Source organism: Esox lucius, chromosome 5, assembly GCF_011004845.1.
Source record: "Esox lucius isolate fEsoLuc1 chromosome 5, fEsoLuc1.pri, whole genome shotgun sequence".
Classification (NCBI taxonomy): domain Eukaryota; kingdom Metazoa; phylum Chordata; class Actinopteri; order Esociformes; family Esocidae; genus Esox; species Esox lucius.
In genome coordinates this window covers 29911716-30055894 of record NC_047573.1, presented here as the reverse complement: position 1 = coordinate 30055894, position 144179 = coordinate 29911716, and the positions used below count along the sequence as shown (strand labels likewise).

The window sequence follows — 144179 nt, the reverse complement described above, 5'->3', positions numbered from 1 at the left end:
GTCTCAAGAAGACCAATTTGCTTATTGAATTAACACAAATGTTTTCAGCTGTGCTAACAACCACAAAATGGTTTTCTAATGATCAGTTAGTCTTTTAAAATGGTAAACCTGGATTATGAGACACAATGTGCCATTGTGACACAAATTTGATGGTTGCTAATAATGGGCCTCTCTACACCTACGTAGATATTCCACTGAGAATCAGCTGTTTCCAGCTAAAACATAAACATGTCTACACTGTATTTCTGATCATTTTGATGTTATTATAATGGACAAAAGTGACCCCAAACTTTTGAACTGTTGTGTATATCTCTATATATTTTTGTATTATTCAACATATCCATTTTTGAAAAGGTTTGTGTGAAGAGAAGGATAAAATCAATGAATTCCATAAACATTTTAATAAAATGTTTACAAGATTTGCAAATAAATATAAGTGACATTATAACACAGGTGAACATTGTGACAAATCACAAGTTAAGTTGATTTAGATAAACATAGTCACAGACCTGGTTTGAAACACATCAAAAAAGCATCAGAGTAGAATCACAGTGCAGTAGCAGTATTACAATTATAATAAAAGATGGCAAAACTAACTTTGCATTGTTCTGGTATGTATACACAATAATGAGTCTAGTATTTGTGTAAAAAAACAAACATTTATTGCAGCATTTGATAGTCTGTCATGATGTTACAGACTTGATGTTACAAACTCGTTCTGCCAACTCAATCTGAAAGAATCTTGTGGTCGTCCTCTACTTTATAGACATCGCAGGACATAATACACAACACAGTACTGTAAGTCCATTGGCTAATTACTGTTGCGCTTTGACTGAATGTGACTTCCTGTGTACGGATAAACATATGTTCTGTTGTAAACTAAACATAACAAGCATACATTCATACACAAAACAACAAAAAGGAGTATCTAACCAATGAGGTCGTGTTGTTCATCAAATGAAAATGAATGTAAGCAAGACAATTGACATACCCCACTCTGACACATAACTCAGCCATCATACTTAAAAACTAGTCTATCATGATCCTATGCTACAGTATCATACAAAAGATTCATGCAGATCCGGTTGTACCTGTGAAAAAGTCTAGGGAAGGATTCACAATTTAAACATTCCATGGTAATCGTCATAATGTCAATTATTAAGCATCAACACAAAATAAGTCAAATTTTGGGATAGTCATTGTACAGAGTTTCCCAACTGTCTTGCGAGAACCACACCTTCATACATATCACCATATCTGTTAATTTAGGAATATCTTAGATTGTAAGGAATGAAATTAGTTTCCAATCAAGTGTCGTGTTGTTCTTGTCTTCTGTCTTCTCTGTCTTGTATCAGTGATGTAATGTTCCAATATCAGTTATTGCAGTCAGTGTGATGTGGAACCAGCAAATTGCCAGGTTGTCCTAACAAGTCAGTGTAGGTGTGTAGTGGAGTAGTGAGTTTCCAACACAAATCCAAATGAACACTAATCCATTGTGTTGGGACCATGTGACCTGTCCAGTCAACTGGCCTGTGGTACTCTGACCTGTAGTATGTGGAGTCCTTCAGGACTCAGGTGGATTCTCCTCTCATCTCACTGTCGATGATTTATCTAGAAATGGAGTGTGAAGTCAAGTCATCTGACCCAAGCATCGTTCTGCCATGTGAGTGGTCAGAAAGATTTGAACCACTGTGGTTGTAGTAAACCAGTGTGGTTTTAGTAATCCTTCTTGAACATGTTGCTGGTACTCACACTCAGTTGTCTGTATCCAGTCGGTAACATGATTTCATCAGAAAAGGGGTTGTGATGTCCTGATCTGTTGAACGTATAACTGATAACTGAGTGTGGTTCAACAGCCCATCTGACTACCATCCACTGGGTATTGTTCCGTCAACAATTAAGACAATCGATCAGTCCTGAAAACTTGTGGATCTCAGAAATTCCATCATTAGAGTGACGCTTACACTCTAACTCTTTTTAAGTACCATTTTGATTTGCTTTGACCTCTCAGTTCAGCTCTTTCCAATCATAAGCAATTATCATATCATACAGTCCCCCCTGCTTTCAATACATTAAGTAAATGGAAAGTGATACTATGAGTGAAAGCAGAATCATGTCGATTAGTCACAGGAGGCGCCATCCTGAACCTGCACTGGCCACCATTTCGGGATGGACATGAAAAATAGAGAATTGGTAATAAGGATGGATCCAAAATCCATTCGATAAAGAGTTGCATACTGTATGTTCACCAAACAGCAAACATGTTAAAAACAAACATTCACAAACACAATCAAAGACATCAATGTGCAACTCGGTCACTTGTGAGATGGAATTATGAACCATATAACTTATTGACATATGTGTCTTACATAGCCAAACGCCTCTCAAATTTGAACATTCATGCATTAATAAAACGCCTGTAGTTTCTTGGCTAAATTGTTTTGCCCCCTAGGGGATAAACTGCTGAAATAATTTTTAGGAGAAAATTCTCCATCCCATGTTCCAGTGGTTCACCTTGTGCAACCACCAGGGTGATTGTATTAGCATATCTACAGCACCCAAATGTAGAATTTTCACAGGTCAACACAAACATTGTCTTGATTAACATCCTACATTTTAGGGAAATTATCCAAGTTTGATTACTTTTCATTCCAAATAGTGGCGGTGAGCCAAAGCGTAAATTACAGCTTTTATGCATATTTTGACCACGTCTGTGGTTTTATTGACATTAAGATTGTTCCATCATCAACAATGGGGCATGACTTTAGGTCCCTATCCTCACTTCAGTCGGTTTCAAAACCAAACATTTCAATGTTAAAGCTATTGTGAGAAATATCTATTTAGCTTTCAGTTAATGTTTGATTATCCCAAAAATGAATACGCTCATTTTGAGGAAATTCTGACCACTCAAATTTAATCCTTTGCTACCCTGATTTAAAGGGAACGGTTGTTTTGGGTCATCACACTGTAGGGGGTCTCCCCCCTTCCTGGAGCCCATGGCCTTACCCAGTTATGCTGAGCCATTATAAAGGCCAAATGCATTGTTTCATGTATATAAAATTAGTGTCCACACATTAAAATTGTCCTCAGATATTCTGTAGCAAGATATGTTATTCTTTCAACTTAGCCGATATCCTTCGTTAACTGAAGATTCTGAATTTTTGTCCCACCCATCTAATATTGTTCTGGTTTATAAAAATGCCCTTTTCCTATCTCCACAGCAACTCAACATTTGGGTGGAAATTAAGAAATCTCATATGAATGGTGATGTTGACAGAAAAAAGACGTATATAACATCACTAAACTCAAGGTACAATAATGAGTAATTCAGTTTATACCTTAAGTACTTACATCATTCATTCATTCATTCATCTTCTTCCGCTTCATCCGGGGCCGGGTCACGGGGGCAGCAGTCTAAGCAGAGATGCCCAGACTTCCCTCTCCCCAGACACTTCCTCCAGTACTTACATCAATCCACTTAATTTGTTCATTCATCAATTTAACATTTTAGAATATAAAATCCATTGATGAGTATCAGGTGTTGGTTTTAAAACACATGTATTAACTCAGTTATCATTGGTAAACACAAATAAAGAGAAACTATATTATTTAACTAAACTCATTTCAGCATTTAAAATCTAATTTATTGTGTGGAGTAAACTTGCTTTGGCTGTTACCCTCTTTTGTAGGTAATGACTATACTGGATTTAAATTCAGTCCTCATGAGACATAGCTTGTCATTCTTAACAAAGACTATTACCATGTGGATTTTTCATTCTACCACTTATCCTTTTGTAAGAAAATGAGAGAGAAAGCACGATTTTAACCGTTTGTATGAAAATCCATGAGATAATATTTTACCAGAATATTATCATTTTCATGAATGTATCGCTTGTTTTAGATTTCCCTACGTGTACTAGCTAACGCGTGGGGAATTCCTCACGGAATAAAACATTATCAGCGCAGTAAATGTGTTTAACTCTAAATTACATAGTGAACCTGAAAAATCACAACAGAACTGGCTATTTCTTGAATGCCAAATATATAATTTATTATCAAAGTGCTTTGCAAACTAACATTCAATCAGATAAGCCTGGCAAGTAGAGGAAAGTGATCAGGTTTCCTTAATGAGTTCCAGGTTCTCTGAATGTTTAGGTATGATCCATTTTTGGAAATGGACATTTAAGAACTCTTAATCGATGATTTTGAAAGCTCACAATTCCTGTGTCCCATGACCGAGACTCCATCTTGGGACTGCAGTCTTAACGGTTCGTTATATGGTGTAGTTTTACGACTCACTGTTCAGTTGTTCTCAGCAACCAGTAACTGGGAAAAACAGCTTCTTCCTCAGGATTGCAAAATGGGCCCCTAAGCTCTCCAATTGATTTTCAGTAGAATAGTTAAAACTTTTCCATCCGGTCACGGTAACAAGCTGTTAGAAGTCAGCCATTCATATAGTGGTTTAATAATGATTGCGTGCCCGGTCATCAAGGGAGAGAGTAATTAAATTATTAATTTCAGACTTCCTGTGCACAAATAAACAGGAATGCTTGTTGCTTGTTATGTAAACTAAACATAAGCATACATTCATACACTTTCACAGCAGCCAACCTTGTGTCTAGTCTTGGTGTATGAATTAGAGAGCAACACTTGCATCAATTTGGTCTGTATTAGACTAGATGAGATTCCTCTTAAATCTTATCACAGAGCTCTGCCATGTCTTGGAGTTGCCACCACTGATGATCTCAGCCTGGTAAAGGCAGACCAGCGGAATCTGTGGGCAATTCCATGTCGTAGATTAACACATTCAGTGCAGGTGTGTGTTTTTCCTTGTTGAAGAAAAGTGTAAAATGCAACAGTTTTAAAGATTTTACTGGGTACAGTTCATGTAAGGAAATAGTTTGATTGAAATTGATTCATGAGAACCTATGTATTTCAAATTACTGGGATACGGACATGTCCTTAATTAAAGATTTCTGGAATCTTACTTTTGCTCATGAAACATGGGACCAACATTTGACATTGTTGTGTTCATATTTTTGGTCCTCGTTAGCTCGCTATTTAGTTAGCCCTCTTCTGTAAGCCCTTTGTCAGTCATTGTGTTTTATGCTTGGTTTAAGTCCGTCCCTGCCATCAGTCCATGTTTTTGCCTGTCTGTTTTTCTACTGTTTTCTTGTTTTGATTTTCCTTCCTCTGTTCCACCATTAAATCCTTTATTTGTCCTTCAAGTCTGCGCTTGGGGTCCTGCTTTAACAAAATCGTGATAACTTGCATTGATTTCCAAAATGTCTTGCAGGAAGAGTTCTCAAACTAGCATAAAATTTTTCTCAATCAATCTCCTAGGACTGCAGCGTGACAAACTAGCTAATAGAACTGTCTAAAACTCAGTATGCACTGAACCTGTGGGACCTGTTTCTTCAGACCAGTTTTAATAAGTTATCTGGCACTAGTGCTTTACTAAAATTACCAAGGCAATGGAAGACAAGTGAAGGCCAACCCCTGGTCTCAGAAGAGAGATGATCCAAATCACTGTTTATGACCTGATAGCCAATGGTAGCGGAACTAGACCTAGAAGATTCATGCTGTGGTCAGCTGTCCAACAATCTAGTGGAAAAATACCCAAGCTCATTCTGTGATGAAATTGGGGGGTGTTTTGGGAAGGGAATTTGACTGTCTTGTTTTACAAATGTAGAACTGAGTTGAAAACTGCAGTCATCTTGACAAAAGAAGCCCAACTACGAAGAAGATACAGTGGCAACCAGCACCCCCACCTGATGCTGCAGAGCAGGAAGAGACGAAAAATCACAAACTGCACATCAATAATGACAGCAGAGCTGCCTAGATTGCCGGCTGCTGCTCCAGGAACCTTTAGCACACTATTTAATCGGGTCACCACTAGTGTTGCACGGTAAACTGGTACAGGGGCTGTACTGAGGTATGGATTTTTTTGTAGTGGTAGTATACTGGCATTTAGAAAAAAATAATAAATGATGAGCCAAAACAGGCGGGCCTGTGTGTGAAATCACGCACTGGCTCTGCTACATGCTGCCGGTGTGTTTCAGACAGTTTCAGCCAAGATGCAAGAGCAGGTGAGGGGCATTGATTAGCGATGGCCACAGTAGGAGAACTCCGCTGCAAGTCCACTGAAACTTGTTGACTAAGAAGCTGCCTGCAGTGAAATATGGCGGTACTTTGCTTACCAAGCCAATGAAAAAGCTAACCCTGAAAACATGACAGCACCAATATGCAAGCGGTGCTACCAAGCATGTTTAATTAGAGGAGACAACATAAGCACCCTCTGTAAACATTTAACTGGCCATCACCCAAACCTCTAAAGAGTATAAAGAGTGACAGGTGTGTGTTTTGTAATACAAATCCCATTGCAAATAGTAATAAATGTATCCAGGAATTAAATGATTAATTTGAATCTTTTTTTTTTTTGCAAATGCCATTATAATCATTTCTTTTTGCCGTCTGTTGCTTCAAGTACACTAAGTGTGGCCTTTTGCTACTCTGAAGCAGATGGTTAATGATTAAATAATCAGTATAATTTTACTTTCGAGGACCGTGATTCTTTACTTTGTCTAAGTATTGAAGTCCAAATTTTGGTGTTGCGACAACACTAGTCACCATGCCAGTCAGCAGTTTGTGTAAAGACAGATCCATTTACATCTGCTTCTCTTTAAGCACATGGCTGTGCCGTAGTGCTATGGTGAAAAAAAGATTGCAACACACCCCGACCAAGCAAGCAAGAATGTGATTGCTGGAAGTTTGAGAGCAGCCTGCGTGGCTAAGTTGAGTGTGTGTGCAAAAAAGTTAACCTGAAGCAGCTCTATTAATGCCATATATCATATTAGCTGTATTGTGCTTCAAGATGGCTGGTTCATTCCATAACCTCCAAAAATGTGACATTTTACACCTCCAAACAGAAAATGTATTTACCCAGCCCTAGTTGGGAAATTTTGTTATCAGCTTAGCACTGCTATATGCTAGATCCCAGTTTGCTGTGGAAATTCATGTAAATTGCTTTTCTTGGGAAGTAATAGTGCCTTAACCCTCTCCTCTTCCTCTCCGCCTGTCTCTTCTCGTGCTCCCACATCTTCTGTCACTCCTCCCTCCTGCTCATCTTCCCTCTTCCTCTGCTCCACCCCCTCTTTTCCATTTAGAGCCAGTGACATCCTTCAAACCTACGAGTATCTCTGACATTTTTGATGTGGCTTCTAGGTTGTCATCTTAGCGTGATTTTTTGGAACACCTTGAAATCCCCTCACGGCAGTGCACTGTTTTCTCCAGTTCCCCTCCTCCGCATTCCTCAGTCAGTCATTGAAGAAATTATCCCAATGTTGCTGTTCATCATGCTTTCTTGCAGCCTCTCCTTTCCTCCTGTCCTCTTCAGATGTAGTGGCACTCTGAGAATTCCCCAGGGCTCTCAGGTCTGCCTAAATAATTCAAATATACCCTAAATGCATGCCTAAATAGATTTCTGATTATTGGGCAGGTGCGATTAACACATTAAAGATACATTTTAAAAACTACATAAACTAGTAAAAGACTGACATGAACTTAAGTTGATTATTTTTCATGTCTATTTGTAATATTTATACATTGATAACAGCAGCATGGTTCAAACAGCATTTGATAATTGACATAAAAACTTACCGGTAGTTGTTTCTGCCCCTCCTCCCCTTCTCCATTTTCTTTAGGAGTTCTGCTTTCTCTTTCACTCTTTTTCTAGAGTGAATGAGATAGGTAAAACAATGTAACTAATCAGACATCAAACCAAATATTTAATGAGTGTTTTTATACACTTAAGATTCTCCTTAGTCCAGACTATCCTTACCACAAAGGGATCTTCTCTGCCTTCATCTGTGGTCTGCTTGACACTTTTCATTGCATCCTGATTTTTGGTGATCTGTTGAGTTGTCAAGTTCTGGATATCTTGCATCTGCATTTCTTGGTTTTCTGGCCTTCTCTGAACCTCACTCTGCAATACCTGGTTGTCTGGCCAGCGCTGGTCTTTCATAAGTGTTCTGTTTCTTAGCTGGGCTCTGAAACAGACAAGGAGAGACGGGACAAATTGATATTATCAACAAACTATACAATCAACAATACATGCAAATTCCACACCATTTTATTTGGTAACATTTGGGAAAGCCCTAGTCTCATGAGGCCACACCTCCAATTTTGTCTGGCCTACTTGGAGGTCTGGAAACTTTCCTATTAAAAAAACTAACATTCATCTCAATGTTAGTTTTCAAATAAACCTCCACTCACAGGCTTGTTGAAGGCAGGCTTTGTGTGGTTTCACAATTTCCTAAAACTGGATAGAATACATTTCCTGAAAGCTTTTGGTTCCTACATAGGTTGCAACATACACTCACCTAAAAGATTATTAGGAACACCTGTTCAATTTCTCATTAATGCAATTATCTAATCAACCAATCACATGGCAGTTGCTTCAATGCATTTAGGGGTGTGGTCCTGGTCAAGACAATCTCCTGAACTCCAAACTGAATGTGTCACGGCTTCGGTGGGTGGAACAAGGAGGAGCAGGAGAATGGCGTGGTAGAAGGATATTTATTACTATCCAGTGTAAACACGTATATATGTGTCTAGAGACACGAAGCGTAGCACAGCTCTTGCAACATAGTCAGAGACAATCACACACAAAGACAGGGGGAGCAGAGGGAACATATATACCGGGGGAAACAGCGATGATGAGGAACAGGTGCACTAAACGAGACACAGGTGAAATGTATGATGAGACGGTGGTGTCAGAAGGCCGGTGACGTCGACCGCTGGGGCCCGCCCGCTGCAGGGGGAGGTGAACCAGCAGAGGTCGCAGTTGTCACAGTACCCCCCCTCTGACGCGCGGTAGCCCGAGGTCAGGCTGACCGAGATCCCCAGGTGCTGCATAAATGCTTTCCACACCCTGGATGTGAATTGGGGACCCCGGTCAGACACGATGTCCTCGGGCACCCCATAGTGCCGGAAGACGTGTGTAAACAGGGCCTCCGCGGTCTGTAGGGCAGTAGGAAGGCCGGGCAGAGGGTGCCTTACTCTGGGCGCACACCGAGCAGGAAGAGACGTATACCCTCACGTCCTTGGCTAAAGTGGGCCACCAGTACTTACCGGCCAGGGCGTTCACTGTTGGCCCGATGCCAGGATGACCGGAGGAGGGAGATGTATGCGCCCAGTAGATGAGGCAGTCGCGGACAGACGCCGGCACATACGTACGGCCCTCAGGGCATGTGGGCGGAGAGGGCTCGTTGCGCTGCGCTCTGGCGATGTCCGCGTCCAGTTCCCATACTACCGGTGCCACGATGCATGACTCCGGGAGCACGGGAGCATCATCCACTGGCCTCTCCTCCGTGTCATGCTGGCGGGACAGCGCGTCAGCCCCGACGTTCTTACTCCCCGGCCTGTAGGTAAGAGTAAACACAAACCGGGTGAAGAACATAGCCCACCTTGCCTGGCGAGGGGTCAGCCTCCTCGCTGCCCGCATGTACTCCAGGTTCCGGTGGTCAGTCCAGACGAGGAAAGGGTGTTTAGCCCCCTCCAACCAGTGCCTCCACGCCGACAGAGCTCGAACCACGGCCAGCAGCTCACGATCACCTATGTCGTAGTTCCGCTCCGCTGCACTGAGCTTCTGGGAGAAGAAGGCACAGGGACGGAGCGTGTTACGACACCCCGTCCGTTGGGAGAGGATGGCACCGAGCCCACAATCGGACGCGTCCACCTCCACGATGAACTGGAGCGACGGGTCGGGATGGGCCAGGACCGGAGCGGTGGTGAAACGGTGTTTCAGTTCCACAAACGCCCGCTCCGCTTCCACAGTCCACCGCAACCGGGTCGCCCCCCCCTTCAGAAGGGAGGTGATCGGAGCCGCGACCTGGCTAAAGCCCCGGATAAACCTCCTGTAGTAGTTAGAGAAGCCTAAGAAACGTTGCACATCCTTAACCGTGGTTGGGGTCGGCCAATTACGCACGGCGTCAATGTGAGGCTCCTCCATAGCCACACCCGTGCTGGAAAAGCGATAACCCAGGAAGGACACAGACGACTGGAAAAACAGACACTTCTCGGCTTTAACGTACAGGTCATGCTCCAGCAGTCGAGCCAGCACCCTGCGCACTAACGAGACATGCTTGGCGCGGGTGGCAGTGTATATCAAGATGTCATCGATATACACCACCACGCCTTCGCATAACAAGTCCCGGAATACGTCGTTAACGAAGGACTGGAAGACTGAAGGAGCATTCATCAACCCGTACGGCATCACTAAATACTCGTAATGGCCGGACGTGGTACTAAAGGCCGTTTTCCACTCGTCTCCTTCCCGGATACGCACCAGGTTATAGGCACTCCTGAGGTCTAATTTAGTGAAAAAGCGGGCCCCGTGCATCTTCTCCACCTCCGCAGAGATCAAAGGGTGAGGGTAGCGGAACGGGATGGTGATCTTGTTCAGCGCCCGGTAATCGATTCACGGGCGCAAACCACCGTCCTTCTTTTTCACGAAAAAGAAACTCGAGGAGACCTGTGACTTGGAGGGCCTAATGTAGCCCTGTGCCAACGCTTCCGTAACATACGCGCCCATGGTTTCCGTTTCGGTGCGGGACAGTGGATACACGTGACCCTTCGGGAGTGCGGCTCCGTCAACGAGGTCTATCGCACAATCCCCCGGCCGGTGTGGTGGCAACACAGCGGCCTTAGCCTTGGAAAAGACCGCAGCTAAGTCCCTGTATTCGGGGGGAATGGGCACGGCGGGAGCACTGTCTGGACTTTCCACCGAGGTCGAGCCAACGGAAACACCCAAACACCTACCCTGGCACTTCCGCGACCAACCCGACAGACGTCGACTAGACCAGGAGATGACGGGGTCATGTAGGGACAACCAGGGGAAACCTAAAACGACTGAGAACGTGGGTGAGTCGATTACGTGAAATGAAATGGTTTCGCTGTGTCGGTTGTCGGTAATCAGGAGGAGGGGAACAGTGCAACTTGTGACCAGACCTGACCCTAGTGGCCGGCTGTCTAAAGCTCTCACGGGCAGGGGGGTGGCGAGGACCTGGAGGGGTATGCGTGACCGCAGGGCAAAAGACCTATCCATGAAATTCCCGGCTGCGCCTGAGTCTACCAGCGCCTTACACCGGGAAAGCAGCGGAAAGCCGGGGAACCTAACAGGGACAGTGCACATAGAGAGGGAAGAGGTAAGTGGTGAATGGGCATGTGCTACCTGGGGTGATGCGGAAGTGCCCTGCCTGTCGCCTCTCGACTCGGGGAGGGAGGTGCGGCGCGGCGCGGTTGTACGGCCTCGTCTCCTCTTGGAGGCATACCGCACCTCTCCTCCCCGACACCTGCCCGACAGCGCAGCCGCCCCCAGGTCCATGGGGACGGTGGCGTATGGTTGGCAGGGTGGAACGGGCGGGCCTCTTCCGGGACGTCCTCGGGCAGCTAGCAGGTTGTCGAGACGGATGGAGATGTCCGCCAGTTGGTCGAAGGAGAGGGACACGTCTCGACAAGCCAGCTCCCTCCGGACGTCCTCGCGAAGGCTACACCGGTAGTGGTCGATCAGAGCCCGCTCGTTCCACCCCGATCCCGCTGCCAGGGTCCGGAACTCCAGAGCGAACTCCTGCGCCGATCTCGTCTCCTGCCGTAGGTGGAACAGTCGTTCACCCGCCTCTCTCCCTTCGTGCGGATGGTCAAACACGACTCGGAAGCGGCGGGTGAACTCAGCGTAGCTGCCCTGGGTGGGCTGCTCGATGTTCCAAACGGCGGTGGCCCACTCCAGGGCTTTCCCGGACAGGCAGGAGACGAGTGAAAAGATCTTCTGGGCTTCGGTCGGCGCAGGATGCATTGCCTGGAGCGCGATGTCCAGTTGCAGCAGGAAACCCTGGCAGCGGTCCGCTGCCCCGTCGTAGCCCCTGGGTAGCGGAATGGGCATCGCTCCCATGCTGGGTGGCGTGGCTTGGGGAGGCGGAGAGACGGCCAGTGCTGCGGGGTTCCGCTGGCTCAGCTCTAGGCGCTGCACCGCTTTCAACACAGTGTCCATCGCGGCGCCTAGGCTGGCCAGCAATGTTGAATGTACTTTTACCGCCTCCGCAACACCGGCCTCGCCTGTGGCTCCTTGTCGCTCCATATCCTTGTTGTATTAGTTGGTGTGTGATTCTGTCACGGCTTCGGTGGGTGGAACAAGGAGGAGCAGGAGAATGGCGTGGTAGAAGGATATTTATTACTATCCAGTGTAAACACGTATATATGTATCTAGAGACACGAAGCGTAGCACAGCTCTTGCAACATAGTCAGAGACAATCACACACAAAGACAGGGGGAGCAGAGGGAACATATATACCGGGGGAAACAGCGATGATGAGGAACAGGTGCACTAAACGAGACACAGGTGAAATGTATGATGAGACGGTGGTGTCAGAAGGCCGGTGACGTCGACCGCTGGGGCCCGCCCGCTGCAGGGGGAGGTGAACCAGCAGAGGTCGCAGTTGTCACAGAATGTCAGAATGGGAAAGAAAGGTGATTCAAGCAATTTTGAGCGTGGCATGGTTGTTGTTGCCAGACGGGCCGGTCTGAATATGTCACAATCTGCTCAGTTACTGGGATTTTCCCGCACAACCATTTCTAGGGTTTACAAAGAATGGTGTGAAAAGGGAAAAACATCCAGTATGCGGCAGTCCTGTGGGCGAAAATGCCTTGTTGATGCTAGAGGTCAGAGGAGAATGGGCCGACTGATTCAAGCTGATAGAAGAGCAACTTTGACTGAAATAACCACTCGTTACAACCGAGGTATGCAGCAAAGCATTTGTGAAACCACAACACGCACAACCTTGAGGCGGATGGGCTACAACAGCAGAAGTCCCCACCGGGTACCACTCATCTCCACTACAAATAGGAAAAAGATGCTACAATTTGCACGAGCTCATAAGAATTGGACAGTTGAAGACTGGAAGAATGTTGTCTGGTCTGATGAGTCTCGATTTCTGTTGAGACATTCAGATGGTAGAGTCAGAATTGGGCGTAAACAGAATAAGAACATGGATCCATCATGCCTTGTTACCACTGTGCAGGCTGGTGGTGGTGGTGTAATTGTGTGGGGGATGTTTTCCTGGCACACTTTAGGCCCCTTAGTGCCAAATGGGCATCGTTTAAATGCCACGGCCTACCTGAGCATTTTTTCTGACCATGTCCATCCCTTTATGACCACCGTGTACCCATCCTCTGATGGCTACTTCCAGCAGGATAATGCACCTTGTCACAAAGCTTGAATCATTTCAAATTGGTTTCTTGAACATGACAATGAGTTCACTGTACTGAAATGGCCCCCACAGTCACCAGATCTCAACCCAATAGAGCATCTTTGGGATGTGGCGGAACGGGAGCTTCGTGCCCTGGATGTGCATCCCACAAATCTCCATCAACTGCAAGATGCTATCCTATCAATATGGGCCAACATTTCTAAAGAATGCTTTCAGCACCTTGTTGAATCAATGCCACGTAGAATTAAGGCAGTTCTGAAGGCGAAAGGGGGTCAAACACAGTATTAGTATGGTGTTCCCAATAATCCTTTAGGTGAGTGTATAAAAAAGCAGCAAAGATGGAGGAAAATTTTATTCTGTTTTGGAAGAGCTGTGCCTTATTCATAAGGTTGAGTTAATAAAGCTATTACAACTTCTCTGCTTAAATGATGTTCTAAAAAAAAGAGATGCTTTGGGGTGCCTTCCTACAGGGTATGGTAAAACTTTAATTTGTCAAGCATTGCCAACAGTCTGCGATTTATTGAAATTGAAAATGGACAGGTCAATGATACTATTGGTTACTCCTCTGATTTCAATAATTGAGGATCAGGTTCGTGTTCTGAACGCAAAAGGAATCGCAGTAGGATATACATGTTAAAACGAGACGGAGGACAAGAATTTTTGTTTGGCGAAAATCATTTGGTACCTCTGGGGGTTGAGACTTCAGTTTAGAATTAGCCTTTTCCCCTTACTAAAGCACTGATTCTTTCTACCTCATCCACACTAACAGACGTGGTCAAATATTTTGAGAATGACACAAATATACTTTTTCAAAAAAGTCTGCTGCTTCAGTGTCTTTTGATATTTTTCTCAGGTGTCACTATGATATACTGAAGTATAATTACAAGCATTTAATACGTGTCAAAGGCTTTCATTGACAATTACATTAAGTTTATGCAAAGAGTCAATATTTGCAGTGTTGACCCTTATTTATTTAGACCTTTATTATTCAAGACCCTGTCAATTATCTTCTGGGCCACATCCTGACTGATGGCAGGCCATTCTTGCTTAATCAATGCTTGGAGTTTGTCAGAATTGGTGGGTTTTTGTTTGTTCACCCGCCTCTTGAGGATTGACAAGCTCTCAATCGAATTTGGGTCTGGGGAGTTCCTTGGCCATGGACCGATAATTTTGATGTTTTTTTCCCCGAGCCACTTAGTTATATCTTTTGCATTATGGCAAGGTGCCCCTTCATACTGGAAAAGGCATTGTTCGTCTGTCACGGTCTGTCATTCTTTATTCATGGTTGTGTTATTACGCAGAATTGTGAGTGAGCCCAATCCCTTGGCTGAGAAACAACCCCACACATGAATGGTCTCAGGATTGTTCACTGTTGGCATGACACATGACTGATGGTACCGCTCACCTTGTCTTCTCCGGACAAGCTTTTTTACTGAAGTCCCAAACAATTGGAAAGGGGATTAATCAGAGAAAATGACTTTACCCCAGTCCTCAGCAGTCCAATCCCTGTACCTTTTGCAGAATATCAGTCTGTCCCTGATTTTTTTCCAGGAGAGAAGTGGCTTCTATGCTGCCCTTCTTGACACCAGGCCATCCTCCAAAAGTCTTCGCTTCACTGTGCGTGCAGATGCACTCACACCTGCCTGCTGCCATTCATGAGCAAGCTTTGAACTAGTGATGTCCCAATTCCGCAGCTGAATCAACTTTAGGAGACAGTCCGGGTGCTTGCTGGACTTTCTTGGGCGCCCTGGAGCCTTCTTCACAACAATTGAACCTCTCCTTGAAGTACTTGATCTGATAAATGGTTGATTTAGGTGCAATCTTACTAGCAGCAATATCCTTGCCTGTGAAGCCCATTTTTGTGCAAAGCAATGATAACAGCACCTTTCCTTGCAGGTAACCATAGTTAAATTCCTAGGCAATTGTTACAATAAGTGCTATAACAACTGTGTGTGTAACATTTAATTGATATCATGTTAATAATACACACATGTTGTTTCCAAAAACTCCTTTCGTTTATTCAATACCTTATTCACATCAGTTATAGACCAACAAACCCCTGGGAGAGATCCGGAAACATTTGCCATTTTAGTAGTCTATTTACATGGAAAAAGGGACGTTGTATTTTTCCCGAATCTTGACTCGGTTTTTACATAGCTTATTCATGGACAAATGATGCATGTACTTAAACTACGAGTCTGGACCTATACACTAGCGTTTGAATTAACACCTTTTCATAGCCTATTCTCTAGGCAAAAATGTTTTGTATATGTCAAAAAACTGTATTAGGCCATGTGGATCTTTTGTTTTCACTATCCATTAAGTGTAATTGTTTATTTTTTTATTTGTAGAGTTATGATTACTCTCTCCACCTCCATACACTCCTATTTTGAGTATAATTCATTTGCCATAAAGCAGAAAAAACACATTAAACAAAGTTGAAAGGTAAATTTGACAGTTTTTTACTTTACATTTTTTATAGATACCAAGATAATATCGTTACAGCGAATTATTTTGGCCACAATAATTGTGTAGTGAAAATCTGATATTTTGACAGTCCTAGTTTGTAACACCTGTGACAATTAGCAGCTGAAATGTTGCACAGCAAGTTGGCAAGAGAATAAAATTGGGTGACAATGATATATTGAAGATGCCACCCCCGAAGAAACTGGTGCAGCGTTTATCTCAAATTAATCAATTACACCAGGATATATTTTCAACCCCAACATACAAGAAGTTGCATTTTATGAATTCTCCGAAGGTGAACTGTTTAAGCCATGTGTGCAGGGTTTGTATTGGAACTTTTTCTACTTTGAGTGTTGCCAGGTGGAGTGTGTTTCCTACACAATTGGGCTATATATAGCCACAGTAGCAGGTAAGCAAAAAAGTTAATGACAAGCGCTGCATGTGTGATTCATCAAATGGTATTTAATAATAGTTTATGGAGCACCTTTCGAAAAGTGTTTTTTTTGGGGGCCAAAGCAGGGCACATGTAATATTATAGATGTGTTGTTTAAATCTCATCGAATGAATGAAGCAGTATGACTCTGTTAGGCTGGAGCTATTTCCGTACAATTTCGGTGGACTGTTCAACTTACATACAACCTGAAGCTCCACCTTAAGCTAACTCATTCCTCAACACAGCATAAAAAACAGGCCATTGGCCTGTGACTATCGAGCAGCTGACAGACATTGCGAAACCTGTCTCAAGAATAGAACCAATTGGAGTTTGAAGAACCCAAGGCTGGGGACTGGCTATGTGATGCCTTGGATGACAACGCTGAATCCGGCTATGCTGACCCGTACTCAGATGCCTTGACTCAACATTCTTACCCACCAAGAAACTATCATTGGATTGTCAGGTTTGGCTCTCAGCTCGGGCCACTCAATCTATCATACTTAAATGGACAAACACCTTGCACCACAGGTTTTAAAGATCATCAAAACAACATTGCATATGATCCTGAAAAACTTTGTTTTCTGGCTATTCTCCACAAAGCATGCATCAGATGTGAAGTAGACAACCCAAGCCAGGGAAGACATTCCTGTCTTGACCCACCTGATTTATTTTTTGAGAACCATTATGACGACATTGTAGAGACAGTTTTAACACCAGGACTGAAACTCGTCATGGCAAATGCTTTGGATGTATTGGGTTTTCAAACACAGCTGACCAAGATTCACGTGGAAGCTACGACCTTTCTGTACAAACTCAAGTTGGAGCCATACATCATACAGAGATTGAGTGAGAATAGGGATCAATACATGGATGAAGAAAATATTAAAGATGTATGCAACGCAATAGTGTTTTGGTACAATGAAACCAAAGAGGCGGTTTCAACAAAAATCTGAATGCTTCTGTCTCTTTTGTGAAATTCTTAGAGAGTTTGACAGTGTGTGAACAGAGTATGAAAAGTATTTACTATAACCGTTAGTTACCGGGAAGTCCAGTTATATGAGTGGAGCGGCAGGGCAACAGGTCTAGGGGGCTCCACTCCACTCATAATCGGAATTACATTCCCGGTAACTAACGTTATATATCATGGAGCTCCACCCTCTAGAGGGGCTTTACCTCCTAGTGGTTCACGGCGGAGCGAGCGAGCCTTCCCCTAAAACCCCAAGACGAAACATCTGATAGCTAACAGGGTCAGAAAGGGATGATCGAATGCGTTAATGATGGAATCCTCCCTCAGAGCAGGCCTATGAACACACAGGCCACCCTAGGATGTTGAGCTCAAGCAAAAGGGAAACGTATCCGTTCCACATAAGCACAACAAAAGCACTCATGCACCACACATCACGATATCAGGGGCATGGGGATCCATAAGTAAAATAAAAAAGAGGAAAGCCCCAAGGCACACCCACAGCAAGTGGAGGCACACCCACAACAAGTGTATTGGCAGGCATTGACAATACTCGTGTACCAAACAGTCTACAGGGTTCTGTATGGTTAGGGAAAAGATAGAATCAAGGCGAAGCACGAGATTCCCTAGCAAAATTGAGAGATCTCGGGCAACAGCACCAAGAACCGAATGAACAAGGGATGACGGAGACATCTAGTAAATAGAAACGCACGAACGCCGAAGGCGATGACCACGACGCCGCTGCACAAATTTCATCCAGCCGGGAATCTGAATAAAACAAATAAACAGCTGCGGAGTCAGTCTGATAGACCTGGTGCTTTCTACATAAATGGCGAGAGCGCGTACCAGACACAGACAGTGGAGCCTCTCGTCCTCCTCACGCACGCGTGGCGTAGGGAAGAAGGCCTGTAAATCGATAGTACTCGACCGAAAAGAGCTGGTGATAACCTTGGGCATGAAGGACGGATTAGGTCTCAGCATAACGCAACCTAAGTCCTCTCTGATAGCCAAGCAGCTCGGGCGCACCGAGAGCACACGGAGATCACTCACTCTCTTAGCAGAGCAAAAAGCGATGAGTAAGGCAGTCTTAAGGGAGAGCAACTTAGGAGAACACTGCTACAAGGGCTCAAATGGGGGTTCACAGAGAGAGGCCAGCACCTTAGCAAGGTCCCATTGCAGAGCGCCCAGCCTTGCAGGATTTCAATCCATGACGGCGTAGGCGAAGTGTGTTACTAATGGTTGTCTTTGAGACTGTGGTCCCAGCTCTCTTCAGGTCATTGACCAGGTCCTGGCGTGTAATTCTGGGCTGATCCCTCACCTTCCTCATGATCATTGATGCCCCACGAGGTGAGATCTTGCATGGAGCCCCAGACCGAGGGAGATTGACCGTCATCTTGAACTTCTTCCATTTTCTATGCGCCAACAGTTGTTGCCTTTTCACCAAGCTGCTTGCCTATTGTCCTGTAGCCCATCCCAGCCTTGTGCAGGTCTACAATTTTACCCCTGATGTCCTTACACAGCTCTCTGGTCTTGGCCATTGCAGAGAGGTTGGAGTCTGTTTGATTGAGTGTGTGGACAGATGTCTTTTATACAGGTAACGAGTTCAAACAGGTGCAGTTAATACAGGTAATGAGTGGAGAACTAACAGGTCTGTGAGAGCCGGAATTCTTACTGGTTGGTAGGTGATCAAATACTTATGTCATGCAATAAAATGCTAATTAATTATTTAAAAATCATACAATGTGACAACTACCTGGTGGACCTGTCCAAGATGTTGCATCAATGATGATTGTTTAAACTCACCTAAGCAATCACCCCGGATAACATTGACTGGCTATTTACATCACAGAGGACAGGGTTTGATGGTTTTATGACAGTTTTGGAAACCACTCAGATTTTAGGTATTTTCCCCAAGTCAAAGCATTTCTGCAAACCTGTGAGTGTGGAATACAGCTCAAAACAGGTCCAGGACGTGATTCCGACCACTTGTGGACAACATTGTGTTCTTTGTCAAATGACAAGAGGTCTGAGTTACAAAGTTGTCGTCTTTTTATACTGCCAATTTATAAATTATATGTTAGTCTCCAAGTTTGTGTCAAAGTAAGCGTTATAAACAAATGTTTAATTGTGTACAGCATGCTCTATCTTGTGAATAATTTAATTTGTGTCATAGTTGTTAAAGAAATAGACATTATTCAAAAATAAAGGCAATTGTGTGGGGTCTATGATAGGGGATACAAACAAAGCTTTGGTTGATTGATAATCAGTTGCAGTGTCACGGTCGTGGGGTGAGAAGGACACACGCCGGCGGAAGTGCCGGCGGAGGAGTAGGAGACGGGGAAACTGGCGGAGGAGCAGGAGCCGGGGGAGGCGGCGGAGGGTCAGGAGCCGGGGGAGCCGGCGGAGGAATAGGAGCCGGCAGAGGAATAGGAGACGGGGGAGCCGGCAGAGGAATAGGAGCCGGCGGCAGGTCGGCAGCCGGCGGAGGAGCAGGAGCCGGCGGAGGGTTGACGGCCGGCTGGGGAGCAGGAGCCGGCGGAGGAGCAGGGAGAGCCGGGACAGGCGAGGGCGCCGCTGAGGCCGGGACAGGCGAGGGCGCCGCTGAGGCCGGGACAGGCGAGGGCGCCGCTGAGGCCGGGACAGGCGAGGGCGCCGCTGAGGCCGGGACCGTGGGACGAGGCGGCGGCACCTGGGCAGGAGAAGGCGCTGCGGGCGGCGGCGGCCAGTCATCCGCGGCCTCTGGCGGCGGCGGCGGCCAGTCATCCGCGGCCCCGGGCGGCGGCGGCCAGTCATCCGCGGCCCCGGGCGGCGCCGGCCAGTCATCCGCGGGCTCGGGCGGCGGCCGCCAGTCCACGGCGGGCCCGGGCGGCGGGCCCGGGCGGCGTGCTGGCTGCGGCTCCCAGGCAGCGGGGGGCGCTGGCTGCGGCTCCCAGGCAGCGGGGAGTGCTGGCGGCGCTGGCTGCGGCTCCCGGGCAGCGGGGAGCGCTGGCTGCGGTTCCCGGGCAGCGTGGGGCGCTGGCGGCGCTGGCTGCGGCTCCCGGGGAGCGTGGGGCGCTGGCGGCGCTGGCTGCGGCTCCCGGGCAGCGGGGGGCGCTGGCTGCGAGAACCGGTACGGCGGGTCCCGATAGCCCCACCAGTCCTCACATCTCCCTACATCAGGGAAAGCCCTCATAGGCCCCACCGGCGTTGTTGCCAGACGCCTAGGAGCTGGCACCGGGCAGGGCTGGGGAAACTGGACTACCCCACACGTGAGCACGGGTGGCACGGCCGCGTCCTTCCACTCCGCCTGCCCCCACAGCACCCCCCCAATAATTTCTTGGGGCGGACACACAGAGGTTAGCTTCCGTCGCCTCCGTCGACGTCTCCTTTTGGGTGGACGCTGTGTTGGCCCGGTGTGCCGCAGGGGACGGTAGGGGTTCTCCTCCTCCTCAGTGTCGCTGTCAGGCCAACCGAGGAGTTCCCCTACCGTCCATTTCTGCCGTGTCTCTTTGTGGTGGTTCATTCTGTCACGGTCGTGGGGTGAGAAGGACACAGGCGCAGAGTAGAGTTGGTGAAGATAATCCATGTTTAATGCAAAATAAAGAAAGACTCCAGCAAAACAAAAGGCAGCAACCAGTGACGTGGGTATTCCTTACACAGGATAAACAAAACCAAAATGAACCACGCCTTGGGGCCTACAAACTAAACTTAAATAGGGTCCCCAATTGGAGGCAATAACTAACACCTGCCTCCAATTGGGGAAACCAAAAAAAGGAGTAGAGGTGGCTAAAGGCCACCTCCTGTCCTGTCCTGGCTATGCCCCGAGCCCAGCGCAGAGATGGCTAGGGGCACAGCCAGGACGTGACATGCAGAAGCAGTGATACTATAAATAGGTGCCTTGGGTGTGGCTAAATGATCCAGTATGTCGCCAGGCTTTTGTTTATACAGATTGATTTTACGTCTAACAAGCTTATTTGGAAAAGTTGTAAAAGGCATGTGGAGACATGCCATGGCCTCTCAAAACACCCTCCACCCCAAAGGTTTTCTAGTGTCAGCAATTTTGGTGGTAGCTGTCACACTTTAAACCAGATCCAACATGTGCGACCCCACAATAACCTCTCCTTTAAAGACAAATTGGCCTTTGAAGTCCATGAAGTCAAATCTTTAGACCTTAGCATTCTATTTAGAATATTTTTAAATTTTTTCCTGCTCTTCGCAGTGTGATGGTCATTCCATCGATCGACACTCTTAAAGGAGTAAGAACAGAGACAAAGTTCTCTTGGCACAATTTAATAGTTTTATTAATTATATGCTATTAAATAAGAGACACGCGTCAAGCGCTTACAAACATAATCATTCTCTAACTTAATACATAAACAGTCCGTATTTATTACAGTTAAAAGGGGTGTGGTAAGTTGTTGCCCATCTGTCTCGTGTCACATAGGTTTTTATCCAAAAGGCAGGCTGTCCCCCCACCTTATCCTTCCTGCCATAATGTTTACTGTTGTGTTTACCTAAACAAGCCAATTGCTCCTACTTCCCCCCAAGGACCACATTCCTAAGGGACAAAATGACTGACACCCTTCTTTGTCTAGGCAGGAGAAAATGGCCCAAATACCTAATAATCCTCTGACATTATACAGACGTGTGTCACAATCAAAGTAAAGATTTACATACCAGCCAATGGAAAATGTCCATAACAGCAGGCACATTGTCCAAAATGTAATCAACTTAGGGTAACATTTCGGTCAACAGTTTGATTAGTCTCAGTCATGTTTACTACATCAGCCCCAGTCTCAGACCCGGGTAGACTTAACCCTTTGACGTGTACGATCACACTAGTGTGATCAGGCTAGAGAGGTCCCTGAAGCATATGACCACACTGGTGTGATCAGAACATATCATTAGAATGCATATTTTGAACGACTAGTTAGGAATGACGCAACAATCACTGGTCAGGCCACACTTATTTGCATTTAGCTCACAGAGTGTTTATAACTTATTTTGTCAATTATTGATGCTAATTTCATCGTGTATTTTTTCCAACAATTGCAGAGGTAGCAAGTGTTCAAATCAGGATATGAACACTTACTTACCAACTCCAGCGGTCAAATTTAGCTAAAATAAACATATTTGCCTTCATTGCACATGTATACAACCCACTTGTAACGCACATTATACTTAATATTTATAAAGCTTCTGCCCTCTTCTATTTGTACTGCTGGGTAGACGCTAATTGCATTTCTTAGTACAGTACTCGTTCACTGACAAAGCTGAATTAAAAACATTGAAACTCAATACACCTGACACAAAAACAAAGGATGTTAGCCACAACAGTTATGCTCATAAGTTTGCATACCCTGGCAGAAATTGTGAAAATGTGACTGAACATGCAATAAAACTGTCTTTTATTTAAGTATAGTAATTATATAAAGCTATTTATTATCACATAGTTGTTTGACTCATAATGACAATAGAAATCACCCAAATGGGCCTGATCAAAAGTTTACAGACCTTTGAATGTTAGGCCTGTGTATAAATATTCAATTAGTTTGTTAGCTCTCACGTGGATGCAACGAGCAGGCTAGATACTGAGCCATGGGGAGCAGAAAAGAACTGTCAAAAGACCTGCGTAACAAGGTAATTGTGACAACTGCGCCCTCTGCTGCTTCACCTCCCCCTGCAGCAGACGGTCTCCAGCGTTCGACGTCACCGGCCTTCTGACACCACCGTCCATCTCATCATGCATTTCACCTGTGTCCTGTTTAGCGCACCTGTTCCTCATCCTCATCATTCCCCCCAGTATATATGTTCCCTCTGCTCCCCCTGTCTTTGTGTGTAATTATCTCTGTATGCCCAAAGAGCTGGGTCACGCTTCGCTCACTTATATTCATTTACACGAACATATTAAAAGACTGTGAACATTACGCCGTTCTCCTGCTCCTCCTTGTTTCGCCCTCGAAGACGTGACAGTAATGGAGAATTAAATCATTGGAAAAAATGCACTGCAAGTTTAACATAAACAGTTTTGTTTGCCCTATAAATAACATTAGGCCTGTGCTATTATACATTTTGAACCAAAAATTATTTTCCTTAAACCGGTCAGACTGAGTGGACTACGGATGAGGTGTAGGCTACCCATGCTTGTAAGGTCAAAGAGTTGTTCATTCTCAGTAGGTGCGCATCTAATGAGAGATGTACATACACATACATACATACATCTTCCTCCACTTCATCCGGGCCCGGGTCGCAGGGCCAGCAGTCTAAGCAGAGATGCCCAGACTTCCCTCTCCCCAGACACTTACTCCAGCTCTTCCGGGGGGACACCGAGGCGTTCCCAGGCCAGCCGGGAGACATAGTCCCTCCAGCGTGTCCTAGGTCTTCCCCGGGGTCTCCGGTGGGAGGGACCGGAAAACCTTCCCAGGAAGGCGTTCCGGAGGCATCAGAAACAGATGCCCAAGCCACCTCAGCTGACCACTCTCGATGTGGAGGAGCAGCTGCTCTACTCTGAGCTCCTCCCGGGTGACCGAGCTTCTCACCCTATCTCCAAGGGATCGCCCAGCCACCCTGCGGAGAAAGCTCATTTTGGCCGCCTGTATCCGGGATCTTGTCCTTTCGGTCATGACCCAAAGCTCATGACCATAGGTGAGAGTAGGAATGTAGATTGACAGGTAAATCGAGAGCTTCGCCTTGCGGCTCAGCTCTATCTTCACCACGACAGACCGATACAGCGACCGCATTACTGCAGAAGCTGCACCGATCCGTCTGTCAATCTTCCGTTCCATCCTTCCCTCGCTCGTGAACAAGACCCCTAGATAAACTCCTCCACTTGAGGCAGGCACTATCCACCAACCTGAAGTGGGCAAGCCACCCTTTTCCGACTGAGGACCATGGCCTCGGATTTGGAGGTACTGATTCTCATCCCCACCGCTTCACACTCGGCTGCAAACAGTCCCAGTGCATGCTGAAGGTCCTGGTTTGAAGGGGCCAACACGACAACCGCAAAGAGCAGAGACGAAATCGTGTGGTCCCCAAACCTGACACCCTCCGGCCCCTGGCTGTGCCTAGAAATTCTGTCCATAAAAATTATGAACAGAACCGGCGACAAAGGGCAGCCCTGCCGGAGTCCAACATGCACTGGAAACAAGTCTGACTTACTGCCGGCAATGCGGACCAAGCTCCTGCTTCGGTCGTACAGGGACCTGACAGCCCTTAGCAAAGGACCCAGGACCCCATTTTCCCGAAGCACTCTCCACAGGATACCACAAGGGACACAGTCGAATGCCTTCTCCAAATCCACAAAACACATGTGGATTGGTTGGGCAAACTCCCATGAACCCTCCAACACCCTGTAGAGGATATAGAGCTGGTCCAGTGTTCCACGGCCCAGGCAATAACCACACTGTTCCTCCTGAATCCGAGGTTCTACTATCGGCCGTATTCTCCTCTCCAGAACCCTGGCATAGACTTTCCCAGGGAGGCTGAGAAGTGATCCCCCTATAGTTGGAACACACCCTCCGGTCCCCCTTCTTAAAAAGAGGGACCACCACCCCGGTCTGCCATCCCAAAGGCACTGTCCCCGACCGCCACACGATGTTGCACAGGCGTGTCAACCAAGACAGCCCCACAACATCCAGAGACTTGAGGTACTCAGGGCGGATCTCATCCACCCCCGGTGCCTTGCCACAGAGGAGTTTCTTGATCACCTCAGTGACTTCAGCCCGGGTGATGGACGAGTCCACCTCTGAGCCCTCATCCTCTGCTTCCTCAATGGAAGACGTGACAGCAGGTGTGATGGCAAATTCTAAAATTCAAAAAGTTCTATGAAAATGGTAGGTAAGACAGGAGAAATCAATTGCGCAATAAACAGTTTAAATTTTACTTGCAAGGAGAAAGTATTCAGGTTACAAGGTAACAGTGGATAGTCTCTAAATAAAAACATCATTTCGACAGTATTTATTACATAGGAAAAGGGGTGTGGTAAGATCCTGCCATCTGTCTCATGTCAATCAAACACCTTTCCCTTTGTTCTATCACACAAGTCAAATGCTATCTTCCCCCACCTTATCCTTCCTGCCATAATGTTTACTGTTGTGTTTACCCAAAGGGGCCAACTGACCTTACTGCCCCCTGTTGTATCTTCTCCTATCCTGTCCTAAAACCCATTGATCTGCATCTGGACAGACAATAGATGCCCCTTATGCAAATACCAGATCCCCCACATTCCTCTACCTATCTTAACAGTGGGACTCAGTCCTTTACTCAGTGAGAATACATTGTATAAAGAAATTTCCACAACACGGGAAGTACTCCTTCCACCGCCCGACGACATCCCCAGTTGAGGTCAACAGCTGCCCACCTCTACTGTAAACAGCGTTGGTAGGGCACTGTTTCCCTCTCCTGAGGTGCCGGACGGTTTGCCAGAATCTCTTCGAGGCCAGCCGATAGTCCTTCTCCATGGCCTCACCGAACTCCTCCCAGGCCCGAGTTTTTGCCTCCACAACCACCCGGGCTGCAGTCCGCTTGGCCTGTCGGTACCCGTCAGCTGCCTCAGGAGTCCCACAAGCCAACCAGGCCTGATAGGACTCCTTCTTCAGCTTGACGGCATCCCTTACTTCCGATGTCCACCACCGGGTTCGGGGATTGCCGCCTCGACAGGCACCGGAGACCTTACGGCCACAGCTCCAAACGGCCGCTTCGACAATGGCGGTGGAGAACATGGTCCACTCGGACTCAATATCTCCAGCCTCCCTCGGGATCCAGTCGAAGCTCTGCCGGAGGTGGGAGTTAAAGATCTCTCTGACAGGAGACTCGGCCAGACGTTCCCAGCAGACCCTTACAGTATGCTTGGGTCTGCAGAGTCTGTCCAGCTTCCTCCCCCGCCATCGGATCCAACTCACCACCAGGTGGTGATCAGTTGACAGCTCCGCCCCTCTCTTCACCCGAGTGTCCAAGACATACGGCCGCAGGTCAGTAGAAACGACAACAAAGTCGATCTTCGACCTGCGGCCTAGGGTGTCCTGGTGCCATGTGCACTGATGGACACCCTTATGCTTGAACATGGTGTTCGTTATGGATAAACTGTGACTAGCACAGAAGTCCAATAACTGAACACCACTCAGGTTCAGATCAGGGGGGACGTTCCTCCCAATCACACCCCTCCGGGTGTCACTGTCGTTGCCCACGTGGGCGTTGAAGTCCCCCAGTAGAATGATAGAGTCCCCAGTCGGAGCACTTTCCAGCACCCCTCCCAGAGACTCCAAGAAGGTTGGGTACTCTGCACTGCCGTTCGGCCCGTAGGCACAAACAACAGTGAGAGACCTATCCCCGACCCGTAGGCGCAGGGAAACGACCCTCTCGTTCACCGGGGTAAACTCCAACACATGGCGGCAGAGCTGGGGAGCTATAAGCAAACCCACACCAGCCCGCCGCCTCTCACCATGGGCAACTCCAGAGTGGTGAAGAGTCCATCCTCTCTCAAGGAGTGTGGTTCCAGAGCCCAAGCCGTGCGTAGAGGTGATCCCGACTACCTCTAGTCGGAACCTCTCAACCTCACGCACGCATCTCAGGCTCCTTCCCTGCCAGCGAGGTGACGTTCCACGTCTCTAGAGCTAGTTTCCGTGTCCAGGGATCGGGTTGTCTAGGCCCCTGCCTTCGACTGCTGCCCGAATCCTCTCCGCACCGACCCCTTATGGTCCCTCCTGTGGGTGGTGAGCCCACGGGAAGGCGGCCCCACGTCGCTCCTTCGGGCTATGCCTGGCCGTGCCCCATGGGGAAAGGCCCGGCCACCAGGCGCTCGCGTGCGAGTTGTTCATTCTCAGTAGGTGCGCATCTAATGAGAGATGTCACAATATAAAATCCCTGTTAGTCAATGATACAAAAATTTAACATTGACTATGTATCAAAATGTATTTCACCATTTACTCTGAAATGTATTTAGAAATGTATAAAGACATTTAACTTTATTCAAAATATATTTCAGGTATCCAAATGTATTTCCCCTTTTATTCTGAAATGTATTTAAAAATGTATACATGAATTTACTTTATTCAAAATACATTTGAAAATCTATAAATACAGTTGTCCAAATGTATTTCACCATTAAAAATAATTATCATTGCAATATGTATTTTGTCTAGAAAATACATTACAAATTGTATATTGAAGCCAATATTAAAATGCATTTTTAAGATCCTGTGAAAGTAAAAAGATGAAATGTAATTACTGACGTATTGATTATATCATTTTTAGGTGTGGAAACACATTTTATAGATATACATTACCAAAATACATGTCATCTTATGGTCCCAAATATATTACTATAGCAAACTTGGTGAGGCCACTACTTGCACCTCCAAAAGAGGCGACGCTGTTTGGAGTTGCGGTTAGGGTGCCGGATTGGGGAGTGTAAGGTTGCAGGTTCGAAACACTAGGATGAATGCTACTGTATATGCGGCAGCTGTGGATTCTTTAGCTTAAGAGCCCTAAGGCTTTTCCCATTCATTCTCTACGGCACAGGTCACTAACTGGCGGACCGCGGTCCGAATCCGGACCTAGAAGCCGTTCCATACGGACCCGGACCAAAACAAAAGATTATTAATTGAAACCTGATGGGGCGCTTCTATTTTAATATGCGCAGCTTTTGTAGTCTTTACGGTAGTGGTTTAGTGGATGAGGAAACGCACAGACCAATTGCATGTGAGTTAAGCCATGCCACGTGATACCCCTCAGCCAATGAAGTCTTTGCATTCCGAGCGGTAAACATTGGGACTCTACAGTTTAGATGTGAGTTAGAGGCAAGGTACACAGGAAAAGAAAGTCGGATTAAAAAGAAAACGATACATGTAGAAAACAAAGGGAGCGAAAATGGATTAATGAGATGGAGAAAGGGTGAGATACTGTTGAAGTCTAACACTTCCCCGAGTTGGTTTGTTGGAAAGGAGAATAAAACACCAGGAGTCAGGTCAATTACCGTACCGCGTATTCCGTTTATTACAAAAGCTTTTGGAGACAAGGGTCGCTGCACAATGTCTAAGGATCAACAGTCAACAGATCATTTTATACTTCTACTACGCCCAAAAGATAGAGTTGTTAAGTTCACAAAGCAAGTGTGCTATTGGTCCAGTTCCAGTTCTATTCCTTATAAGGATAAATGCAAACATCTTCTTATCCCCTTCTGGTTTCTGTCTTGCCTGTCAGACTATGTGTGTGTCTCTAACCTGTGTCCTGTTTCTCAAAAGACAGACATACTAAATCTTTCTCTCCCCGGCAACCGCTTGAACAGGGTTTCCTATTCTCCTGCTTGCAACTTCAGTTTCAGCTCATATTACAAACAATTCATATTTTGTTTCACTGGTTACAACAGCTTACAACAGTTCACTAACTCATACAATCAATACATCTAAGATACAGACGAGTGTGCTGGAGAAAGTTGAGGAAAATATGAGTGAGACGGAGAAAGGGAGAGATACAGACGAGCGAGATGGAGAAAGGGAGAGATAGACGAGTGAGGCAGAAAAAGGGTAACAGTTAGAGAAAAATAAGGAACAAATGTCACTCCAAAAAAAGAAAAGTGGACAGTGAAAACAGAGCATTTAATCCAAAATGGACAGACTCATTTCTGTTCATACTTCCCAATGGGAGCACTAAACCAGTGTGTCACAAAACATAAAGGTTTTGAACAAACATACCCACTCAAATCTGAATTGAGATCACAGAAAACAAGTAGTCTCAGAGCCCAATATGACCAGTCCACCAGGATCCTGTGCCACACATTCACTGCCCAACAACGCGCTCGAGTGTTCCCTCAGACTTTCTTGGATTTTGGCTCAACACAAAAAGCCATTTACAGATGGGGGGGGTTGTCAAAGAATGCATGAGTGCAGTAGCTGAAACACTACTTGAGGGAAAACAAAAAAATTAGCTTTGTGATAAAATAAAGCAAATTCTAATGTCTGCATCATCTGCCACAAAGAAAAGTGAAATGTTAACTCAGGATGTGCTAACCCAGCTAGATGAAGCCATGCATAAGGCACCATATGTAGGCTTAGCTGTGGATGAGTCCACTGACATATGTGACAATGCTCAGCTGTTAGTGTATGCCAGGTTTTTCAACACAGACCAGAAAGCATTCTGTGAAGACATGTTAGGTGTCACTCCCCTTCAGACCAGTACACGAGGAGAGGATATCTACCTGGCCATTAAGGAGATGTTAACAAAAAGAGGAATAGAGCCAAAACAGGTGGTTTCAATAACCACAGATGGAGCCCCTTCTATGATAGGGAAAGAAAAAGGAGCTGTAGCAAGACTGAAAGGGGACAATCCTGAGCTTTTATCTTACCATTGCATCATTCATCAATCTGTCCTCTGTGCCTCCCTGTCAGATGAGCATGCAGAGGTGATGAATACAATGATGAAAATTATACATTTTCTCAGGGCATCCTCTTCCTACCAGCATCGCATGCTTAGAGAATTCCTCAGAGAAGTTGATGCCAATGCTGATGATCTTTTGCTGCACAACAATGTGAGATGGCTCAGCAAAGCCAGGGTGCTAGAGCGCTTTTGGTCCATCAGGAGGGAATTAGCATCTTTTTTGGCAGAGCTAAGCAGTCAGAAGGCAACCCAGTTTTCTCTCTTTTTAGAAAATTAGAAATGGATTGATAATGTGGCCTTTTTGGTTGATATCACGTCACATCTGAATGAACTGAATTTGAGGCTACAGGGCAAGGACAATTCAGTTTGTGAACTGATGACAGCTGTTCGCTCCTTTCAGAGGAAACTTGAAGTGTTCAAGGAAGACCTGCAGGGAGAATGTGTACACTTCCCAGCAGTGCAGGAACAGGTTCAGAGACAGAGAGACTTGTCTTCTTTTGTAGATTTTATTGATAAGCTGATTGTAAACTTCAGCAACCGTTTTGAAAGCTTCAGCTTTGGAGAGCAGCTCACCATGTTCATTCAGAAACCATTTCTGATCACAGATGTCAGGGGGTTCTCAAAGGAAGTCACACAGCACTTTATTTGGGTAAATGCTGGGTCTCTCCAGATGCAATTGGTTGATCTCCAAGCAGATGTGGCCCTAAAAGTGCAGTTTGTAAGAACAGACCCTTCCACTTTCTGGCTCCAAATGGTCCCTGAGACTGCTTTCCCAGGTCTGAGGAAAGTAGCCCTATACATCTTGACCATGTTTGGCTCCACATACAACTGCGAGGCAGCTTTCTCCACAATGAACATAATAAAAACTAAATATCGTTCCAGGCTTACCAATGAGCACCTTCACATGTGTATGAGAATGGCCCTGACTCCATTCAAGCCCAGATTTAAAATCCTGGCAAGACAGGCTAAAGTTCAATTCTCTCACTGAGCAAAAACATGGAGGAGTGAGATATGAGGGGAAGAAAGTGATACTGAAACTGTTCAATTGTTAAGATCTTTTGAGATTTATTATTTGTAAAATTGGTTGAGACTGTTGAGTCAAAACATAAAAGGGGAAATTCTAACTTTTCCTCCATTTATATTCTTTTTCTGAAGTTAAGCACTTCTTTTGAAAATGCACAATTTTCAAATTTTATGCATTTTCTCTTATTTTGAAATGCATCCCTAGTTTTATTTAGTTAATGAGAGAACATTATACATATATACAGTCATACATATATGTTCAGTTCTATGTTACGTGACAATAAATATTGTCAACAGGTTTTTGAATAGTACTGAATTAATTTGATGGTCAGTTATTGATTACATTCAGATGTTGATACAACTACAAGGCTACTTTAATATATATAACACTAAATTGTTAGACATTAAGATCTTCCGGACCTTTGCTTCAAAACATTTTCTCTAACTGGACCTTTTTAAAATTGAGTTGAATACCCCTGCTCTACGGTATTGCTAAACCACTACGGATGCAATATATGCATGGACTGTTGCACATTTTACGCAAGAGTTGGGGAAGAGAGCGAACTTCCATGCTTCAACTGAAATGAAGCAAACAACAAACACCCGCAACTTTTTCTGATACATGAATTTCTTAAAATTTCAGCCTTTGATCTGATTTTCACTTTTGTTACAGTTGCAGTTTTAGCTACCTTAGACACACAACAGCTTCCCGTAAGAATTTCCAAAGGTAAGTTTTGTCATTACTTAACAAATATGATGTCCGTATCATTGTTTGTCTGTTTTTTTTTTCTGTCTTTGGATTGGCATCTTTCAATAATGTAATAAAGTAAATCCGGCAGAAATCCATTGTTAGAACGTAATCTGATGGAAATGTGGACTATATTTTTTAAGTATTATATTATTATTGCGCGATCTAAATATAACAAACAAGTATTCTATGTTTTCATGAATAACTCAGAGTGAACGCTTTCCTAATAAGTCACTTAAATGATGTAGCTATTTCTTTATAGATAGTACAGAATAACCTGAAAGCTATATTTCATAAAGTTAATTATATTTCATCAGAATCTGAAAGAGCTTTATTTCCGAGTATGTCTCACAACAGACTAGGATTTTTTTTCGGGTCCATTGGTGCTGCAATTTTGTACAAAAGAAGTAAAAACAAATAAGAATAGTGGACTGAGCATTAAGACAGTAGACTGAGCATTAATAAATTAGAAACTACTACAAAATATGTAAGTTGCAAGAATTGTCCAGTTGATGTGTATGTGGGAAGGGTTATCGATTTGTCCAGTTGAGGTTGTGTGTATATTTGGGGATTGATTATAGATTTGTCTAGTTGAGGGTTGTGTGTGTATATTATAAATTGTACTGCATTATTAGTACATTAGCCTGAAAGGTAACTTTCAAATAATAAAATGATTAATAGTATTTACTCTTTGCTTAATTTAGGTCAACACATGTCACACAGGCCTTTGGTGTTTTTCCCTGGGGCGGTCCTAGTTAGCTTTTGGAGAGGCACTTTAGGTTACCTTGTACAAGTCCCCTCTGATGCTGCCAAGAGGATCAAAGACAACCCCTCTATGCAGGACAAGTCTGCTCCTGTGAAGGAAGAGGTTGTCAGGAAGAATGCCATCAGCGTTGTCTTACAAAGAGGGGTGAATGTGTCAGATAAAGCTGTGGTGTTGTGTGAGTAAATACTGCAGTTTGGGAAGTCCAGAGGCAAGTACTTCAGGTGGCTGCAGGGAAATGATGTTGGATACACTATGTACCTCATAAAAAATTTGGAAAAGAGAAAGAGGCAGGCCATTTCAGCACAGAGGGGAGCAACAAAGACAGATTGCAGTCCTTTTTGGAATACGCCATGAGCTTCTAGGATATTGAGGACCTTTTAAAGTTTGAGTCTCAGAAAACAACTACTCCTAGATTGTGACAATCTGGTTGGCCTTGTTCTGGCTTTATTCTGGCTATGTTCTGGTCATGTCCCTAATTGTTATTTTGCTTGTGTTCTACTAACAAAATCAAAAGGACATGTTCATGACAACAAGTCCATCAAAACCACACCCTGTACCTCAGCCTGTGCCGCCAGCACCAACACACCCTGTACCTCAGTCTGTGCCGCCAGCACCAACACACCCTGTACCTCAGCCTGTGCCGCCAGCACCAACACACCCTGTACCTCAGTCTGTGCCGCCAGCACCAACACACCCTGTACCTCAGTCTGTGCCGCCAGCACCAACACACCCTGTACCTCAGTCTGTGCCGCCAGCACCAACACACCCTGTACCTCAGTCTGTGCTGCCAGCATAAAGACTGGCGTGGCATGCTGGAATTTCCATTTTCCTTTCCTCTGCTTCCTCTTTACTCTGCTCCCTTAGTCCCAGCATATCCAGGCATTCTTTATAGCAGTCTACTCTCAGTCCAGGTCTGTCTTTTTCTTTTTTCTCTCCCATTGGGCTGGAGGTCCCTACAGGTCTCCCCTTCTCTTCAAATTCAACCTCTCCTTTTATTTCCACCACACCTGTCACCACTGGACACTGTTGTTACGTTCTGTCCTCCCCAGGAGGGGAGTGGGAGCCACGCCACTGCACAAGGACACCCTGCAGCCAGCAAAAGGGTATGGGGTCGTAGTGCGAGTAAGGACACAACACACAGAAGTACCGTACAAAGCAGGCTTTTATTTAGCCACGGTAATAATATCAGGGAGATGAGGAGAACTGGCAGTACCAAATCAAAGAAAGAAACAAACAGCCTCCCACCCCCTTACCTGTCCTAACTCCCACCCAAAACACAGAAGCTGATCTGGCACACTGTCAGGGCGCCCTACCCAAACTTACAGTAGGTGGCCCAGCCAGGTGTAACTAGTGTGGCTAGACAGGGGAGTTACCCTCCGTGCAGGGATGTAGACTCCGGAGCAGGGCTAAACTACTCCTCACACCCTGTAGAAACAAGAAGAAATAAAAATGTTAGGCAATGTACCACCTGTACAAACAAAAGTTCAACCACAAACAATTCAACCACACACACAGCTCTCACTCCAAACCACGCAAAATCCACTTAACTAAGTCCACAACAATCCTAACCACAAAACACTTCACAACTAACCAGAAACCACATACACAACCTTACGCATGGAGAGTGAGAGAGAGAATGACCAAAAACCAGAAGTACATATAGTGCTCAGAAATGCATGATGGGACAGATGGTGAGTGGAAACAGCTGAACCGGGTAACGGGGTAGGCGGAGTCATTGATGAGCTTGATTGCAGAATATTGTCACCTGTACTGAGAAGACACATACACAGAACACTACAGGGATTTTGAACAGGGGACGTAACACTGTGTCCTGTGGTATGGCGGAGGGTTATCAACCCATCCTACCTTCTCCGCAATCCCTGCCTCTTCACCTTTCTGCAGCAGACTTCTCGCTTTGGCTATACTGGCAAGCCAACCTTTCCCCTCCTCCAGGAACATCTTGATCACCTCTCTCTCTCTCTCTCGCTTTTCTTCACGCTTCTTGGTTCGAACGTTATTCTTGTAATTTTTTATTATGACATCAATTTCCTCACACAACGTTACATCAAATGTCCCTTCCTTTGGCCATTTTGTTGTCATTTTCCTAGTTTTTTTTTTTCTAGGGCCACAGAAACTGCCTTAATCTGCTCTCTACACAAAGGAAACATCCTTGTTAAAATCTCAACTGGTGTCCCTGCCATTTTAATGCCTAATTAATCAAACTACCTCTTTTTTCCTTAGCAGGCGCTCTCCCTCTCTGGGACTCCCCTTATCCCTTGGCGCGCTCTCCCCTCCGGGACAACCGCCAACTGGTCTGGCCTCCTCCAAGATAGCCGCCACTAACTTTCATACCTGTCTCCTCTAGTCTCGGCCTACAACTTCTGACCTTGACAACCTTTACTCAAATAATACAATAGATGATCTTTATATTTATACCATATACTCAAATGATTACTCAGAAACATTAATACATTTTCCTGGAATGTTATTTATTACATAGTTTTATTCCAGTATTTTGTCAATATTACTTTTCAAATGTTTTACATATCTCTATTTTGATCCACATTACAATTTCCCCATCATACCAGTTAAAACCACACTTTTTCTCCTGGTCTTTGCTTCTGCCTAATTATTGGTATATTTAATTCTGGAAGACTAGACAAAAAATTTTCTCCTGCCACCTGAACCCATACAACTTCTTTATCTTGAATTCCCCAAAGTCTTATTACTATTTCTCTTGTATCTGGGTTTCGCTCAGTGATCTCTACAATCCTCAGTATTAATGCCGAATGGGTGGTGACAATAATATTACAGCCAATTGGATAAGTATGCGTGTCAATTGGAAAACAAAATGTTTTTCTGGCAGCTCTTCAAATAGTATTTGTGTGTCCATATGGGTCAGCAAACCAAAACCCTTTCCACTGCTGCTTTAACTGTTTAACTACAATTACATTATAGTATGGCCAAACAGACCAGATTCGAATCGGTCCAACTTCAATCCAAACAAGTTCTACTTTACTTGCACTTTCAAAAGACACCTTCCACCTGTCCAATTATTTTGCTGTGTCAAGGTGCCGAATTACATTCTCTCTTTCTGTTATTATGGACAATGAAAATGTAATGATTGTGATTCTACTCGCACTCACTTTATACTTCTCTGGGACAAACTTTCTGCATATTCTTAGCCTGTCCTTCTTCTCATACCACATTCTCCGACCTACTCTTCCCATTTATTAACAACTCCTTTCACTCAAACAACTCATTTCACCCCAACTCTCTCTGCTCCCACCTTTCTCAGCTTGCCTCACTTTGGTAGCAAACAACGCAACATTTCTCTTCAACACTTCTATCTACTCCTCCTCTTTCTCAGACTCCCTTCTCCGTGACACAAGACAATTTAACACAATTCTGTCTCCACCTAGACACTCCTTGACTTACTCCTCAATACTCCTCCTAGCAGGTGAGTGCTATACTCTCCCACTCTTAAGAACATGCTTACCTCTCAATGTGGCCACGTGCTGTTTGTGCGACCCGACCCCTGGCGCCTTCTGCAGCTGACAGCCAGCCGGCCCGATGCCAATCCTGCCGACAACGCCAAAGTTATGTTGTGGAAAAAACTTCAGATCTCCAGACAAAAAAAAAGATGCAAAGACTCAGGAACTTGTGAATCCAAAATAGACTTTAATGAAGATTCAAAAAAGCAGAGTTGGTCTGCAGAACAACTGCCTTTCCAACATCGGACACCCAATTTTATACAGTACCATCTTGTATAACACTACCTGGCCATCCCACTATGCTAATTCTTTGGGCGGATCCGCCACCGTTATTTCTTATCATTCAGGAAGTCACCCAACAAACCATCATTGTTAAATATTGGTGGCGCAGGCCTTGAAAACTCCATAAAGTAACAGGGCCGTCAGGCCCTCAAATCTAATACATCCAATGGTGCTCTGATTACTTCCATTATATGACACATATTGGTGATTATGTATGACACTTTGTATATTGATGATTATACAGATTACCATACTGAATAGTTGTATGAGTGTGATTGATACATTAATTGATTACATTGATTACATAAGTATATATCAAAATCTCCAATAAAAGTTGCATTCTGCTGTTTAAATAGTGTATTGATTAAAGACAGCCTGCCAGCCACAACAATATTCATCCCTCCTATAACCACTCCATGCAAAATCCCTAGTTTTGCGAAGTGATATATAGATTTTGAGCCAACCAAGCGATGTGCTCATGATATATTTGGTTGAATGTTCAGTCAGAGAGAGCCAGGGAGAAGAGTTTATTTGTGTTTTATATGATTAACCTTTTGGAAGGTCTTTCTTGAACCATCGTTTTTGGCTAATGGCTACCCACCACCGTAGTGAGTAGTTTTGGCAAATCTATGCACCACCTTTATACAACCCAGTTTCCAAAAAGTTGGGACGCTGCGTAAAATGCAAATAAAAACAGAATGCAATGATGTGCAAATCATTTATTCCTATATTTAATTTAAAATAGTACAAAGACAACCCATCAAATGTTGACACTGAGAAATTTTATTGTTTTCAAAAAAGTTGGGACAGGGGCATGTTTACCACTGAGTTGCATCACCTCTTCTTTTAACATGTCTCTGTAAGCATTTGGGAATTGAGGAGACCAATTCCTGTAGTTTTGAAAGTGCAGTGTTTTCCCATTCGTGCTTGATACAGAATCGCAGCTGCTCAACAGTTTGGGGTTTCCTTAATCGTATTCTTTGTTTCATAATGCGCCAAATGTTTTCAATGGGTGACAGGTCTGGACTGCAGGCAGGCCAGTTTTGCACCCAGCCTCTTTTACTACAGAGCCATGCTCTTGTAATACAGTGGGGGGAACAAGTATTTGATACACTGCCGATTTTGCAGGTTTTCCTTATTTTGCATTTTTTTTATGAAAGGTGCTCTTCAACTGGGAGTGATGGAATCTAAAACAAAAATCCAGAAAATCACATTGTATAATTTTTAAGTAATTAATTAGCATTTTATTGCATGACATAAGTATTTGATACATCAGAAAAGCAGAACTTAATATTTGGTACAGAAACCATTATAGAGATCATACGTTTCCTGTAGTTCTTGACCAGGTTTGCACACACTACAGCAGGGATTTTGGCCCACTCCTCCATACAGACTTCTCCAGATCTTTCAGGTTTCGGGGGTGTCGCTGGGAAATACGGACTTTCAGCTCCCTCCAAAGATTTTCTGTTGGTTTCAGGTCTGGAGACTGGCTAGGCCACTCCAGGACCTTGAGATGCTTCGTACGGAGGCACTCCTTAGTTGCCCTGGCTGTGTGTTTCGGGTCGTTGTCATGCTGGAAGACCCAGCCACGGCCCATCTTCAATGCTCTTACTGAGGGAAGGAGGTTGATGGCCAAGATCTCGCGATACATGGCCCCATCCATCCTCCCCTCAATACGATGCCTTCGCCCAGTTCCCTTTGCAGAAAAGCATCCCCAAAGAACGATGTTTCCACCTCCATGCTTCACGGTTGGGATGGTGTTCTTGGGGTTGTACTCATCCTTCTTCCCCCAAACACGGCGAGTGGAATTTAGACCAAAAAGCTCAATTTTTGTCTCATCAGACTACATGGCATTCTCCCATTCCTCCTCTGGATCATCCAGATGGTCACTGGCAAACTTCAGATGGCCTGGACATGCGCTGGCTTGAGCAGGGGGGACTTTGCGTTCACTACAGGATTTTAATCCATGATGGGGTAGTGTGTTACTAATGGTTTTCTATGAGACTGTGGTCCCAGCTCTCTTCAGATCATTGACCAGATCCTGCCGTGTAGTTCTGGGCTGATCCCTCACCTTCCTCATGATTCTTGATGCCCCATGAAGTGAGATCTTGCATGGAGTCCCAGACCGAGGGAGTATGACCGTCATCTTGAACTTCTTCCATTTTCTAATAATTGCGCCAACAGTTGTTGCCTTCTTACCAAGCTGCTTGCCCATTGTCCTGTAGCCCATCCCAGCCTTGTGCAGGTCTACAATTTTATCCCTAATGTCCTTACACAGCTCTCTGGTCTTGGCCATTGTGGAGAAGTTGGAGTCTGTTTGATTGAGTGTGTGGACAGGTGTCTTTTATACAGGTAATGAGTTCAAACAGGTGCAGTTAATACAGGTAATGAGTGGAGAACAGGAGGACTTCTTAAAGAAAAACTAATAGGTCTGTGAGAGCCGGTGATCAAATACTTATGTCAAATACTTAAATATTAATTATTTAAAAATCATACAATGTGATTTTCTGAGCAAGGCCTTCCCTGAAAAAGACGTCTGAATGGCAGTTGCTCCAAAACCTGTATATATTGTTTAGCATTAATGGTGCCTGTAATGGTGCCATCACAGATGTGCATGTGACCCATGCCATGTGCACTAATGCACCCCCACACATCACGGATGCTGGCTTTTTAACTGTGAGTTGATAACAAGCCAGATGGTCCCTTTCCTCTTTAACCCAAAGGATGCAACATCTTCCCCAAAATCTTTTACGATTTTGATTAGTCAGATCACAGGACAGTTTGCCACTTCACCACAGTCCATCTTAAATGAGCTCAGGCCCAGAGAAAGCAGTGGTGTTTCTGGATATTTGTGGAAAATACACTCCACGATGATTACTTGTCAGGAGGTAGGTCTCCATGTACAGATTATTCCTGGAAGGTGCATTGTGTAACAAACTGTGGAAATGTGCTTCCTATCATACATTTTGAGCTTTGATGGTCCTCAAGAACACAATGGCCTCCAGTGTTCCTAAATGGAAGAAGATTGGAGTCATCAATGCACTTGGTGAGTTGGTCACTGTGTTCTTAGGGACACTGAATGCAGCAGAGGTTTTTTGGTAACCTTGCACAGATCTGTGCCTTGAAACAAACCTGTCTCAGATCTCTATAGACAACTCCTTCAACCTCATGGCTTGGTTTTTCCTTTGACATGCATTGTCCACTGTGAGTCCATGTATAGACAGGCGTGTTTCTTTTCAAAACATGTCCAATCAATTGAACTTACCACAAGAGGACCCCAATCAAGTTGTACAACCATCAGAAGGAAGATCAATGGCAAAAAGATGCACCTGAGATACATTTCAAGTGACATAGCAAAAGGTCTGGATACTTATGTAAATGTGATTAATGTTTTCTTTACTTCTTTTATTCATTTGCAAAAAGCATCTAAAGACCTGTTTTTGCTTGTCATTATGGGTTACTGTGTGTAGCCTCATGAGGAAAGAAACTAATCCATTTTAGAATTAGGCTGTAACAGAACAACATATGGGAATAGTGAAGGGGTCTTAATACAGTACTTTCCAAGTCTGTGGTCCTGAGAGCAGAGTGACTGAGCTTATTAAAATGTATCCATTCTCTCTCTCTATCCAAACAGCATTCTGCATAGGCAGCAGTGGAGGACAGTGAGAGGATCCTTACTGAGCTGATCCGGTACATTGAGAAATGTTATCATCAGTACTCATAGGGGGAAAAGGGGCGTGGTAAGATGCTGCACATCTGTCCTTACTCAACAAAACACATTCCCCTTTGTTCTATCACAATCCTAGGTTTCACCCAAAGGATGGGCTGTCCCCCCACCTTATCCTTCCTGCCATGTTTACTGTTGTGTGTGTTCCTCTATCCTGCCCTAAAACCCCTTGGTCTGCATCTACCCCCATCCTGCTTAAGATTTACATTAACCTCGCAACCTCATACTTCCTTTACCACAATACAACCAACATTCCTTTTCTTATCCAAGCATGGGGACTCAATACTTTAATCAATAAGAATACATCAGTTCTAGAAATGTCCATAACAGAAACGACGCTCTGAGGTGAAGGAGCTGATCAGAGCTCAGGAGAAGGCTGAAGTGAGTCGGGCTGAAAGAATGTTGGAACAACTGAAGCAGGAGGTCTCTGAGATGAGGAGGAGAGATGTTGAATTAAAGCAGCTCTCACACACAGAGGATCACATCCATTTCCTCCAGGTGACATCACTTTATCTTACGATACCCTGTAATGGATCCCTCTTGACATCTTCACCAGTGAAATGGGCTTGAACTTAGATCTGTGTTTTACTTTCTCAAAACCTCCTACTGATTTCACTCTTTGTAGAGTCTCTCTGACTCTACTAGATCTGAGGTTTTACCCAGTCTCTGAACTGAAAGATGAACTACAGGATGTATGCACACAGGAAATGGACAGGATATCTGGGGAAGGTTGGTCCAATGTATTTAAGAAAAATCTAAAATATGCTATAATTCAATCAACAGTATTTTGGCAGAATGTTATAAAAAGCACATGCAAAGTTACCCTTATGGAATGGTGTAAAATTGAAGACAAGTATTTTCTGTCTAGAACCTGTGTACCTGTGGAAGATGGAAAAATGATCGCAATATATTATAAAAAGAGACTCAACAGTCGTTTGTATAACAGTTCAGTCATAGTTAACAGACCTCCTGATCTGAGCTACCCCAGGTCCTTCCCAAATGGAAGGATACAGAGAAGACACAGGCAACTTCACCTTTCAGCCATCTGAATAGGGCCATAGATCAGATAGGTTAGAGGTCATAACAGGGCATGCTGACCTAGGTCTACTTCTATACGTGGCAACCATGAACAGTCTAAAGCAAATTCAGGCCTAGTCTAAAACAGTCCATTTATTACAGTTACTTTGCAGAATAATGGATAAATAAGGATATGGTAATAAATTAATCATTTAGAATTCCTCCCTTTTGTCCCATAAGGGACAATACAAACAAATAATTCATTTATTAAAAGAATAAATTCATTACATATTAAAAACATCCTGGATCTTCAGGACAAGGAGGTCACAGTTACTTTAAATAAGTTACATCTGAATCAAACACTGACAATCAAGAAAGTTTCTATGGTTATACAAATTATACAAATATACAAAACAGAAAGAACTGAAACAGGAGGATCTGGCTCTTCTTCTATTATGGGAGGGTCCGTCATCGTAGTCGTCCTGTGGTTCACCACACCGGGCCAAGGCCCCTTCTGGGTTTGATGTATACCATCGTGACAACTCCAGGTTAACTATGTGAATATTTTACCTTAGTGTGGACTTATCAGTATATATGGGCATCAGTAAGTAAATGAGTCAGTAGGTTTCAGATCTAGGAGAATCAGTCATGTTAAACATTGGGATATCTCAAACTAAGTCGTGCCTCTTAGTGTTGTGGAAATGTCTCTAACCAATGTATTCTCACTGATTAAAGGACTGAGAGCCCCTTATACAAATTAGAAAAGGAATGTGGGGGATCTGGTATTTGCCTAGGGGGCATCATTGACTGGTATCAGCAGATTAAATGGTTACTCTTTATCTGCACATCTGTATAACTCATCAGGGCATCTATTGTCTGTCTAGAAGAACTCTTAGAATTGAAGAAGTTACCTGTGGGGGGAGGACATTTTTCCCCTTGTGTAAAGACTAGGTAGTAACATAAGGGAATGTGTTTTATTGACATAGGACAGATGGGCAACAACTTACCACACCCCTTTTTCACTGTAATAAATATGGACTGTTGATGTATTAAGTTAGAGACCCCTCGGACGATTATGTTTGTAAGCGTTTGACGCGTCTCTCTTATTTGCAAATAATTAATGAAACTGTTACATTGTGCCAAGAGAATTTCGTCTCTGTACTTCCTCATTAAAGAATTCTGATCGATGGAATTGCCATCACACTTAGTTCTATGCTAAACTGATCCTTTGTGCAAAACAGCACACTCAGAGCCAGTTGGCAGCTGATGCACATGAGAAATACTAAAAGGGCTATAACTACTATGATTAAAATGACTATGCCAACTGTTTTAAAGCCCACCCAGCAATACTGACCCATAATTCAGCTATCCTGGAGAATAGTCCTTTGATGTCATCACTGTGGGCCTGGTGGGAAACTTGTGTCACTTAATTAATTAGGTCAGAGACAGTGGAGTTCTAGTATGGTATAAATGTACAACATTCGTATCCTCTCAAAGCACAGGATCCTCCCTTTGAGGCCAACAGAGTCTAAGGCTGCCCCGTTCTGTAGAGATAGCAAGCGGGCAGCTTCTAGCTCCTCAGAGATCAGATTACTACGCATTAGCAAGATGTCCTATCTCCAAAGTTAAATCACGCACCTGATCCAAGGACTGCATCACACCGTACATGGGCAGTAGCATGCCCATCGTTCGTGTGCCCCAGGACTGCTAAAGTGTGTACTGCGTGACCTATTCTGAATATAGCCAGAATCAAAAGCCTGGTGTCCCAAAAAGACCAAAAGAAGCTCATCCATGCTTTTATCTTTAGTAGGATTGACTACTGTAATTAACTGGACTCCCAAAAAAGATTGTAAAACAGCTGCGGCTGCTAGAATGTTAACCAGGACCAAGAGAACAGAGCACATCCCTCTGGTTCTTAAATCTTTGCATTGGCTTCCAGTCAGTTACAGAATACATTTCAAAGTGGTGCTTTTAGTTTATAAATCACTGAATGGTTTAGGACCCGAATATATTTCTGTTATGTTTCCAGAATATAAACCGAGCAGGGCTCTTAGATCCATGAACACAGGTAAGCTATTAGAGCCCAGAGTCCAAACTAAACACAGAGAAGCTGCGTTTAGCAGTTATGCTGTACACAACTGGAATAAACTACCAGAAGATCTTTGACGGGCACCAAACGTATCAATTTTAAAATCCAGCTTAAAAACACCTCTCTTTTCATGTGCCTATGAGTGAGCTCTTAAACTTAACCACACTGTCAAGTCTAATAGGTTCCTATGTTTTTATCACTTAAACTTAACTGGCAGCTTTTATAGCTTCCTATGTTTTTATTTGTTTTATTATTTCTATTTTCTTATTCTATGCTTTATTATTATGCTGTATTTTATATTTCTCTTTTTTATTTATTTTGTCATAAAATTTATATTTTGCTATCTTTTACCAATCTTAATGCAAGTTCTGGTGCTATCAGAGTAATAACCTCTGAGTAAATGTTACAATCTGCGGATGACGGATAATGCAAGTTCTTGTGCTGCTGTTTAGACTTCAATGTAGGGTATTTTCTCACAAAAGGACTGACGAGTTTATCCAAGCGCTAGAGCGTGAGGATTGAGCTATCGGGTTGGTACAGTAAACAGTTATGGTAACTGTAATTCATTAAGGATGAAAATAAAATGCATGTACAGACATGGCATAAATGTCCCCCTGGAGAGAGCCAAGTAAGACATTGATGCAATGATTATCTCACATAGGGACTGACGGGTTCATCCTAGCATTGGAATGCACGGATTGAGATACCGGGGTGTTGAAGTTCATGCAGTCCTCCTGGAGACAACTGAGGTAGTTAATTGATACCAGGGTGTTGAGGTTCATGTAGTCACTCTGGAGGCAACTGAGCTAGAGAATTGATACTGGGGTGTTGAAGTTCATGCAGTCCCCCTGGAGACAGCTGAGCCAGAGAGATACCGGGGTATTGCAGTTCATGGAGTCCCCCTGGAGACAGCTGAGCTCGAGAATTGTAACAATCTGACTGTTTTAATTCCACTGCATTTAGTATTTTTATTTTCACTGTAAAGCACATTGAATGAATTGTGCTATATAAAAAACTTGCTTGCTTACATATGGCTGCAAATACACAAAGGGTTAAGACATTCTTGTATTGTAATGTCATGTAATGTCTGACGTATATACAGTGGGGCAAAAAAGTATTTAGTCAGCCACCAATTGTGCAAGTTCTCCCACTTAAAAAGATGTGAGAGGCCTGTAATTTTCATTTTAGGTACACTTCAACTATGAGAGACAAATGAGAAAAATAATCGAGAAAATGACATTGTAGGATTTTTACTGAATTCATTGGTAAATTCCTCGGTAACGTAAGTATTTGGTCACCTACAAACAAGCAAGATTTCTGGCTCTCACAGACCTGTAACTTCTCTCTTTAAGAGGCTCCTCTGTCCTCCACTCATTACCTGTATTAATGGCACCTGTTTGAACTTGTTATCAGTATAAACCCAGATAGCAAAAAATATTGCATGGCTTCTTTTTGCCGCCGGCCCTAAGTTGTCGGCTATAGGTGCCTCTGGCTGGCGGGGATGAAACGTTTGCCGCCGGATACGTCACTCCCATTTCTTGCGAGATGCCGCCGGCAAACAGCCGGCGGTCCGACTGCTTCATTTTCTCTGGCAGTTGCCTCAGTCTAATGGGCCGCGGCCGTCTGGCGGCCAGCCGCTTTGAAATACAAGGCTACTCTCAAAATCGACCAGCCATGTTGGTTTGGACACGCATTCGCATCAGTTCGTCGCTCAATCGCGAGTTACAGCCTGCAGTTTGCTAGCTAGCAAAGTCATCGACTACCATCGTTTAAGTAAGTACATGTTTCCTTTTTGTGTAACGCAATGTTATGTTTACATTGTTTTTAGTTTATATATTTAAAATCTGTAGTCATCTTTGTTCTTGCCTAACTAGTTAACCCTTTGGCGCGTACGATCACACCAGTGTGATCAGGCTAGAGTGGTCCCTGAAGCGTACGATCACACTGGTGTGATTAGAACGTCATGTTTAGAATGCACCATTAGCATGCCTAGCAACAAGTAACGTAACAATGGCTGGTAAAACCGCTCTATTATTTACTCACATTTAGCTCAAACAGTGTTTATAACTATATTTCCTGATAGTATGGTCTTGAAACAATTACAATGATATTAACCAGGTAGAAAGCATTCAAATCGGGACAAGAAGTGTTACTTACGTACCAACAGACAGCCAACACTAATACACAAAAACGAATTATATTAGCGACTACTACCCATCAAAACCATTGCAAAAACTTTCTAGAAGTTACGTTCCCTGTTGTATGCATTTTATATAGTTTATTCATTTTCACTGCACTGAATTACTGGTCACGATTTGTTAGCTAGCGGGCAGCTGACGTTTGCTAGCGGTTAGCTGACGTTTTCTAGCTAGCTACAGTTATAAATCAACCAACTTTTGCAGCTCTTAGAATTCGAGTCAACGAGAGAAGCTTGCAATGCAATGCATGTAGTGTTCCTTACCTAGCAAGGTGACTGTTCAAATGCTGGCGTGAGTTAAAATGCTGGAGAGTACTGAAGTCACGTGCAAAAAAACTCGTCGGTAAGGAATATTTGAAACTCACGCGTGAAAAGGTTAATTGTATGCAATAACTTCAAACATATTTTTACTTCAATGATTATCAATAGTAGAAAGTCATCACTTTGTTATTGGCCCTTGGACTCCCCTGGCATCTCGTGTACAGCACAAAGTTCTCAGTTATGAAGGTATATTCTAGGCCTATGTCTTAATGTCCAGTTTTTTAGCAATATTGAAAATGATGTCTTTAGTTGTTTTTTTATTTTTTCAATTTTTTTATGTAGATTTCCAGAGACTCCAGAATGAAATTCAAGCTCTTTAGGGCAGAGAACCAAGCTCTTGAGGGAGGAGAACCAAGCCCTGAGGGAAGGCAATGCACGAGCAGGTGAGAACATGCACTCTTTCTTAAATTTTACTTTTTTGTGTGTAATGTAGGTTCAGAATTACCATATGCCTTTCATTTTGTAGCTTCGGGTGAAAGTGGCTCACTTCAAGGGCAGGTGAAGCAAGTTGGGACAATGTTGAAGACGTTTGCTCGCACTGGGCAATCAGGTACAACTTGCAAACAACACCTGTGGTTGTTGGTTTAATTCCCACTGGGGCCACCTGTACATGTAGTAGACCAAAATATAAATGTCATAGTTTAGTATTTGAGGTACCAGGACTGACTACTTTATTCTTTTATTCTGGGAACCCCTGTAGGTGCATTACACATTTCCTGAAAGGAGCATCTGACCGTGAAGGCGGAAAAAGGCGCTGCACAGCTGAGAGGGACCCACAGCCGACCCCTTAAAACCCTTTGGCGCGTACGATCACACCGGTGTGATCAATCTAGAGTGGTCCCTGAAGCGTACGATCACACCGGTGTGATAAGAACGTCATGTTTAGAACGCACCATTAGCATACCTAGCTACAAGTAACGTAACAATGGCTGGTAAAACCGCTCTATTATTTACTCACATTTAGCTCAAACAGTGTTTATAACTTTATTTCCTGATAGTATGGTCTTGAAACAATTACAATGATATTAACCAGGTAGAAAGCATTCAAATCGGGACGTGTTACTTACGTACCAACAGACAGCCAACACTAATACACAAAAACGAATTATATTAGCGACTACTACCGATCAAAACCATTGCAAAAACTTTCTAGAAGTTACGTTCCCTGTTGTATGCATTTTATATAGTTTATTCATTTTCACTGCACTGAATTACTGGTCACGATTTGTTAGCTAGCGGGCAGCTGACGTTTGCTAGCGGTTAGCTGACGTTTTCTAGCTAGCTACAGTTATAAATCAACCAACTTTTGCAGCTCTTAGAATTTGAGTCAACGAGAGAAGCTTGCAATGCAATGCATGTAGTGTTCCTTACCTAGCAAGGTGACTGTTCAAATGCTGGCGTGAGTTCAAATGCTGGAGAGTACTGAAGTCATGTGCAAAAAAACTCACGCTGGGGGGTCAGTAAGGAATATTTGAAACTCACGCGTGAAAAGGTTAAACCTAAGCGGACTACTGACACCTCAGCATCACTGACAACTGGAACACTTTCTTTATCCTGCAGTCAGTAACATCAAGAAGCCAGAAGTGCCAGCCTACACTCACCCAATCCACACTGTTCACTGTTGAATTAACTTATTTGTATTTTAACTTAAGTATTGGCTTATTTCATTCAGTGTTTAACGATTCTATTATAGTTTGTAAATCCTATTTCATACCTGTTACTTGATATTGCACATTTAACTAGTACCAAAATTCTACTTTCATTCCATCAGTGTGCTTAACTGTTATTCTATTAAAAATATTTTGTAAATCCTATTTCATACCTCTTTACATACTTGATATTGCACATTACCTGGTACCAAATATTCTACTTACTCTGTTTTTAACATTAGCTTTTTTCATTCCGTCACATTGCTTAACTGTTATTCTATTGTTAAATATAGCTTGTAAATCTTTGTGCCACAGTCCATTGCAGTTATAATGGTCTGTTCTACTACTGTTTTTTCCTCAGTATTTTATATATATATATATATATATATATATATATATATATATATATATATATATATATATATATATATATATGCCAAGTTTTGTTTATCACAGATACAAGAGACACAGATCTTATTGCAGCACAGTGTAAATCTTGTGCTACAGGTCAGCAATGCCATTATAATGGTCTATTCTACTCCAGAGCTTTACTCTAAATTATTACCACTTATCCTATTGTTAGAAATGGCTTGACAATGTGATGTTATATCGATTTATTTGTTATCCTGCACATTCTTTGGTACCTGTAAACATTACAACATTACTTGTTGTAATGTTTACAGGTAATTATTTTCATCCCAGAGCTGACCTCTTTATATTATTAAACAATTTTCAAGTGTTCAAGTTCAAGTGTTATAATTTGCTTGTAAGGTTTTTTTTAACCTAATTGGAAACCTGCATGTTCTGTAGTGTATATATATATATATATATATATTTTATTTTTTCCTGTTATTTATATTTCAGTGATCTGACACGTCTAGTTTCAATGACAGTTACTGTACTTTGAAATGTGGAATTAAAACGCCAAAGGGAAATTTGTCTGGTTTGATCAATCATTATTCTTAATAAACTGCATGCTATAAATATTAAATTTTATATATATATATACACGCTGCTGGTCCGCCGACTCATTGCTATCTGGGAAAGACACCGGTCCACAACCTCAAACAGTCACACTCCAAACTCCACTATGGCCGAGAACAAAGACCTGTCAAAGGACACCAGAAACAAAATTGTAGACCTGCACCAGGCTGGGAAGACTGAATCTGCAATAGGTAAGCAGCTTGGTGTGAAGAAATCAACTGTGGGAGCAATTATAAGAAAATGGAAGACATACAAAACCACTGATAATCTCCCTCGATCCGGGGCTCCACGCAAGATCTCACCCCGTGGAGTCAAAATGATCACAAGAACGGTGAGCAAAAATCTAGGGGACCTAGTGAATGACCTGCACAGAGCTGGGACCAAAGTAACAAAGGCTACCATCAGTAAAACACTACGCCGCCAGGGACTCAAATCCTGCAGTGCCAGACGTGTCCCCCTGCTAAGCCAGTACATGTCCAGGCCTGTCTGAGGTTTGCTAGAGAGCATTTGGATGGTCCAGAAGAGGATTGGGAGAATGTCATATGGTCAGATGAAACCAAAATAGAACTTTTTGGTAAAAACTCAACTTGTCATGTTCGGAGGAGAAAGAATGCTGAGTTGCATCCAAAGAACACTATATCTACCGTGAAGCATGGGGGTGGAAACATCATGCTTTGGGGCTGTTTTTCTGCAAAGGGACCAGGACGACTGATCCGTGTAAAGGAAAGAATGAATGGGGCCGTGTATCGTGAGATTTTGAGTGAAAACCTCCTTCCATCAGCAAGGGCATTGAAGATGAAACGTGGCTGGGTCTTTCAGCATGACAATGATCCCAAACACACCGCCCGGGCAACGAAGAAGTGGCTTCGTAAGAAGCATTTCAAGGTCCTGGAGTGGCCTAGCCAGTCACCAGATCTCAACCCCATAGAAAATCTTTGGAGAGAGTTGAAGGTCTGTGTTGCCCAGCGACAGCCCCAAAACATCACTGCTCTAGAGGAGATCTGCATGGAGGAATGGGCCAAAACACCAGCAACAGTGTGTGAAAACCTTGTGAAGACTTACAGAAAACATTTTACCTCTGTCATTGACAACAAAGGGTATATAACAAATTATTGAGATTAACTTTTGTTATTGACCATATACTTATTTTCCACCATAATTTACCAATAAATAAATTAAAAATCCTACAATGTGATTTTCTGGATTTTTTTTCAGGCCTCTCTCATCTTTTCAAGTGGGAGAACAGAATTGGTGGGTGACTAAATACTTTTTTGCCCCACTGTAAGTGGGTAATTCAGTATAGAGCATTGTCATAACAACATAGAGGAGATGTAAGCTGATTCTTCTAAGGTCTCATATTCATGAGATATAAACATTTGTAAGCACTTACATATGTGACGTGACAAGATCACACAGATCTCCACATTATTATAAACCAGTTGTTAAAACAGTTGTTTCGCCTTCAGAACTGCCTTAATTCTACGTGGCATTGATTCAACAAGGTGCTGAAAGCATTCTTTAGAAATGTTGGCCCATATTGATAGGATGGCATCTTGCAGTTGATGGAGATTTGTGGGATGCACATCCAGGGCACGAAGCTCCCATTCCACTACATCCCAAAGATGCTCTATTGGGTCGAAATCTGGTGACTGTGGGGGCCATTTCAGTACAGTGAACTCATTGTCATGTTCAAGAAACCAATTTGAAATGCTATGGGATACAGTTTATTTTGTGAGTCCCAACAGTCAGACAATCATCAAAGTATATGTTGATCAGAACCTGCATGCTATGGTTCCAGTCAGCGTTAAGTAGGTACGTTCTGTATGTGTTGCTCCCACCAGGGTGATGCCAAAGCAGCCATGTCGTCCTATATATAATATATAATATAACACTTGTTGTACTATATAATATATAACACTTGAACTAATATCTGTGATGGCAATTTCATCGATCAGAACTCTTAAAGAGACAAAATTATCTCGCACAATTTAAGTTTATTAATTTGCAAATAGAGAGACGTGTCAAATGCTTACAAACATAAACATCTGAGGAGTCTCTAACTTAATACATGAACAGTTCATATTTATAGTATCCATCACATATCCTGGACTTCACACAAGGGACAAGCTGTCCACCCTCACATGGGTAACTTTCTCAACTCTTGAGGAGTCACAATGTGTGGACAAACAACAGATAGACATTAAAATACAGATTTACTGATTTACGAGTAACCATCTAGTCTGCTGGTGCCGGTCAAGGATGCCCCCTATGCAAATACCAGATCCCTCTCTAACTATATTCCTTTCCTTATCCAAACATGGGGGCTCGGTACCTTTAACTAGTAACCCATTTATACATGTATAGGACCAAGTATACATCAGTTGAAGTATTTCCACAAAAGATCTCACAGACATTAGAAAGGATGCCAACTGGACTGATCTAAAGGGGGAATTCGCAGAGAGATCAAGAACCCAATGCAATATTCCTGTTCGACTCAGGAGGAACAGGGGCCTCTACTCTCTTAGTGAGGATGGGCAGGCCATGACACGTGCTGGAAAACTGGTGGCTGAGAAGTCTGCAATCACAAGAATTGTGAAATTGTGAAGAGTCTTCATGACACAAAAGGTGCTGGTGCAAGAAAGCTTAAGATACTACTGAAACATTACTCTGCCATAGGGCACAATTTGGAAATAGGCCCAGTCCAAAGCCCATAAAGGCCGAAGAGGTTCAAGGCCCCCATCAGTGTGAGGTGCGAGGTTAGCGAGTGCATAAAAAGGAGAAGCAAAACCAAAAAATAACAAAACAGATAATCACTGATTTTCTTTCGCTTTTAATGGCAACAAGGAAACGCACCACATGGTATCAAACTGAATGACAAAATAACCAGTGAGATGCAGGTGAAAACAAGGAACTCAAATAGACAGCATAATAACTAACAAGAGTGTGAGGGGTGTGTTTGGCATGACAGATTCTCATACAAGTTCATCATGATCGTAGTTGACGTGTTTAGAGAAATTGGAGAGAACCTACAGGGTGTTAACACTAGAAATGCCATGCCTTTTTTACCCCCTATAACCGCCAGAGCCAAACGCCATTTGGCGTCATTAGCAAACAAATCATCCCTATTAGAATGGACATTCTCCGCAGCATCACCATCCACCCAGTGCATCAGTTCATCCACTATGTCATCATCAACTTATGCTACAGAATTTTGGATTTAAATGGTTAATTAATTTAAAAAATACAAGAATGTGTTTGTATTGAAGGTCTCATCCTTTTAAAAATTAACGACAAAAAATAATACATAGAAAGGGGTGGTAGTGGAGCTATCAAGTTGATTTCAAAGCCAAAGCATAGCTCTAGCCTCATAGGTTATTGGCATTTAAGATTATTCTATTGTTGACATGAATAAGTTATCGAATAATCGAGAGGAGTTACGCTGGTGAGCTCCAGACCACTAGGGGAGAGCAAAATTTTGCTATGGGCCCCCAAAAGGGTATGGCCGGCACTGCAGGTCAGCCAGCCTATATGTCCAAGCCTTTCAGGAGGTTGTGAAAGAACGGCTCTGTTTTACTGAAGCAGTTCAGGCAGATGGATCGGATATTAATGTCAATGCAAACCTGGATCATGAAACCAATGGTGGAAGGGATAATGAAACCGATGGAGGAAGCGGTGATGAAACCAATGCAAGAACAGGACCAACTACCACTTCCTAATGAAATTATTTCATTGGTTATTTCAACTGACTCTTGATTTGGACATGACTATACTTGGTACAATAAACACGTTGACTCGCCTTTTCAAGGAACCATGGACAATATACACAGTAAATTCCGTAGTGTAAAATATGCAGTGTCATAGTACATGGACTCTTTCAGAGTTATTACAACAATAACACTTCAAATATTACAGGAACATAGCAAAGACTAAGGGGAGTTGGCTAAACTACATTTAATGTTAGCTTGACTAGCTAACTATACGCAGGTAGCATGGATTTATTATGTTAACAGCGGGTAGACATTAACATTGGACACTGCTTAAGCGGTGTAATGTTATTTTTTTCCCTGCATATTATAGCAGTACTGTTAAAATATTCAAGCAGTATATCAGCACACACTTATGGTATAACGTTTAGCTAACATTATTCAATACACTTTTATTTATAGTATCAAATCATAACAAGAGTTATCTCAAGACACTTTACAGATAGAGTAGGTCTAGACCACACTCTATAATATACAAAGACCCAACAATTGCAGTAATTATGCGGGCAAAGATGAAAATCAGATGTTATCCTTTTTAATGTGTTTGACAGTAACATAAAATGTAAAATGTAAGAGATTCTTATGTGTGTTAAAATTGTGACCTGTTTTTATTTGAGGAAATACTGCTACAATAAGCACATCAACTTTTTAACTAAAAATTGTACTGATACTATTTTACTACAGGGAGCATGCTGCTTAAAGCTAAACTTGGAGATGTCCAAAAATTTGTCAGAATAACTGAGCCAAATCTGAAGGTTTTTGATTGCAGGTAAGAATTTGAACTATCTGAATTTAACTATTTAAAATTGATATACTGGAATATTCCTAAAATGATGGGACATCAGTTCTGAGGTTTTTGGAACTGGAATGATTTTAACCACTTAAGTGTTTGTTTAAAACCTATTTTATAGTTGTACATTGTGAAATTATTATATAAATAACAATTTACTTTTGTTTACACAAGCTTTTATCCCTGTTTTTTCTAGCATTTGCAAAGTTTGGTGTCCCAGCTGTAACAGAAGGTGTGAAAGCTGTTGACAGTTCGGGGACTGAATTGGATGATGATGTTTTTGAGGATATTGTAAAGGATCCCTCAACTGGGGTGCTAACTATCAAATATGACTCAGGTTTGTTTCAGTTAAATAAATTAATGGATAAGTTATTTCTTTGTTTTATCAAGGTCATGGTGTCTATTAAATAAGTGTCTTAGGTAAGGGTTTATGTGGGAACTATATGTCATTTGATTTTATTCTTCTTTCTGCTTTTCAAATCATGGTTAAAATCTGTCTCCATTGTGGCATCTCCTGAGCAGTCCCAACCATCATCCCTTGATACCTAGGACTCTGAGTATACAGTCATCATTTCAGATAGCCCCTCCCAAAAACGCCAGAGGCTGGATACAGAAGCCAAGCAAGTAAGACAATTATGACATTTTAAATTCTGTTCTTGAATAAATTCTCTGAGAATTAAAATAACATTAATATACATTGTAAATTACATGGTTTCAAAACATTTTTGAAGTCATGATTAGGGATGTCCCGATCAAGTTTTTTAAGCGCCCTATCCGATTAATTTTATAAGTATCTGCTGATATCGCGTCCTGATCAGGTACTTTTATTTATTTTTTGATAATACAGTGCACACTTCAACTACATTAAAGTTATTGTAGCTGTCTGGAGGGAGTTTCTTACCATTAATAATCTAAATTATTGCTGTGAAAGATGACTGTGTATTGCTCTGTGGAAAACTGATGGAAACAATGTGTTTTGATCACCAATACTATGCCTTTAAGGTCAGGATGCATCCAGACAGGGTTCAAAAGGTTATCAACATTAATGAACTGTGTTACTTTAAACCTTTTGATGTTTAAATGAAGTATGGATTCCTCCTTGTATGTTGTTCCCTATTGCCATTTTATGGAGACCTAAGGTCAATGTTTTAAAAAGGGATTTGTATTCTTCATATTTTAGCCTGACATAGTTGAGCTGAGAATACAAATTTGAAATGCAATATTTTGTGGTAAGTTGTGATTTTTACTCACTTAATGGTGTATTTGGTGTAACTTGAAATTAAATAAGTGTAAAATTAATACTGCTGAGATTTATTTCCGTGACACTATACAGTGTTAGAATTGGAATGTGTCTGGGCAAACTAGTTGTAGCACTATGACCATTCATTGTACTTATTATATTATGATGTGCTCTATTGCACATGTTTTGTATGTCTTTTTATGACATTTTGATATTTTTCAAATATTTGAATAAAGAAGTTCATGTTTCCAGTTAAAATACATGGAATCTTAGAAAGTCTTTTTTCTTACCGTGGTATCAAAATTGGCATTGAGAATCGTGTTATTTTACTGGTATTGGCACTGACTACTGAATTTTTGGAATTTTTGGCTAGTCAATTATCAACACAATAATGTGTAACATCAACACTTATCAGAGTGTTTTTAATAACTCAAATGCAGTGTAAAACTGGACTGGAATCAAACTCAATCACATTTGTTATTCTAGAAGAGTAAATTATCAACTCTTCCAAGGGTAATATTTACACTCCAGTGTTATTTAACCTTTAAAATTTTAATATACTATTCAGTGTAAGCAAGTGTTAGATTTCTACTCTATTTAGAGTTAAATTAACTCTAAAATTCTAACACTATAAAAAGAGTCAATTTGACACTAATTCAAGGTGGGACCAAATACACTTGGGAATAGTGTTAAATTGAACTCTTTAAGTGTTACTTTAACACTTCAAAATGTACTGTGTACCTTCTGTCAATATATGTAAGAGATATGTTGGCTGCAAATCTGGAACTTGACACAAAGTCATCAATTACATTTTACGATCAATGACGTCTTCTGGAGGTAGTTTTTGTATTTGTCTACTTAATCAACTGAGTCAGTGTACTAGAGAAGGGATAGATCAAATAGGCCGATAGATGAAAGGTTTACTAAATTATGTCATGCTCCCTTGTAAAATAATTTTGAGTATATTTAAAACACAAAAATACAGTAGTTTATTTTGGTACATGGTGTGGCTGCTGTATTTTGTATTTTATTTTGATACATTCAAAATTAAGGTATTTTATTTTAAAATACATTTTGATGTATCTTTGCCCATCTCTGACTATATAGACAAAGTTGTAGTGTAAGTTGCGAGGTCTCTTTTTCAGCTACATTCTTCCTCTACATTTACTGGCTGTTACTCTGGCAACATTGGCTGAAGTTTTTCTGGAATGTTGTTCGGAAATAGATAGAAAAAAATATGTTGTAGACCAAAGAACTGCGATAATGTCCACACTCTGGCTATCATAGATCACTCATGACACCTGGTGGCTGGACCTGCTATCTGACATCTGAGTTTAGCACTGAAACAGGATGTCACAGATATTACCCAGGCCACTCCTCTGACAAAACATTTCAAGGAAAACAAAACTAATCTCTGGTTCTCTTGCTCCATTTGTGTGAGTTTAAAAGGCCATGAACTCAATCAGTTGTTTGATCTGTTTAGATCTATTGAAGGATCCAGTGACTATTCCCTGTGGACACAGCTATTGTATGAGTTGTATTAATGGCTTCTTGGATCAGGACGATGACAAGGGTATCTACAGCTGCCCCCAGTGCAGACAGACCTTCATACCAAGACCTGTTCTAAAATGGAACACCATCCTGGCTGAATTGGTGGAAAATCTGAAGAAGACAAAACTCCCCGCTACTCCTCCTGATCATTATTATGCTGGATCTAGGGATGTGGAGTGTGATTTCTGCATTGGGAGAAAACTCAGAGCTGTCAAGTCCTGTCTGGTGTGTCTGGCCTCTTACTGTGAGACTCACCTCCAGCCTCATAATGCCTTTAAAAAACACAAGTTGGTCCAAGCCTCCACACAACTAGAGGAGAAGATCTGTTTTCATCATGACAAACTACTGGAAGTTTACTGTCATACTGATCAACAGTGTATTTGTCTGCTCTGTATAATAGATGAACATAAAGGACATGATACAGTCTCAGCTGCAGCAGAAAGGACTGAGAATCAGGTAAGAGGAATACCACAGCTATATAGTTTGTGTTCATACATGTATGTAACATTTTTGTTAATATATGTATTAATTAACTGTAAATATGTGTAATAACATATATCCAGAAGCATTTCTGTCAAATATTTTAACTGGATAAGCAAAAACAACCAAATAATCTCCTCTGGCCTGTCTTCATATGTTAACGTAGCAATAAATTGGATTTATTTATTAACTAGTGCCGGAAAATATGAAAACAACCATGGGTCAGGAAAAGTCAAGAGAATGATCTAGAATTTCTTATCAAATATCTGTCTGATGAAATAATCCACCTCCTCCATCAGCAGTGAAGCTAAACTTAGTTGGCTTGCTTAGCCATCTCCATTAATCAATGTGGTCAATGTCTTAGCAGAAATACCATTCTTTGCAATAGAATTTCAATACACTGCTCAAAAAAATTAAGGGAACACTGAAATCACACATTGGGTCTCGATTAACAAAATATGTTAAAGTTCTAAATCTTAACTGTACATTGTGTCATTAGTTGGGAACAAAATGACGTAACAACAGTCACCAACCGATTGAGGGCTGGATTCAAACTCACACCGAAAATCAAAGTTAACAATTGAAATCACAGGCTGTTCCAACTTGCATGAATTTCATCACGGCAACTCATAATATGACTCAGTAGTGTGTACGGCCCCCAAGTGCCTATGGCATCAATACCTTCATCATCTAGGAACTGCCTACACACTCTGGCCACATGATGCCGGGCATTGTCCTGCACCAGGAGGAACCCAGGGCCACTGCACCAGTGTTCAGACAATGTTTCTGAGGATTTTATCCTGGTACAGCAGTCAGAGTACTGTTGGCTAGCATGTGGAGGTCTGTGCGACTCTCCAAGTATATGCCTCCCCAGACATCACTGACTCACCATCAAACCAGTCATGCTGGATGATGTTGTAGGCAGCATAACGTTTACCACGGCATCTCCAGACTATTTCACATCTGTCACGTACACTTCTTTGATTCGGTGTAGCACTTTGTTGGTATACCTGAACACAGTGGACAAACACGTGGAACAGGGAATTATAAATATTCTTAAAACTATAAATATTCTTAAATACCACCTGGGTGGTATACACTAGAAGTTTGCTTGTTATTTTACATTTTAAATAAGAACTTTGCTAAACAATATGTAATATTCCCCACTGTCCAGAGATTCCCAAATTAGAAAGCATAAAGTTATATATTTTGCTTTAACCAAAAAGGGTCCAATACGATTTCAGGTGGAGCACTGGTGGCCCAACCTGTAGATCCACCAGTGGTTCTGTGCCCTCTCCTAACCCTATCGTCATGGCTACAATGTGTGCATCTCTGTCATGCGGACACATTATTCCATAGATTGTTTTTTTTGTGTCTTAAGTGTTAAGTGCTGATGAATTTAGTTGTATACATCATTCCACTGGTGTGTCCACAACCTCCAACATTTTTACAATCTTTCTTTTTACTTTTTTGCTGAGTCCCACACATCCAACTAATCGATGACATTTTTTTTGTTGCTTGTAACTAATTAATTAAATAATAATAATAATACATTATATTTATATAGCGCTTTTTAAGGATGCAAAGATGCTTTACAAATTGAACATGGAACAGAAACAAACCAACAAATACATTTAAGAGAATGGGATTAGGGCTAGGCGATTTTGAGCAGATGAGTCTTGAGTCGCTACTGGAAGATGGGGATAGTCTCAGAGTTAGGGATGTTTTTTCGGGAGTTCCAGAGCCTGGGAGCAAACCTAGAGAATGCCCTAACACCAAAGCCGTTGAACTTGGACTTGGGGATTATGAGGTGGCCTGCAGTTCTGGAACGGGGACTTGGGGATTATGGGGTGGCCTGCAGTTCTGGAACGGAATGAGTGTGTAGATTGATATGGAAGAAGCAGATCGTAGAGGTAGGCAGGGGCGGTGTTGTTTAGGGCTTTATATATCAGTAGGAGGATCTTGTATTGATGCGTTGGGAGATAGGAAGCCAGTGTAACACACAGAGGATACGGGTGTTACTGCCGGGACTATGTTTGAGTGAGTAGTCTGGCTGCAGAGTTTTGAAACATTTGGAGCTTATGGAGGGATGTGGATATCTGCTAAAAAGTTAAGCGTACGTATTGTTGGGATTTTAAGAAAATCCATCGGTAAATTGCTATGATCGTAAAGTTATTCGCAAAATACGAAACGTTTGAAACACCCTGTTACGATGACTGACAAATATGTTTTGCTTGTACGAATCTAGTTTTACAATTCTAAAATACAGCATCACAATCTGTAGTTTTGGTAGTTACATCTCAAACTCCCACAAAACGTAACCGAAACTTTCTGAGTGCTAATATAACAAGCAGAATCTGTGTGACCAACCGGAAATCAGGGAAACTGGAAATAGGTATCATGCAAGATTTCAATTTAAAAGTCTCTTCTTTCTTCATACATGCATAGTGATTGCTGATTTTCATGTGCGTAACTGCTCTTGTGCATAGGTTTCATGTGTAATAAAAATCACTCCAACTTATAGACATTTTATTATTGTGTTGGCCTACACACTTGTTGTGGTCCCAAATACTCAAACAGCGTTGCTTTATGGGTCTTCCGTTTTTTCCCACTGGGTTGTTGATATAAAATGAGAATTTGTTAAAATACTGAATAACTGAATAACTAACGAAATGTTAGTTACTATAGAAGTTCCAGGCCACATACAGCCATCATACATAGTATGTACAGAACACAGCAATTAAATAGCACATGCCAGACTAATATTTAAACAATACCTTGACCTAAGTCACTTCATTATATTTTGCAACTCAGAAGGATATTCTATGCAGTGGTATACTGTGTCCGTGTCACTTTCACACAAGTATTTTTACATACATGTTGTAATGTTGTTAAGCAGCCTTAAAAAAAACAGCTATGGACTTTTATTTTGAACATAATATCCGGAATGGCAACTATGGTTGAACACTGGGCTAGCGCTCAGTGCTAGCTTTACCAGAGCTACGTTCGGGTTTTATCTTTGCAGATGCCAGATTACTGACAGAAGTTTGTGTTTAGAGAACTGATTTGTAAACAAATAAATGGTGACGTAAAGTAAGAATTTAACATGTGGAAAATCGTAAAGGGTGTTTGTAATTTCACAGATTTAATTTCACGCTTGCGTTTCATGTTTTACATCTGACATTTTTTACGAACATACCAATTTACGAATTTATTTTCTTACGATCCTAACAATACGTACGCTTAACCTTTTGCCAGATATCTAACTTCATACATTTCTTCCCACCTTCGTTCGAATCATGTTTTCTCTAAACCAAGTTTTGGAGGCGGGGCTTTATCTAGGCATTGAAATCTAGCCCCCGATTAGCCATGAATCACACAAAATCATAGCCTTTCCATGCACTGCTTTTCCAGTGCAAACTGTGGAGAGAAGTTTAAGAGTTGTATAAACTAGGCTAAATGTGTACATTTAAACCGAATAATAAACTGTTATTTACAGGCTGCATCGACGTCATTGTTGCCATGGTCACAGGCACAGATATTGATGAAAGTTTAACGCCTTCTGGAGGTACTATGTACCCCAACATAATCTCCCCCCATATTAAGGGTGACCAGGGTGATAGGAGCATGTAAAACACAGTAAACTCACAGCTAGTCAGGCCTAGCAGTGCACAGTCTAATGTGTGTGCTATGGTTTATTTAACTAATTAATGATGTTCATTTAGTATACATATGTTCTTAATGTAAAAAAAATGGGCTGTTATTGGGGTGTCAAATAAACTAAATTCAAATGCGGAAAAAGTTTATACTTAACTCATTAACTGGATATTTTTGCTGTCATGTGTTATGGACATTTTAAACTAAGGTACATTTGAGAAATGTCTGTCTTTCCATTGGCTGGTATGTAAATCTTTACTTTGATTGTGACACACATGTCTGTATAATATCAAAGGATTATTAGGTATTTGGGCCATGTTCTCCTGCCTAGACAAAGAAGGGATAAGGAATGTTCCTTAGGAATGTGGTCCTTGGGGGGAAGTAAGGTCAGTTGGCCCCTTTAGGTAAACACAACAGTAAACATTATGGCAGGAAGGATAAGGTGGGGGGACAGCCCGCCTTTGGGTATAACCTGTGTGACACAAGACAGATGGCTAGCAACTTACCGCACCCCTTTTTCCACTATAAATACAAACTGTTATATATTAAGTTAGAGACTCCTCGATTGATTGTTTGTGTGCGTTTGATGCGTCTCTCTTATTTGCAAATAATAAAACGTAATTGTGCCCAGAGAATTTTGTCTCTGTACTTCCTCCTTTAAGTGTTCTGATCGATGGAATTGCCATCACACGTTTCCAAACCATTAGGCTTAGAACAAATGGTAAATAGCCCCTGTCTAACTTCAGTCACTTGAACACGTTAAACTTTCACCAATATCTGTGTCTGTCAACATGGCAACAGTGACGTCGATGAAACCTGGGAATAACAGTTCTGTTCTGTTTAAATGCACACATTTAGCCTATGATTTAAATGCACACTTTTAGCCTAAGGCTAATCGGGTGCGAGAAATTCAATGCCCAGATAAAGCCCCGCCTCCATGCCAATAGAGGCTCAAAACATGGTTTTGAGAAAACATGACTCCAACGAAGGTGGGAAGAAATTGTACATGGAAATGGATTCAAGCGAACATGGAAAAAACGTGTTTGAACGAAGACATTTTAAGATCGGACGCGAAAACCCATTGAATGATTTTAGCATACACTTTTTCCACGCTTGAATCCATTTTTATTCATATTTAGTTTTTTCATACTATGAAATAATTCAGTTAAGTTTTTCTTTTCTTACAGTCAATACATTTTAGCTCAATTTGGCTTCATAGATATATTTGTGTATCATCAGCATAGCAGTGGAAATGAAAGTTAAAGTGACAGAGGATTTGACCAAGGGAAGGATGTAGATAATGAAAAGTAGGGGACCAAGTACTGAGCCCTGGGGACACCTTGAGTAACTGTGGCTGAATCTGAGTTTAATTACCAACATTGTTGATATTTTGAAATAATCTGTTAGGCCAAACTTGGCTTGATGAATACATTGAATTCAATTGAGGCCACATGACATTACAATCTTAAAACAATTTCCTGTAGGTCTCTTTACATTTATTAACATGTATGTCTCTGCAGAAACTGTTGGTGATGAAACATCAGAAATCCCAGAAGAGAATCCAGGAGAGAGAGAAGGAGATTCAGCAGCTTAGACAGGCTGTGGACTCTCTGAAGGTGAGTTTTGGGGCTGCTGTAGATACAGTACATTTGCAAAGTATTCAGATTTTAACTCTTTCCACATTTCAAACATTGAACCCCTGAACACATTGGACTCCATCATTCTTAAAAGGAAGAAGTTTGGAATCACAAACACACTTGGGGAGCTGGCCACTGTGTTTTTGGGACCTGGAATGTAGCAGATCGTTTTTCGTAAACTTCCTCTGATCTGTGCCTCAATTCAATCGTGTCTTAGGGCTCTACACACAATTCCTTCAACCTCATGACTTGGTTATTGCTCTGACATGCACTGTCACCTGTGAATCCTTATATAGACAGGTGTGTGCCTTTCCAAATCATGTCCAATCTATTTAATTTTCCACAGATCCAAATAAGTCAAGGAAGATCAATGCAAGCAGAATGTAAACATAAGGTAGACAGAATGTAAACAGAATGCACTGGAGCTCTATTTCAAAGGCTCTGAATACTTCTGTAAATGTGGAAAAAGAGAAGGGGTCTAAACACTCTCAGAATCCACTGTACATATATATTTTAACATCTACAGGTGAGAGACAAGCAAATTAGCTTGTTAAAATTGACCCCTCCTCTGTCTCTGCGTCCTAACAGCACTCTGCCAAGGAAGCAGTGGAGGACAGTGAGAGAATCTTTACTGAGCTGATCTGCTACATTGAGAAAATACGCTCTGAGTTGAAGGAGCTGATCAGAGCTCAGGAGAAGGCTGAAGTGAGTCGGGCTGAAGGACTCTTGGAACAACTGGAGAAGGAGGTTGCTGAGCTGAGGAGGAGAGATGTTGAGTTGATGCAGCTCTCACACACAGAGGATCACATCCATTTCATCCAGGTGACATAACTAACTTACCTTAATCAATCAATCAATCAAATGTATTTATAAAGCCCTTTTTACAACAGCAGTTGTCACAAAGTGCTTTACAGAGACACCCGGCCTTAAACCCCAAAGAGCAAACAACAGTAGTGTTGGATTTCAGTGGCTAGGAAAAACTCCCTAGGAAGGCCTAATTTTAGAAAGAAACCTAGAGAGGACCCAGGCTCAGAGGGGTGACCAGTCCTCTTCTGGCTGTGCCGGGTGAGATATTAAGAGTCCAATTGGAATAATTTATAAATTTCTCTGGGCTAAATCCAGAGTCTATTTGATTTTAGACTAGGTCAAAAGTATGACCAGGTGGACAAGGACAGGGACAGCAACGGGCCCCACAAACCAGGTACTCCACAGGTGTGGACCAGGACCTCATCTCCTCCTAAAATGTAAAATTGGAGGAGACTGAGAAAAGTTAGAAAGTGCATTCCTCATATCCCCCAGCACAATAATATAGCAGCGTAACACCTTGGAACAGAGACGGGGGGGGGTCCGGCGACACTGTGGCCCTACCCGAGGGAGACCTTACAATACTCTGTAATAATACCTATGTAATACTAACTTACCGTATTATACTATGTAACACTAACTTACCTTACAATACTATGTAATACTAACTTACCTTACAATACTATGTAATAATAACTTACCGTACAATACTATGTAATGGCTACCTCTTGAACTTAATTCAGTGTTTATCAAAACCTGTTTGTTTCCCTTTCTGTAGTGTTTCCAGTCTCTCTGTGCTTCTCTTGTATCTGAGGTCTTACCCAGCATCACTGTCTACCCAAACATCTGCTTTCAGAGCGTGAAGAAATCAGTCTCTGAACTGAAAGATCAACTACAGGATAGATGCAAAAATGAAATGGACAAGATATCTAGGGATATGATGATTAAAATTATGTGTACCGTGACGTCGCCCGGTATGGCGCAGCCGGGGCCCCACCCTGGAGCCAGGCCCGGGGTTGGGGCTCGTATGCGAGCGCCTGGTGGCCGGGCCTTCCCCCATGGGGCCCGGCCGGGCTCAGCCCGAACAGGCGACGTGGGGCCGCCCTCCCGTGGGCTCACCACCCACAGGAGGGACCATAAGGGGCCGGTGCGAAGAGGATCGGGCGGCAGTCGAAGGCAGGGGCCTAGACAACCCGATCTCTGGACACGGAAACTAGCTCTAGGGACGTGGAATGTCACCTCGCTGGCGGGGAAGGAGCCTGAGTTAGTGCGTGAGGTTGAGAGGTTCCGATTAGAGGTAGTCGGGATCACCTCTACGCACGGCTTGGGCTCTGGAACCACACTCCTTGAGAGAGGATGGACTCTTCACCACTCTGGAGTTGCCCATGGTGAGAGGCGGCGGGCTGGTGTGGGTTTGCTTATAGCTCCCCAGCTCTGCCGCCATGTGTTGGAGTTTACCCCGGTGAACGAGAGGGTCGTTTCCCTGCGCCTACGGGTCGGGGATAGGTCTCTCACTGTTGTTTGTGCCTACGGGCCGAACGGCAGTGCAGAGTACCCGACCTTCTTGGAGTCTCTGGGAGGGGTGCTGGAAAGTGCTCCGACTGGGGACTCTATTGTTCTACTGGGGGACTTCAACGCCCACGTGGGCAACGACAGTGACACCTGGAGGGGCGTGATTGGGAGGAACGGCCCCCCTGATCTGAACCCGAGTGGTGTTCAGTTATTGGACTTCTGTGCTAGTCACAGTTTGTCCATAACGAACACCATGTTCAAGCATAAGGGTGTCCATCAGTGCACGTGGCACCAGGACACCCTAGGCCGCAGGTCGATGATCGACTTTGTTGTCGTCTCATCTGACCTCCGGTCGTATGTCTTGGACACTCGGGTGAAGAGAGGGGCGGAGCTGTCAACTGATCACCACCTGGTGGTGAGTTGGATCCGATGGCGGGGGAAGAAGCTGGACAGACTCGGCAGGCCCAAGCGTACTGTAAGGGTCTGCTGGGAACGTCTGGCCGAGTCTCCTGTCAGAGAGATCTTCAACTCCCACCTCCGGCAGAGCTTCGACTGGATCCCGAGGGAGGCTGGAGATATTGAGTCCGAGTGGACCATGTTCTCCACCGCCATTGTCGAAGCGGCCGCTCGGAGCTGTGGCCGTAAGGTCTCCGGTGCCTGTCGAGGCGGCAATCCCCGAACCCGGTGGTGGACACCGGAAGTAAGGGATGCCGTCAAGCTGAAGAAGGAATCCTATCAGGCCTGGTTGGCTTGTGGGACTCCTGACGCAGCTGACGGGTACCGACAGACCAAGCGGGCTGCAGCCCGGGTGGTTGTGGAGGCAAAAACTCGGGCCTGGGAGGAGTTCGGTGAGGCCATGGAGAAGGACTATCGGCTGGCCTCGAAGAGATTCTGGCAAACCATCCGGCGCCTCAGGAGAGGGAAACAGTGCCCTACCAACGCTGTTTACAGTAGAGGTGGGCAGCTGTTGACCTCAACTGGGGATGTCATCGGGCGGTGGAAGGAGTCCTTCGAGGATCTCCTCAATCCCGCTGTCACTTCTTCCATTGAGGAAGCAGAGGATGAGGTATCAGAGGTGGACTCGTCCATCACCCGGGCTGAAGTCACTGAGGTGGTCAAGAAACTCCTCGGTGGCAAGGCACCGGGGGTGGATGAGATCCGCCCTGAGTACCTCAAGTCTCTGGATGTTGTGGGGCTGTCTTGGTTGACACGCCTGTGCAACATCGCGTGGCGGTCGGGGACAGTGCCTCTGGGATGGCAGACCGGGGTGGTGGTCCCTCTTTTTAAGAAGGGGGACCGGAGGGTGTGTTCCAACTATAGGGGGATCACACTTCTCAGCCTCCCCGGGAAAGTCTATGCCAGGGTTCTGGAGAGGAGAATACGGCCGATAGTAGAACCTCGGATTCAGGAGGAACAGTGTGGTTTTCGTCCGGGCCGTGGAACACTGGACCAGCTCTATACCCTCTACGGGGTGTTGGAGGGTTCATGGGAGTTTGCCCAACCAATCCACATGTGTTTTGTGGATTTGGAGAAGGCATTCGACTGTGTCCCTCGCGGCATCTTGTGGAGGGTGCTTGGGGAATATGGGGTCCTGGGTCCTTTGCTAAGGGCTGTCAGGTCCCTGTACAACCGAAGCAGGAGCTTGGTCCGCATTGCCGGCAGTAAGTCAGACTTGTTCCCAGTGCATGTTGGACTCCGGCAGGGCTGCCCTTTGTCACCGGTTCTGTTCGTAATTTTTATGGACAGAATTTCTAGGCGCAGCCAGGGGCCGGATGGTGTCAGGTTTGGGGACCACACAATTTCGTCTCTGCTCTTTGCAGATGATGTTGTCGTGTTGGCCCCTTCTAACCAGGACCTTCAGCATGCGCTGGGACGGTTTGCAGCCGAGTGTGAAAATCAGTACCTCCAAATCCGAGGCCATGGTCCTCAGTCGGAAAAGGGTGGCTTGCCCACTTCAGGTTGGTGGAGAGTGCCTGCCTCTTGTGGAGGAGTTTAAGTATCTAGGGGTCTTGTTCACGAGTGAGGGAAGGATGGAACGGGAGATTGACAGACGGATCGGTGCAGCTTCTGCAGTAATGCAGTCGATGTATCGGTCTGTCGTGGTGAAGAAAGAGCTGAGCCGCAAGGCGAAGCTCTCGATTTACCAGGCAATCTACGTTCCTACTCTCACCTATGGTCATGAGCTTTGGGTCATGACCGAAAGGACAAGATCCCGGATACAGGCGGCCGAAATGAGCTTTCTCCGCAGGGTGGCCGGGCGATCCCTTAGAGATAGGGTGAGAAGCTCGGTCACCCGGGAGGAGCTCAGAGTAGAGCCGCTGCTCCTCCACATCGAGAGGGGTCAGCTGAGGTGGCTTGGGCATCTTTTTCGGATGCCTCCGGAACGCCTTCCTGGGAAGGTGTTCCTGTCCCGTCCCACCGGGAGGAGACCCCGGGGAAGACCTAGGACACGCTGGAGGGACTATGTCTCCCGGCTGGCCTGGGAATGCCTCGGTGTCCCCCCGGAAGAGCTGGAGGAAGTGTCTGGGGAGAGGGAAGTCTGGGCATCCCTGCTTAGACTGCTGCCCCCGCGACCCGGCCCCGGATAAGCGGAAGAAGATGGTATGGTATGGTATGGTATGGTATTTAGGGAAGGTTGTCAAATACGTTTTAATAACATTAAATGTTCTATTTTTTACTCATCCTAGAACAACATCTAATGTTATACAGCAACCAATATTATTTTTAGGAGGACTTTATGAAAGGATATTCATATATGACAGCTAATACACTATATTAATAGATTATTGTAATATCTGATTTGTGTAGGTGAATAACACTTAGACAAAACAGAAATGTTCCATGTACATTACACTGTCATTAAAACACTTATTAAGAAAGTTGAGGAGGAGCTGAAGAAAGAATAAGAGACGGAGAAGAAGAAAGGGGGAAAGAATAAGGAGAGCAGCTGGAGAAGAGTATGAATGACCTCAATATCTAAAGTGAATCAATTTAGTTATCAAGTAGAGATCTGAGATCTGTCAACAGTCACTGTCACCATAGCATCTTGGTACTAGTCAGTGACAAATATCAAACCCATGTCGGATTATCCTGAACCATTGGAACTCATGGACATTTATATACAAATAGTGAGTTTTTGTCATTTTTTATATTCAGAATCAAACTTATTGAAGAAAGATGCAAAGCCAAAGGGAAAAAGTAGGACGAGGAATTACAATGACAGTATCATGTCAGTAGTATGTAGTTATAAATATATAGAAACCACAACCTTGAGTAAGATTAAATCTTGTACACTTCATTTTCTCATGCTCATTTCATGATTAATCTGATATTGATTTTACACTAGTTGTTAGTACATGGTATCTTCTAAAAGTCCATATTCATATGGGTAATATTATTAAACTAGTTGTTAGTACTTTGTATCTTCGAATATTCAATCATTCCTCTAGTTACCTGTATGTGGATTTCCAGTGGAATTGATTAACGTGGACCTGTGATATGAGTCTGTCTGTCTCCATAGTGACTACAGTTCAGATTGAACGCCCTGCTGAGCCGAAGAACAGAGAGCATTTCTTGACATGTATGGAAATACAATCACACACACACACACACACACACACAATCACACCTAGTTATTTCCACTTTATGTTAATGTACACACACAACCATAGACATGCACACATACACTCATAAACATATGCAGACATGCATACTGTTTCTTAGCATGTAAATAGAATCTTACACAAACACACACACACACACACACACACACACACACACAAACACAAAGAGGAAAGACAGGGACACAAACAGAGAGAGAGAGAGGGAGAGACAGACGCACACACTGTCACTGACTTTGTTTTTCATCTTCTCAGATTACCGCCAGCTGACATTGGATCCCAATACAGCAAGTCAGCACCAGTGTCTGTCTGAGGGGAACGTAAAGGTGACATATAGTGATGAGACCCAGTACTATCCTGACCATCCAGACAGATATACCTTCTGGGATCAGGTGTTGTGTAGAGACGGTCTGTCTGGATTCTGTTAATGGGAGGTAGAGTGGAATGGGGAAGGGGTTGGTGTCGCCGTCTCATATAAAGAGATCAGCAGGAAAGGAAGTGGTGATGAGTGTTTATTTGGGTATAATGATCAGTCCTGGGTTTTATCTTGTACCAAATCCAGATGTTGTTTCTACCACAATAATACCATTATTGATATCCCTGTCCCGTGCGCCTCCAGAGTAGGAGTGTATCTGGACCACAGAGCAGGAACTCTGTCCTTCTACAGTGTCTCTGACACAATGACCCTCGTCCACAGAGTCCAGACCACATTCACTCAGCCACTCTATCCTGGGTTCTATGTTTATAATGGAACATTTGTGAAGATATTGACACCTATTCAGTGATACATCTATCAGTCTGCTGGTATCAATGTATGATTGATTAACTGTGGCTAATGGTTAATTTAAGATTACGGATATCATACAGAACAGCATGATATAGTTTCTAATTCAAATGTACAGAGGTTTCAATAAAGCGAAGTGAAACAGGGTGAGCCTGAGCTCTTAGGAACTGAATGAATATGAACACTTGAGACATTGATTGACAGCAGAAAGGAACCAGTCATCATAGAGTTTAGTTTAGTCAGTTCTAAACTGTTTTAACAGAGAAGATTCTTCTTGATATAGTTGTCAGAAGAGTTGCCAGTTGTTTATCTATCAAGAGAGATACATATATAAATAAATATATACAATGTCTATTTAAAGTATTATTACGTGTTGTACAAAACAGATTTTATTTTGATTGTAAAATGTTTTGAAAATAATGTAATTATAGACTGTGTAGAATGTGTCTGTTTGAGGTGATTTCTGGTAAACATTGAGTAATCTCTTATGCTGATATCTAGGGTGATGGTTGGGGCAGATACGAGTTGATTTGCTCATTTAATTAATGAGGAAATTTGGTTAATGTTCAGCATACATCTGTTCAGTATTTTATGTGTGATCAGGAATTTAGGAGGTCTTTAATTAACAATTGTAGATCTACACTCAATAATTACCTACAAAATAGTCTGTAATGCTTTGTTGTAAATTCTACCTGTACTTGTCTATAATCACTGTCATATCTAATTATGCTACATTTAGGACACATTGCAAAAAGGGAGCATTTAGCGGATTTCAGCACTGAGGTATTACTGTGCATAGACCAAATTGTGCACATACACACGTCTACACACACATTCACAAGATTTCAAGGTTCAAGGTTACCAGAAAACAATATAAACATACAGTGGGGAGAACAAGTATTTGATACACTGCCGATTTTGCAGGTTTTCCCACTTACAAAGCATGTAGAAGTCTGTAATTTTTATCATAGGTACTCTTCAACTGTGAGTGATGGAATCTAAAACAGAAATCCAGAAAATCACATTGTATGATTTTTAAGTAATTAATTAGACCTTCTCCAGATCCTTCAGGTTTTGGGGCTGTCGCTGGGCAATACGGACTTTCAGCTCCCTCCAAGGATTTTCTATTGGGTTCAGGTCTGGAGACAGGCTAGGCCACTCCTTAGTTGCCCTGGCAGTGTGTTTTTGGTAGTTGTCATGCTGGAAGACCCAGCCATGACCCATCTTCAATGCTCTTACTGAGGGAAGGAGGTTGTTGGCCAAGATCTCGTGATACATGGCCCCATCCATCCTCCCCTCAATACGGTGTAGTCGTCCTGTCCCCTTTGCAGAAAAGCATCCCCAAAGAATGATGTTTCCACCTCCATGCTTCACGGTTGGAATGGTGTTCTTGGGGTTGTACTCATCCTTCTTCTTCCTCCAAACACGGCGAGTGGAGTTTAGACCAAAAAGCTTTATTTTTGTCTCATCAGACCACATGACCTTCTCCCGTTCCTCCTCTGGATCAACCAGATGGTCATTGGCAAACTTCAGATGGGCCTGGACATGTGCTGGCTTGAGCAGGGGGACCTTGCGTGCGCTGCAGGATTTTAATCCATGCCAGCATAGTGTATTACTAATGGTTTTCTTTGAGACTGTGGTCCCAGCTTTCTTCAGGTCATTGACCAGGTCCTGCCGTGTAGTTCTGGGATGATCCCTCACCTTCCTCATGATCATTGATTCCCCACGAGGTGAAATCTTGCATGAATACTTATGTCATGCAATAAAATGCAAATTAATGATTTAAAAATCATACAATGTGATTTTCTGGATTCGTGTTTTAGATTCCGTCACTCACAGTTGAAGATTACATATATTTAAATATAAAATTACAGACTTCTACATGCTTTGTAAGTGGGAAAACATGCAAAATCGGCAGTGTATCAAATACTTGTTCTCCCCACTGTATGCAGATATTTTATATTATTTATAATATTTTCACTTATTGCTTATATAGTTTAAAAGCTTACAAACACTACTTGACACGCTTTTGGATATTGCTTCTAAAGTAATATAATCTTTACTGTTTAACATATTAACATCTCTGTAAAAAGACAAACAGTCTTCTCAAGTGGAAAGTAATGTAGTTGTACTAGTCCTTAAGGATCTCAAATGTTAATAAACAATATTTCTATACTATCAACGTAGTCTGACCAGTCATATTAACAATTACAACTTCTAAATATCTGTCATAATATCAACAATAAAATGCTACAGTTGTTACAAATGTCTTATAAGGATCACAAATGTGAACGAAATATACACACATTTTCAATAGTTAAAACTTAACCATATAACTTAAATTGCAGTTTCCACAGTGTGGAATGTAATTAAGAGATGGAAGTGTAACAAATGTTTATGTCTTACAAAAATAAAATGCTACACTCTTAAAGTAACCAACAGTGTAATGTTTAATTAGCAGTTTGCTAATGACTCATGATTGTATCCAAATTTTGTTACTTTTTGTTTGGTAATAAAGGGCCTACTTTGTATCAGGAACACTGACTCAATGACAAACAAGTCATTCATTAAAAAAAACTTTATTCATAGCAAGTAGTTTCTGAGTAATTCATAATTTGATTGTTAATCATAAATACACTGCTCAACAGAATTAAGGGACCACCTAAATCACACATAGAGTCTCGATGAAGGAAATTTATTTATCAAAGTCTTTATTGTACATTGTGTAATTCATTGAGTAAAAAGTGATCTAAACCCAAACTTGACTTGAATATAACAACGGTCTATGGTAACCAAAACTACCAAATTACCAAGGGCTGGATTCAAACTCACGCTGAAAATCAAATTAAACAATTGAAATCCCAGGCTGTTCCAACTTGCATGAGTTTCATCACAGCAACTCATAATGTGACTCAGTAGTGTGTCTGGCCACCACGTGCCAGTATGCACTCCAGACAACATTTGGGCATGCTCCTGATGAGACGGAGGATGGTGCCTTGGGGAATCTCCACCCAAACCAGGATCATGGCATCAGGGAGCTCCTAACTGGACAGATTGATATCCCATGAAGTTTAATTAACTTGGTGTTATACTGTGATGATTGTGTCTGGCAGTCATTCAGGCAATGGTATTCAAAATCATGATCCTACAAACAGCTTCAATTAGGGTACAGTCATTTAGCAATCAATTATTTATTTATTAATCATTGGACACCTATTTTGAAACCAAACATTTTAGCACTTTGTCAACAGTTAATTGATCGATATGTTTTGATTTTAAGTGTAGCCAGAAACATAATCAGAAAGTAGCAAGAGAATGTGTCAATATGTATTAACCCAACTCCAACCATTGAATCTATTGAGCCTCAGAATATACAGCGGATATAAAATGTTTACACACCCCTGTTAAAATGCCAGGTTTTTGTGATGTAAAAGAATGAGACAAAGATAAATCATATCAGAACTTATTCCATTTTTAATGTGACCTATAATGTGAACAATTCAATTGAAAAACAAACTGAAATCTTCGAGGGGGAAAACATTTAAAATAAAAATCTTACAATAACCTGGTTGCATAAGTGTGCACACCCTCTTATAACTGGGGATGTGGCTGTGTTCAGAATTTACCAATCACATTCAAACTCATGTAAAATAGAAGTCATTACACACTTGCCATCATTTAAAGTGACTGTGATTAATCACAAATAAAGTTCAGCTTTTCTAGATAGGATTTTCTTAGTTGCATCTCAGAGCAAAAGCCATGGTCCGCAGAGAGCTTCCAAAGCATCAGAGGGATCTCATTGTTGAAAGATATCAGTCAGGAGAAGGGTACCACATTTTTTCCAAAGCATTAGATATACCAAGGAACACAGTGGAAACAGTCATAATCTAGTGGAGAAAATATGCCACAAAAGAGACATTACCAAGAACTGGTAGGACGAGAAGAAAACTGGTCAGGGAGGCTTCCAAGATGCCTACAGCAACACTATAGGAACTGCAGGAATTTCTGGCAAGTACTGGCTGTGTGCTACATGTGACAACAATCTCCCGTATTCTTCATATGAATGGGCTATGGGATAGGGTGGCAAGAGGGAAGCCTTTTCTTACAAAGAAAAACATCCAAGCCCGGCTGAAGCTTGCAAAAACAAACATCAAGTCCCCCAAAAGCACATGCGAAAATTTGTTATGGTCTGATGAAACCAAGTTTGAACTTTTTGGCCATAATTCCAAAAAGTATATTTGGCCTACACAAGACATCCTCTTCATTTCCCAGATTCTGGTTCAAGGAACAGTAGAAAGTCATTAAACATTTAAATAAACTGTGCAGTTTATTCTTCAGGTTCATTATATTACATCGTAAGTGATTTGTATATAGTAATTCCATTTTTTTTGTAACAACAAATGACCACTCGAGTTCAGATCAGGGAGGCCGTTCCTCCCTATCACTCCTCTCCAGGTGTCTCAATCATTGCCCACGTGTGCGTTGAAGTCCCCCAGCAGAATTATGGAGTCCCCTACTGGAGCCCCATACAGGACTCCATTCAGTGTCTCCAATTAGGCCAAATACTCCAAACTGCTGTTTGGGGCATATGAACAAACAATAGTCAGAGATTCCCCCAACAATCCGTAGACGTAGGGAGGCGACCCTCTCATCCACTGGGGTAAACTCCAACATAGCAGCACTCAGCTGGGGGCTTGTGAGTATCCCAACCCCCGCCCGGTGCCTCACACCCTGGGCAACTCCAGAGAAGAATAAAGTCCATCCCCTATCCAGGAGTACGGTTCCAGAACCGAGACTGTGAGTGGATGTAAGCCCCACCAGATCTAACTGATAGCGCTCCACCTCCCACACAAGTTCCGGCTCCTTCCCCCACAGAGAGGTGATGTTCCACGTCCCCAGAGCCAGCCCCTGCCGCCCGGGTCTGGTCTGTTGAGGCCCCTGGCCTTCACTGCCACCCATATGGCAGCGCACCCGACCCCAGTGGTTCCTCCCATGAGTTGGGATGGAGAGGGGGGGTGCCACATTGATTTTTGGGCTATGCCCGACCGGGCTCAATGGCAAACCCGTCCACCAGGCGCTCGCTGGGCCTGACTCCAGACAGGGTAATTCCTCCTCTTCCTCATTTGTGCAAAGGTTTTTTTTTTAACCATTCTTAGTCTGGCTCCTCTCCTGAGACCACTTTGCCATGTTAAACCCTACCAGGAGCACTGACATTTATTTGTTGACATGCATTCTCTCTCTCTCCATTCACAGACTGTCCTGCTCATCTCTGTGGTTGAATGTTCTGCAGATTTTTCTGGAATATGTTTCTGGAGTAGTGAGAAATTTTGGTCTAGATCTTGAAAATGACATTGCACTGTGAGTGAATTCACTCTCTGACTGTGATAGACCACTCATGCCCTCTACTGGCTAGACTTGTACACTGACATCTGAGTTCATCACAGAATCAGGAAGTTACAGATAAACCAAAAGCCACTCCTCTAAAGAAAAATGTTCATCTATTCTTGTTTTTTTTCTCTGTTTGTGTGTGTGTAAAAATGGGAGAGGACAAAAACTCAATAATTTGTTCGATCTGTCTGGATCTACTGAAGGATCCAGTGACTATTCCCTGTGGACACAGCTACTGTATGGGCTGTATTAAGGGCTGTTTTGATCAGGAATATGAAAAGGGTATCTACAGCTGCCCCCAGTGCAGACAGACCTTCATACCAAGACCTGTTCTAAACAGGAACACCACCCTGGCTGAATTGATGGAGAATCTGAAGAAGACAAGACTCCAAGCTGCTCCTCCTGATCATTATTATGCTGGACCTGGAGATGTGGAGTGTGATTCCTGCACTAGGAGAAAACTCAAAGCCGTCAAGTCCTGTCTGGTGTGTCTGGCCTCTTACTGTGAGACTCACCTCCAGCCTCATTATGAAGTAGCTCCCTTAAAGAAACACAAGTTGGTCCAAGCCTCCAGACAACTACAGGAGAAGATCTGCTCTCATCATGACAAACTACTGGAGGTGTACTGTCGTACTGATCAGCAGTGTATATGTCTGCTCTGTATAATGGATGAACATAAAGGCCATGATACAGTCTCGGCTGCAGCAGAAAGGACAGAAAAACTGGTAATTTAATTATAATTACTCAAAACAACTTTGAATAGCATTTAGCTATATTTCTCATTTTAGAATGTATTGTTAACTCCACATGTGCTTAACTACCTGTAAATTATAGACTAAGGAGAAGTAAGCAACGTTGAAACAAGACTGAGAATCTAATATCAGCTTTACCTGATGTACTCAGATACGATCATTAGAATAAATGGAATGAATGGGGAAACTTCTTTCCTCAAATTGTCTATTGCGGAGAAATATAGAAATCGCAAACTCTGACAAGTATAATGCTGTTAGGGACAGTCTCTGGCATGTATTGACTATAAACAAAGTCCATGTACACACATAGACCACTGATTGGGTGGTGATGTTACATTAATGCAGCTCAAACATGCATTCAAGATTAACAATGTTGTGTATGAAAATTAGCCACAACAGCCTTGAGACACAATAGAGGATTCCTAACGTCTCCGTTTATCTTCAAAATAAAGGTCCATCATGTAAATTTTATGTAAAGAAAGACATTTCTTCAATGAGTGATTTCACTGATTTACTCTTTTATGGGTGGACAATATATAGTTAGGTATTTACAGTCCAGTATGTATGTCAACTACTCATAATGGGCCATGTCCTTATTATCTATATAAAGACCTATCAAAAGAGGATGCTAATAATTGTTTAAACTCGTCTCACTTGTGTTCTGTCAGTTTCACTGAATAAGCTAATACCCTGTTCATGTACTCAGTGTATGTTAGTATGCAAGTAGTAATGTGTGGGGTCTGGTGTTTTTTCACCCACACCCTCCTGCAGTTCCTAACAACCCATCCCAAACACCCCGACTTTATGGACTGGTGGAACTGGATTTTGACCAGTTTTATATATAATTCCACATAGTCAAAAAGTGTATAGAACAGGTGAATTTATGAGGTTGAGAGAGTATACAATTGCTTTACAATTATCAAAGAGAGCAGTTCTCTGGATATTTGAGGTTGAAAGAGCAAGATGCATGCATAGAGGCTGGGGAGGAAGCAAGAAGAGAACTGTGGTACAAATTCACTAAGTATAACTCTTTCAAAGGCAGGTAAAACAGAGAGACTGAATTCTCTTAACACAGATAAGTGAAAGTCTTAGGTACAATTTAAAAAACTAATTTTTAGTAGGTACAAAGGTGTGATAACATCTTACAAAATAACTGACATTTCATCAAAACACGTATATCTGGTCTAAACCAGTCTTATTCCTCAGTTTCAGAAACAGAGATACGTGTCAATAGAACAGCAAAACCAAAAGTATTCAAATGACACCATATACAAGCACATGCTGAAATTTGATATTCCTTCACAGCACCTGACCCTTCGGTTGAAAGTATAGAAAAAACTGCAGTAACATCACATGTGCATTGCCTCTCAAGACACACAAAACTATTCTCTACCGACATGTAGGTTATGTCAATAAATGTGTACAAAAACAGTGAGGGAAAATATTATTTGATCCCCTGCTGATTTTCTACGTTTGCCCACTGACAAAGAAATTATATAATTTTAATGGGAGGTTTATTTGAACAGTGAGAGACAGAATACCAACAAAAAAATTCAGAAAAACGCAGGTCAAATATGTTATAAATTGATTTGCATTTTAATGAGTGAAATATGTATTCGACCCCTCTGCAAATCATGACATAGTACTTGGTGGCAAAACCCTTGTTGGCAATCAGAGGTCAGACGTTTCTTGTAGTTGGCCACCAGGTTTGCACAGATCTCAGGAGGGATTTTGTCCCACTCCTCTTTGCAGATCTTCTCCAAGTCATTACGGTTTCAAGGCTGACGTTTGGCAACTCAAACCTTCAGCTCCCTCCACAGATGTTCTATGGGATTAAAGTCTGGAGACTCGCTAGGCCATTCCAGAATAACAAAAAAATTCAGAAAAACAGATTAATTTAATTTGCATTTTAATGAGTGAAATAGGTTTTTCATCCACTCTCATTCATAAAGATCTCTGGCTCCCAGGTGTCTTTTATACAGGTAACAAACTGAGATTAGGAACACTCCCTTCAAGAGTGTGCTCCTAATCTCAGCTCATTACCTGTATAAAAGACACCTGTCCACAGAAGCAATCAATCAGATTCCAAACTCTCCACCATGGCCAAGACCAAAGAGCTGTCCAAGGATGTCAGAGACAAGATTGTAGACCTACACAAGGCTGGAATGGGCTACAAGATGTATCATTGTATTGTATGCATTATTATTTAACATTATGTCAACATTGCTTAGCCTAATCTGTTAGAAATGAGTAATGTTGGCTACTTAACTTTTTATCCATTTAATTGCTTTAAATTATGGATAATTGAGGATAAAAATTTTGTTCTCATTAAAGAGACCTCCCAGCATGTTGTTTTACGAGTTAGGAGTTGTTAATCGATGCTCCTAGCACACGTTTTGTGCTATAGTGTGCTTACATATGGTATACTTTGTAGACATATTTACAATTTAGGAGGACATTGAATTTTGCTGGTATGTAACTATATCAGGCACTGTAACTTTATTGTAATAGATTATAACGGCATTCCTTGTTGATCTAAAATCCTTCTGGTTGGATTAATTGGTAAACTATGTCAATACTCAGCCATTAAATAAACAGTCACATCAATCAGTTAATCAAATGTAATTTTGTACAGCTCTTTTTACATCAGAAATGATCACGTCTTTATACAGCAGTAATGTTGTAACTATGTGTAAAATTTACTTCATGTTCAGGTAGTGTAGCACAATCTAGTCAAAAGATGAGACGATTGTAAAATAACTACAACGTTAACACTATAGAACATGGCTGAGCAAACTAGCAAAGTGCTAACGAGAACTAACAAACACTTGACTGGCATACAGCAAACTGGAGCCACCTAACATCAGGAACTAGCTTAACGCTTACTCTTTAGATAAATTATACTAATCCTAAGGATACTGTCAGGAGTATTTTGTTCTAAAATAAAAAATGTTAGGAGTATACTGCAGTAACAGATTGAATGCATCACCATCATGGCATTTTACATTCAACATGGGCTTTCTGTCTAGGTCATAATTATAAAATTACTATGCTTTTCTAAGCCACTACATAAACTTTAACAAGCATGTTATCAAACTGTGTGGAAAAGTCCAGTGTACTTTTGTACTTTACCGATCTGGAAAACAGGATAAATGATGAGAAAGTAAACATGCCTTTCCTTGAAAAGTTTCCTTGAAGAGACCATGCAGATGTTTGGATTGTAAACAATGTGATGTGCAGTTCGCGAACGTTTCAATCTTTTTAGTGCCTCGGGACTCACAAGTCCTTTTATCTAGTGACTCGTTGAATTGTATCGTTCATTCAAACATTTGAAAGCAGATTTCTACAACATGCTTCATACCTGGTCCTCCTGCTCAGTTCACCGATAAACATCTATGTACATTTGCAGAGAAAAATTGATCAAGGCAGAAACTTCATAAAGACATGTTTATAATTGATAATTGAACGCAGACTACAATAATTAATATAGTTAATTGATTACTGATTTCATGAAAAAAAAAGATGAGAACAATCACTGAGCCGCTTCTTTTGCCTAAGTAAAAAACACTTGTGAATGACGGATTCTGTCAGTTTTATCATTCAATTGAATGGTTGTTTAGTTCATTTGAACGACTAGCAGAGGAGTTCTACCCCGACCGCTGGCTTCCAGTTGAGTAGCCTACTCTCCGTCCAACAGCTAACATGTTAGTTGATGTTCTCAAAGAAAAGTTGATCAAGCAAGTGTTGAAGTATAACACTTCCCCGAGTTGGTATGATGGATAGGAGAATAACACACAGGAGTCAGGTCAATTATCGTATCGTATATTCCGTTTATTGCAGAAGCTTCTGGAGACAGAGTGTCGCCCCACAATGTCTAAGGATCAACAGTCACATCAGCATTATTTATACTTCAAATACGCCCAAAAGATAGAGGGGTTAAGCTAGCAAAGCAAGTGTGTCATCAGTCCAATTTATGTTCTATACCTTATAAGTATAATGCAGTACAAGCATCTTCTTGCCCTTTGTGGTGTCTTTAACCTGTTTCCTGTTTTTGTCAAAGACAGGCTGTCTGCTCTCCTAAGACTTCCTGTTTTCTGTTTTCAGTTTCCACTCATGATACAGACACTGCTTTATTGCTCACAATAGTTCAACAACTTATTCAATCAATATATCTACACAAGTAGCATTGTACCAACATGTTTGTAACAGGTAATTGGACCCATGGCCTACAGAAATTAATGTAGTATTTGATTTTTGATTATAATGATTAACATACAGTAAAACAAATGTTTGCTTAAGTAGAAAAGACACAAACGACATTATTATGATAACAAACTTGTTACTGAACAACTCGACAAGATCCAAGTCAGTAGAAAGAGTTGAACTTCCCATCACTAGTAAACAATTCCAACGCAATGCGACCACGTCTCTCTGCCCCTTACTGGCCAACCGTACTAAGTGTCCTTCAATATGAAATGTATCCCATTTCAAACAATTCACAAACCCAAATATGATCATACATTTTGTGTGCGTCACATCAATTTGAAGGCGCAAGTAGCCAGTCTACCTTATTAATAATGGTTACCTCACTGTACTCACATTAACAAATTGGATTATCTCTTGAATTATGTATATTACAGTTAGTCGTGAATTTACAACCTATGCGACTTACATCTGCGCAGACTTACGACCGACCACAACCCAAGAAAAAAATAAAAAAAGGTTTCTCGTATGCCAGCCAGCGCGGTGCCGTGCAGGAGGCTGGGCGTACCATAGTTACTGCTGTGAGCGAGCGTAGTAAGCACCGGGTCACTTCCTTGTGCAGATCCCACAGCGATACACTATAGAAAAGTAACGTATTTTCACCAAAATGATCTAAAACACCAGTACAAAAACTACTAAAAGGGGATCCCTATTCAATTCCATAAAAAGTTATATAAAAAAGTAGCAGCCGTTCAGTTGATCACAGTCAATAACATTGTGCAATCCGTCAGTAAGACGCTCAGTTTATGCTTGTTATTGTCAGGGCTGAGGCGAGGAGCAGGAGACGTGGAGTCATTTAGAAACACTGTTTAGTTTAGTATAAATGCGGAAGCACTGACTTGTGCTCACAAACGGTGAGACAATAACACACAAAGCAGAGGGATCATATACACTCACCTAAAGGATTATTAGGAACACCTGTTAAATTTCTCATTAATGCAATTATCTAATCAACCAATCACATGGCAGTTGCTTCAATGCATTTAGGGGTGTGGTCCTGGTCAAGACAATCTCCTGAACTCCAAACTGAATGGTGATTTAAGCATTTTTGAGCGTGGCATGGTTGTTGGTGCCAGACGGGCCAGTCTGAGTATTTCACAATCTGCTCAGTTACTGGGATTTTCACGCACAACCATTTCTAGGGTTTACAAAGAATGGTGTGAAAAGGGAAAAAAATTCAGTATGCGGCAGGCCTTGTTAATGCTAGAGGTCAGAGGAGAATGGGCCGACTGATTCAAGCTGATAGAAGAGCAACTTTGACTGAAATAACCACTCGTTACAACCGAGGTATGCAGCAAAGCATTTGTGAAGCCACAACACGCACAACCTTGAGGCGGATGGGCTACAACAGCAGAAGACCCCACCGGGTACCACTCATCTCCACTACAAATAGGGAAATGAGGCTACAATTTGAATGAGGTCACCAAAATTGGACAGTTGAAGACTGGAAGAATGTTGCCTGGTCTGATGAGTCTCGATTTCTGTTGAGACATTCAGATGGTAGAGTCAGAATTTAGCATAAACAGAATGAGAACATGGATCCATCATGCCTTGATACCACTGTGCAGGCTGGTAGTGGTGGTGTAATGGTGTGGGGGATGTTTTCTTGGCACACTTAGTGCCAATTGGGGATCGTTTAAATGCCACGGCCTACCTGAGCATTGTTTCTGACCATGTCCATCCCTTTATGACCACCATGTACCCATCCTCTGATGGCTACTTCCAGCAGGATAATGCACCATGTCACAAAGCTCGAATCATTTCAAATTGGTTTCTTGAGCATGACAATGAGTTCACTGTACTGAAATGGCCCCCACAGTCACCAGATCTAAACCCCATAGAGCATCTTTGGGATGTAGTGGAACGGGAGCTTCGTGCCCTGGATATGCATCCCACAAATCTCTGCGAGATGCTATCCTATCAATATGGGCCAACATTTCTAAAGAATGCTTTCAGCACCTTGTTGAATCAATGCCATGTAGAATTAAGGCAGTTCTGAAGGCGAAATGGGGTCAAACACAGTATTAGTATGGTGTTCCTAATAATCCTTTAGGTGAGTGTATACTGGGGGGAATGATTAGAATGAGGACCAGGTGCGCTAAACAACGCAATCATCCATCGCCCTCTCCTCCGTGTCATGCCGTCGGGACAGCGTGTCTGCCCTGACGTTCTTGCTCCCCAGCCTGTATGTGAAAGTAAAAACAAACCAGGTGAAGAACATAGTGTGTGTAGCCCCCTCTAACCAGTCCACGCCGACAGGGCTCGAACTACGGCCAACAGCTCACGATCGCCCACGCCGTAATTCCGCTCTGCCGCATTGAGCTTCTGACGTCCACGATGAACTGGAGTGACGAGTCGGGATGGGCCAGGACCAGAGCTGTGGTGAAATGCTGTTTCAGTTCCACAAATGCCTGCTCCGCCTCCGCGGTCCATCGCAACCGGGTCACCCCCCCATCAGAGGTGGATCGGAGCCGCGACCTGGCTAAAGCCCCGAATAAACCTCCGGTAGTAATTCGAGAAGCCTAAGAATCGTTGCACTTAACCGTGGTCGTGTCGGCGAATTACGCATGGCGTCAATGTGATGCTCCTCCATAGTCACACCTGCGCTGGAAAAACGATACCCCAGGAAGGACACAGACGACTGGAAGAACAGACACTTTTTGGCTTTCACGTACAGGTCATGCTCCAACAGTCTAACAAGCACTTTGCTCACCAACGAGACATGCTCAGCCAAGTATATCAGGATGTCATCGATATACACTACCACGCCCTCACATAACATGTCCCTGAACACATCGTTGATGAAGGATTGAAAGACTGATGGGGCATTAATCAAACCGTACGGCATCACTAAATACTCATAATGGCCAGAGTTGGTGCTGAAGGCTGTCTTCCACTTGTCCCCCTCCCAGATATTCTCCTGAGGTCTAATTTTGTGAAAAAGCGGACCTTGTGCATCTTCTTCACCTCTGCAGAGATCAGAGGAAGAGGGTAGCGGAACGGGATGGTGAACATGTTCAGTGCCCTGTAATCGATGCACGGGCACAAACCACCATCCTTCTTTTTCACAAAAAATTTACTTGAGGAGACCTGTGACTTGAAGGGCCTAATGTACCCCTGTTCCAGCGCCTCCTCAACCTACGCGGCCATTGCCGCCGTTTCGGTACGTGACAGTGGATACACACGACCCTTAGGGAGTGCAGCTCTGTCAATGAGTTTTATCGTGCAATCCCCCGGTCTGTGCAGTGGCCTTAGCCTTGGAAAAAAATGCATCCAAGTCCCTGTATTTGGGGGGAATTGGCATGGTGGGAGCATTGTCTGGACTTTCCACCATGGACGAGCCAATGGAAACACCCAAACACCTACCTTGACACTTCCACGACCACCCCGAAAGTCTTGACTAGACCAAGAAATGACTGGGTCATGGAGAGACAACCTGGGGAAACCCAACACGACAGGGCATGTGGGAGAGTCGATGACGTGGATGGAGAGGGTTTCACTATGCCGGCTGCCGGTGACCATGAGGAGAGGGATAGTGCATTGGGTGACCAAACCCGACCTAAGCGGCTGGTTGTCCAAAGCTCTTACGGGTAGGGGGGTGGTAAGGACCTGAAGGGGAATGTGTGAGTGTAGAGCGAAGGACTTATCAATGAAATTCCCAGCAGCGCTCAAGTCTACCAGGGCCTTATACTGGGAAAGCAACGGAAAACCAGGGAAGTCAACAGGAACAGTGCACAGGGAGAGAGGAGAGGCAAGGTGTGAATGGGCATGTGCTACCTGGGGTGACGTGGATGTGTCGTGCCTGTCACCTCTCAACTCAGGGTAGGAACAGTATGGTACAAGATCTTGCGATACATGGCCCCATCCATCCTCCCCTCAATACGGTGCAGTCGTCCTGTCCCCTTTGCAGAAAAGCATCCCCAAAGAATAATGTTTCCACCTCCATGCTTCACGGTTGGGATGGTGTTCTTGGGGTTGTACTCATCCTTCTTCTTCCTCCAAACACAGTGGCCCTCATTTATCAAAAGTGCGTACACCAAATTTCCAGCGTACACCTGACGTACACCCAAAACCACAGTGACTTTGAGATTTATCAATATGGACGTTGGCATACGGCACTCTCAAATCCTACGCCAGCTCAGGAGGTGGTGTACGCACGTTTTGAGTTAGTGCGGAAATGCGCATGTTGAGTTATATGTTCTCATCATTTATGTTATATTATGTTGTTTAATTATGATACTGACTGTTGTATACCCAAAATTGTGCAAGAGTTAATTGTGCGCATGTGTGAAGAGACGGGACTTTTATTTTGACCTGTCTCAAGTAAAAAATGTGTAGCCGTATACTCAGCCCCTGCTGCTGTTCCCTCGTGCACTGATGTTATGCCAGTGCAGAGATGTAAACTGAAAATAAAACAGTATTAATAGTTATATTTGGAGTGATCTTTGGTGGATGGATGACAACAAAATATTGCACATGGACATGGCGGAGAGAAATGAAACCTTAACAGCGCAGAAAAGAAAATCCTAACGCACTGACAAACTAAAAGATGTGATATATTATGACCTACTGTAAAAAAAACAACAACAACATAATTACAAACTTCAGTGTTTATTTTTGTGCAACATGGACTTCAAGGTTTCATTTGTGTGACTTTACCAAAGCATTTGACTTAAATGTATTCCTTCAGATGCGAGTCTGTGCGCTTTACATGACGTTTCAGGGTTAGGCCCGGCAGTTGCGCATGGACTGGGTTCAGTAATAAAAGGCTGACAAAATAATATAATTCAGACTGACAAAATAATAAAAATGACATTCTTCTTCTTTTAGACAATAATAGAAATAATAATAATAACGACATTCTTCTTCTAAATAACAATAAACGTCATTGATAAATATCATGAAATAATAAGACGAATATTACAAATTGTCATGCAGTTATTAATGTGAATGAATGGTACTCCACATCACATCATCATCTTTTATTCCGCTTTTTAAACTGCCAAATGAAACAATTTTATTTCTTTCTACCTCCCTGGTGATCGTCTCAATCTCCACGTCAGAGAAGTTTCTCTTTTTTGCCGTCTTCCGTGTGTCCATGGCGTAAAATGAGGGCGTGGGGGAAGCGGAGACTTGAATATATAGGGGCGTGTTATTCTAATGACGATCGTTTTCATCCGCGGCATTTATCAAGGGAAGGTATTGCGTACACCTGGATTTTAAAGGTACGCACAGTTTCATAAATCAGGCGATGAGAGGAGTGTAAGCAAAATCTTGCGCCAACATATACGCCCGTTTCTACGCAAGAATGATAAATGAGGGCCAGTGAGTGGAGTTTAGACCAAAAAGCTCTATTTTTGTCTCATCAGACTACATGATCTTCTCCCATTCCTCCTCTGGATCATCCAGATGGTCATTGGCAAACTTCAGATGGGCCTGTACATGCGCTGGCTTGAGCAGGGGGTCCTTGCGTGCGCTGCAGGATTTTAATCCATGACGCCATAGTGTGTTACTAATGGTTTTCTTTGAGACTGTGGTCCCAGCTCTCTTCAGGTCATTGACCAGGTCCTGCCATGTAGTTCTGGGCTGATCCCTCACTTTCCTCATGATCATTGATGCCCCACGAGGTTAGATCTTGCATGGAGTCCCAGACCAAGGGAGATTGACCGTCATCTTGAACTTCTTAAATTTTTTTATAATTGTGCCAACAGTTGTTGCCTTCTCACCAAGCTGCATGCCTATTCTCCTGTAGCCCATCCCAGCCTTGTACAGGTCTACTTTTATCCCTGATGTCCTTACACAGCTCTCTGGTCTTGGCCATTGTGGAGAGGTTGGAGTCTGTTTGATTGAGTGTGTGGACAGGTGTCTTTTATACAGGTAACAAGTTCAAACAGGTGCAGTTAATACAGGTAATGAGTGGAGAACAAGAAAAACGAACAGGTCTGTGAGAGCCGCAATTCTTAGATTCCGTCTCTCATGAAGTGTACTTATGATAGAAATGACAGACCTCTACATGCATTGTAAGAAGGAAAACCTGCAAACTCGGCAGTGTATCAAATACTTGTTCTCCCCACTGTATGTGACAACCATGAACAGTCTAAAGCAATCTAAGGCCTAACCTAAAACAGTCCATCTAATACAGTTATTTTGCAGAATAATGGATAAAATAAGAATAGAGTAATATTAATCTTTAACCAAGCACCAAGACTCTACTGTGCTGCATACAGATTCCACATTAAACGTATTCATGTATTCATCCCTATTCTCACTCAGTCTCTGTGTGATGTTCGGCTCAGACTTGAGTTTGGGCAGAAAGAGCTTGGCTACCACGTGAACTTTGGTCAGCCCTGCTTGAATATCAGATGCATCTAAGCCTTGACCAGCACATGTTTCAGTCATAGTGTTAAAACTGTCTCCACAATCTCATCATGATGGGTCTAAAAACAATTATCAGGTGGGTCCAGACATGAATGTCTTCTCTGGCTCGGGTGGTCCACTTCACATCCAATGCATGCTTTGTGGAGAATAGCTGCAACAAATTTTTACAGGATCATACCCAATGTTACTTTCATGATCTTTAAAACCTTGCGGTGCAAGGCTTTTGTCCATTTGTGATAAATCTTATCAGCATTTGAAAGGTATGATAGATTAAGAGGTCCAACTGATCACCAAGCCGGTCAAGCTAATGGTAGTTTCTTGGTGGGTATAACGGTGGAGTCAAGCTGTCAGGGTCCGGGGTACCATAGCGGGGTTCAGTGTTGTCATCTGTTATGGACATTTTTAACTAAGGTACATTTGAGAAATGTCTGACTTTCTATTGCCTGGTATGTAAATCTTTAATATGATTGTGACACACATGTCTGTATAATATCAGAGGATTATTAGGCACTCTGACCATGTTCCTCTGCCTAGACCAAGAAGGGTATCAGCCCTTTCCTCCTTAGGAATGAAGGAGAGGGGGATCTGGTATTTGCCTAGGGGGCATCATTGACTGGTGTCAGCAGATTATAAGGTTACTCATTAATCTGCGCATCTATATAACTCATCAGGGCATCCATTGTCTGTCTGTATGCTGTAAGAGCTCTTTAGAGTTCAAGAGGTTACCCATGTGGGGGAGGACAGCGTGCCTCTTGTGTGAAGCCTAGGTATTGACAGAACAAAGGAAATGTGTTTTATTGAGAAGACAGATGAGCAGCATCTGACCACACCCCTGTTTCCACTATAAGTACTGATGATTGTCATTTATTAAGTTAGAGACTCCTCAGATTATTATTTTGTAAGTGTTTGACGCGTCTCTCTATTTGCAAATAAACAGTTAAATTGTGCCAAGAGAATTTTCTCTCGGTACTTACTCCTTTAAATGTTCTGATCGATGAAATTACCATCACACATCCTACGCATCACACAGCCACTCCTCAGCCTTGGGTTCTTCAAACACCGGTTGGTTGTATTCTTGAGACATGTTTCGTAAAGTCAGCCGGCTGCTTGATAGTCACAGGCCGACTGTGTTAGCTAAAGACGGGGCTTCAGGGTTGTACGTCAGTCGAACAGTGCACAGTCGCAGTCACACTCTAACACACCGACATTATCAGGAAATAGTTCCAATCTAACAGAGTCACACTGTTTCATTCGGTCAATTACTTTAAACAGTACATCTACCGTATTATGTGTGCCCTGTTTTGGGCCCAAATAAAACACTTTTCGAAAGGTGGTCCATAAACTGGCATTGAAGACCATTTGATCAGGTACACCAGCCTTAAACTCTTGGCCTTCGGGTAATTCATAAAATATAACCTCCAGTATCTCAGGTTTGAAAATGTATCCATCGATCCGCTCATCGTCCAACTTCAACTCTTGTGCCAACATATACCAGTGTAGTTGATAAATTCAGGGTAAACTCTGCATCGGTTTCTTTGGGGCTGGCATGCTGATCGAGTCATTGTCTTCCATTTGTAATCTCTTGCCCACTTGCTAAACAGTAGTTAAGCTGTTTGATTTCAGTAGTGCGTACGTAAGTTTACGTACCTGCAGAATTCCACTGAGTTTGTAAATTCAAGATCCTGCAGTTAAATGTTTCTTAATAAAAATGTCTTCTGCAGAAACAGTTGTGGGAGAAACATCAGACTTCCCAGAAGAGAATCCAGGAGGGAGAGAAAGAGATTCAGGAGCTGAGACAGGCTGTGGACACTCTGAAGGTGAGTATTGAGGCTGCTAAAGGCATATTGTAAAATGGAGAGACACAGGGAACGGACACAAAGGGAGTTTGTTCAGGGGCCTGGTGGGCATTTTATTAACAAAAAGAGAACAGGAGGTGAAGAAGAAATTAAAACCAATTATTCTCTTTTCCATTTTCCTCTGCTTCTGGCCTTTGCCCCGATCTGCTCCCTGGGAGGCCTTAAATGCCTCCCTTGACGAGGTCACAAGGGGAGACAAATGAAAAATAGTTTTCTTTTAGTTATTTTATTTTCCGAATCTATTCAGTCAGTTATTATCTCGTCAACTGCCACTGAAAAATAGGTATTTAACAAATATTTTGGTCACTATTTTTGTTGACAAAATTACCACTGCTGTACATACTGTTTATTTTAACATGTGGTTCTGATGAAAGCTGAGTGAATGAGCTTGTTAAATGGACCCCTCCTCTCACTATGCGTCCTAACAGCGCTCTGCACAGGCAGCAGTGGAGGACAGTGAGAGGATCTTTAATGTGCTGATCTGCTCCATTGAGAGAAGACGCTCTGAGTTGAAAGAGCTGATCAGAGCTCAGGAGAAGACTGAAGTGAGTCGAGCTGAAGGACTCTTGGAGCAACTGGGACTGGAGGTTGCTGAGCTGAGGAGGAGAGATGTTGAGCTAAAACAACTTTCAGACACAGAGGATCACATCCATTTCCTCCAGGTGACATCACTAACTTACCTTACAATACTCTAACGGCTGCTTCTTGAGTTATTTCCCAGTAAAATGGGCTTTAAATCACTGTTTGTCTTTCTCAAAACGTTCTACTATTTTCTTTCTGTCTGTAGAATTTCCAGTCTCTCTGTGTCTCTCCTGTACATGAGGTCTTACCCAGCCTCACTATCTATCCACACATCTCCTTTGAGCATTTAAAGAAATCAATTTCTGGACTGAAAGATCAACTAGAGGATGTATTCAAGAAGGAAATGGACAAGATATCATGGAAAGGTTGGTCAAAGTAATTTTATCGTCAATCAAAAACATTTTTACAGAAAAATATCTAATGCTATAGTTCAAAGGCATATTGAAAAGTATGTAATTAAAATTATCTACTCAGAAGTAGATAATTAATTATGGAAAATACACATACAGGGTTAATACATTAGCTAATCCTTCTGTGGTCTCACAACCCACAAGCAACATTTGTAAATGCTTTACAGATTTGTATTTTATTTTTTACATATTCACACATTACATTTTTATTTGTGAAACATGATTACATATTTACAGATAATGTTTTTATTTACTAAATATGTTTTCACCTTTACAAATCCTAATTTTGAGTTGTGATGAATATACACACAGATTTTCTATATATATATTTACGAATATTGAGACATCTAATTCCATAGACTATGGCTACACTGGGTAAAAGTGTTTTACGTTTTGCCGTTTTATACAACTAATGATGTTGAAAACATGTATCCTTTCTTTGTGTGTACGCTCTGTTATTGTGCTACGTTAGCATGTTGTTAGCATTCCTCCTCTGTGCTCCGGACATTTGCCTATCCATCTCGTGCATACCGAAATGTACATGCCCACATAATCCTTTTGATTTGCTAGAATACGTAACAGTTACTTTCCCCTGATTGTGTAAAAGAAAACATTCTGCCTAGCAACATCCTTCCATTAGTTGATGGAGCACTGAATTTCGAAAATCATGTTTCATTGGTAAGGTGTGCCTTAGGGTTAGTTTGCACTGGATGGAGGACAACAACCAGGAAATGTGTTACGTAAACACAACGCACATGACAATTTTCAGTGGAATCTCAGGAAAACAGCAAAGAAAACTGAATCTCTCTATCATAAACCGTTTTGAAAATGTGTAATACTAAGTCATTATTGGGCGAATGTTTCTTGCCTGTAATCGAACCCACAATTGCTGATGCTCCAGATACTCAACTAGTCAAAACAAGACCAGTTTTATAGCTTCTTTAATCAGCACACAATAAACTTAGATTAGTAAACAACCTGCCATTGGAACACAAGACGGATGGTTGCTGATAATGGGCTTCTGTATGCCTAGGTACAAGCCTGTTCCCAAAAATGTTGGGACGCTGTGTAAAATGCAAATAAAAACAGAATGCAATCATGTGCAACTTATTTATCCCTATATTTAATTGAAAATAGTACAAACACACAAACACAACATATTTTCTTCACATGTTACACAGCACATAAAAAATCTGCCATTTCCAGCGAAAATAGTCATTCACAACATTAACAATGTCTACACTGTATTTCTTATTCCCCTGAGTGGTCCGAGGGAATTTCAGCCAGATTTAACTTATTGGACATTTTGGGTCCTAGATTCATATCTGTAACAGACACAACCTATTATGATGTATCCTGGTAATCACAACCCCCTTGGCTACAATAAAACACATAAAAACAGACTTCTGGGTCACCAAACATAAAACAACATTTTGGATTTCTATAATTTATAAACTCAGAAAAATTACCAACTTCTTCCCAAAAACTCAAGAACATTCCCAAACTATGTTGACAGAATATTTTTTTATATCATATTTATAATACAAATGATGTATTACGGTGAAATACATCATATATAGTGATATATATATATATATATATATATATATATATATATATATATATAGTTACCCTTGTAATCCTACACATTAGCCTTTCTATGATGCATGGTCAATGTCGTTGCCTGGTGAAAAGTTTTCTTCCTGCAGGCTGTGGTTCCCTTAGCAACCCAAACTATACACGGACTACACGGAACGCTTCACGAAGGTGGCTACATAAAATATACCATTAAAACCGGATGATTATGGCGATTCAATTTTCATTAATATTTATGCAAATGAGCACAGAGCGCTCCATCCGCAGATCCGCGGATTGAGACCCTGGATGGTTTAATTTGATGTTATTTTAATGTACAAAATATTTGCTTTTCTTTCAAAAAGAAGGACATTTCTAAGTGACCCCGAACTTTTGAACAGTGGTGTACATGAAGCATACTCATGTCTAAGCACTTGGACATCTATGTTTGACATCACTGTCACATGGAAGGAGGAGGAGCAGAAGATAGGAGGAAAATGGAAGGATGAGAGTGGAAGAAGGTGCATGAAGAAGCTGGAGGAGGAATTATTTCAATACCAGCACCAAATCTGTGTAGATTTCTGAGATCTCTCAACAAGTATTATCACTATAGCACTTTGGTATTAGTTAGTGACAAACATATAAGCTAAGCAGGGCTGGACTGGGATACCTAAAACATATCTGTAGCTATGTGTACAGATATAGTATTTTTCTATATATAGTATAGTACAGTTGTGTCCACAAGAATAATGCAGCCCTGTGATTCTCTCTTTCACCATAGTGACTACAGTTCAGATTGAAAGCCCTGCTGAGCCCAAGACCAGAGAGGATTTCTTAACATGTGAGGAAATACAATCACACACACAGACCAACGCACACATCACACAATGCCACTAATTAATTCCAACGTATATGCACATGCATACACATGTACAAGCATACAGTGGATATAAAAAGTCTACACACCCCTGTTAAAATGCCAGGTTTTGTGATGTAAAAGAATGAGACAAAGATAAATCATGTCAGAACCATTTCCACTTTTAATGTGACCTATAATGTGAACAATTTAATTGAAAAACAAACTGAAATCTTTGAGGGGGATTTTAACAGGGGTGTGTAGACTTTTTATATCCACTGTATGTACTCACACAAAAGCATTTACAGGCATTCATACAATTCATGTGTACTGTAGTCTGTGATGCATGCACAGAAAGATGACAGAGATACAGTACATTATTGCACCTCAATGGAAAAGTAGCATAGTCTTCACTTTAAACTTTTTGAAAGGAGGCAGGACTTCCTTTTTGAAAGGTGGTATTTTTTTTATTTCACAGTGCCCATTTCGAGTTTACTTATCATTTCAACAAGTGGCTTCAAAGTGAATTCTAAGTTGGTTTTGTATGTTTAGTGTCTTCTCACAGTTGAAAATCAGTTCATATAAAGTCTATACATTCTTAATGGGAATATCTATATTGTATGTGGTGCCCAAGGTGGTGGAGGGGTGCAGACGCTTCTCATGGGGTTGATGATGTTTCAAAAGGTGTGTGTGTGTTTTAGTTGTATCACTTTTTAGTTTCTGTCTGTGTGTGTGGGGTTCATTTATTAACTTTTTAGTTTCTGTCTGTGTGTGTGTGTCATGGTTTAGCTGGTACAGCCTTATGCTGTGCCGGTAATTTCATGTTTCCCAGTTTACACAAACACATTCCGGACATGTAAATTGTGTCTTCATCATTTATTACTCACACCTGATTCCCCTTGTTCCATTATTTGTTCGTATAAATGTGTCCTCTGCTGGTCCTTTGTCTTCGTTCGTGGTCGCTGTTAAGTGTCAGCGCTTTATGTTGTTTCAGTTTGTTTTGTATTCTGTGTTTATTTCATTAAATTGATGATCAAATGCCTGCGCCTGGTTCATCCTCTCCACCACCACATTACAGTGTGTGTGTAGTTGGGTGTTTGTGTGTGGAGTTCATTAATTAACTTTTTAGTTCCTCCCTGGGTTAATCCCAATGTCTTGTAGGGATTATTTGACAAGTCATTTTTTAAGTGAGTGATACTGGTCTTGGGTCATCTATATTATTTATGAAAAATATGATTTTTAAGACATAGTGTGCAGATAGTTCAAGGTTCAAATAATAAGTAAACTGGATATGGGAACTCCTGCATTCTGTCAAAAATTCGATGTGTAGAATATACTACTACTTTCTTTCATTCACAGTAATTCACACAAAAACACATTGCCACTTACACTGCCCCCTTATTTTCATCTTCTCAGACTCTTGGAACCTGACATTGGATCCCAATACAGCGAATCAGTACCTGTGTCTGTCTAATGGGAACAGAGAGGTGACACAGACTTTTAAGGTCCAGTCCTATCCTGACCATCCAGACAGATTTACCTCCTACTACCAAGTGCTGTGTAGAGAGGGTCTGTCTAGAGTCTGTTACTGGGAGGTACAGTGGAGTGAGTTATGGGTTGGTGTAGCTGTCTCTTATAAAGATATAAGCAGGAAAGGAAGTGGTAATAATGTTAAGTGTGTGTTTGGTCATAATGATCAGTCCTGGAGATTATACTGCTCTAAATCCAGTTGTTGTTTCTACCACAATAATAACCGGACTGATATCCCTGTTCCCTGCTCCTCCAGAGTAGGAGTGTATCTGAACCACAGGGCAGGAACTCTGTCCTTCTACAGTGTCTCTGAAACAATGACCCTCCTCTACAGAGTCCAGACCACATTCACCCAGCCACTCTATCCTGGGTTCACTGTTTACGGATCTGTGAAGATACTGACATCTATTCAGAGATAGATTTATCAGCTTGCTGGTGTCAATGGATTGTTTGACTGTTAATTTGAGATTACAGATCTCAAAGAGTAAAGTATGTTGTGGTTATGAATTTGCTTGTACAGAGTTGTCAATCAAACCAAGTGCAACAAAGTGAGCCTAAGCCCTAGATTCCTGAATACACATGAACACAATGTGACATGCATGGACTTCAATGGTATAGAGAGTTGATATTATGACCTGTTTTTTCACTCGTCTTTGATTTGAGTGTGTGTATAAAAAAGAGTGTGAATTTTTTAACAGAACGATTAATAATTTTTATTGTAAACATCTTTGAAAATAATTGATTTATTGACAGTGTAGAATGTTTCTTTTTAATTTAATTCCAGATGAAGGTAGAATAACATCTCATGTTTGATCATCTGGTATTTCTACACTATCTGGACATTAACCTGTTAGGGGAGTAAATCACAGTGGACTAAGAGTGTTTTCCATGTCTTGTGGTGACTATTCAGAAATGGGTCAGTACAGATGTAGTTGATATACACTGGCCAAAAGAATTAAGATAACACAATCATCACAGTATAACACCAAGTTAATTAAACTTCAGGGATATCAATTTGTCCAGTTAGGAAGCATAAGCGATTGTGAATCAATGTCACCTGTTTTAGTGCAAGTGGAAGTAACAACAGGTGTACTGGAGGGGCAACAGTAAGGCAACCCAGAAAAAAGGAATGGTTTTGCACATGGTGGCCAGAGACAATTGCTCTCTCCTTATCCTTCCTGACAGATTCTTCTCTAGTTTAGCATTTTTCTAGTGTCCTTGTCACTGCTGGTAATATGAGGCGGTACATGCAGCCCATTCAGGTTGGACAGGCAGTCCAGCTCCTTCAGGATGGCATCAATAAGTGCCGCCGCTAGAAGGTTTGCTGTGTCTCCCAGTACAGTCTCAAGAGCATGGAGGAAATGGGCCGTTACACGAGGAGAGCTGGACAGGGCCGTAGAAGGGCATTAACCCAGCAGCAGGACCGGTATCTGCTCCTTTGTGCATGGATAAACAGGAGGAGCACTGCCAGAGCCCTACAAATTGACCTACAGCAGGCTGATGGTGTGCATGTTCCTAACGAAACTGTCAGAAATGGACTCTATGAGGGTGGCATGAGTGCCTGAAGTCCTCTAGTGAGACCTGTGCTCACAGCCCAGCACCGTACAGCTTCGACAGAGACCAGAATTGACAGGTCCCCAATTTGTGCCCCATTCTCTACACAGATGAGAGCTGGTTTACACTGAGAACATGTGACAGATGTAAAAGAGTCTGGAGACTCCTTGGTGAACATTATGTTGCCTGCAGCATCATCCAGCATGACCAGTTTGGCGGTGGGTCAGTGATGGTCTGGGGAGGCATATCCGTGGAGGGTCGCACAGACCTACACGTGCTAGCCAACGGTATCCTGACTCCTCTTAGGTACCGGGATGAAATCCTCAGGCCCATCATTTATGCTGGTGCAGTGGGCCCTGGGTTCCTCCTGGTGCAGGAAAATGCCCAGCCTGATGTGACCAGAGTGTGTAGGCAGTTCCTGGATGAAGAAGGCATTGATGCCATTGACTTGCCCTCACGTTCCCCAGACCTGAATCCAAATGAAAACCTCTGGGACGTTATGTATCGGTGCATCCGATGACGCCATGTAGCGCCACAGACTGTCCAGGAGCTCACTGATGCCCTGATCCAGGTCTGAGAGGAGATCCCCCATCAGATGCATGCCCAGATGTCATCAGATGTGAATACAGGCATGTGGGGGTCATTCTGTACACATTACTGAATCACATTATGAGTTGCAAGTTGGGACACACTGTGATTTCAATTGTTTACTTTGATTTCCAGTGTGAGTTTGAATCCAGCCATCAATCAGTTGGTTGGTGATTTTGGTTTCCATTGACTGTTGTTACACAATTTATAGTAAAGATTTAGATCTTTAATATACACTGCTCAAAAGAATTAAGGGAATACTTAAACCACACATTGGTTCTCGAGGAAGGAAATATATTAAAGATCAAAATCTCTACAAGACCTAAGGGCCTGCTGATACTCAAACCAATTCCGTATAGTTTTCAAACGCAACTTCTACCCCGGCCATTACATTTTTCTTTAATATTGTGGAAAACAGAATGTTTATTAATGGAAATAAAGTGTACTCTTGTGCATCCCAAAAAAGCCTCACTGCTCTATGTACTTTGAGTGCTCTCTGTAGGAATTTGTTGTGATTATATTTAGAAAGGGGCAGCTATTCGTTCAATTTGTATATTTGTTTGCTTTGAAATGGTGAAGGGTGACTTGGGATCAAACTTTGGTTCTCCAACAGAGGATGATTTGCGATCAAACTTTTGTGGCCCAAAAGGGAAAAGATTCCAGCGAAACACAGCTGCCACACAGTTATCAGTGAGTGTAATAATGATATTTTCATACTAGTTAACTTTCTGTTTGTTTGGATTTGAAGTCAACGTATTTGCTGTCCAGAAGAAGGGAGATCCGATTACTAAATACTTTTTTATAATCCACTCTTTTAATTTTACATGAAAGAAAAGTTACAGAAAAGTTTGTGTCTGCTGTCAATTATAGTTCTTATAGAAAATCAGAATAGGCCAAGATTGGAATCGGCAGCTCATACTGCTCATACTAATCGGGATCAAGAAAATTGCAATTGTTGCAATTTCTAATAGAAACCAAATTAACCATACAAACTCCTTGGTTAATTCTAAGCAACAAAATATACTGTATCAGCAAACTATAGAGGTCTTAAGTTAGCCTACAGCATTGGAAATACCCTTTACGTAGCTCAGGACCTCGTCAATTCACTTACAGAACATTTTATAATGTCACCTCAATGAAAGTTATCCAAATCAATATAGATTGTAATTGTTTTGCTGCCAGCTACAGACATTACCATGATGAAACTGTGTGAAAGTATTTCCTATGTTATGTTAGCTAGAACAGAAAACCACATATTGTGGCCATATGTTTTATTGCATAGCAAGCAATTTAGGCTAACAAACAAGTATTATACTAGCCTATTTCTTTATAACAAGATTTTTGCCAAATGTATTCAATGACAAGAAAAACTGAGAGCACACATTGCTACAATCAGCTTTGTAACCTGTAAGTTGATAATAACTTTATGATATGCACTTAAATACCTCAGATGTGGCTGTTCTAATCAATGAAGGACATAACACGTATCTCGCCATTTGTTTTTCAAAAACCTAACTCCATTTGAGCTTGATTTTGGTTAAAATATTAATGATATAATGACACATGCAAGTATCTGACCATATATAAAGACACAATACCAACTTTGATGGTGTAGTTTTCAATTATTAAAAAAACATTGTTTTGGTTTTTTTTCCTGAAAAATAACAGTTTTGGACATAGAAGGTTTCTGCCTGACTGCGACGTGTGGTGTATAGATCCCATAAAAGTTTTTGTCATGTATTAGTATGGAACTAAGGAACATACGCAATGCTTAATGAATGCCAAATTAAAAAAACTTATAGCCCCATTACAACATTAAGATAAGTGGTCAACTCTTATTTTGAACTCACTTTTCCTGCTTTATGCTTTTTATTGTTTTCTTTAAGTTGTCATTGCTTTTGTTTCTGTCTACATGTAACTGTCTTTCCTCTAGATAATCTTACTTTACTGTGAATGCTTACCATGTTTGTCCTTTTGGACACAAAGGGGGACTTTATTTACATGATTCTTCAGTATTCAGTATAGCAATTCATAATTATGCCCTCAATTGTCCTTTTCTAGCCTATACTCTGTGTGTCCGGTCATGTTCTTTTATCAGAATGATTTATGTTACAAATGTTTATATCTGGTATGACTACAGAACCTAGGGTCATGCCTTAATCCCCCTATGCTGAACCCTTGAGTAGTAAATGTAGGGTATATTCTGTCACTTTGGTGGACACGGCTTCCAGATTGATTTGACAGGTGGGCAGGACATCCGGTTTGCTGGGTGGGACTTCTGGAGTGATGTATGCATGTAATTTATGATTACATTGATGTGTCCATGTTTGATGTTTTACGATTGATAAACACCCTGGACAAGTGTTATAACAGATGTGATATGTTTGATGTTTATCAAATGGGTCTTAGGGTTCCAGAATGTTAAATTCCCAGGGAATAAATAAGTGTTATTTTGGCGGCAAGTTGTTTGGTGTTTAACAAAAGGACGCCAGGGTTCAAAGTTCACGTTCAAAAGATTTATTTGTCATTTGCAATAAGTTACGGCAATGAAATGCTTGGTTTTCCTACTCCCGACAGTGCAGTTAAAAAGTAACAGTAATTATAATTTAAAAAAATAAGATAACACACTCAATCAGTGATACAACTATACAAAAACATCAATGAATAATACAACTATACAACCATAGTGCAATGTAAAAGTGACAGGTGTGCATGATATAAAGTGACAGGTGTGCATGGGACTATGGATGGAAGGGAAGATGGGTTCCCGAGCTGAGAAGCCTTACAGCCTGTGGAAAGCTGTCCCGTAGCCTATTTGTTTTGGACTGAATACTCCTGTACCTTCTGCCTGACGGCAGCTTGGTAAACAGTCCGTGGCATGGGTGGCTGGGATCTGTAATGATCCATTTGCTCCTCCTCCTACACCTCTCTGTGTAGAGATCTTGCAGGAATGGCAGGTCAGATCTTGTGATGCGCTCTGCTGTTTTAATCACCCTCTGAAGTGCTTTGCGGTGGAGGGCGGTGCAGCTGCCATACCAGGTGGTGACACAGCCGGTCAGGACACCCTTGATAGTGCATCTGTAGAAGTTGGAGAGTATCCTGGAATCCATGCCAAATCTCCTTAATCGGCGTAGGAAGAAGAGCCGTTTCCTGGCCTCCTTCACCAAGATGTTAGAGTGATGAGACCAGATCAAGTCATCACTGATGTTGACCCCGAGGAACCTGATGTTGTGAACTCTCTCAACTGCAGACCCATTGATGTGTATGGGGGCGTGGTCTCCCTGCCGCTGCTTCCTGTGATCAACAATCATCTCCTGAATTTTGCTGATATTGAGCTGGAGGTTGTTATCCTGACACCACAAAGTCAGTGACCTTACTTCATCTATATAGGCTGACTCGTCGTTGTCAGATATCAGGCCTATGATGGCGGTGTCGTCTTCAAACTTAACAATGGTGTTGGCGACGTGAGTCGTGGGTGAAGAGAGAGTACAGGAGCAGGCTCAACACACCGCCCTGGGGGGAACCAGTACTGAGAGTCAGTGAGGAGGAGGTGGTGTTGCCCACCCGCACCACCTGGGATCTGCCCGTTAGGAAGTTCAGGATCCATCTGCACATAGAGGGGTCAACACCCAGATCCCTGAGCTTAACTGCCAGCTTGTGGAGCACAATGTTGTTGAAGAGTGAAGAGTGGAAGGTCAGAGCGATTGCATCCTCTGTGGAGCTGTTTTGTCTGTAGGCAAACTGTAGCGGGTCAAGAGTTGCAGGCATGGAGTCTGTGATCTGTGTTTTAACTAGCCGCTCAAAACACTTCATGATGATAGGTGTTAGTGCTACAGGGCGGTAGTCATTAATGCAGAAGACATTTAGCTTTTTAGGCACAGGAACTGTTTGAAGCAGGTGGGGACCACTGACTGAGGTAGCGATAGGTTGAAGACATCAGCCAGTTTCACACACCCAAAAATACAATTGAAACGGCCATTACTTTGTTACACAGCGATACACACATTAATCCTCAGATGCAAGGTTTGTTAACCAAGTTTAGTAGCCCCCATTTTTCACATAATCTAGTTGACTCTCCTCCAAGCTCTCTGATGCAAACTCATTGCAATGATGGCAATGTTAGAGTTATACAACGTAATGCGTTTGACAACGTTGAATTATGACAGTTGATACGTTTCCAAAATACGGGTGAAGTTGGGGATTTTGTCACATTCTATGCACTCATTATGGCTGGCTTGGATGCTTTGAGTTTTAGAGCTTCAGACTTTGTACACGGGCCTAGTGATCGTCTGCAAATTGAGTTGATTGGGGAATCTCTGATATCCCCCGTACATGTGACCATGAGAGCAGATTAATATAATGAACGCATGTTTGGTAATTTACTGGAATGTGGTATGCAGAGTTATGCCGCGGTTATGATTGATGAATCACTAGAGCTGGTGGAACAAATTGTCAACAACCGTGAGGGTGGTGCCCCACAGTGTAAAGCTTAAACACTATTGATAGATTATCAATAAAAAAGTAGGCATTTATATGTGGTGTTGAATAATGATTCTACATGTTTTTCCGTTTGTTTGATGGGTATGTTGAACCCACAGTACACATATGCTGAGGCCCTGTTTAGTGGTTGTGAGCTAGTTTAGAGTTAGATGATTGTGTGACATTCACAGATATTGTTCGGTTTGAACATATGACATACAGGGTGTGTCATATGTTAGAGAGTGGTGTTATACAGATTTTAACACGTAGTGTTTATCATGGCTGTAAACATAGCTGTAGTGTTTGTCTTCATGAAAATTGCCATACCAAACCCTGTAACACAAAGCAGTGCCCGAACTGTAAGCGGATATGTTATTCTGACTTTGTTTATAGACAGGATAAACACTTGAAGCACCACAAAGGTGTGGGTCATTGGGTTTGACCAGAAGAAATACTGTATCAATTGCGACCGTCATCACAACGTTAGTATTACCAACAATAAAGTGCACAAGTGCACGGCTAACATGTGTCCCTATTTTAACGTGGATCTGGTGGTTGAAATTAATCATCAGTGTTTCATAAAACCCTCTAAGCCCGAGGACCCCAGTGAGCAATATATGTTTCATGATTTTGAGATAATTTCCAATCATGTGAATGGTATACACACTGCAAATTTTGTGTGCGCAATAAGCTTTGATAACGAGATGTGATGTTCGGACGGAGATGGTTGTGTCACTGCTTTTTTCCAAAAGTTTAGGCAACCAAAATATACTGACTGCACATTGATAGCTGACTACTCTAAAGGTTTCGATGGTTACATCTTGATGCAGTACCTTGCTAACAACTGCGTGAATGATGTGGTCATCGTAAGAGAGGGTTGTATGCGCTACAGTCTCAAGTTCCTGGAGTGTGGTGGTGTTGACCCATTCCGGTCAATTACGATTGCTTCGGCTTGCATGAAAGTCTTTTGCAACAGATTCCTCACCAGGGACACACTTGCATTGGTCCCCTCAGACAACTACAATCGTTGTAATAAGACATTCTCAAACAGCTCAATCCAATGGCGTGAATATGTGGCCTCTGATGAGAATATATCAATACAGCACGCCCTGAACCGGGGTGAAATGAAAATCGGTGCCTACTATGTTGATGGATACGCTGAACGCGATGGTGTGTACACAGTCCCGGTGACAAATCTTCAGTATGGGTTGATGCACCAACAATGGCTGACAAAGCTTGAGGCTTTAAAAAAAACAACACAATGTACATGGTCAAGACATATGGGAGTGTGATTGGAATCAGCTTAAAAACACATCTGCAGATGTCAAAGCTTTCTTGAAGACCATTGATGCTCCAGAGCGTCTTGACCCTCGGGGTGCTCTTTTTGGCAGTCGGACCAAGTTTACGGCTCAAGAAGGTGAGTCTATTCAGTATAACAACGTTTGTAGTCTTTACCCATTCTGCAACAAGACAAAGCCTTATCCGATTGGGCATCCAGACATAATCTTTCGAGATTTCAAACCGCTAGACACCTACTTTGGTATTGTTAAGACTACGGAGTGTCCACCGAAAGGCCTTTATCACCCTGTTTTACCGCACAGGGTCGGCGGTAAACTGTTCTTTCCCTTAGTGTAGATTATGTGCAGAGTCTGAAAACCAGGTAACTGACTGTTCACATACTGATTCAGAAAGAGCTTTAACTGGTACCTTGGTTTCTACTGAGCTGGTTAAGGCTGTTGAGAAAGGTTATCACATATGGATTTACATGAGAAAGCTAAAAGATACTCTGCCATTTTATTAAGATGTTTGACTGTTTTGAGACAGGGAGAGCTTGACACAAATACACTGACTTTAAGTCTACCCGGGTCTGAGAATGGGTCTGATGTAGTAAACATGACTGAGCCTAAGCAAACTGTTGACCAAAATGTTAACCTTGTTGATGACATTTTGGATAATGTACCTGCGAGGAGTAGGAAGAATGTTGAACATATTCTTAATAGAATGCACAGGTCTAAATATTTGACTTCATGGACTTCAAATGCTGAATTAATTTTCAAAGGAGAGATAATCAAGGATTTGCATCTGTTGGATCTGGTTAAACGTATGACAGAAACCATTCAAATTGCTGATGCTAGAAGACCATTGAGGTGGGGGGTAGTTTTTAGAGGCCATGGCATGTCTCACCATGCCTTTTACTACTATTCCAAAAGAGCTTGAAAGGCGTAAAATCAATTTGTATAAACAAACGTCTGGCGACACAATGAATGATTTAGCCACTCCCCCAGAAACTGGTTATCAACCAACCAAGGCTTTCTTTGTACCCCCTACCACAGACCCCACAAAATGGCTTCCATTTTAATGTGTTTTTATTGTATGCTTTATTATTTTTTTTATCAATTGTGATTCATTGTCAAAGTGTATGTTTTGTCTTAAATAATAGTGGTATGAAAATAAATCAATATAAAAAGACATAGCATCTTTATAACTCTGACCTCTTGTCATCAGATAGAGAAAGAACACACAATGTTGTCCACACGTGGTTGAAACTATGTCCTGTACTTGTTTTGAACTGTATTCCACATTCTCACAGGTTTGCAGAAATGCACTGATTGACTTGGGAAAATACGTAAAATCTGGGGGGTTTCCAAAACTGTCATAAAACCTTCCAACGCCATCATTCCTGATGTAAATAGCCAGCCAGTGCTCCCCGGGGTTGAATGCTTGAATGTGTTAACAATCATCATTGATGCAACATCCTGGACTGGTCCACTATGTAGTTGGTCGAATGCCAGCACACCATAGAAATGAGTCCTAGACAAAAATTGGTTCACCACATCGGTCAACTCTGTGGTATTAATTTCCATGCTGTTTTCCTAATAGTAGTCAACCATGACTTGTCACCGGTTTGACACTTAGATAATGGAGTACATTTTTTTATAAACAACCAATTAATTGTGTGTGGCAGAACCTCATCTCAAGTCGTACATTCCATGACTTGATCAAGGATATGTGCTGCCCACATTCCTCATCCGGCACACAGTTGAATGCATAAAAGGCATAGCCTTGTAAGAAGACCGACCTGTCAATAGCCAAGGCTTGGTCTTTTAGGTGTTTTCCTGAAGCTAAGACCAATTGGTAAAATTCATGCACTGCTGACCCTGTTGTGTAATTTGGTTGGAATGGTTTGCTAGGAAATTGCTGACTGTTTACATACGTAGCCATAAACTCCTGTTTGAAATTAAATAGATTTTTGATAACGCACATCCCCTGCCTCCATAAGACAGAACTCATCTTTACCGCGGACCATCCTAACATTTATGTCCACGCAGTTTAACATGAGTTTCTCTTGTAAGAAGATATCGCTATGAACAGGGCCAATCATTTCAAATGTTGTACTATCCGCCGAATAGGCTGCCCTTTTGGTGAGTCCATCATTCTCGCCTGCAGGGTCCGTAACATCCATGTGACCTGCAGCATCCTTGTAAAACAAACCAGCTGAAAACTGTGTCTTTAATGTATCACATCCATAATTCAGAATGCTCTCTATAACAGCTCTGTTGGGGTATTTGTTTCTACACTGGCTAATTAAACGATCACCCAAGGAGACAATGTGAAAATGGCTATCGGGTGGTTGAAAACCCCAACACATGCTCCGGCATCAATATTAGTTCCGTCAATTTTATTGACTTCTACACGTAGGGACAACAGTAGGTACAAGTATTGTTTTGACGTAGTCTTCGCCATTTCCTGCAATAAAGAACTCCAGAGGTTCTGTGTCTGATATTGCTGATAGGGTCGATATTTCAATTTCAATTTTTCTCAAAAGATGTGAAAGGAACTGTGAATAAATCCAACTCTGTTTTCATTCATTCGCCAGACATACGGTGTAGGAGTGCCATCTTCCTAAAATATGCTCTTAATCAACCTTGCGGTGTTCCCTTTGAGTGTGTATGTTTTCTTTTTACTGTGGCACTTGTTGTTGTCTCATTCTTGCATTTTTTACTTTTTGGTAGGCTCCACCTACCAGGTGGTCTCTTTATAACACCTCAGGTCATAACCATCAATCCAGATCCATCCTGCTGTTTTGTTTGTCATGACATAACACTGCTGACAACATCGCCAACTATATTCCTCACTGCAATTTGGTTTTGCTATTGAGAACCTACGCTTCAACAAAGGTATTGCCATCCGGAAAAGACCTCGGAAAAGGCCCCCTAGACCGGCCCCATACATTGCAGTGCTACCATGATACCCCGGTAAACTGTTACCGGCCTGTGTTGTGTAGTATTCAACATATCTTTGAGGATCATTGTAGGGTTTCTGAGGCCGCATTTTATAGTCTAAAAGATTGTTTGATGGGTCTGAAGTGTAATTTTGCAATCATCTTTCCTACTATGAATGAAACCAGCTGGTTTTCATCAGATTTTACTTCAATACAGATCTCATCGAACTGACTCTTACTAAGAGGTATGTAGTGTGGCTTGTCGTAGATCACTGTGACAACTTTGTTCTTTTTCCCTGCAATACATACAGTTCTCAACAGCGGGACATGACTTTCACCAACACGTTGATAATCAATTATACCTGTGTAGATGTATAGGGTGTTAAACACTCCTACATCAACACCTTATTTGTTAATCGTCAGTTTCCCATTGTAGAATTTAAACTCTATTAACTAGGATCAGGTGCCGGTTTTAAAACACAAGTACTATCTCAGTTATCATTAGTAAACACAAACAGAAAGAAACTATATAATTTTACCAAACTCAGTTCAGCATTTAAAATAGGACATCTAATTAATTCTGGGGAATGAACTCGCTTTAGCTGTATTACCCTCTTTTATTGGCTATGACTATATTGGATTCAAATTCAGTCCTCATGGGACACAGCATGTTTAATTAACGTTAAAGACTATCACCATGTGGGTTCTTCCTTCTACTACATATACAACATACAGTGATGGAAAAAAGTATGTTTGACAAAGAAATTATCAGTCTATAATTTTAATGGTAGGTTTATTTGAACAGTGAGTGACAGAATAACAACAAAAAAATCCAGAAAAATGCATGTCAAAAATGTTATAAATTGATTTGCATTTTATTGAGTGATATAAGTATGTCTTTTTTATGCAAGATTGATATTGTTTGGGAGGTCTTTGTTATGACAACTTGACCTTAACTGAGTCAACACAACCTGTCAATTTCTTTGTTATGACAACTTGACATTAACTTCAGACTTGGCAAGGCAGTTTCAGTGTCCAGTAGTACAAAGGGTGGGTGTAGTCAGTGATGGGTCACAGAGTTCAGCAGGGTTACAGTAGATGGAAAGAAAGTGTTCCTGAGCCTGCTGGTGTGGGATTGAAGAGACCTGTACCACCTGCCTGATGGAAGGAGGGCAGTTTGTGGCATGGATGTGAAGGATCCCTGATGATGCAACACACAATGGCCAGTAGTAGGGTACCAGTGATGTGCTGGGCGGTTTCCACCACCCGTTGCAGGGCCTTCCAGTCGGCTACGGAGCAAACGCCAAACCATGCTGTGGCGCAGTTAGTCATAACCTGTCATAAACATGTCATAGCAGGCCTGATAATCAAACTTGAAGAAACAATTTAGCTTTATGTGTTAGCATTAAATACAACTGTCATATCTGGTTGGTTTTGACATTGGTTGTCATGAGACCGTTATAACAGAATATTTATATAGAATATTTTTTATAATATAGAATATTTTTCTTGACCTCAAGTAAAGTGGCACAATTTGGACTTGTCATAAAAATGTGTTGACGCGTTGTTAACACTGTCAAATACATTCATAACCGTGTCATAAAAATTCTTCTGACCTCAAGTACAGTGGTACAATTTGGACTTGTCATAAAGATGTCCTTTAGTTTGTCAAATACTGTCAAAAAGATGTAATTCAGTCTGTCAAATGCTTTTAAATACCTTAACAAAAGCATTATATTTTCTTTATTGTTTTTTCACAACAAATGTTTCCTAAAAAAATATATATATATCAACAATCCTACTTTGGTAACCCTTTCCGATAAGGGTACATGAACAACCATTAACAAATGCAGTAGTTACCTTGAACGAACATTGATGAACAATGATGAACAAGACATGAACAAACGGTTAACAATGATAACCCTTACTTTATTAATGGTTTATAAATGAATTAACAAACAGAGTGTAGTGTAATTTGTTCATGTTGATACAGGACATCTATTCATGTACAATACCTAGTTCTTTGCATGAACAAAAGCCTAAGTGATATAAACTATTCATAATGTAATCACATTGAAAACATTATTTATAAAGTAGGCTAGATAGTGATAGTTTAACAAATTAACTTCATGTTAACACAAATAAAACATGGCTGAGTAAGTTAGCGAAGTGCTACCTGGAACTGACAAACACTTGACTGAAGCTAGCATGCAGCTAACTGGAGCCAGCTAATAACCAACCAAAGCCAGCTAACAACAAGGAACAAAGAACTAGTTAATCGCTAACCCTTACAGTGCAACGATTGCAAAGTTCCTAAACAATGCAGTTACAAAATTCTATCACATTAATCCTAGGGATATTGTCAGGAGTGATGTTTTCGAAAAAAACACAATTTACAGTAACAAATTCTTTTTTCCAAAGGAATGCACCACTATCATGGCATTTTACATACACATGGGTCTCTGTCATAGTTATACAATGACCACGCTTTTCCACGTTAGTATTGACATTATAGTAAGCTTGAAATAAAACAGTTTACAATTATATTGCGATTGTTTCTGGGGGATTTTCAAAGTAATCATCCATGCATGTGTTTTGGGTCAGGATTGACAAACACTGTTCATCTTCAGCCTCACTAGAAATTGTTCGATTCTTCTGCTTATTCGTAGGAAGTTAGTAGATACTAGTAAGCCTGTTACTGACTAATAAGCTGTTAAAACGGCCAGTGGCAAAGCAATACAGTTCACAGACGTTATGGTAATAAGAAACGTTAGTCAGTTTAACACAATCCTCAATGGAGTCTAGCGACTGCTGAAATGAGTAATGCTGTGGTTTAGTGGTTAAAGACAGTGCCTCTCATGTGGAAAACCTAAGTTCGAATCTATTGAGACCAACAACATATATTAATTATTTCTGGTGGATTCCATGATTCTCTCGTCTTTTCACTTGATGAAAAAGTTTGTTATCATCGCCTTTATTGATAGTTACTGTATAAATGTAATTCACGAATGAAAGAAAAAAGTATGTTGTTTTGTCATGAAAGAAAAAAATATGTTTTTATGCTTTGAAATGAAATAGCTTTGGCATACTCGCTAGCAATTGCTCAATTCTTATGACTATTTCAGTAAGTTAGTAGATACCGGTAAAGCTTATTACTGGCTAATACGCTGTTAAAACGGACAGTGGCAAATGGCATACATAGATGCTATTTGTGGTGGAGGTAAACTTAGTAAGAAACGTTAGTCAGTTTAACTGTATCAATGTCATTCACGATTGGCCAATTAACAATTAAAACGGCCAGTGGCAAAACAGGATTTGTTCAGGATATGCAGAAGCCGGGTGTCAGTATAAACAAGAGGCTATACTGTGGTTAACGAGACAGCCTTTCACCTTGGTGATGAGGGTTTGAATCTTGATATGGTAAAGATTTCTATTGCGGGCCCGCTGAACTAGGCTTGCCTGGTTTCTTTTTAAAATAGCCAAGGGACACCAGAGTATTTCACTTTGTCTAAGTTTGATCTGGAGTTTGTTCCATAGATAAGTAGCGAAGCAACTGAAAGCAGTGGTACCTAACATTGTGGAGACCAATGGAGTCGTTAATGTAATCCACATCTGTGAAAATTAGTCTAGTGGAAATTAAAGATGATACATATGGAGGTAATTTAATGTTTTGTATACAAACAAGAGAGCATGTCTCTCACATCTCACAGAAAAAGAGGCCCAACCCACATGTTCATTTAGTATACAGTGATTAGTATACAGTAACTATCACCAGTGGTAAACCTGAGTGCACAGTGGTTAGATAGCAGGGGTTTTAATGTAGTTGCAAAAGCATGCATATAGATGATATTAGACGGACATGAAAGTATACTGAACAATGTGTCTTCTATTAACAGAGGACAGACACGCCCTGTTTCATTAAAGGAACGAGCGTAAGACAACACGTCATGATAACAGCATTCATGGTAACAACATAGACCTGGTAGCAGACAATATAAAACAATACAACAGGAGACAGACATGATTAGACAAAGACAACAACGGGACAACATGACAGAACTACAATAAACAGGCACATCTCATGAAGTAGTTACAAACAAGAGTACATTTGTTATTGATCAGGTCTTTTAAATTGCCAATAGTGACAAAAGTACATTGTATTATATTTTGTGTTTTGGTTCCAATCCCTACTGTGGGGGCAGTGAGGATTAACTGGATGTGAATAGCAGAACAGATTCTTAATGTGGAGGAGGAAGGGTGCAGTAGATTCCAGAGAGATGGAAGTGAGGCTTGAAAAAAAGAATTAACTATGCACCTTGAATTAAATGTATATTGATGGACAGTTTATGGAGCTTTATAGTGTCTTATCTTACTTGGGTCAATTGGATCCAATCCAGGCCCTGTCACAGTCCTGTTATACAGACAAAGCTGCAGTAAAGTTGGGAGATCTTTATTTGTTTGACCTGCATTCACTTTCTGTCACTCTGGCCCCACTTGTTGAACATTCTCCAAATTATTCTGGGATATTGTACTGAAATGGGGAGAGATTATGATTCAGGTCTTGAGGATCACAGAGAACTACAGTATGAGAACATTCACAGTCTGGGCGTGATAGAACAATCATGCCCTCTACTGGCCAGACCTGATATCTGGTGATTGAGTTCACCAAAGAACCAGGAAGTCACAGATGGAAATCAAGCCACTCCTTCTCTGAACAAATAGTTCCAGGAAAACAAAACTAAAATCTAGTTCATTTGCCCTGTTTGCATGTGTGTGAAAAATGGCAGAGGCATTGGACTCAATCATTTGTTCAATCTGTTTATATCTACTGAAGGATCCAGTTACTATTCCCTGTGGACACAGTTACTGTATGAGCTGTATTAAAGCCTGTTTGGATCAAGAAGATATCAAGGGAATCTACAGCTGCCCCCAGTGCAGACAGACCTTCATACCAAGACCTGTTCTAAACAGGAACACCATCCTGGCTGAATTGGTGGAGAATCTGAAGAAGACAAGACTCCAAGCTTCTCCTCCTGATCATTATTATGCTGGACCCGGAGATGTGGAGTGTGATTCCTGCACTGGGAGAAAACGCAAAGCTGTCAAGTCCTGTCTGGTGTGTCTGGCCTCTTACTGTGAGACTCACCTTGAGCCTCACTATGAATCTCCTTCCTTTAAAAAGCACAAGTTGGTCCAAGCCTCCAAACAACTGCAGGAGAAGATCTGTTCTCATCATGACAAACTACTGGAGGTGTACTGTCGTACTGATCAGCAGTGTATCTGTTATCAATGTACAATGGAAGAACATAAAGGTCATAATACAGTCACAGCTTCATTAGAAAGGACTGAGAAACAGGTAAGATATGCACTCCACAGTTGGATATAACATAGTGTTTTGTGAGTTTGTTAATATGCCTCATTATAATGGATGTCTTTTAGTCTAACATAGCAGCTACAACACGGATGGACTAGAACATTTTCATGAGGTAATCGGTACTTAACTTAGGATGATTTTTTTCTTCTATTTTTAAATTTGATAATTAGACCAGAGTGTCTGTTTTCTCCCTTTCTGTGTACTTAGTATTATTTATTTCCTTTATTTTATTGTGACTGTACCGCTGTTTAGCCAATGCTTTTAATTGTAATTACATTATAGGATTTAAGGGCTTACAATTGTACCAACACAAATATATGCTGGCCCACCCACCATGCATTTTTGGGCTGTGAAACTCCAAAGTCATAGTCTGGTCTTTCATGTCTGCTTCTTAGGTTTTCCCAGAAGTCTCGACATGTTGAGGCTCAATAAATCTACAAAACAATAATATCTTCCTAGACTCCCACACATGCTGTCGACTATCTTCAGTCTCTAGCATTGAAACTAATGAGAATCAAAACAATTAAAAACAGAAAACTATATTATAAATGGTTAGTTATATTTATATATGATTTATTTTTCTGTAGAAACAATATCGGGAGAAATGTCTGAAATCCCTGAGAAAGATCCAGGAAAGAGAGAAGAAGATTCAGGAGCTGAGACAGGCTATGGACTCTCTCAAAGTGAGTGTTGGGACTGCTGTGTACATATACACTCACCTAAAGGATTATTAGGAACACCTGTTCAATTTCTCATTAATGCAATTATCTAATCAACCAATCACATGCCAGTTGCTTCAATGCATTTAGGGGTGTGGTCCTGGTCAAGACAATCTCCTGAACTCCAAACTGAATGTCAGAATGGGAAAGAAAGGTGATTTAAGCAATTTTGAGTGTAGCATGGTTGTTGGTGCAAGACGGGCTGGTCTAAGTATTTCACATCTACTCAGTTACAGGGATTTTCATTTCTAGGGTTTACAAAGAATGGTGTGAAAAGGGAAAAACATCCAGTATGCGGCAGTCCTGTGGGCGAAAATGTCTTGTTGATGCTAGAGGTCAGAGGAGAATGGGCCGACTGATTCAAGCTGATAGAAGAGCAACTTTGACTGAAATAACCACTCGTTACAACCGAGGTATGCAGCAAAGCATTTTTGAAGCCACAATACGCAAAACCTTGAGGCAGATGGGCTACAACAGCAGAAGACCCCACCGGGTACCACTCATCTCCACTACAAATAGGAAAAAGAGGCTACAATTTGTACGAGCTCAAAATTGGACAGTTGAAGACTGGAAGAATGTTGCCTGGTCTGATGAATCTCGATTTCTGTTGAGACATTCAGATGGTAGAGTCAGAATTAGGCGTAAACAGAATGAGAACATAGATCCATCATGCCTTGTTACCACTGTGCAGGCTGGTAGTGGTGGTGAAATGGTGTGGGGGATGTTTTCTTGGCACACTTTAGGCCCCTTAGCGCCAATTGGGCATCTTTTAAATGCCACAGCCTACCTGAGCATTGTTTCTGAACATCCCTTTATGACCACCATGTACCCATCCTCTGATGGCTACTTCCAGCAGGATAATGCACCATGTCACAATGCTCGAATCATTTCAAATTGGTTTCTTGAACATGACAATGAGTTCACTGTACTGAAATGGCCCCCACAGTCACCAGATCTCAACCCAATAGAGCATCTTTGGGATGTGGTGGATCGGGAGCTTCGTGCCCTGGATGTGCATCCCACAAATCTCCATCAACTGCAAGATGCTATCCTATCAATATGGGCCAACATTTCTAAAGAATGCTTTCAGCACCTTGTTGAATCAATGCCAGGTAGAATTAAGGCAGTTCTGAAGGCGAAAGGGGGTCAAATAATTTTTAAAAAATCCCTATCTAAACCCTAATTAGTAAGGTAAATTAAGGACAGCAGCTAAAATATAAGATATATTAGTTTATTCAACAAAGTGATTCATTTAAAAAAAACTCTTGTGGCTTGTGTCACCTACAGTGGATATAAAAAGTCTACACACCCCTTTTAAAATGCCAGGTTCTTGTGTTGTAAAAGAATGAGACAAAGATACATCATGTCATAACTTTTTCCACCTTTAATGTGACCCATAACGTGAACAATTTAATTGAAAATAAACGGAAATCTTTGAGGGACTGAGACAAAATTCTCTTGCCCAATTAACAGACAATAGATGCCCTGATGAATTATACAGATGGGCAGTTCAATAATTTCCACAACAACCCTTAAATTAATACTTTGTTGAAGCACCTTTTGATTTTATCACAGCACTCAGTCCTTTTGGGTAGTAGTCTATTAGCATGGCACATCTTGACGTGACAATATTTGCCCACTCTTTTGGAAAAGTGCTCCAAATCTGTCAGATTGCAAGGACATTTCCTGTGCAAAGCCCTCTTCAGATCACCCCACCAATGTTTAATTGGATTCAGGTCTGGGCTCAGGCTGGGCCATTCCAAAACATTAATCTTCTTCTGGTGAAGCCATGCTTTTGTGGATTTGGATGTGTGCTTTGGGTCGTTGTCGTGCTGAAAGGTGAACTTCCTCTTCAACTTTAGCTTTCTAACGGACGCCTGAAGGGTTTGGCCAAAATTGCCTGGTATTTGGAACTGTTCATAATTCCCTCCACCCTGACCAAGGCCCCGGTTCCAGCTGTAGCAAAACTGCCCCAAAGCATGATGCTGCCACCACCATGCTTCACTGTGGGTATAGTGTTCTTTGAGTGATGTGCAGTGTTGTTTTTGCGCCAAAAATACCTTTTGGAATTATGGCCAAAAAGTTCAACCGTGGTTTCATCAGACCATAAAATCTTCCCACATGCTTTTGGCCGGGCTTGGATGTTTCTCTTTGTAAGAAAAGGCTTCCGTATTGCCACTCTACCCCATAGCCCATTCATATGAAGAATACGGGAGATTGTTGTCACATGTAGCACACAGCCAGTACTTGCCAGAAATTCCTGCAGTTCCTTTAAAGTTGCTGCAGACCTCTTGGAAGCCTCCCTGACCAGTTTTCTTTTAATCTTTTAATCAATTTTGGAGGGACGTCCAGTTCATGTTAATGTCTCTGTTGTGCCATATTTTCTCCACTTGATGATGACTGTCTTCACTGTGTTCCATGGTATATCTAATGCTTTGGAAATTATTTTGTACCCATCTCCTGACTGATATCTTTCAACAATGAGATCCCTCTGATTCTTTGGAAGAAATCTGTGGACCATGGCTTTTGCTCTGTGATGCAACTGAGAACATTTCAGGAAAATGCTACTAGAACAGCTGAACTTTATTTGTGATAAATTTATTCAAACAGGGAGTCACTTTAAATGATGGCAGGTGTGTAATGAATTCTATTTAACATGAGTTTTAATGTGATTGGTTAATTCTGAACACAGCCACATCCCCAGTTATTCAACCAGGTTATTGTAAGGTTTTTATTTTTCATTTTTCCCCCTTGAAGATTTCAGTTGGTTTTTCAATTGAATTGTTCACATTATAGGTCACATTAAAAGTGGAAAATGTTCTGACATGATTTATCTTTGTCTCATTCTTTTACATCACAAACATGTGGCATTTTAACAGGGGTGTGTAGACTTTTTATATCCACTGTACATTAGCAGGGATTTCTTAGAGTAAATGTCTCCAACAAACAGTAATTAGTCTCTGACATCTTTTTTTGAGGGATTTTTGCTCCAAATCTTGACATTCCCTCCACCATGCTTGACTGTTGGGATAAGGTTATTTTGCTGATAGGCAGTGTTTGAGTTTTGACAAACAAAGCGGTTTTGATTTTGACCAAAAATTACCATTTTGGATTGGATCAGGTGGTCTCTTGCAAAGTGAAGATGCTTACTTTTAGCAACCGGCACACTAATTTTATTTTTATTTAGCGTTATTCTCATTGCTGAAGCATGCACAGTAATCTGAGATGAAGCAATGGAGGTCTGCAAATCTCCAGATGTTACGTTTGATTTGTCATTTACCTGATCTTAGGGATATTGTAGATTGTCATCCACTTGGTGTGTTTTGAATTCACCAGTATGTGTAACGCAAACTGACCAGGTTACATATCTCTTCATCAGAGTCCTGCCCAAACTCTTTCCTACAGATTCCTCGTTTGATTGGTTCATTTGGTACCCAGTGATTTACCAACTTGATTCTACTTACCTACTAATGTTGTCTTTACAGGATGAATATGCAGATTCTTAGTCCCACCTCAGTTGTATAAGTATTGTTGATTCTCTAGTTACCTCAGAGATCTTTCTGACGTTGTTTCTGTGTGTATCTCTCTACTTGCAAATAAACTGCTAATTGTGCCAAGAGAATTTTGTCTCTGCACCTACTATTTGATAGAATTAGCTATTTCAGTTGCTCAAATTGTATTTTGTTTTTAATACTACAGACATTTACTCTCAACCAACAAATGGAATTGGTAAACATAAACCTATTTCAGAAAATAAATATTTCTGAATTAATACATATTCCATAGTGAAAACTAAAAATGATCTATAAAAAGGTTTACATACTTTCAAGCAGCCCTGTACATTTACATGTAGAAATTGTTTGTGGTCCTGGTGAGAGCTGAGTCAATGAGTTTGTTAAATTGGACCCCCTTCTCTTTCTGTGTCCTAACAGCACTCTGCACAGGCAGCAGTGGAGGACAGTGAGAGGATCTTTACTGAGCTGATCTGCTACATTGAGAAAAGACGCTCTGAGTTGAAGGAGCTGATCAGAGCTCAGGAGAAGGCTGAAGTGAGTCGGGCTGAAGGACTCTTGGAACAACTGAAGCAGGAGGTCTCTGAGCTGAGGATGAGAGATGTTGTGTTGAAGCAGCTCTCACAGACTGAGGATCACATACATTTTCTCCAGGTAATATCACTAAACGTACCTTACAATACTAAAATGGCTAGCCGTTGACCTGTTTCCAACTGAAATGGGCTTAAACTAAAATCCCTTTTTGTCTTTCTCAAAATCTCCTCATTGTTTCTCTCTTTCTGTAGAGTTTCCAGTCTCTCTGTGTCTCATCTGGATCTGAGGTCTTACCCAGCATCACTGTCAATCCACACATGTTCTTTGAGAATGTAAAGAAATTAGTGTCTGAACTGACAGATCAACTACAAGATTTATGCAAGAAGGAAATGGACAAGATATCTGGGAAAGGTTGGACAAATTCATTTGATCATCAAACAGTACTTTTTATAACATTGAATGCTTATAACATCTGCTACTTATGACACTGAGTGCTATAATGCAATCAATAGTAGTTGGCAGGACATTATAAAAGTCTGTATAACAAGCGGTTATGAATAATATAATATTAATAATATAATATTAAAAATGCATACAAGATTACTAGATTCTTGTAATATTTGACTTACATGGGTGGGTAACACAGACATGTTGCATATAGAATACGCTGTCATCAAAACATTCTAGAAACATGTAAGCTACACCTTCTAAGGTCTCAAATACGATGGGACATACACATTTCTAAGCGCTTAGATGTCATTGTCTGACATCTTTGACACATGCAAAAGCACAACTTTTGTCAAGTCAGAAGTAGTAGTAGGAGGAACAGGAAACTGGAGGAAAGCAGACATGGATGAGAAGAGGAAGAGGCTGGAGGAGGAATGATTTCAATAGCGCTAGTGAAATCTTTATTGTTATGGAGTGGAGATCTCTGAGATTTCTCACCATAGCACACTGGTAGTAATCAGATATTGATCAAAACTAAGCTGGGCTGGGCTTGGTTAATGGGGGACCTCAGACATAGCTGAAGATAAATCAACCATCCAGTAGGATGGTTGATCATATTTATCCTATTGATAGGATAGCATCTTGCAGTTGATGGAGATTTGTGGGATGCACATCCAGGGCACGGAGCTCCCGTTCCACCACATCCCAAAGATGCTCTATTGGGTTGAGATCTGGTGACTGTGGGGGCCATTTCAGTACAGTGAACTCATTGTCATGTTCAAGAAACCAATTTGAAATGATTCAAGGTTCGTGACATGGTGCATTATCCTGCTGGAAGTAGCCATCAGAGGATGGGTACATGGTGGTCATAAAGGGATGGTCAAAAACAATGCTCAGGTAGGCCGTGGCATTTAAACAATGCCCAATTGGCGCTAATGGGCCTAAAGTGTGCCAAGAAAACATCCCCCACACCATTACACCACCACTACCAGCCTGCACAGTGGTAACAAGGCATGATGGATCCATGTTCTCATTCTGTTTACGCCAAATTCTGACTCTACCATCTGAATGTCTCAACAGAAATCAAGATTCATCAGACCAGGCAACATTCTTCCAGTCTTCAACTGTCCAATATTGAGCTCGTGCAAATTGTAGCCTCTTTTTCCTATTTGTAGTGGAGATGAGTGATACCCGGTGGGGTCTTCTGCTGTTGTAGCCCATCTGCCTCAAGGTTGTGCGTGTTGTGGCTTCACAAATGCTTTGCTGCATACCTCGGTTGTAACGTTGTTATTTCAGTCAAAGTTGCTCTTCTATCAGCTTGAATCAGTCGGCCCATTCTCCTCTGACCTCTAGCATCAACAAGGCATTTTCGCCCACAGGACTGCCGCATACTGGATGTTTTTCCCTTTTCACACCATTCTTTGTAAACCATAGAAATGGTTGTGCGTGAAAATCCCAGTAACTGAGCAGATTGTAAAATACTCAGACCGGCCCGTCTGGCACCAACAACCATGCCACGCTCAAAATTGCTTAAATCACCTTTCTTTCCCATTCTGACATTCAGTTTGGAGTTCAGGAGATTGTCTTGACCAGGACCACACCCCTAAATGCATTGAAGCAACTGCCATGTGATTGGTTGATTAGATAATTGCTTTAATGAGAAATTGAACAGGTGTTCCTAATAATCCTTTAGGTTAGTGTACATATGTGTTCTTCTCATAGTAACTGTCATGTTTTTTATATACACTGCTCAAATATAAGGGAACACGTAATCATCACAATATAACACCAAGTCAATTCATCAGGGATATCAATCCGTCCACTTAAGAAGCATAAGCAAATGTGAATCAATGTCACCTGTTTTGGTGCTAATTAAAGTGACAACAGGTGCACTGGAGAGGCAACAGCAAGATAACCTCCAAAAAGTGAATGGTTTTGGAGAGAGGAACAATGTCTCTCTCCTTATCCTTCCTGACTGAATATTCTCTAGTTTTGCTAGTGTCCTTGTCACTGCTGGCAGCATGAGGTGGTACCTGCAGCCCATTCAGATTGCACAGATATTTCAGTTTTTTATGCGGTATTGTGTGTTAGAATTGACTACATTTTAGAATATGGCTGGTCGCAATCTGGAAAAAGTGAAGTAGTCTAAATATATTCAGAATGCACTTTATGCCATTGTATGTATTGATTGGTGAAGCACATTACTGCACATAAATAAATACTATGGAGAGACAAAATAACGGAAACACCACATGGAGAAGGAATGTTACTTTAAACTAAATTACACATACCAACACAGCTGCAAAGTCACATTAGGTTAATTGACAATTAGCGGTACAAATGTGTCAGCCTTAAAGAGGTCAGACAATTAGTCCAATTAAACAATTAGCATCTAACCCAGTTCCAAAGTGGCCAAATAGTCTGTGCCAGAAGTTCAGTTGCACCAATCACAAAAACATGCAAAACTATTCGATGTGCCAAGGAAAAGAGTCTCAGAAATTAAGACAGCATATGCCAAACATGGACAAATTGCATCAGAAAAGAGGCATGGTGGTCGCAGCCAACTGACATTTCATGAACTAGGAGGACGTTGAACACCTTCCATGGCCTCCCATATCACCATATCTGAACATCACTGAATCATCACTGAATCATTAGAGAATTTTCTTCCTGCTGAATGGTGCAAAATACCATTAGAAACAGCTCAGAACTTGTGTGACAGCATTAATAGGAAGTATTGGAGCTGTTCTGAAGGCAAAGCGTGGCCTTACTTCTTATTACGTCTGTAATATTAATATATTGTTAGGTGTTACCGTTATTTTGTCTATCCCCTTTAAATATGAAACACACACATTGTCACTATTTTTGTATCTTTCCAGACTCCTGCCAGCTGACATTGGACCCCAATACAGCATATCAGTTCCTGTGTCTGTCTGAGGGGAACAAAAAGGTGACATGGAGTGATGAGGTCACTTCCTATCATGTCCATCCAGACAGATTTACTTCCTGCAAACAGGTGTTGAGTAGAGAGGGTCTGTCTGAAACCTTTTACTGGGAGGTAGAGTGGAGTGGGAACAGTGTTGGTGTAGCTGTCTCATATAAAGGGATTAGCAGGAAAGGAAGTGGCAATAAGTGTTGGTTTGGTGGTAATAATCAGTCTTGGATGTTATACTGTTCTAAATATAGATGTTGTTTCTACCACAATAATAACAGGACTGATATCCCTGTTCCCTGCTCCTCCAGAGTAGGAGTGTATCTGGACCACAGGGCAGGGACTCTGTTCTTCTACAGTGTCTCTGAAACAATGACCCTCCTCCACAGAGTCCAAACCACATTCACTAAGCCACTCTATCCTGGGTTCTATGTTTATAGTGGAACATCTGTAAAGATACTGACACCTATTAAGTGACATCTATCAGTCTGCCTGTATGAATGTTTTGATAGCTTTACAAGGAGGCCTTGTTGACATGATTTATTGACTGTGGTTATAGAGTGATTTGAGATGACCGATATCATAAAATATAGCATGATATAGTTGTCAATTTGCCATGTCATGAGGTGTCAATCAAACCAATTGGAACAGATTGTGCATAAATTAATATGAACACTCAATGAGACATTCTTACACTAAAATGGTGGAGAGAGTTGACTGACAGGTGAATGGGACCAGTCATCATTGTCATTTTAAACACTGCATGCATTGATTTTTAAATAAAAGGCCCATTGTCTGCCTATGTTTCTGTATTTGTCTTAAACTGGGACCTAATTTGGTCCATGTGTGTGTCCTCTCTTGTAATTCATCAATGTCTGCTGTTTGGGGAAATTATTACTTGCATTTCTTATTGAATTTGCAGCACGAAAGCACGAGGGCTTTGAAGACAGGAAACTTTGCATAGATTTTTCTTTTCACTATAGGGCATAGCTAGATTTTATTTTGTTTTATTTAACATTTATTGCTGTATTCATCGTAGACTTGTTTTTACATCCGTTTATATATTGTCCTACCGGCTTGTTGGCCTCGGTGCTAGGAAGCCATGGAGGGATGCGCCTCCTGCCAACAACTGAGCCAGAGAGTGACTGAACAGGAGGCGTCTGTGCTGCACCAGATCAGGGAGGACAGAAAACTCCTTGATTTAATAATGGTTGCATTTTCCGGCATGTGTTAGAAATTAGCCGTTTCGTTATCTAAACATAAACAAGCATACAGTTCGACACATGGATAACGACGACATCCTGTCTCTGGCTTGGAAATCCAAGTCCCGGACATCCAGTTTTGGTGAGACCTTGGGCTGCATCGGTCCTCCTGGAAGATACCTGCCGTGGGTTAGGATAAAAACCCAGGACCAATGCCCGTTCCACTCTGTCTGTGCTGCCTCCAGAGATGTGGATTGTTGACTAAGGAACAAAGGGTTCCAGAAGGCGCTTTCTATCGAAAGCCACAGAGGTGGTACGACTGGGAAACAGTTTTCGAGTCCTGGAGGAGATTGAGGCGGCCAACACTTAGGCGAGCCAATTAACGTACAGTGGGGAGAACAAGTATTTGAAACACTGCAGATTTTGCAGGTTTTCCTACTTACAAAGCATGTAGAGGTCTGTCATTTTTATCATAAGTACACTTCAACTGTGAGGGACGGAATCTAAAACAAAAATCCAGAAAATCACATTGTATGATTTAAAAATAATTATTTTGCATTTTATTGCATGGCATAAGTATTTGATCACCTACCAACCAGTAAGAATTCCGGCTCTCACAGATCTGTTAGTTTTTCTTTAAGAAGTCCTCCTGTTCTCCACTCATTACCTGTATTGACTGCACCTGTTTGAACTTGTTACCTGTATAAAAGACACCTGTCCACACACTCAATCAAACAGACTCCAACCTCTCCACAATGGCCAAGACCAGAGAGCTGTGTAAGGACATCAGGGATAAAATTGTAGACCTGGGATGGGCTACAGGAGAATAGGCAAGCAGCTTGGTGAGAGGGCAACAACTGTTGGCGCAATTATTAGAAAATGGAAGAAGTTCAAGATGACGGTCAATCTCCCTCGGTCTGGGGCTCCATGCAAAATCTCACCTCGTGGGGCATCAATGATCATGAGGAAAGTGAGGGATCAGCCCAGAACTACACGGCAGGACCTGGTCAATGATCTGAAGAGAGCTGGGACCACAGTCTCAAAGAAAACCATTTGTAACACACTACGCCGTCCTGGATTAAAATCCTGCAGCGCACGCAAGGTCCCCCTGCTCAAGCCAGTGCATGTCCAGGCCCGTCTGAAGTTTGCCAATGATCATCTGGATGATCCAGAGGAGGAATGGGAGAAGGTCATGTAGTCTGATGACACAAAAATAGAGCTTTTTGGTCTAAACTCCACTCGCCGTGTTTGGAGGAAGAAGGATGAGTACAACCCCAAGAACACCATCCCAACCGTGAAGCATGGAGGTGGAAGCATTATTCTTTGGGGATGCTTTTCTGCAAAGGGGACAGGACGACTGCACCGTATTGAGGGGAGGATAGATGGGGCCATGTATCGCGAGATCTTGACCAACAACCTCCTTCCCTCAGTAAGAGCATTGAAGATGGATTGTGGCTGGGTCTTCCAGCATGTCAACGACCCGAAACACACAGCCAGGGCAACTAAGGAGTGGCTCCGTAAGAAGCATCTCCAGGTCCTGGAGTGGCCTAGCCAGTCTCCAGACTTGAACCCAGTAGAAAATCTTTGGAGGGAGCTGAAAGTCTGTATGGAGGAGTGGGCCAAAATCCCTGCTGCAGTGTGTGCAAACCTGGTCAAGAACTACAGGAAACGTATAATCTCTGTAATTGCAAACAAAGGTTTCTGTACCAAATATTCTTGTTCTGCTTTTCTGATGTATCAAATACCTATGTCATGCAATAAAATGCAAATTAATTACTTAAAAATCATACAGTGTGATTTTCTGTTTTAGATTCCGTCACTCACAATTGAAAAGTACCTATGATAAAAAATTACAGACTTCTACATGCTTTGTAAGTGGGAAAACCTGCAAAATCGACAGTATATCAAATACTTGTTCTCCCCACTGTAATTGCTGCCGGTTGACTCTCCTGCAAACGGCCCTTTCTTCTCCGGTAGTGACGACGATTCCATCTACAAGTCCTCTAATGCCTGCCCGGAGGCTGCTGGAAAGATGTAGACGAGTTGCTGAACCACCAAGAACCTGCTGTTCTTATTGTGGTCTCATCAATGTGCCGAAATGTCATGATGCGAATGGCAGAGACTTATTGCTCACCGAGTGCTCGGTTCTTCGACCTAGACCCCATACTGCTGCATCTCATCAGCAAGGACAACAGCGCCGAAGCCGTCATTTTGCATCTTGGGTCGAACGACGTTAGGCTCTGTCAATCTGAAAAACGAAGAGGATTTTAAAAAGTTAATAGACGCGATACTGGAATCCGGTAAACAGCGCGTTATCTCCGGTCCACTGCCATTGCCACATTTTACTGATATTACTTGTAGTTGTATTCATCAACTCCATATCTGTAGTGATGGCAAATCAAGGCATTCTGAAGCATTCAAGGCTTTTGTCAAATTGGACTGAAAAACAGTTCATTCCAGGCTTTTCAACTCTGGTCAGGAATAGATAACACGTTTAATGTTTATGTAGAATTATTTCCGTAGTACGCTACATGACTCAGGGGTTAGGCGTGCCCTTTGTGAACGGAGAACAGAATATCCTGTTCATATCCCACATTCTTCTTGCCTTTCCAGCATGCATTTTTAAATTATGCATCCTTTCTAATGTTTTGTGTTATTAAGGCAAGATTGACATGAGATACACTGAATAAAATGATTTATTTAAACAACAAAAAACAGTATTGTTTGCACTGAAAAAGTCAAACATGACCTGGAATCGATCTAGCAACACAACGAGATAATGACTAAAAGTCAGTGACGCTACCAACTGTGCCATTACTGGACTTACAACAAATTTTTTAAATAAATGACTAAATAAGGTGACCAGTAGAATAAGGTGAAAGTCTTAGGCACCGAACAACCATATATGCCTGCATTTTGGAAAAACCATGTGATCAAATGAGGCTTTGGACGTCATCAATCACATGGTATTACACACAGCCTTGGCCCTTTTGCATGGGTTAGAATGGGTTGACATTCTAATCCATGCAAAAGCCTCAATCAGTGAATTTAGTTATGCTATAATTGAAAAAAAAATTGCATCCTTGGTATTAATGAGGATGCAGAAGACAAAATATTAACATAATGTTTACCAAAATAAATATGATTATTTAAATAGGTGTCTTTGTCACATTAAAACTAATCTAATACTGGATTAGACACTGTGACAATGATGTCAGATTATTATCTAATGACCAACTTTACCTACTTAGCTATCATTTATGTGCAGTATATGGGAAGCACTTAAATAACTTGGCATGCAAGAAAGCCTCGGTGCCAGTGGAGATTGAAATCTGTTGTCCGTTTTGAAAAAGACATGGACCAAACAAAGCTTCGTATGTCATTCATCACCTGGTGATTATAAGAGAGAAATGCCAGAGGTAAACATAAAATATGATGGATCCAAAGCTAGATTTAAGACCAGCAAATTCCTGATGCAGAAATCACAAATGCAGTGTTTTCAGCAAAACATGAAAATACAATCACTGGTTATCGAACTGTGCTTTCTAAAAACAATAACATCCATCGACAGCTCTACACGTTGAGCTATTTGTCAGCTGACATCTGTACTAAAATTGTAAGTCAATTCTAACAATAGTCTACATATGGTATTGTGGATATGCGCTTGTTATTGATAATGAATGCTGTATAAGAGAAATGCTCTGACATTCAACGGCTTGTGAATTTCATTAGTTCTTGATAATTAGACTGTAGACTGTTTTAAAGCATGGTTGGGAAGCACCAGGTATATAAAAACCCTTTCAGATCGTTGCATGACGTCAGAAGGTTCTGTGGAAGATGGAAAATGTTCACGATATATGAAAATAAAGACTTCTCAGTCGTTTGTATAACAGTTGATTATTTCAAGCTTAATTACGTGGCTCCACGGGAACAACCATCATGACAGATTTTTTTGATTATGTATTTCAAGTTTCAAGCTTATATTCTCTTCTAACAGTGCAGATGAAGGAATTAGCATTTGCAGAATGTATATACAAGGAATAGTAGCCACTATGATGTAGTCTAAAAATACAAGGTTACAAAAATAGCTCCAGGAGACACAGAAAATTATAGAATGTCGGTTGCCCAGACAATCCGGTCAAGGACTGAGATATATCAATCTGGACATTTATTTAGTTGGCGACAGAGAGAGAGACAAGTCTTTCAGTATATGTGTAATTGATCAAGCATTCAGCGTACAAAACCCTTTTAATAAGTTAATGAATAAATAAGAATGACAATAAATACATTTTCTACAATTCCTACCTTTATTGTCCCCAAAGGGACAATAAAATGAATTAATTTATTCCAGTATAAAATACATTCTTTATTGTCAAACCTTCCTGGTATTAAGGATCATGAGGTTACAGTTACTTTCAAGTAAGTTATAGTAGAATCAAACACTGACAATCAAGACAGTTGTTATAGTTATAAAGATCAAGTGTGGATACTTTTCTTCTTCCACGGGGTCCATCCATCACCCTGCGGGTTTTGTCATACTGGACCAAGGCCCCTTCTGGGTTTGATGTATACCATTGTGACAACTCCAGGTTAACTATGTGTGTCATTTACCTAAGCATGGACTTGTGAGGGTGGTCAGTATATGTGAACATCAGTACATCAGTATCAGTAGATCAGTATCAGTAGTCAGTATGTCTTTTAGCTCTATGCTAAATTGATTATTATTGTAACACAGTACATTCAGGGCCACTCAACAACTGGCACGTAGGAGGAGTGCACAGGCTTATGGCCACTATGACTATAATGACTATACCAATCCATTCAAAGACTACCCAGCAATACTGACCCCACAGCCCAGCTATCCAGGTAAGTGGTCCTTTGATGTTATCAATGTGGGCCTGGTGGGAAATTTGAATCATTTCATTAACTAGCTCAGAAACAGTGAAGTTGTAATAGGGTATAAATGTACAACATTCCTGTAATGACGTATGCCAATCCACAAGTGCCAGCCCAGTTATTAGGTAGCTAGATTTTTTTTGATGGCTCTTGCATGAGCGAGAGCAAGTTGACTATATAGGTTACTGGTCTTGCCTTTAACGGCCTGGTTCTGAACAGAAAGAGAGGCTGGTGGAGAATTGTGACCAACCTCTTTAAGTGAATCATGGTGTGTGTCGGTTACCTTGGGTCTGTCACAGTTTTCCACTACCACCTGATGGCCTGGGCATATCACCTGATTCTCTGGTTTTGGAGCTCTATCCGGGGGGGAAAAATGTAAGTAGATGTGGATGGGTTAATTAATTACTTCATATCTTATGGGGCACATGAGTGTATGGGTGAGTGGTGGAAGTGTTGAGGTGCAGTGTAGGTGGAGTTACGTGTGGTGGCCTCTGGTTTCTCTGGTTGTTCAGTTTGGCTGTCAGAGTAAATTCTCCATGCAGGCCCACCCTTGGCAGTTCCTGTGGATTCTAGACTCCAAAGAAATCACCAGTAGGCTGACCAGGATTGCAGAGGTGGAGGTCACTGGCTCTCCCTGATCTTGTGTTGATTTGCCAGCTTTGTCCTTCTTTGAGCCCGGGCTCAGCTCTGGATGTCTTTCCTTCAGTGCTGGAGGGTCGTGGTCTAGTCGGAAGTGGCTGGAATGGAACCAGGTATCTTTCCCCGAGACTCGCAGTGCTGTTTGAGTTGTCAGGAGTACCTGGTGTGGGCCGCTCCATCGGGGATCCTTCCATTTTCTCCAGTAGACGTTTCTTTCAGGCACTCAATTTGTCTTTACACCTCCCATCCCAATGCTAGCTTTAATATTAATTTAGCTAATATGTTTTAGTTACAAGTTTTGACCTCCTGGTCCATTTTGATCTAGTATAACACAACCTCTATACCAATGCATGTCAAAGTCTAAATTTAAGTGTGAAGTTGCTCCCCAGTCCTCTCCCTTTACCTGGCACATTGTCCTTTTGTTGTCCTCGTCCATATCGACCCAAAGGCCTCTCTGCGTTGAGACTTTGACAGAGACACAGTCTCATCTTCTTCTGCCCCAAGTCTGTTGCTGTTGGGCACAAAGCTCATGGTTCAATACCAAGTTGTGTTGATCTGTCTCACCGTTGATTGGAAATGTGATCCAGACTTAACAAGGAGGTCAGGCCTTCCACCTTTTCCCCAGCAAAATGTCCATTATGCAATGAATCTGGTTCTGGAACTCAGAAGGTGCCAAAGGGAAAGGTTGCAGGAGCTTTCACTTCACATGTTTGTTCCCAAATCGTTTCCATGGATTGAGCCAGTGGTCCGCCACACTGTCCTTACAGGGACAAAACATTGCATCAGTTAACCTATTCTCCTGGTCCCTAATTTAAAGGCTACTGTAATACTAAAAATAATAATGGAATGGTGGGACTGAATGTCAGAAATAAGTTGTGTAAAATTATTAAAAGTGATTTATAATTTTTTGAAACAATTATATATTTAGAAAAAATAGAAAATGCAAACAAACAAAAATGTGTTTTGTAGTGTCATTAATTAAGATTTTTAAAACCTCTCTCCATATTGTTTATGGTTAAATTAGGGTAATGTTGCCAAAGTGGATGAAATAGTATAACCGTGGTCAAATTAATACATACAGTTATTTTTGTTTCCTTATGGTAGATCCTTTAGTGACATATCAGTATTTTTTTCTGTGCAAGCAACATTCTACAGAAAAATTTACTGGCCGAAATACAAAATACCAAAATTAGCCTAAAAAATTATAATGATGAATAAATAGCAAATAAACAAATGCAGTAGGGTTTTGCTGGTGAATTGCTAAGATCCCTTTTTTTTTTTATTAGAAATGAAAGTCCAACTGTTGGAGTCTCTGCTGTGTTGCGTAGTCCTCTCCATTCCTCCAACCTTCCTAGTTGCTGCATGTGAAAACTGCAGTTCTTTAAAGCCTTATTGATGTAACTACTTCCCTCTTGTGATGTTGTCAGCCGTTCTGGTGTGCCACATTTGATGAGCGTCCACTACTGTCTGTGCTGTACCTCTCTATGCCCCCAAAGTCAAGTGTCCCTGTTCCTATGACTCAGTCCAGATGGTTCCCTCTCCTTCTTAAAGTTCAGCTCCTAGCGGATGTCAATGGCCCAGCCTTGGACACTGTTGTATGTGTTATAGTCTGTCACCCACCTCTCCTTGGCTGTGGTGAATCTGGAACCATCAGTACCCGTATAGAGCCTTCAATGATTGGCGCCGTGGAAAATTACATTTTAGAAATGTATTTTATATTCTCATGTTTCAGCCAGTGAAAAAAATGGGATATCAGGCATTGTGGGATAGTTAAGATAAACTTAAATACAGTCCCTATACAATTTCCTTATTGTATTTCTAAACCTGTTAGTGACATTTCTGTATCTAGGCCAATCAGGCAAGGTAGTAATCCTGTTTTTATTGAAAAAGCACATGTTTTTAAAACCACAAAGGGGCTTGGTTTTTTGGTCTTAAATGTAAGGAGCCTATTGTCTAAGATGGTTTTTCTGAAGATTTTAGTATCCCATTCAAACCCATACATTCTGAATGTTTTTTAATTAAGAGGATTAATGATGCAGATGTACAGTTGTGCTCAAAAGTTTGCATACCTTATAAAATATATGTACCGTTTGTAAAGAAGACATGAGTGAGCAGGCAAAACACATTTCTTTTATTTATTATGGGATTCATATTCAACTGTAGGTCATTACAGAATGGCACAATCATAAAACAAAACATGGCAACAAACTAAAAAATTAACTGACCCCTGTTCAAAAGTCTGCATACAGTACCCTTAGTTCTTAATACTGTGTATTGCCCCCTTTAGCATCAATGACAGCAGTCTTTTGTAATAGTTGTCCATGACACATCACAATGCACAACTCATGACATCAAGAATAGCTCTCAGTCAGCAGTATAGGAAACCTGTAGAAACACTATGATTCACAAAAATCAGAGAGACATTATACAGTATATGTCTGGTATGTAGAAAAGGGTTCAAAACTGATTTGGCCATTTAGGGAGAATTGATAGACTTTGGCAGGAAAGCAATAATCTCAAAGATAATATGATTCACACAGGGCAGTAACAAATTACAGTATATTACGTTTAAATGTGAAGTCAACCCTGAGAATACATGTACACAATGGAGAATTCACATTTCAAGTTGCAACTTCAAAGAATCACAATCAGAAATTATGTTAAAACAGAGTTTTCTCTAAAAGAATGACCAGTGATTGTGAACTTCACTAGTGACCAACTCATGGAAATAAACTATTTAAATGCCTGGATTTGGATGTTGCTTAATGTTATCAACAATCATTTGACAACATCAGTGAATTCAGACTGGAGATGAAGAGATTGTATGAGTGTTACCACTGTAGTAAATGCATGATTGACATGAGCACCTGAAGAGCATGTGAGGACTCATAAAAAAGACCTTGTAATGATCTAGTGCAATCAAAATGTTCATAATGATAAAACTGACAACAAATAATTTAATCAGTTTTATTGAAAAACAACAATGGTCAAACTGTACAATGTGTCCCACATATAACATAATTATATTGTATAGCCATTATAGACAAGCAGGTACAAATTGGTAAAAAACATAGCATACTTTTTTTTATATTGAGCATAGGGCTACAAGTGATTGGGATTGAAAAAAATGAAAAAACTACTTATGATACAAATAATAGCAAACAAAAGGGCATTTCCAAGGCATGGCACAATTCTAACACAACACATCATCCTGAGAACACCATCCCTACCGTGAATCATGCTTCTCTGCATTGGGGCATGGAAAGGTTGTGACGATACCAGGCACTTTTTGTGTTGATCACTGGCAAAAACAATTTAGATTTAATGTTGTAACAATAAAGTGTGGAAATGTCCAAGGGGGCGAATACTTGGAACCACTGTATATTCTGACGTGACTGTTTTTCTGTGTATTATTTTATTTATTTAAATAATGTGCAACTTCACATCCATGAATATTGTTATATATGAAAGTGTATGTTCTGAAAATGTATACTCACAAGGTTCTTTTTTAATATTATGTTATGCTCACTCATTTGTTACAATAATCTGTAGACCTTTCATGTGTATTTACTGCCATATATTACCCATGGATGTGATCATTTAAATATACAGTCAACTTAAGAAGTATTGGTAATGTTCATAAAAAAAATCTAAAATAAACAATTTTTTTTTTTTTTTGCCTCAAACATAAGTGGAGTTTTTACATTTATTTCAACACAATTGTTTCTCAGATAAATGCATATTTTGTTGTTGACTCTTTCTGCAAAACATATTTAAAAATTATTGGCACTGTAATTGGCACTCTAATATTTAAAATAAAAATCTGTTATAAAATGAGGTGCTTTTTAGTTACAGTGGAATCCCTTTGTCATCCATTACCATGGGTAAAACCAAAGAGCGCAGTCAGCTGAAAGGTGATTGTTAACCTAAACAGATCAGGTAAAGGATATAAAAAAGTACACAAACAGTTGATAATACCATAAGCACAGTCAAGTTAATAATTCAAAAGATTTGCCAACAAGGGGACACACATTTTCATTCCTCCCACACACATTGAGGAAGATGCTGAGGAATGCAAAAGGGAATCCAAGGATCTCAGTTTCTGAAAGCACTATCAAGTCTCAAAATCAGCTGTTAAACAGCACCTCCATGTCAACAAGCTCTTTGGAATGGTTGCACAAAAGAAGCCCTTACTGATCCGAACCCACAAATTACATCATCTGAACTTTGCCAAGTACATAGAAACAACAATTGGAATCATGTTTTGTGATCAGATGGGACATGCACACTCTTGGCATGTTTGGCTGCATACAAGAAAGAAGCACTTGATGTTCACATTTAATTCCAGTGCCAAGGTGCTAGTCTGCATTGCGTCATGCTTTGTATTACTGCAGTATACTGCAACACTTTGTGGTACCATGTGTGATTTTAATTCCAACGATAGACACTCTTAAAGGAGGAAGTACAGAGACAAAATTCTCTTGGCACAATTAACAGTTTATTTGCAAATAGAGAGACGCTTCAAAAGCTTAAAGAATAATCCTCTGAGGAAGATACATGAACAGTCCATATTTATTACAGTTAAAAGGGGTGTGGTAAGTTGACCTAACTCAATAGAACACATTCCTCTTGTTCTATTACTACCTACTAGGGTGAGCAAAGCAGCCAGTATTTGTATCTGTATTTGTATTTGTTAAGGGGGAAAAAGTATTTGTATTTGTATTCGAGTAAAATTCAAAATAGGCGTAAACATTTTGGGGGTTTTTTGCGTTAGGGCTGGTTCACCCGATTGCAGCGTAATGAAATAATATCCCGATCAAACTCCGCTTCCTGAAAGTTATAAATTGCCTTTGGAACCCAGTTAAGGTACAAAAATCTATTAAACAAAATTGTGACGCAGTTAAGTTTTTTCCCTCAGCCGAGCGCTCCCTGTTGCTGTGTGGAGAATGGAGATGTGTGGAGCAGCCTGTGTCAGTTACCGCTTTTATTCTTTTCCCCTCCCCCGACTGAACGTCACTCACTCACTCATCCGGGCATGTACTGCGGTCTCATGAGAAATCGCAGCTTTTTGATATAACGGTTTTCTTGTTCCCGAATACAAATATTTTTTAAAGTATTTGTTTGAAATAAGTATTTGTAAAAACCACGTTATTTGTGCCTTTCCGAATACCGTTTTCGGGTTCGGGTCCACCCCTACTACCTAGGCTTCACACAAGGGGCAGGCTGTCCTTCCCCACATGGGTAACTTTTTTAACTCTTTTCAACTTTTTATTCAAGTCTGTATTTAAAATATATCTGCTTGGTTTTATAGTTTGCCCAAGTCAGCACGGAAAAGCCAATCATAAGGATATAATAATTAATCCTTTTCAATCTCTGGCTTTGAGTCATGCTATATTGAACAATGTAGAACGAAAATAACAAGAAGTATGTTTTGAAAGTACTTTCAATTTCTGAATTTCTGAAACACTAAACCAAGTCTTGATGCTGAGGCAGAATGAATCTCTCACTGACTTTGATTTTGCAGTTGCACAAAATGTTTTAGTTTAATGTAATGTGCTTTTCATTTAGAGTTTTCTTTGATAATTGGGCTTCTGCAGTGGACTGTATTTTTATGCTACTGCTGAATATTCAAACATTTAATACTGTATTACTTGCAATACTTACAGTAATCAATATATTCACTGAAATAAATTGGGATTATTATACGTTTTTGTTGCAAAATGTGTTTACTATTTGCCCTGGAGCCTGTGTTCTCCAGTTTCTTATGTAGTGTCTAATGAATGCTCAGTAGTGTTTATATATTGACTGGCTGTATGTATGATCTGAAAGCATTGTTTGATTTTGAGCAAAGATTAAATGGTTTATAGGCGAGTGCTTCATTTTGACCGAAGAGTCAGGGGTTTTGTGAATGTAGTTTGAAGAACTGGATCTGTGTTTACATTTTAGAGAAAATTTGTGAAGCTTTCAAGAAACGTGTCTTAGCAAAAAAACTGTATTCTTGGGAGGAAGGTACTGTATTTGTAAAAAGTTCTATCGTTATCTGTTGTTCTCGTCCGACCAATTAGGAGAGTAGAATTTGCAACTTGTCATATGTTTCTTCTACTTCTACCATACATTACTTCAAAAACATGCACATCACTGCATCATCGTAAAGTGAATTAACAATGGCGCTTATTTTGATAACATGACCTATTATCATTTATTAAATAGAGTTGCTCTGGGTTATTGAAAGGGGTGATCACATGACTGTTGTTTCTTACTTAGCTTCAGCTGGTGTAGCAATACCAGGTCATGGCCATATGAAATGTGGAGGGAAAAGTTTAATGTTGTTGGTAAACTTTTGAAATGCAGAGATCTGTCATTTAGTCAAACAAAAAATATTTAGTGGGGCAGCACAATATTCCTGTTCTTTAAGCTGCATTCAAAACCAGTTGGAAGCTGTTGAATATTTTGCAAGGTTCAACTAACAGGAACTTTCAGTTATTCCAATGGTCATCAATTTTCCCAGAAATCTCGGCTGTCACTGATATGACGTCAGTTGACCCTTAAAGCCCCACAAGTTATCTCTGCACTTTATTCAGCTCATCTTAACAGGCTTACAATAAAAAGCATTGTATGCTGTTGCCCTCCCAAGATTCAAGCCTGGGTAGTCCACGTGAGAGACTGTGTCTTTAACCACCACTCGGTCTAGCCTTTTGACATTATATACTTCTGTCACGCATTAACATCACTTCAGTTTTGAATTATTTTGTTAGACACCATTAACCATTGTGTTAAACTGAGTAATGTTTCTTTTTAAGTTTTCCTCCACCACAAATAGCATCTATGAACTTTATGGCTTTTGCCACTGGCCGTTTTAACAGCTTATTAGCCATTTGTGAATGAAGTGGATACAATAACTACTCTATCAATATAGGTGGCGATAACTGACATTTTAGTCTAGTGAAAAGATGAGAGAATCGTGTAGTCAGCAAAGATTTTGTCTATCCTGAACAAATCCTAATATCCACCAGAACAATTTTATTTTAGGCTTCCAATGACATAGCCACAGAAACTTGTAGCTAGCGAAGCTTTTGTCTGTCCCGAACACATCCTATGGCATAACATGTTTTAACAGTGATGGGAGGCAAACACAGGACCTACTGTTCTGTAGTCGGTGTCTCTAACCACTACGCTATTTAACAAGGGCTAGCCCGTCAGTCAGACACTCACTCACTCAGTCAGTAAGAGACATTCGCTCTTCTAGGCCGGCTCCGCTTACGCGTTCCGGCAAAAAAGTCTTCATCCAACCAGGTGAGTTGACATGCCATTATTTTAATGATATACTAAAATGTATTAAACTAAATGTATCTGATGTAGCATGAATACGGAAACATGAGAATAGCCAGCACCTGCTGTTTAAATAGCGTAGTGGTTAAAGACACAGTCTGTCACATAGAACAATGTGGATTGAATCCAACCAAGGCAACATTAATTCCTTCTAATTGTGGGCCAGCTGAACTGGGCTTGCTGGTATCTGGTTCAGATGCAGGCTTGGGACCATCTGATATAGTATCCAGATTAATAGAACAGCGTTTATACAAAAACATACGTGCTTTAATGTGTTTCCGAGAAGACTTTAGAGAAATCTGTTCTTAAAACATGTATCAACATTTATCAAAAATAGGAATCAAAACAAATGTCACTATAAAAAAACTTCTTATTTATTAATGGTTAATTGAAATTAAAATGGCTGATTTTGACATTTTGGACATTAATGAAAATTATTGCGTTCTTTTTTTTTGTCAAATCAGAAACCAGTGTCAGTCAGGAAGTTATCTGAATGTTCCCCATCTTGTAAATTTCAGGATGATAGTTTCTTTTGGATTTGGGATGTAACAGCCAATACCTGTGGAAATAAGTTGTTGAAATTATGAAATAACACTTTCCCAATTACTGTAGCAGAGGGAGAGTGCATCATTACTCACCCACATCAGGCCTGATTGTAGTCCCATTCCTGGTCTCCACAAGGAGCTCCCAGTAAGTGTGTTTACCAGTGTCACCAGCTAAATCATTCACACTGACCAGGAAGGGACCATATCTGGGATGCTCTGTGTAGGTAAATCTGGAAGAACAATGCTACCAGAATTCATAACATACAGTTGTTCATACACCATCTGTCTATAATATTATATCTATTTAACTTAACTAGGATGTATGTATTATCTAGATTGACCTGTACGTCTGTACATGACTGTAATGTAATGTATAAAATGCACAAACTACCACTCATACTAATTCACTCCATATAGGCACAACTGCATAGCATTTGTAAATACATTACTTGTATATACTGACATTTTAATTACAGCGCTTGGATGTGCTTGTAAAAACTCCAAATATTTGTCAACATAAGTTGATTTAGTGTGACATGTCCCTACTCTATATACTGCTTATACTGCCTGCACATTTTCACTGTCAGAAAACTATTGCTCAAACTGTCAATTGTGTATTGCAGATATGTGCTATTTCAGAAATCAATCTGAGAAACGGAATCTGATGGATTCGACTGACCTGAAGTCTGGACAGATCTCTTGTAGTCTCCTCATGGCACCAATTAGGATCCATCTGTATCCAATGTCAACAGTGTAGGTCATATTGGGTGTAGGAGAGATGCTGTTAAATATCAACAGTTGGATGGAATCTGTATTCAAAGACTCTGTGTGAAGATAAGGTCATTAGTAACTATATATAGAAGGGGTATACATTTGAAAATGTTCTTCTATAAATACCTGTACTCATAATCCCAGGAATCAGCAACAGCAGAGCTGCAGACAGAAAAGTTGCCGAGGTCATCATTCTCATCCTGTGTTCAGCGGAAGAAACGGTTAAGATTGAACAATATTGCATTACCTAACAGCTTTGATTATTATACTGGTAGCCACTCCTTTAGTTTCTTGTTTCACAACATTTAGTTTACATCACAATTATTCTTGCTATATAGGGCTACTCCCTGTGGTACAGCCCCCTGGTATAGCTATCTTACTAGCCATGGTGGTGGCCTTACTGTACTGTACAATCCAACATCAAAATAACAGAAATATCCCTTTCTTCTCATTTGAATACAATGATTACACATCAAACTAGTCCAAGACAAATATACCTGTTGACCGTCCTCCAAAATCGAATGAATCATTCCTCTCAGAACTAGTTGAATGACTTACCATTGCTGTCTCCCTCTTCCCCCCTGCTTACTCCTGCTTGGCGACATAAATATTCATGTTGAATCTTTAAATTCAAAACTTATCCCTTATTTTATTGCTTGTCTGGACTGTTTTACAATTTCGCTAACGGACGAAAACGAGATCTATGAACAATATAACCAAAACAATGTTCATAAATTCCAGAAGGTTAGCAGTTCATCAAGCGAACTGGGAATATGGTCAAGGGGGTCAGCAGAGCAGATGGCATCAGAGAGTTTGATGGTGTTTACAGCTTTGATGTTGAGGAAAAAGATGAGTAATTTTTCAGTGATGAGTGAGAAGTACAAAGTAAAAGAGAAACTGAGGATCTTGTGGTCAGATAATAGGAACAGAGAGGGGGAAATGTAAGTTATGCTGAGGCCAACGGAACATCAAATACGTGACCCTTGATGTGGGTGGGGAAATTGACATGTTGGGTAATATTACAGTTTCTCACATTTGTTAACACACATTTCCTGAATGTGTAAAACATTTTCTCAAAACTATAAACACACTCAAAACTCACAATATACTGACCATACCCTAGACCTTTGACACAAAATTAGACATTATACTTAAAACCATATTATCTGGCATATAAATGAAACTTTACTTTCTTAAGTCACACAAGGGCATCAAATACAATGAAACTGGAGAGGAATTGAAAACACAATTACATACATTTATTAATGAATCAATTACCATAATGTATTGCATAATTGCCTCGATTAATTAAACACTTTGCATGACATTATAGATTACATTAAAGTATGCCTAGAGAATATGCTGTACAAGTGCACAAAAAACACACAAATATCATAACTGTTCATTTTGTGGGGAGTTTTACATTGTAATTCAGCAAAACTAAAAATGTAGCCTAATAACAATATCTCAAAGGACAAACAATAATCTGTGAGGTGCGATGGGTGAACAACAGAATACAAACAGAACTAAACAGTGATTGGAAACGTGCATCCTCGGGATGAGCTGCTGCCACCCCTCTCCTGCCGGTGGTTAGTACACCGGGGACGTGGAGCGCCAGGGGGGAAGGGGAGCTGTTGTGCCACGTGGAGTAGACGTCACATTTATTCTGACTAAGCATCCTGCATCTGACCTGGGCCAGAGGTTTTCACCTATTTCTTAGGCTGTATTTACAAAACTGCAAAATAACTGAAATAACACATATGGAATCATGAAGTAACCAAAAAAGTGTACCAAAATAAATGTATATTAGCCTCTGTGACAGCATTACATACTCTTGGCATTTTGTCAGCCTGCTTCATGTGGTAGTCACTTGGAATACTTTTACAATAATAATTCATCCCAAACCATCTCAATTGGGTTGACACTGGGTGATTTTGGATGCAAAATCATCAGATACAGCATTCTCCCTTACGCAGCCTGGGGTGTGATTTGGGTCATTGTCCTGTTGAAAATCTAATTATAGTGCCACTAAGCACAAACCTGATGGCATGGTGTATCGCTGCATACTGTGGTAGCAATTCTAAATGAGTGTCCCTTGAATTTTAAATGAATCACCCACAGTGTCCAAAGCAAAGCACCCCCACGCCATCCAACCCCTCCTCCATGCTTCATAATAGGAACCACATATGTGTGAGGTTCTCACATCGTTCCGGTTCCAGCTCCTCCCCATCACGCTCCTCACCTACCACCGTTACGCTCCCACTCCCCGATACGCATGAATGCATCCTGCCATCCAGATCCCAATCACCGGAATATTAAACACCTGTGTCCTGTTAACTTCTCTATTTAACCTGTATCTGCCTCCACTGCAGTGTGAGGTATTGTTCTTAATGGACCTGCTAAGCCATTGTATCGCTCATTGCCTTTGCCTTTTGACTCCCAGCCTGTTGTTCTCTCCCTTCCCGTTCCCGTCCTCTCTCGTTATCCAGAAACCTACGTCCTGACCTGCCTGCCTGCCCCTTGGATTCTCCTACCGCCTAACCCTGCCTGTACTGTTGCCTTCGCGGACTGATCATCCGGTATCGTGACCTGCCTGCCTGCTTCTGGTTTCTCCTCTCTGCCGATCCCTGCCTGTACCTTTGTCTACGTGGACTGATCTTCTGGTTTCTGAACCTAACTGCCCATCTCTACTGTTTTTGCTCCTGCCTGCAAAAATCGACAGTTGTGTTTCTGCAAGTGGAACCACACAACCCCGGTCTCGGTGTTCATTACAATATGCAGAGATCATCTGTTCTCCCTCTCTGCGTCTCACAAAGACATGGCGTTTGGAACCATAAACTCAAATTTGGAACAAAGGACAGATTTCCACCAGTCTAACGTCCTTTTCTTAAGTTTCTTGGCCCAAGCTAGTCTTGTCTTATTGGTCTTCTTTAGTAGTAGTTGCTTTGCCGCAATTCGACTTTGAAGGCCTGATTCACGTAGTCTCCTCTGCACAGTTGATGTTGAGATGTGAATGTTACTTAAACACTGTGAAACATTTATTTGGGATGCAATCTGAGGTGCAGTTAATTACCGATTTCTAAAATGAAATGAACTTATCCTCTGCCGCACACGTAACTCTGGGTCTTCTTTCCTGTGGTTTCAAGTAACTAAAGTTCTTGAAATGTTCTGGATTGACTGACCTTCATGACTTATATGGACTGTCCAATATGGACTGTCATTTCTCTTTGCTCAGTACAGGCACATTGATGGTCTTCTGCATACTAACCCTACTTTGTCACAACTGATTGTCTCAAACGCATTAAGAAGGAAAGAAACCCCACAAATGAACATTTTAAAAGGACAAATCTGTTAACTGAAAGGCTTTCCAGGTGACTACTGGTTGGGAGAATGCAAAGAGTATGCAAAGCTGTCATCAAGGCAAAGGGTGGCTACTTTAAAAAATCTACACCTATGCATTCAAGGATATTTCTTTATCTGTTTAACACTTTTTTGGTTGCTTCATGATTCCATATGTGTTATGTCATAGTTATAATGTGTTCATTAATATTCTACCATGTGGAAAATAGAAAGTAAAAAACTGAAGAAATATCATTGAATGAGTAGGTGTCCAAATGTTTTACCTTTAAAATACAGTAAATAACCAAGTTTCATTTCTGCAATTCCAGACAGTTGATGCAACAGTATTACTGTTAGCCCAGTTTCCCTTAATGTCATACTACGTACAACAATACTGTCACGTACAGTGTCACAAATCAGTCACTAGAGATCATTGTTCTTCCTCCTTTTCCCCACCCTCGTCAACCTCCTCTCATTCTTACGTTTCTACAATTTCTATCCCTGAATCCCTGATCATTATGACCAAAACAAACACTCAACACCTTTTTACCTGATGATCCTGTTATAGGAGATGGCTACATCAACCACTTCCTCACTCCACACCTCCAAGTAACAGACTCCGGACAGACCCTTTCTACACAACACCTGTTTCCAGGAGGTAAATCTGTCAGGATAGTCAGGATAAGACTGGACCTTATCTGTCCATGTCACCTTTCGGTTCCCCTCAAACAGACACAGGTACTGATGTTCAAGTTCAAAAGGTTTATTTGTCGTTTGCAATAACAAGTTATGGCAATGAAATGCTTGGCTTTCCTTCTCCCAACAGTGCAGTTAAAAGTTAAAAAGTAACAGTAATTTTAATATATAAATAAGGAGATAACACAAACTATCAATAATAACACTATACAAAAAACATGCATCAATAATAATAACTATACAACTGTATAACCGTAGTGCAATGTAAAAGTGACAGGTGTGCATGATATGATTGGCAGATGAGCATGATATAAAGTGACAGGTGTGCATGGATTATGGATGGACGAGAAGAGGGGTTCCTGACTTGAGCAGCCTTACAGCCTGTGGAAAGAAGCTGTCCTGTAGCCTGTTTGTTTTGGACTGAATACTCCTGTACCTTCTGCCTGACGGCAGCTTAGTAAACAGTCCATGGCATGGGTGGCTGGGATCTGTAATGATCCATTTGCTCCTCCTCCTACATCTCTCTGTGTGGAGATCCTGCAGGGATGGCAGGTCAGACCTTGTGATGAGCTCCACTGTTTTAATCACCCTCTGAAGTGTCATGTTGGGATCCAATGTGTCTGACCAGAAAAGCGTAAAGTAGAAGAAAATGAAAAGTATGAAAAGTATTTTTGTATATATTTGCATTTAATGTTCTTGTTTAATTTTATTTATTAAAGAAAGATATTTAATAACTAATACCCTGGTGTTAAAACAGCCTCAAAAACTGGTTACGTTACTCTAACTTCAGCATTAATCACTGCAATGAAACACTTTATTTATCAGTCTGTCTCAAGATCTGAGAGGAATTTTGGCCCAATCCATACAGTGATGATTGTTTTAGGTCCTGCCCCAACATCTCAATGGGGTTAAGATTTTGACTATAAATAGACCATTCTAAAACTTTACATTACTTCTTTAATCGCTCTGATCTAGATTTGCTTGTGTGTTTTGGGTCATCTCCGCATGACCCAATTGCACCTCAGCGGGGTCAGTTAGTGATAAATAACTTCTAAGTATGTGGCAGAGAAGGTTTTATACTGTGCTCATATGACTGTATTTACTACAAGCATTCAATTTGCAGTGGTCTCTTAATTTTAACTCTTCTGTTCCTCACTAAAAACCTTCCTTTTCGACTTTTTTGGAAAGGAAAGAAAAAGGTGCCGTGGTCTCTTAATTTTTTCCGGAGCTGTATGTACATACCCAGTGAGCAATCGATGGTGGTGCCGGCGTTTTGCTTCTGGCGGGCCGCTGGAGGCTATAATTTCCTACCAGCTTTTGTTGCGTTAATCCTGACCTCAATCAGCTAATTTGCATCTCAGGCAGCTTTCCACCAGCGGCCCAACTGCTAGCCGCCGAAGAGGGCATGCGCTATGATCTGCTGTATCTGCTTGTGTTACCATTTTCTTCCAGCAAAGATGCTATTGTACCCCTTTTATTCTTTCACTGATTATTTGTTTTAACTTTATTTTAATATTGTTAAGAGTATTTATTTGTGTACAGAGTTTTGGTCAACATTGGTAGTTTATAAATAAAATAGACTTTGACTATTGCAATATTGCTTGTGTGAAGGACCTTTGTGTAGACATGTACAGTAAACACATCGAAACAGCCGTTTCTCGCCGTTGCTTACAAAACAAAATCCCGAACTAATGGCCATTTTCCACTGCATGGTACCGGCTCAACTACTCACCTATAGCCTCGACTTTAATGCTTCATGGGGGACAGTTCTTTACTGTGTTTAGACACTGCTGTGTCCATAGATGGTGCTGTAACGAATGTGAATTGCACGTAAGGCAAGACAATCAGCATTTTTGCAAGCAAGGAATACCACGTTGTAGTAATGTGAAAAGTGGATCATTTTAGTGACTTGGTTGTTCAAGTCTCTTTCAGGAAAAGGAACAACTCTTTTTTTTTTGTGTTTCTTAGTGTATCAACAAGTTAGAATGTTATAATATATGTGCTTATTCCTTGTAACGTTTATCAAATGATATGTAACGTTAGCTAAATCGTGTTTCTTTGTGTAACATTATCCACATCATGTGGACAACGTTAGTCTTGGCAGTAACATTTAGATAGACTAGCTAAACCTGCACTTGTTACAATTCCATTACTGAGGTGTCTTGTGTGTCTTTTGTGTATCCACATTGTTCTTAGATAGCCTGTGTGTGTCTTATGCTGCCGGTTTTTTAAACCTCTTTTCTAAACATTGCTTTCAGGGGATGACGTTTTCTGTAGTTTTGTTCCCGGAGGAGGATGACTGTGTGGCTGAAAGCGGGTGTTTGCTACTGGCCACCACACAGCATCACCAGCAGGAAGTCCTTCAGCCACAACAAGTTTGCCAGAACTTGTTCATCACCTGAAGACACCTGGGAAGCTGTCCCTTATAAGCTCATCAAGCATGCAGGTGAATTTGAAAGCGTAGTAAGAATTTGAAACTTGGAATGAAAATATGTTTTGCAGGGTAAATGCTTACAAAATCCTTAACTTTTCCTTGACACGTGAGAGACCAGACGGGTGTATCGCCAGAGGAGCGAAAATCATTCCAGCGTGGGCCCCTCCCACCCCAAGGATGCAAATCTACACCACAACACCCTGTGGATTGCAGACCTGGAGCTATGTGAATTACATGCTGATCTCGTAATTGCTGCAATGTATACTTGGTTTCACCATATTTACCTGTTCACCAACTTTTATGTTTATTTTTAGGATGGAGCATGCACAGTACTCCAAGGCACCAGAGAGGTCCTCCACGCCACCATGTGGAGGACTGCTACATAGGTATGTGTGGGTTCATTCACTTAACCCAGATGCTTAACTTGTTATTAAAGGATGTTGCTTCCAATTTTATTTGTCAGTTTTATTTGTCAAGAATTGTGCTATGCCACCATTCATATGCTGGGAAAATGAAAAATAAAAACCTTACAATAACTTGGTTGCGTAAGTGTGCACACCCTCTTATAACTGGGGATATGGCTGTGTTCAGAATTAACCAATCACATTCAAACTCATGTTAAATAGAAGTCATTACACACCTTCCATCATTTAAAGTGACTCTGATTAATCACAAATAAAGTTCAGCAGTTCTAGTAGGATTTTCCTGACATTTTCTTAGTTGCATCTCAGAGCAAAAGCCATGGTCCGCAGGGAGCTTCCAAAGCATCAGAGGGATCTCATTGTTGAATATAAGCATTAAAAATACCATGGAACACAGTGAAAACAGTCATCATCAAGTGGAGACAATATGGCACAACAGAGACATTAACATGAACTGGACATCCCTCCAAAATTGATGCAAAGACGAGAAGTAAACTGGTCAGGGAGGCTTCCAAGAGGCCTACAGCAACATTAAAGGAACTGCAGGATTTTCTGGCAAGTACTGGCTGTGTGCTACATGTGACAACAATCTCCCATATTCTTCATATGAATGGGTTATGGGATAGGGTGGCAAGACAGAAGCCTTTTCTTGCAAAGACAAACATCAAGTCCCCCAAAAGCATGTGGGAAAATGTGTTATCGTCTGATGAAATCAAGGTTGAACTTTTTGGCCTTAGGTCCAAAAGGTATGTTTGGTGCAAAAACAACACTGCACATCACCCAAAGAACACCATACCCACAGTGAAGCATGGTGGTGGCAGAATCATACTTTGGGCCTGTTTTTCTTCAGCTGGAAACGAGGCCTTAGTCAGGGTGGAGGGAATTATAAATAGTTCCAAATACCAGGCAATTTTGGACCGCCAGGTGTCCGTTAGAAAGCTGAAGATGCTAAGATCTGAATCCATTTGAACATCTGTGGTGTGATCTGAAGAGGGCTGTGCACAGGACATGCCCTTGCAATCTGACAGATTTTGAGCTCTTTTGCAAATCAGTCTATAAGTTTAATGGTAGGTTTATTTGAACAGAATAACAACAAGAAAAGAGACAGAATAACAACAAGAAAATCCAGAAAACCACATGTCAAAAATGTTATGAATTGATTTGCATTTTAATGAGTGAAATAAGTATTTGACCCCTCTTCAAAACATGACTTAGGGCAAACCCTTGTTGGCAATCACAGAGGTCAGGCGTTTCTTGTAGTTGGCCACCGGGTTTGCACACATCTCAGGAGGGATTTTGTCCCACACCTCTTTGCAGATCTTTTCCAAGACATGAAGGTTTCGAGGCTGACGTTTGGCAACTCAAACATTCAGCTCCCTCCACAGATGTTCTATGGGATTACGGTCTGGAGACTGGCTAGGCCACTCCAGGACCTTAATGTCTTCTTCTTGAGCCACTCCTTTGTTGCCTTGGCCGTGTGTTTTGTGTCATTGTCTTGTATCCCATTCCAGCCTTGTATAGTTCTACAATCTTGTCCCAGACTTCCTTGGACAGCTCTTTGGTCTTGGCCATGGTGGAGAGTTTGGAATCTGATTGATTGATTGCTTCTGTGGACAGGTGTCTTTTATACAGGTAACAAGCTAAGATTAGGAGAACTCCCTTTAAGAGTATGCTCCTAATTTCAGCTCGTAATCTGTATAAACGACAGAAATCTTTCTGATTGAGAGGGAATAAAATACTTATTTCATTCATTAAAATGCGAATCAATTTATAAAATGTTTGAAAGGCGTTTTTGATCTTTTCTTTGTCAGTGGGCCAATGTACAACATTACAACATAATTTCTTTCCCTCACTGTATTACCATATCTAAGACATATTCAAACATATGTGAAAATGGCCAAAATCGAATATGTAAATATATGTATGAAATATATGGCCATATATTAGTAAACCATAGATCAGAATATGTTGAAATATAGAGGCACATACTAAAAATATATGTTTTCGAAAGATATGTCAATATATAATACTTCCGTGTGGGTGAACAGTCAGTAGCTATAGCCATGTCTGCTTTGTCTGTATAGCTGGCCACATTAAAATCAATAGGGCAATTATTAACAACAGTGTGAGGTTAGCTAGGTAGCTAGTGTTTCAGCTAACTTCACTTATTTAACAGAAAAATTTACATAGTTCAATGCACGTTTTGCTCCTTGAGTTCCATCCATCTTGGATAGGCAGCTGCACCAATGTTCACTTTTCAAACGGTGTCTATCTTCCTCTATTTTACCAGATTTGCTTTCTTTTGATCTAAACAGTATTTTCTTAGGCACCGTTACATTCTGAACTTCTTCCATTGTTTATAAAATGTCCTTGCGTCTTCTAAGTTCTGACCGATGGAATTGCCATCACAGTCTCTCGCTGCTTGATCCACACACTGGCCCTCATTTATCATTATTGCGTAGAAACGGGCGTATATGTTGGCGTAAGATTTTGCTTACACTCCTCTCATCGCCTGATTTATGAAACTGTGCGTACCTTTAAAATCCAGGTGTACACAATACCTTCCCTTGATTAATGCCGCGGCTGAAAACGATCGTCATTAGAATAACACGCCCCTATATATTCAAGTCTCCGCTTCCCCCACGCCCTCATTTTACGCCATGGACACACGGAAGACGGCAAAAAAGAGAAACTTCTCTGACGTGGAGATTGAGACGATCACCAGGGAGGTAGAAAGAAATAAAATTGTTTCATTTTGCAGTTTAAATAGCGGAATAAAAGATGATGATGTGATGTGGAGTACCATTCATTCACATTAATAACTGCATGACAATTTGTAATATTCGTCTTATTATTTTATGATATTTATCAATGACGTTTATTGTTATTTAGAAGAAGAATGTCATTATTATTATTATTTCTATTATTGTCTAAAAGAAGAAGAATGTCATTTTTATTATTTTGTCTGTCTGAATTATATTTTGGTAATTTAAAGCCTTTTATTACTGAACCCAGTCCATGCGCAACTGCCGGGCCTAACCCTGAAACGTCATGTAAAGCGCACAGGCTCGCATCTGAAGGAATACATATAAGTCAAATCCTTTGGTAAAGTCACACAAATGAAACCTTGAAGTCCATGTTGCACAAAAATAAACACTGAAGTTTGTAATTATGTTGTTGTTGTTTTTTACAGTAGGTCATAATATATCACATCTTTTAGTTTGTCAGTGCGTTAGGATTTTCTTTTCTGCGCTATTAAGGTTTCATTTCTCTCCGCCATGTCCATGTGCAATATGTTGTTGTCATCCATCCACCAAAGATCACTCCAAATATAACTATTAATACTGTTTTATTTTCAGTTTACATCTCAATGCACTGGCATAACATCAGTGCACGAGGGAACAGCAGCAGGGGCTGAGTATACGGCTACACATTTTTTACTTGAGACTGGTCAAAATAAAAGTCCCGTCTCTTCACACATGCGCACAATTAACTCTTGCACAATTTTGGGTATACAACAGTCAGTATCATAATTAAACAACATAATATAACATAAATGATGAGAACATATAACTCAACATGCGCATTTCGCACTAACTCAAAACGTGCGTACACCACCTCCTGAGCTGGCGTAGGATTTGAGAGTGCTGTACGCCAACGTCCATATTGATAAATCTCAAAGTCACCGTGGTTTTGGGTGTACGCCAGGTGTACGCTGGAAATTTGGTGTACGTACTTTTGATAAATGAGGGCCAATGAGAGTAGTCCCTTCCTTATTTTTTTCAGCCTCAGCTCTTTGGTTGATATTTTAAACGCATCACTTCCTGTGAGCAGGCTAGGCCACTCCAGGACCTTGAGATGCTTCTTACGGAGCCTCTCCTTAGTTGCCCTGGCTGTGTGTTTCGGGTCGTTGTCATGCTGGAAGACCCAGCCACGACCCATCTTCAATGCTCTTACTGAGGGAAGGAGGTTGTTGGCCAAGATCTCGCGATACATGGCCCCAACCATCCTCTCCTGAATACGGTGCAGTCGTCCTGTCCCCTTTGCAGAAAAGCATCCCCAAAGAACGATGTTTCCACCTCCATGTTCCACCATCTCACAACTAATTAGGTTTTGCATGACACACCTTTTCCAGTATTTTTTTGCATCTGTACCAGCTTTTTTGAAACGTTTTGCTGGACTGAAATACAAAGTAGACATTTTTCAAGAAACAATAACATTTCTCTGTGCCAACATTTGATATGTAGTCTTTGTACTATTTTCTACAGGGTTTAAATGATTTGCACATCATTGCATTCTTCATTGCGTTTTTCTTTACATTCAACATAGCATCCCAATTCTTTTGGAAACAGGATATTACTTATGGACTGCATTGTATGAGTTATCTCACAATATTAGTATTCTGAATGTAAATGCTCCAAAAACCTACAGCTGATTTTAGTATTTTTTTCTTTTAATTGTTGTACAATTTTGACCTAAACAACAAGGTGAGGGAAGTTTTGCATATTGGTGACTTTAATCAATCAAGTACCATGTAGGAGCAAAAACCCCTAGACACTCAGCCTTCCATGGAAGGAGTTTGACACCTGGGCTTTAGAAGTAAAAAAAAAAACATGACAATAACATCATATTTGTGTATGACAAATGTTTCTGAACATCACCTCCTTCTGGACAGTATATTTATCCAAAGCTTTGTCTTAGGTCTTGCATTCACAGTTTTAATCAAGCCTAGCTCTGCTTACTGTAGCTTTGTTATTTATCACTATTACCAATGTGCTATGGTGAAATTTCTTGTTGAGAGATCTCTGATCTCCACTTAATAAATACATAGATTCACTGCTGCTCTTGAAGTAATTATCGCCTGGTTGGCCCTGTCCGGGTTTACCTTCTCTGGATCCCTCGTCTCAGCCCAGAATATAACACTTCTCCGTTATTGTGCCGGGGGACTAGGGTATGTCTGTCCTGTCTTAAGTTCAAATTGTTTACGCTGTATTAGTTTATGTGACGAGTGACAAAGGTCAGTCTGAAACACTGGCCTCCCGTCGGAGTATGGTTCCTCACTAGGTTGCATTCTGGCTTGGTATCTGTCAAAGCACTTTGTTACAACTGTTGATGTAAAAATGGTTTCATAAAATTACTGTGACATGTAATCTTAAAGTGTTCACCTGGGACAGCAAGAAGAGGAAGGGTAACCCCTCCGAGCTTGTTTACACACCAGGTTTCTTCCTAAATTTCAGTGCCTCTTAATTGAGTTTTTCCTAGCCACTGTTCTTCAACACTGTTTTTGCTTGCTCCTTGGGGTTTCAGGATGGGTTTTTTGTAAAAGCACTTTGTGACACCTGCTGATGTAAAAAGGTCTTTATAAATACATTTTATTATTTGATTGATTGATTCCTTCTCCTCTTTCTGGTTTAGTCCTGTGGCTCTCTACTGCTACTTTTGTCTTAATTCAATAAAGTGTGAACTTGTGCGTGCACTGACATCCGACAGTGGTAATTATGGACTTGTATTTGTCCTATATAGGTTATACCTTAAAATGAATGACTTACACATATCTCTTGTATGTTTTGATGACTATACTGTACATGCAACATTTCTGTTATGTCAAAAATGTACCCACCTATTCAATCCAGATACTACAAGAATCTATTAATCTTATATGTGTATTTGTCACCATATATGCCTTACATGTCTCAGGTATATCATGCAAATCTTAAAATCTATACCTTTCTATGTGGGTAAGCTTACAGTCAACTCAAGATGTTTTGGCACCCTTTATTAAATGAAACAAAAAATGAATGCACAAAATAAAATGATTTGGCCTCAAACACAAGGGGAAGCTGTATTCTTTCATTTCAACACAATAATTCCTGAAACACCAAATACTATCTATGAGGCTATAAAATACTGTAGTGAAATGGTTAAGGGGTCAGGGGTTATATAAAAACTAAGTATTATGACCACCTGCCTGATATGTTGTTTGTCCTGACAAAACAGAACCGACCCGTCAAAGGCATGGACTCTACAAGAATCTGGTATCTGGCACAAAGACATTAGCAGCAGATCCTTGAAGTCTTGTAAGTTGCAAGGTGGAGCCGCTGTGGATCGGACTTGTTGGTCCAGCACATCCCACTGATGCTCAGTCGGATTGACATCTGGGGAATTTGGAGGCCAGGGCAACAACTTGAACTCTTTATCATGTTCAAACCATTCCAAAAACAACGTGTGCAGTGTGGCAGTGCACATTATCCTGCTGAATGAGGCCACTTCCATCAGGGGATACCATTGCCATGAGGGGTATACCTGGTTTTCCACTATGTTTATGCAGGTCCACATGAAT

The 144179-nt window shown here is 41.4% G+C and overlaps 2 protein-coding genes across 5 annotated transcripts; both read left to right on the top strand.

The window, feature by feature from the left end:
- The first annotated feature begins 54972 nt into the window (after positions 1-54972).
- LOC105028469 (E3 ubiquitin/ISG15 ligase TRIM25-like) lies at positions 54973-116519 on the top strand. Of its 3 annotated transcripts, none has more exons than XM_029119673.2 (5): positions 54973-55577; positions 60779-60874; positions 112074-112307; positions 112439-112598; positions 115514-116519. In XM_029119673.2, the coding sequence occupies exons 1-5, from the start codon at positions 55023-55025 to the stop codon at positions 116041-116043; spliced, it is 1575 nt and encodes a 524-aa protein (XP_028975506.2). In that variant the 5' UTR covers positions 54973-55022; the 3' UTR covers positions 116044-116519. The 3 variants fall into 3 exon arrangements, with proteins under 3 accessions (XP_028975506.2, XP_034148037.1, XP_034148036.1); XM_034292145.1 differs by lacking the exons at positions 54973-55577; positions 60779-60874 and adding exons at positions 106584-107404; positions 108010-108105 and having other exon boundaries at positions 115514-116502; XM_034292146.1 differs by lacking the exons at positions 54973-55577; positions 60779-60874 and adding an exon at positions 106579-107404 and having other exon boundaries at positions 115514-116507.
- LOC105028472 (tripartite motif-containing protein 16-like) lies at positions 73147-92589 on the top strand. Of its 2 annotated transcripts, XM_034292109.1 has the most exons (7): positions 73147-73728; positions 86118-86213; positions 86681-86914; positions 87040-87199; positions 89601-89660; positions 91092-91162; positions 91462-91603. In XM_034292109.1, exons 1-7 carry the CDS (start codon positions 73153-73155, stop codon positions 91516-91518), a joined length of 1254 nt encoding a protein of 417 aa, XP_034148000.1. In that variant the 5' UTR covers positions 73147-73152; the 3' UTR covers positions 91519-91603. The 2 variants fall into 2 exon arrangements, with proteins under 2 accessions (XP_034148000.1, XP_034147999.1); XM_034292108.1 differs by having other exon boundaries at positions 91092-92589.
- Positions 116520-144179: the final 27660 nt, after the last annotated feature.

Excerpts from the sequence above, each read along its gene's own strand:
- LOC105028472 (XM_034292108.1), top strand. The coding sequence starts at position 73,153 with ATGGGAGAGGACAAAAACTCAATAATTTGTTCGATCTGTCTGGATCTA. Across the intron at positions 73,729-86,117 it reads CAGAAAGGACAGAAAAACTG|AAACAGTTGTGGGAGAAACA; the intron begins GTAATTTAATTA and ends TGTCTTCTGCAG. Across the intron at positions 89,661-91,091 it reads CAGAGAGGATTTCTTAACAT|ACTCTTGGAACCTGACATTG; the intron begins GTGAGGAAATAC and ends TCATCTTCTCAG.
- LOC105028469 (XM_034292145.1), top strand. The coding sequence starts at position 106,829 with ATGGCAGAGGCATTGGACTCAATCATTTGTTCAATCTGTTTATATCTA. Across the intron at positions 112,308-112,438 it reads ATCACATACATTTTCTCCAG|AGTTTCCAGTCTCTCTGTGT; the intron begins GTAATATCACTA and ends CTCTTTCTGTAG. Across the intron at positions 112,599-115,513 it reads GGACAAGATATCTGGGAAAG|ACTCCTGCCAGCTGACATTG; the intron begins GTTGGACAAATT and ends GTATCTTTCCAG.